The 144,179-nt window shown below is 47.3% G+C and overlaps 2 protein-coding genes across 2 annotated transcripts; one reads left to right on the forward strand and one right to left on the reverse strand.

Moving 5' to 3' along the window:
- The first annotated feature begins 910 nt into the window (after nt 1-910).
- heca (hdc homolog, cell cycle regulator) lies at nt 911-53,286 on the forward strand. Its single transcript, XM_052013108.1, is given in 7 exon segments — nt 911-1,171; nt 16,874-17,031; nt 17,033-17,251; nt 17,254-17,357; nt 17,359-17,921; nt 43,207-43,361; nt 46,860-53,286. Coding segments are annotated over 7 exon segments (1,548 nt in total). The 5' UTR covers nt 911-987; the 3' UTR covers nt 47,025-53,286.
- A 6,970-nt stretch (nt 53,287-60,256) lies between these two features.
- txlnba (taxilin beta a) lies at nt 60,257-119,515 on the reverse strand. Its single transcript, XM_052011277.1, has 10 exons — nt 119,095-119,515; nt 106,477-106,991; nt 101,705-101,796; nt 92,291-92,461; nt 89,973-90,167; nt 86,654-86,773; nt 83,585-83,659; nt 73,858-73,950; nt 64,033-64,128; nt 60,257-61,156 (listed from the first exon to the last, which is right to left on the reverse strand). Exons 2-10 carry the CDS (start codon nt 106,973-106,975, stop codon nt 60,257-60,259), a joined length of 2,241 nt encoding a protein of 746 aa, XP_051867237.1. The 5' UTR covers nt 106,976-106,991; nt 119,095-119,515.
- Between the last annotated feature and the right edge of the window lie 24,664 nt (nt 119,516-144,179).

Here is a 144,179-nt window from a genome sequence, read left to right on the forward strand (position 1 = left end):
CAGGCTGCGCCGGAGCGGCGCAATCAGAATGGGGCGTGGTTTGCGCGGACGTGGCGTAAGTTGCCGCCCAGGGAAAACACCGCCGGGAGCGCGCTGCGCGAGCTCTGCTCTTGCAACGTTGACCCGCTCACCCCCATCATCACCCATGGAGCGCGTTCGCGTGCCCGCGCACACGCCGTTGGAAAGCTGACCCACTTCCCGGAGCGCGTTCGCGAGCAAATCGCGCGCGCGCGCGAGGGGGAGAGGTTTTGCACCTTTGAGCGCGTCCGCGAGCTGGGGGCGCGCGGCCTGCAGTCCGGAGCACGTTCGCGACCCGACCTCCTCCCCCCCCCCCCCCGAAGCGTGCATGCACGCGCGCACCTGCTGAATCGGAACTCCGACGCCGGGGCGCGCACTGGGTTCGGAACGCCTTTGCGGGAGTAGGTGCGTAAACCGCCCCCCCCCCCCACCACCCAGGCGCGCACACGCACCGGGTTCGGGGAGCATCGCCTCGCACCCGCCCCCCCTCCCCCCCGGAGCGCGTTCGCGAGCCGAATTGGAACTCGCGGCGGGTTTGGAACGTTGACCCGGGAGCCGCGCGCGCGCGCTCTGGATTTGGAACGTTGACCCGGGAGCCGCGCGCGCGCGCGCTCTGGATTTGGAACGTTGACCCGGGAGCCGCGCGCGCGCGCTCTGGATTTGGAACGTTGACCCGGGAGCGTCTCTCTCCAACCCCCCCCCCCGCCCCGGGCGAGAGACGGTCCGGGCGACGCGGCGGGACACGCCCGCCCGCTCTCCCTCCCCCCCCCCCACACACACACACACACACACGGCGCATCGGCGCTGCAACCCCCCTCCCCTCGCACCGTGACGGGCGGAGCGACGCATTGATATAAATAGAGACCCGGGGGAGGGGGGGGGGTAAACAAACAAGGGGAGGGGTGGTGGGAGGGGGGGCTGGGGAGGGTGAGGGAGACCACGGATGAGCCCGGCTGCCAGCCCCCTACCATGCCGAACCAGAAGGGCGTCAAGGGCAGGAAGAACAAGCGCACCAACAGCAGCGGCGACGAGCAGGAGGCGGCGGCCGGGGCGGCTGCCTGCAGCGCGGGAGCCGGAGCCGGGGCGGCGGCGGCGGCGGCGGTGGGGGCCGGCGGAGCGGCGGGCGGCCAGTCGGAGACGGGCAACGATCACGGTGAGAGGCGCAGTCCCCCACCATCCCCATCCCTCCTCTCCCCTCCCCGCAGGGGGAGGCGGTCGCTGGCCGGACCATTGCAACGCGCTGGCTCCTCCGCTTCATCCTGCAGCGGGCAGGAAGGCTTTAAAGTTTCCTCCTTGTCTGCACGGGGGAAAAATATGCGGGCAGATCCTGCGTTTAAAGCCCCGCAGAGGATGTCATCCGGCGTCTGTCCCGTCAGTGGGGCCCCACAGGCTGGTGATCACTATTCTAGCAGCTTGATCTGCCACCCCCAGACACCGTCCTAAAAAAGAATATCTGTCCTTTATTCTTGAGGTGTAAATGACAGCGATCGACGTGCACCTTAAGGCGCGTTTCATTTTCTCCCTTTAGAACCATAGAACAGTCCAGCACAATAAGGCCCTTCGGCCCACAATGTTGTGCCAACCATTAAACCTCGCCTAAGACTAGCTAACCCCTTCCTCCCACATATTCCCCCTATTTTAAATTCCTCCCTATGCTTATCTAGTAATCTCTTGAATTTGTCCAATGTACCTGCCTCCACCACTACCCCAGGCAGCACGTTCCATGCCCCAACCACTCTCTGGGTAAAAAAAACCTCCCACCCGTTAAAGCCATGCCCTCTTGTATTGAGCATTGGTGCCCTGGGAAAGAGGTGCTGGCTGTCCACTCTATTCCTCTTAATATTTTGTACACCTCTATCATGTCTCCCCTCATCCTCCTCCTCTCCAAAGAGTAAAGCCCTAGCTCTCTTAGTCTCTCCTCATAATGCATACTCTCTAATCCAGGCAGCATCCTGGTGAATCTCATCTGCATCCCCAGCAACTGAATGGTTTCCCCATTCGCGCGGGGGGACGGTTTGCACTGGCGCTGTGGGCCCTAAAGTGGGCTGGGCTGTTTGGCTGTGGGTGATGCACACCCAAGGGTTGGTGCCCCACTTGCCCTGCTGAGGGCGGGGACCCCGGCTGTGTGCCTCCCAGGGGGAAGCTGAAACCACTGGAGTTGTGCTGTCAGCTTGTCTGATGGGTTTTCCGAACCATTTCTATTGCCACCGAAGCTTAGCCCCATGTAAAGCAGTCCAGTCAGTCCCATCCTCTGACTTTCTCCCCTAAGGCCTTGCAAATTAATTTTCCTTCATAGAAAACCTACAGCACAATACAGGCCCCTCGGCCCACAAAGCTGTGCTGAACATGTCCCTACCTTAGAAATTACTAGGCTTACCCATAGCCCTTTATTTTTCTCAGCTAAGAGACTAAGAGAGCTAGGGCTAACAGTCTCTTAAAAGACCCTATCGTATCCGCCTCCACCACCGTTGCCGGCAGCCCATTCCACACACTCACCACTCTGAGTAAAAAAAAAACTTACCCCTGACATCTCCCCTGTACCTACTCCCCAGCACCTTAAACCTATGTCCTCTTGTGGCAACCATTTCAGCCTTGGGGTCCAGTGTCTATACAATTCTCTACTGAAGACTAATCAGTGGAGGACTTTCACAGTGAACGGGAGGGCCCTGGGGAGCGTTGTAGAACAGTGGGACCCAGGAGTACAAGTTTCCTGAAAGTGGAGTCACATTTAGGTGAAGGATGGTGAAGAAGGCTTTTGGCACGCTGGCCTCCATCAGTCAGGGCGTTTGAGTATGGAAGTTGGGGTGTTATGTTGCAGTTGTGCAAGGCGTTGCTGAGGCTGCATGCGGAATATTGCATTCGGTTTTGGTCACCCTGCTACAGGAAAGATGCCTTCAAGCTGGAACAAGTGCAGGGGAGATTGACGAGGATGTTGCCGGGACTGAGTCACGGAGAGAGGTTGAGCAGGTTAGGACTTTATTCCCTGGAGCATAGGAGAATGAGGGGTGATTTTATGGGTGTATAAAATCATGAGGGGCATAGATAGGGTGAATGGTCACAGTCTTTCTTCAGAATCTGATTTATTATCACTGACAGAACATGAGATTTGTTGTTTTGCAGCAGCAGTACAGTGCAAAGACATAAAAATCTATAAATTATAAAATTAAATAGTGCAAAATAGGAAAAATGAGATAGTGTTCATGGATCATTCAGAAATCTGATGGTGGAGGGGGAAGCTGTTTCTGAATCACTATCACCTGCCTGAGTGTGCTCCTCCCCCTCCCCCATCTTCTTATTCTGGCTTCTGCCTGCTTCCTTTCCAGTCCTGATGAAGGGTCTCGACCCGAAACGTCGACTGTTTATTTCCCTCCATAGATGCTGCCTGGCCTGCTGAGTTCCTCCAGTATTTTGTGTGTGTTGTTCCTGAATCGTTGAGTGTGGGCCTTCAGGCTCCTGTACCTCCTCCCCAATGGGAGTAACGGGAAGAGGGCATGTCCCGGGTGGAAATGGAGGTCATAAGTTTAGGGTGAGAGGGGAGAGATTTAATAGCAGCCTGCAGAGCAACTTTTTTACTGAGAGGGTGGTCTGTTTATGGAACGAGCTGCCAGAGGAAGTGGTTGAGGCAGGTACAATAACATTTTTAAAAAAAAAATTTGGACAGGTATATGGATAGGTAAGGTTTAAAGGGATATGGGTCAAATGCAGGCAGATGTGACTGGCTTAGATGGGAATCTTGGTCAGCATGCCTCAGTTGGGCCAAAGGGCCTGTTTCTGTGCTGTATGACTCTGAAGCACAGAAGCAGGCTCAACTGGTCCAAGTTGCCTACCTGAGCTGGTCTCATTTGGCCCATATCCCTCTGAACCTTTCCTATCCATGTACCTGTCCAAATGTATTTTAAATGTTGTTATTGTACCTGCCTCTACCACTTCCTCTGGCAGCTCGTTCTATAGATTGACTGTGCTTACACCCACACAGGCAGTAGGTTTCCCACCATAACTACCCTTTGCCTCTTTGTATACAAAAAAGAAGTACTCTTATTTCTCTGCAAGCAACACAAACGGCACTGAAGGAACTCAGCGGGTCAGGCAGCATCTATGGAGGGGAATGGACAGTCGACGTTTTGGGTCGAGACCCTTCATCTGGACTCATTTTCCCTCCACGGATGCTGCCTGACCCGCTGAGTTCCTCCAGCGCTTTTGTGTGTTGCTCCAGATTCCAGCAGCTGCAGTCTCCTGTGACTCTCATTCCTCTGGATGTTTTTCCCATAACTTCCCATGTAGGTCTTCTGGTCAGCTAATGACGACAGCTTTCCTCTATTTTCCAAACCAGTCGTAATCTCGTTCACCTCCTTCAAATCTCCTCTCGGCCCGAAGGGGGCAGCTCCATCTTCTCCCATCTCTTCATTCCCTGTTGGCTGTTGTGACACCTTTCTGTCGATACCAGCTCGTCAGATTCTAAGAAAATGGAATGAATAAGGAGAAAGAAGTAGGAGCCTGTTTTGCTGTTCCTCTAGATCATGACTTCTACTTTCAGCACCTTTTTTTTTCTGCGCTAGCCCCATGTCCTTTGATATCCAGAAATCTCTTGATCTTTTGAATGAGTGATGACCATTTGTTCTGTTCATTCGTCATTCATTCATGTTAAGTTAACAGATGACACTTAAATAGGTGGGATAGTGGACAACGAAGAATGTGGTCAAAAATTACAGGGGGATCCTGATGAGCTGAGTAAGTGGGCCAAGGAATGGCAAATGGAGTTTAATTCAGATAAGTGCGAGGTGTTGCATTTTGGAAAATCAAATCCAGGTAGGACTTTCACAGCGAAAGCAAGGCCCTGGGAATGGTTTTGGTTTATTATTGTCACTTGTACCGAGGTACAGTGGAAAAACTTGTCTTGCATACCGATCGTACAGGTCAATTCATTACACAGAGCAGTTACATTGGGTTACTACAGAGTGCATTGAGGTAGTACAGGTAAAAACAATAACAGTACAGAGTAAAGTGTCACAGCTACAGAGAAAGTGCAGTGCAATAAGGTGCAAGGTCACAACAAAGTAGATCGTGAGGTCGGAGTCCATCTCATTGTATAAGGGAACCGTTCAATAGTCTTATCACAGTGGGATAGAAGCTGTCATTAAGTCTGGTGGTACGTGCCCTCAGGCAACTGTATCTTCTACCTGATGGGAGAAGAGAGAATGACCCAGGTGGGTGGGTTTTTTGATTATGCTGGCTGCATCACCAAGGCAGCAGGAGGTAAAGACAGAGTCCAAGGAGGGGAGGCTGGTGTCTGTGATGCGCTGAGCTATGCCCACAACTTTCTGCAGTTTCTTGCAGTCCTGGGCAGAGTAGTTGCCGTACCAAGCCGTGATGCATCCAGATAGGATGTTTTCTATGGTGCATTGATAAAAGGGACCTTGGTGTACAAGTACATGGTTCACTGAAAATGGAGTCACAGGTAGACAGGGTGGTGAAGAAGGCTTTTGGCACACTGGCGTTCATCAGTCAGGGTACTGAGTATAAAGGTTGGGAGGTCATGGTGTGGTTGTACAGGATGTTGGTGAGGCTGCACGTGGAGTATTGTGTTCAGTGTTGGTCACCCTGCTATAGGAAAGATGTTATTAAACTGGAAAGAGTGCAGAAAAGATTTACAAAAATTTTTGCCAGGACTTGAGTGGCTGAGTTATAGGGAGAGGTTGGACAGGCTCGGACTTTATTCCTTGAAGTGTAGGAGACTGAGTGGTGACCTTATAGAGGTGTATAAAATCATGAGGGGCATAGAGTGAATGCACTCAGTCTTTTCCCCAGGGGTGGGGAAATCGAGAACTAGAGGGCAAAAATTTAAGGTGAAAGGGGAAAGATTTAGTTGGGGGGGAGGTGGGGGCAACTTTTTTTTACACAAGGGTGGTATCTGTGTGTAATGAACTGCCAGAGGAAGGGCTGAGGCAGGTACAATAACAGCTTTTAAAAGTCATTTGGACAGGTTCATGGATTGGAAAGGTGTAGAAGTTTACGGGCCAAACGCTGGCAAATGGGACTAGCTTGAATGGGGCATCTTGGTCAGCATGGACCAGTTGGGCTGAAGGGCCTGTTTCTGTGCTGTATAACTCTGACTTCAATCCCCCACCATCCCCTAGAGAAGAGAGTTCAAACGATTCACCATCCCCTGAGTGGTGAGATTTCACCTTGTGTCTGTCCTAAATGGCCTTACCTTTTATTCTGAATCTGAGATCTGATATTCTAGACTCCTTAACTGGGGAAACATCCTCCTAACATCCTGCTTATTGAGCCCTGTAGGAATTCAATGCAATTCCTCTCTACCAAACTGTAGAGAATTCCAGCCTAATATTCTTCATCCTCGCATGGAAAATCCACCATTCCCTGGAACCAGTCTAGTCAATCTTTGCTGCATTTCCCCTTTGACAAGTACATCCTTTCTTGGGTAAGGAGTCCAAAACTGTCTACAATACTCCAGGTGGAGTCTCAACAAGGATAGTTGCAGTATGATATCTTTTGCAATGAAGAAGCCGTACAGCATGCTTGCCTTCATAAGTTGGGGTGTTGAGTATAAAAGTCGGGAAGTCATATTGCAGCAGTTTAAAACTTTGGTTAAGCTGCATTTGGAATATTGTGTGCAGTTCTGGTCGTCCCATTACAGTAGGGACGTGGAGGCTTTCGAGAGGGTTCAGAAGAGGTTCACCAGGATGTTGCCTGGATTAGAGGGTAATAGCTATAAGGAGAGGTTGGGCAAATTTGATTAGTTTTCTATGGAGCGTCGGAACCTGAGGGGTGACATGATATAATTTTTATAAACTTCTAGATAGGGTAGATAGTCTTTTTTTCCCCACAGTGGAAATGTCAAATACTAGAGGGCATGGTTGTAAGGTGAGAGGGGGAAAAGTTCAAATGAGATTTACAAGGCAAGTTTTTCTTTTAATAATAGTGGGAGGTGCATGGAATACACTGTGAGGGGAAGTGGTGGAAGCAGATACAATAGCAATGGTTAAGAAGCATGTAGACAGGCACGTGAACAGGCAGGGAATGGACAGGGATGGACCACGTGCAAACAAGTGTGCAGTTTAAATTGGCATCATGGTTGGCACAGACATGGTGGGCCGAAGGGCCTGTTCCTGTGCTATACTGTTCTATGTCCTATTATGTTTTGCTCTAAAAGCCATCATACTGTTTGCTTTGGAGACGCAAGAGACTGCAGATGCTGGAATCTGGAGCAACGCACAATCTGCTGGGGGAAACTCAGCAGGTCAAGCAGCATCTGTTGGGGGGAGGGGGGAAGAAATTGTCAAAGTTTCGGGTTGAAACCCTGCATCAGGACCATTTGTTTTTCTCTTTGAAAGCCAATATTCAGATACAGGAAGCAATGTTCAATGTCTACATCAACGGTGCTGAGGTCGAGAGGGTTGAGAGCTTCAAGTTCCTGGGAGTGACCATCACCAATAGCCTGTCCTGGTCAAATCGTGTAGATGCCACGGCCAAGAAAGCTCACCAGCGCCTCTACTTCCTCAGGAGGCTAAAGAAATTTGGTTTGTCTCCTTTGACTCTCACCAACTTTTATCGATGCACCATAGAAAGCATCCTCTCTGGGTGCATCACAGCTTGGTATGGCAACTGCTCTGCCCAGGACCACAAGAAACTGCAGAGTCGTGGGCACAGTCCAGCACATCACAGAAACCAGCCTCCCCTCCTTGGACTCTGTCTTTACCTCTCATTGTCTTGGTGAAGCAGCCAGCATAATCAAACCCACCCACCCGGGACATCCTCTCTTCTCTCCTCTTCCATCGGGTAGAAGATACAGGAGCCTGAGGGCACGTACCACCAGACTGAAGGACAGCTTCTACCTCACTGTGATAAGACTATTGAACAGTTCCCTTATATGATGAGATGGACTCTGACCTCACGATCTACCTTGTTGTGACCTTGTACCTTATTGCACTGCACTTCCTCTGTAGCTGTGACACTTTACTCTGTACTGTTATTGTTTTTATTTGTACTACCTCAATGCACTCGGTACTAACTCAATGTAACTGCACTGTGTAATGAATTGACCTGTACGATCGGTGTGCAAGGCAAGTTTTTCACTGTACCTCAGTACAAGTGACAATAATAAACCAGTACCAATGTACGAGGATATCCAGGTCCTGCTAACCGTCAACCTCCTCTAATCCCTCACCATTTAAAATGCACATTTTGCATTAAATTCATGTTTTGTACTTCTAACGTCATTTTACCACATGATATTTCATATGCCATGTTCTTGCCCACACACTATATCCCCTTAATGCCTCTTTAAATCCTCCTCGCTATTCTCAGTTCCACACAGATTTGTATCAGTCGCAGACTTGGAAATGTGACATCTCCTCCCCTCGGCTAAACCCTTGATGTAGATCGTGAATAACTGGAGCCCAAGCACTGATTCATGTGGAACGCCAGTAGTTGCTGCCTGTCAAAATGAAAAACGTGCATTTATTCTCACTGTTGCTCCAGTCACATCCTCAAAAGAATTCTCAATAAGCCAGTTAGACTCTTTCATAGATCCATGCTGACTCTGCTCAATCCTAATGTTCTTTACTCTGAGTTCTATTATTACATCCTTCATTATAGATTCCATATTTTACCTTCCACTGATATTTGGCTACAAGGTCTTCAGTTCCCTGTTTGCTCTTGCCCACATTTCTCAGATAGCGGGTCAGGAAAAATTCCAGAATCCATAGAATTTTGGAAGTTGATGACCAGAGCATCTAACATCTCTATAGCCTCCTCTTTCAGAACTCTGGGATGTAGATAGTCATAGAGCAATACAGCATGGAAACAGGCCCTTTGGCCCAACTCGTCCATGCCAACCAAGATGTCCATCTGAGCTAGTCCCATTTGCCTGTGTTTGGCTCATATCCCTGTAAACCTTTCCTATCCAAGTGCCTTTTAAATGTCGTTATTGTACCTGCCTCAACCACTTCTTAAATAATAATTGGTTTATTGTTATCACATGTACCGCAGTGAAAAACTTTGTTTTGCATGCCATTCATACAGGTAATTTCATTACAGCAGTGCATTGAGGTAGTACAAGGGAAAACAATAACAGAACGCAGAATAAAGTGTTACAGTTACAGAGAAAGTACAGCGCAGGCCGACAATATGGTGCAAGGCCATAGCAAGGTGGATTGAGGTCAAGAGTCCATTTTATTGTACTAGGGGACAGTTCAATGTTCTTATAACAGCAGGATAAAAGCTGTCCTTCTGCTGGTACGTGCTTTCAAGCTTCTGTATCTTTGCCTGATGGGAGGGGGGTGAGAAGAGAGGATGTCCGGGCAGCTTATTCAAAATACGCACCACCCTCTGCATGAAGAATTTGCCCCTCGGGTCCCTTTTAAATCTTTCTCCTCTCACTTAAACCTAGGCTCTCCAGTTTTTGATTCCCACTCCCTGTGGGGGAAAAATGTCTGTGTGCATTCACTTAATCTCTGCTCCTCACGATACTGAGTCACAAATTAGATCAATGAGTCTTTGAGATTTATTAGCTTTAAATCTCACCAACTTTTCTAGTCATTTTGTTTTTCCTTTACTAAATACTCATTTCCTTCATTTCCCTATTCTTGCTAGACGTGTTCTTTGGTATTTATAGCAGGTTTTTCGTGTCTTCTATGAATATAGACACAAAATGCTTGCTTGATTCCTCTTTCATTCCCTTACTCCCCATTATAAATTCCCCTGCATCTAACTGTGAGGAATTGTCTGCAAAGAATGTTTACCCAAAGGGTAAAAGTATTTTCACGACAATTTGCGCTGAATACGGTGTTGTAACGAAATATGAATATTGGCATGAAAAGGGTTTTATTTATATTGTCTTTCATAGCCTTAACATGGTTTAAAGGCTTTGCAGAGAATTCAGAATTTATTCTCTAATTCAAGTGTATTCACAGGTAGTTGTAAAGCACCCTTTCATAAGGTTTAAAAAAAACCCAAGAGGCTTCATAAGAGTGTTACCAGATGTAATCTGAGATCTTGCTGTATTAGGCAGGAGTAGAAGTTTGGACAAGTTGTTCAAACTTGGGTTGCTTTCTCTGGAGCAGTGGAGGCTGAGAGGAGACCTGATAGAGGTTTATAAGAGGCATAAGATAGAGTAGACAGCTGGTATCTTTTTCCCAGGGCCGAAATGTCTAGTACTAGAGGGCATGGATTTAAAGTGAGAGGGTAAGTTCTAAGGAGATGTGCGGGGCAAGTTTTTTTTTACACAGTGGTGGGTACCTGGAATGCGCTGCCAGGGTTGGTGGTGGAGGCAGATACAATAGAGGCATTTAAGAGGCCCTTGCATGAGTGTGCAGCGAATGGAGGGATATGGAGATTGTGTAGGCAGAAGGGATTAGTTTAGTTGGGTGTTCAATTAGTTCGGCCCAACATGGTAGGCCAGTTCCTGTGATGTGCTGTTCTGTATTCTAAAAGCAAGACCTGTATTTATTTAGAGCCATTCAAGGCTATCCCAAAGATTCGGCAGTTTATTTAGTTTTCAACAGTTTGAAACATACGTCCCAGTTGTAGGAAGTGTGGCAGCCAGATTGTGGGAGCTTACTGTGCACATACAGTGCAATGATGACCAGGTAATCTGCTTCAGTAATGTCAGGAGATAAATTGGGGTTGGCACAGTGGCACAGTGGGTAGAGCCACTGCCTCTCAGCCCCAGAGACCTGGGTTCAACCCTGACCTCGGGCACTGTCTGTGTGGAGTTTTGCACGTTCTCCCTGTGACCATGTGGGTTTCCTCTGGGTGCTCCGGTTTCCTCCTGTACCCCAAAGACATGCGGGTTGGTAGGTTAATTTGCCGGTGTAGATTGCCCCTGGTTTGTAGGTGAGTGGTAGAATCTGGGGGCAGTGGCTGGGAGTGTGGGGAGAATTGGTGTTGGTTTATTATTGTCACATGTACTGAGATACAGTGAAAAGCTTTTGTCTGCGTGCCATCCAGGCAGATCATGACATACATACTTACATCAAAGTAGTAAAAAGAAAACAGAATGCGGAATATCGTGTTGCAGTTAAAGAGAAAGTGCAGTGTAGGTAGACAAATAACGTGCATTCAGTAAAACAGAAGGGCTATTGTAGAGTTGGTGTTAAATTAGGTGCTTGCTGGTTGCTGTGAACTTGGGTGAAGGACCTGTTTTTGTGCTGTATCTCTCTATGACTCTAAATTCCTTGCTGCTATTCGTATTGGTGTCCAGAGATTTTCTCTACCTGGGGTGGTAGAGAGAGTCTTGGTTTAAGGAATTCCCTCAGAGAGTGCAGCATTCCCTCAGCAATGGACTCGATGTTGAGGCTCTAATTGAGCAGCTGTCTCCAGAGTGCGACGTGAACCTCTGTCAGAGAGGAAAGAGCTGTCCACTGAGCTGTGAGAAGGTTTTAGAACCTAGAACAGTACAGCATAGGAACAGGCCCTTTGGCCCACGGTGTTGTGCCGAACTAATGACACCTAATCCTTTCTGCCTGCACATGGTCCATATCCCTCCATTCTCTGCATATTCACGTTCCTATCTAAGAGCCTCTTAAACGCATCTATTGTATCTGCCTTCACGTCCACTCCTGGCAGCACATTCCACACACCCACTCCTCTCTGTGTTTCTAAAAGAAAAACTTTCCATACACATCTCCTTTGGACTTTCTCTTTAAATGCATGTCCTCTAGTACTAGACATTTCAACCCTGGGAAAAAGATATTGACTGTCTAACCTCTCCTTATAGCAATGGAGACACAAGAGACTGCAGATGCTGGAATCAGAAGCAACACACAATGATGCAGGGTTTCGACCTGAAACGGTGACAACCCTTTCCTCCTACAGACGCTGCTTGACCTGCTGAGTTGCAGCAGATTATTTGTTGCTCTCCTAATAGCACATGCCCTCTAATCCAGGCAGCATCCTGGTGAACCTCTTCTGCACCATCTCCAAAGCCTCCACATCCTTCCTGTAATGGGGTGACCAAACAGAGCAACAAAACAGATGAAAGAAAGATGTGCTGGGTAAATGCGTCTGTATTTGAGATGGAGGTTAAAAAAAAAATCTCTCTCAGCAGATACTTCTCTCAACATTAGATTCTGTACCTGCTGGGAAAGGCGTGTTGGCTTGTGCCTCAATCTATTGGTTGCTGGCAGCATGGTACAGCCTCGTGCCTGCTGTTGAGTTCCAGCTGTTGGGGGAGTGCTCTCGGATGTGAAGGGGGGTAGGGGGAGTTTGACAGGAGTGAGCTGAAAGGCAGATATGCTCCCATTTCAACCCTCCCTCTCCCTCCCCCTATGTCTTGGCCTCTCCAGTCCCCAGCCATCTCCATCTCCCCATATCTGCCCACCTTTCCCCAAATACTTCTTACATCACCAATGCACATTGTCGCTTCTGCTGTCAGGATTGGAATTGATTTATTATTGTCACATGTACCAAGGTACAGTGGAAAACTTATCTTGCATACCGTTCATACAGATCAATTCATTACACAGGGCATTGAGGTAGTACAGGGTAAAACAATACAGAATGCAGAATAAAGTGTTACAGTTACAGAGAAAATGCAGTGCAGGCAGACAATAAGATGCAAGGTCATAACGAGGTAAATTGTGAGGTCAAGAGTCCATCTTATCATGCTAGGGAACTGTTTAATAATTTTATAACAATGGGATAGAAGCTGTCCTTGAGCCTGGTGTAGGTGCTTTCACGGAAGCAATGGACCACATTGTACTCTCCTTTGGCCAGTAGTTTGTGACAGAACCCTGGTTGCATCCTCACGCTCTGTACGCCTATGCCTGCCCGAAGGATCATTCGGGAAGCTGAAGAGATAATAGGAGTTACCAGGAGGTAGTCACATCTAGGGTCTGGGATGTAGGTAGTTGGGTGACCGTGAGGAAGGGGAAAAAGGAATAGGCAGTCGGTACAGGATATCCCGGTGGGCATTTCCCAGGTATTTAGGTATTTCATTTTGGATACTGTTGGAGGGGGATGAATCATCGGTGGAGAGTCCACAGCAGCCAGGTCTCTGGCACAGAGTCTGGCTCTGCGGCTCAGCAAGGAAGTGGGGGGGGGGGGGATGAAGAGGAGTGTGATAGTGACGGGGGCTCGCTGGTTAGGGGGACAGACAGGAGATTCTGTGGACAAGAACAAGACTCCCTGTATGGTATGTTGCCTCCCAGGTGCCAGGGTCAGGGACGTCTCAGATCGTGTGCACGGTATTCTTAAGGGGGAGGGTGAGCCAGCCAGAAATCATGGTGAACATTGGCACCAATGACATAGGTAAGATGAGGTTCCTGAAGAGCAAGTTTGGGAGTTAGGAAGGAAGTTAAAAAAACAGGACCTCGAGGGTAGTAATCTCTGGATTGCTGCCTGTGCCACACTCCAGGGAGGGAAAGAATAGGAGGATATGGCAGATAAACGAGTGGCTGAAGAGTTGGTGCAGGGGGCAGGGGTTCAGATTCGTGCATCATTGGGATCTCTCCTGGGGAAGGTATGACCTATACAAAAGGGATGGGTTACACTTAACTCGAGGAGGACCAATGTCCTTGCGGGCAGGTTTGCTGGAGCTGTTGGGGAGGGTTTAAACTAGGTTGGCAGGGGGATGGGAACCAGAGTGTTAGATTAGTTGATGAATCAGTAGGTGTAGAAGTCGATGCGATGTTTACAGAGAAGGTGAGGAAGGATAGGCAGGGGATGGGGCATAAATGCAATGTAGATGGGTTGAAATGTGTTTACCTTAATGCGGGAAGCATTAAGAATAAGGGGATGAACTTAGAGCACGGATCAGTACATGGAATTGCGATGTTGTGGCCATTACAGAGACGGCTGTCGCAAGGGCGGGAGTGGCTGCTTGAGGTTCTGGGGTTAGATGTTCCAAAAGAGATGATGAGGGAGGTAGAAGGGGTGGGGGGGGTGGCATTGCTAATTAGGGATAATATCACAGCTGTAGAAAAGGAGGGCATCATAAAGATCGTCTATTGGGTCAGAGTGGGTGGAAGTGAGAAACAGGAAGGGAGCGATTATTCTATTGGGAGTATTCTGTAGGCCCCCCCCCCCCCCCCCCCCCCCCCCCCCCCCCCCCCCCCCCCCCCCCCCCCCCCCCAATAGCAACTGGGACACTGAGACGCAGATAACTAGGCAGATTTTGGAAAGGTGCAAAAATAACAGAGTTGTTATGTCATGGATGACTTCCTTATTATCTATTGGCACCTCCCTAGTGCAAAAGGTTTAGATGGGACAGAATTTGTTGGGTGTGTACGGGAAGGATTCCTGACACAGTATGTGGACAGGCTGACTGGAGGAGAGGCCATGCTGGATCTGGTATTAGGCAATGAACCTGGTCAGTGACAGACCTCTCAGTGGGTGAGCATTTCGGGGATGGTGACCACAACTCCTTGACCTTTAGCATAGACAAAGATAGGAGCAGCCATTATGGAAAGTATTTAATTGTGGAGGGCAAAATTACGATGGTATTAGGCAGGAACTTGGGAGTGTAAGTTGGGATCAGATGTTCTCTGGTAAATGCACCGCAGGAATGTGGAGATGTTTAGGGACCACTTGCATGGGGTTTTAGATAGGCTTGTCCCAGTGAGACAGGAAAGGATGGTAGGGTGAAGGAACCATGGTTAACAAGAGAGGTGGAAGGTTTAGTCAAGAGGAAGAAGGAAGCTTATTTAAGGTTTAGGAAGCAAAAATCAGTCTGGGCTCTTGAGAGTTATAAGTTAGCCAGGAAGGAGCTTAAGAAGGGACTTAGGAGAGCTAGAAGCGGGGCATGAGAAGGCCTTGGCAAGTAAGGTTAAGGAAAACCCTAAGGCGTTCCACACGTATTTGAGGAACAAGAGGATGACGAGGGTGAGGGTAGGACCGCTCAGGGATAAGGGGGAAAGGAGGTAGGGGAGGTCCTAAATGAATACTTTGCTCCAGTGTTCACCAAGGAGAGGGACTTAAGACAAAGGGGTAGGGGAGGTCCTAAATGAATACTTTGCTCCAGTGTTCACCAAGGAGAGGGACTTAAGACAAAGGGGAAGTTAGCGTAGAACAAGCAAATGTGTTGGAGCATGTTTGAGGTAAAGAAAGGAGCAGTATCGGAGCTACTATAAAAAGCTTTAGGATAGATAAGTCCCCAGGGTCGGATAGGATATACCCCAGGATACTATGGGAAGAAGATTGCTGGAGCATTAACAATTATCTTTGAGTCCTCCCTGGCCACAGGAGTGGTACCAGAGGATTGGAGGAAAGCAAATGTTGTTTCCATGTTACAGTCACAGAGAAAGTGCAGTGCAGGTAGACAAATAAGGTACTAGGGCCATGATGAGGTAGACTGTGAGGTCAAGAGTTCATCTTAGTCGTATAAGAGGTCCGTTCAAGAGTCTTATAACAGTGGGATGGAAGTTGTCCTTGAGCCCGGTGGTACGTGTTCTCACGCTTTTGCATCTTCTGCCCAATGGGAGGGGGGAGAAGAGAGAATGCCTGGGGTGGGAGGGGTCCTTGATTATGTTGGCTGCTTTACCAAGGTAGTGGGAAGTGTAAACAGAATCTGTGGAGGGGAGGCTGGTTTTTGTGATGTGCTGAGCTGTGTCCACAACTCTCTGGCAATTTCTTACCATTTCGGGCAGAGCAGTTGCCATACCAAGCCATGATGTATCCAGATAGGATGCTTTCTAGGTGCATCGATAAAAATTGGTGAGGGTCAATGGGGACATGCTGAATTTCCTTAATCTCCTGAGAAAATAAAGGCCTGGTGAGCTTCCTTGGCCACAGTGTCCCACATGGTTGGACCAGGACAATCTATTGGTGATGTTTACACCTAGGAACTTGAAGCTCTCAACCATCTCCACCTCGGCACCATTGATACATACAGTGGCGTGTACACTGCCCCCGCTTCCTGAAATCAAAAGACCAGCTCTTTTGTTTTGCTGACGTTGAGGGAGAAGTTGTTGTCTTGACACCATGCCACTAGTCCCTCTGTCTCATTGTTATTTAGAGGTCTGGCCCACTACAATGGTGTCATCTGTGAACTTGTGGGGTGGTTGCATTAGCGTGAGCTACCATGGGGAGTGGGAGCCATGCTTGGATGTAAACCTGTCGTGCGTACATTTTGGCCCAGTGCTGGGCAGGTGGTGACTGAGGGATGTCGTTGATTAGCAAACGACAGACAGCTGCATTGATGCTGCCCCTGAGTGTCTGTAGCCCCCTCCTGGTTACCTGCTGAAACTGGGAAACTGCTGTAGCCGTGGGGTTAATCCCACTCTGGAGACTTCAGCACAAGAATGAGGCTGACACTGTATTGCATTACTGAGGGAGTGGTGCACTGTCACAGGTCTCTTGTTTTTGATGCTTTGTGTTTTAGACAGATTCTATCTGTTGCCTGGGTGACAGGTTAAACATCCCAAAGGACTATTTCGGAAAGGACAGGGAGCTCTCTCTGGTCATTAACAATAATCTGATGGGATTGGGCTGTGTCCTGCCTGCGCTCCATGACTCCAAGACTGTGTCTCTTGCTGCATAGTGTTTGGGGTGTGTGTATTTCAAGGGGGATCAGCGTGCATGTATTTGGGGTGGGTGTGTGTGTTCAGCGGGGCTGGGGGTGGGTGCATGTGTGGCGAATGCCTTGGCAGGTGTGTGTGAGTGTGTACGTGTTTCTGGGATTGCGCGGGCAGTGTTTTGAGTGCGTGCTGGCTTGGGCGTCGTTTTGGGTGTGTGTGTGTGCACGTTGGTGCACCTGGCATTTTGGGTGTGCATGTGCGCCCGCGCTGGTGTGCTTGGTGTTTTGGGCAGTGCGTTTGTGTGGCGTTTCGGGGGGAGGCGTGTCTGTGCGGGCATGTGTACCCCTCCAGTAACGGGCTGTGCCTCTTGCATCCCACAGAAGCGCCCTGCGCCACGCCGCTGGTGTGCGGCCTGGCCGCGCGGGTGGAGCTGGACAAGGATGACTACCAGCGGGTGGTCTGCAACAACGAGCACTGCCCCTTCGGCAACTGGATGCACCTGCAGTGCTTCTACGAGTGGGAGAGCAGCATCCTGGTTGCAGTTCAACTGCATCGGCCGGGCACGTAGCTGGAATGAGAAGCAGTGCCGCCAGAACATGTGGAACAAGAAGGGCTACGACCTGGCCTTCCGCTTCTGCTCCTGCCGCTGTGGCCAGGGCCACCTGAGGAAGGATGTGGACTGGTACCAGTCGCGCCGCAGGCAGGACGACAAGAAGAAGAAGCAGCAGCAGGCGGCGGGGCGGGCCCAAGGCCGGGGAGGCGCCCGCCGCCGAGGACGGCAAGAAGTGCAAGCTCAAACCGGCCCAGCAGGCCCCACGAGGGGCAGCGCCGGCTGTCGGTGGACCGCCAGAACTCCCAGGACAAGGGGCCCGCCCAACGGGGGCCACCGCGAGGTCTGCGGCTCGCCGCCCCAGCCCTCCCCGCCCTCGGCCTACCCGTCCTTCGCCGGAGCTGGGACGGGATCGGGGGCTGCGCCCCGGGCCCCCCGCCACCTGGGCGACTTCCTCAAGACAGCCCTGCAGGCCGAGGCCTGCCGCAAGCTGCTGCCCGGCGGCCCGCGCTGCGCCCAAGCCGAGCTGTGCCCGGCGTCGGCGGGGGGAGGTGGGGGCGGATCAGGGAGCCGGCTGGAGCCCGCCGTCCAGTTCTTGCGGCGGCTGGACCTCTCCGAGCTGCTGGCCCACGTGCCCAAGCACAAGATGAACACCTACCACGTGCGGATGGAGGACGACGCGCAGGCCGGCCAGGGCGAGGAGCTGCGCAAGTTCATCCTGGCGGCGCTGAGCGCCAGCCAGCGCAACGTGGTCAACTGCGCCCTCTGCCACAAGGTGCTGCCGGTCTTCGAACTCTTCCCGCTGGTCGACGGCACCCTGTTCCTCAGCCCCTCCCGGCACGACGAGATCGAGTACGACGTCCCCTGTCACCTCCAAGGTAGGTCCTGTGCGCGGAGGGGGAGAGAGGGCCGGACACAGGGAAGGGTCGGACCTGGTAAACAGCCTGCTCGAGGCTCACACAAGGAGCTGCCGATGCTGGAATCTGGTAAATTGGTTTATTATTGTCACCTGCACTGAGAAGAGGTACAGAGGAAAATCTTTGTTTTCTTTACAACAGTGCATTGAGGTAGTATAAGGGAAAACAATAACAGATGCAGAATAACGTGTTACAGAGTGCGGTGCAGGCAGATAATAAGGTGCAAGGGAGATGAACAAGGTATCACTCTTTGAATAACTCTGTTCTGTCTTAATATTAATGGCAGGGAGTAGCAACTGCTTTATTGTAGCTTAAATTGGTTTATTATTGCCACATTTACCGAGGTACAGTGAAAAACTTGTCTTGCATACCGTTCATACAGATAATTTCATCAACACAGTGCATTGAGGTAGTACAAGGGAAAACAATAACAGAATGCAGAATGAAGTGTTACAGTTACAGTGCAGGTAGACAATAATGTGCAAGGTCGTAACAAGGTAGATTGTGAGGCTAAGAGTCCATCTTATCGTACTAGGGACTGTTCAATAGTCTTATAACCGTGGGATAGAAGCTGTCCTTGAGCCTGGTGTGTACGCGCTTTCAGGCTTTTGTATCTTCTGCCCGATGGGAAGGGGGAGAAGAATGTCCGGGGTGGGTGGGGTCTTTGATCATGTCGGCTGCTTTACCGAGGCAGCGGTGTAGACAGGAGCGATCTGGAGCAATGCACAAAACGCTGGAGGAACTCAGCAGGTCAGACAGCATCTTGGAGGGAAATGGACAGTCGACATTTCGGGTCAAGACCCTTTATTTATCTATTTCCCTCCACAGGTGTTATACCTGACCCGCTGAGTTCCTCCAGTGCTTTTGTGTGTATTCCAGCAGCAGCAGTCTCCTGCATCTCCAGTCTGTGAAGGGGGAAAGAATTGTCAACATTTCAGACTGAAATCCTGCATCAGGGACCTGCAGCGCTGCAGGATTTAAGTTTATGTGAAAATAAATTGTACATAACTTACATCCATACATAGGACAGGCTGACATCTCGGTCTGCATGGACGAGTTTGGGCTATTTCCCTGCTGTGTAACTCTGTGAACCTCTATATATTTGGGGGGGGGGGGGGGGAAATCCAATTTATTTTATTGAGGTGGTTGAAACCTGAAGCAATAACAAACACTCTTCAATGAGAAGGGCGGTAGAGACAGGTACTCTCGCAACACTTAAGATGCTTAAAGGAGATGTGCAGGGTAAGTTCTCTTTTCATTTAGTGCTGGGTGCCTGGAACGGGCTGTTTGGTGGTGGTGGAAGCAGATACGATAGTGGCGTTTTAAGGGGCTGTTAGACGGACACATGAACATCGAGGGATATGGGTCATATACAGGCAGAAGGGATTAGTTTAATTAGGCATCGTGTTCGGTGCAGACATCGAGGGCGAAGAGCCTGTTCCTGTGCTGATCCATGCTCTAAGCATCCAGACAAGCACTTGAAACGCCAAACCTGTAGAGCAATTGTGGGTAAGTGGGGTTAGTATGGATAGGTGCAGTGGTCGGCATGGGACACAGTGGGCTGAAGGGCTGCTTCTGTGCTCTACGACTTTGACTCGCTGACTGGAGGTCAGTGGCGACAAACGGCCGTGCACGTGGTCTCTACCCTGCCACTTCATGTGCCTGTCTTAAGTGCCTCTGAAACATTGCTGGGGTATCTGCATCCACCACCTCCCCCGGCAGCATGTTCCAGCACTCTGTGTGCCTCCCCCATCTCCTTTAAACTTTCCCTGTCTCACCTTAAAGCTATGTCCTCTATGTATTTGTCATGTCTACCCTTGGGGGTGGGGGGGGAAAGACTGACTGTCTACCCCATCAGGATGTATCAAAAGCTTTGAGATGGGGAAAGCTGGAGAGTGAAAATACAAACAAAGAAAGGTGTGAATTGTAGGGCTGAAGGACAAGGTCAACAGGTTGGACTCTGCTGATAGAGGGAGGACTGAGCAAATATCCCAGTTGGATGCAGAAATGGCTATTCCAGTACAGAGAAAACAAGTTTGTCTGACGTACCTGACTTATTTGACAAATTTGGAGGCAGAATTCAAGTATACTGGCGGGACTCTTCAGTGTGGAGGAACAGAGGGATCTTGGGGTCCAGGTCCAGAGATCATTCAAGGTTGCCGCGTAGGTCGATAGGGTTGTTCAGGCGGCGTATGGCGTATCTGCCTTCATTCATCGCGGTATTGAGTTCAAGAGCCGCGAGATTGTGTTGCAGCTCTATAGAACTCTGTTTAGACCACACTTGGAGTATTGTGTTCAGTTCTGGTCGTCTCATTATAGGAAGGATGTGGAGGCTTTAGAGAGGGTGCAGAGGAGATTTACCAGGATGTTGCCTGGATTGGAGAGCATGTCTTATGAGGATAGGTTGAGTGAGCTAGGGCTTTTCTCCTTGAAGAGGAGGAGGATGAGAGGTGACTTGATAGAGGTGTACAAGATGATAAAAGGCATAGATCGAGTGGACAGTCAGAGACTTTTTCCAGGGTGACAATGGCTAACACGAGGGGGCATAATTTTAAGGTGATTGGAGGGAAGATATAAGGGGGATGTCAAGGGTAAGTTTTTTTACACAGAGTGGTGGGTGCGTGGAACGCACTGCCGGCAGAGGTTGTGGGGCAGATACATTAGGGACATTTAAGAGACTCTTAGATAGACACATGAATGATAGAGAAATGGAGGGCTCTGTGGGAGGGAAGGGTTAGATAGATCTTAGAGCAGGTTAAAATGTTGGCACAACATTGTGGGCCGAAGAGCCTGTACTGTGCTGTAGTGTTCTATATTAGCCATTTCTGGGAGTCCGAACAAAGTTAGAATTTATTGTCCCTTCCTCTGAGTGGATTGCCACAATGTTGCAGTGGACATTTTAAGACTGGTGCAAATAAAAAACAAAACCTGTAGGTGCTGGAAACCTGAAGTAAAGCAGAAAGTGCTGGAAACACTCAACAGGTCAGACAGCATCTGTGGAAGAGGAACAGTCAACGTTTCGGGCGAAAGCGACAAATAAGATGCCAGAGGAACTCAATGGGTCAAGCAGCATCTGTAGGAGGGAGATGGACAGTCGACGGTTTCGGGTCTTGGTCAAGGTGAAGGGTATCGATCCGAAACGTCGACTGTCCATTTTCCTCCACAGATGCTGCCTGACCCGCTGAGTTCCTCCAGCAGTTTGTGTGTTGCTCCAGATTCAAGCATCTGCAGTCTCTTGTGTCTCCAGTGTTTCGGGTTTGCCAGAATTGGGAAAGAGGGGGAGGGAGGGGAGAGAGAGATGCATTAGTTTTCAGTAGGAGAGCAGGCGGAGGAGAGGTGTGTAGGACAGAGGGAATGTCGTGATTAGAATGAGTCGATACTTGAATGGCAGTAGTTACCAGCACATTACACAACCAAGAAGTATAAGTTTCTTTACTGAGAGAGTGGTGGATGCCTGGAATGCGTTGCCTGATAGGGGTGGTGGAGGCAAATTCATTGATGGCTTTGAGTGGGGCTTGGTTGGGCACATGAATGAGAGGAAAATGGAGGGATATGGGCCATTCTGTAGGTGGGAGGGATTAGCTATGGCGGCACAACATTGTGGGCCGAAGGGCCTGTTCTGTGCTGTACTGTTCTATGAACCCATGCGGTCACAGGGAGAACGTACAAACTCCACACAGACAGCAGTGGAGGTCGGGATCGGACCTGGGTCTCTGGAGCTGTGAGGCAGCAGCACTACTAATTGTATCGCTGTGTCATCCTGGGGCTTTCTGGCTTATCCCTGTTCAAGTCTCTTGCGACGTTGTGTTATGATTCCATTAACTGTATCCTGGGTACGTTACAGAGATTGAGTTGAATCGGGGATTGTGTGTGTTCAAATCCCAGTTTTGAAGATTCAAATTCTTTTGCTTTCAGTAAAAGTGACCTTGAAGTTAAGGGATTGTTTCCAAACAGAGCTTGTTCATGATTTGGATGGCAATGTTGTTAACGTGGTTCGTAAGTTTGTGGATGATGTGAAAATTGGTGGTGCAGTGGGTGGTGAAGAGGGTTACCTAAGTTTACAATGGGATCTCGATCAACTTGGGAAATGGCCAGAGAACGGCCAATGGAATTTATTTGGGATGAGTGCGAATGTTGCACTTTGGTAAGTTAAACCAGGGCAGGATTTGCACAGTAAATGGTAGGGCCCTGGAAAGTGTTGTGGAACAGAGGAACCTGGTGGTACAGGTACATAGTTCCCTGAAAGTGGAGATGCATGTAGACAGGGTGGTGAAGGTGTTTGGCATGCTGGCCTTCATTAGTTAGAGCACTTGAGTACCAGAGTTAGGGTGCCATGTTACAGCTGTACAAGAAGAGATCACACTTGAGAGTATTGTCGCCTGGGTACAGGAAGAATGTCATTAAACTGGAAAAGATGCAGAAAAGATTTCACAAGGATGTTACCGAGACTTGAGGGCTTGAGCTATAAGGAGAGACTGGATTGGGTGGGACTTTTTTTTTTCCCTGGAGTGTAGGAGGGCTGAGGGATGACCTTTATAGCAGTTTATAAAATTATGAGGGGCATAGATAAGGTAATAAGAAAGAAAGTCTGTTTCTTTCCCCATGCTAGGGCGGACTCTAAAACTAGAGAGTATAAGTTTAAGGTGAGAGGGGAAAGATTTAAAGGGGACCTGAGGGGCAACTCTTTTGTATATGGAACAGGCTGCCAGAGGAAATGGTAGAGGCAGATACATTAACAATGCTTATAAGACATTTGGACAGGTACTTGGATGGGAAAGTTTTCGAGGGATATGGAGCCAAATGGGACCAGGCAATATGGGAAATAGGGACTAGCTCAGGTAAGCACCTTTGCCAGCATGGATGAGTTGGGCCGAAGGCCTGTTTTCTGTGCTGTGTTTCTGGTTATATTGTGCTTGTGGGAAGAAGGTATTCTGCCATCCTTGTATATAAGATGAAGCCAGATACATCCAGTTCCACACCAAAGCAGCTGACTGTTCGTTGCCCTTGGTCTGAAGCCACTTGGTTACAAAGAAGGTGATTCACTACCTGTCAGGGCAGTAATAGGTGAGCAGCAATTGTCAGTCTTGCCCACAATGAGCGTAAGCCCGAGGAAAGAATTGAAAGAGTATAGCGGGACAACTGTGATGTTCGGAGATGTGGAAAGCGGAGGAGGTCTTTATCTGTTTGCCTAAACTTTCTCTTTAGACACTTGCATCTACAGTTAAAGCAGCTCTTCCAATATAATTGTTTTTCATTCACCTTTTGGTGAATGAAGTGTATGGAACTTGCAACAAGGAATTCTCGGTCAATGTTTGGGGCCTTGCCTGTGAAGTATTAGCATAGAGCCACCAATGTCCTCACATAATGAGGTGTACAAGATGATAAGAGGCATAGAGCGAGTCAACAGTCAGAAACTTTTTCCAAGGCCAACAATGGCTAACACGAGGGGACATAATTTTAAGGTGATTGGAGGAAGATATAAGGGAGACGTCAGGGGTGTCTTTTTACACAGAGTGGAGGGTGTGTGGAACGCACTGCCAGCAGAGGTTGTGGGGGCAAATACATTAGGGACATTTAGAGACTCTTAGATAGACACATGAATGATAGAGAAATGGGGGGCTATGTGGGAGGGGAAGGGTTAGATAGATCTTAGAGCAGGATAAAATGTCAGCACAACATTGTGGGCCGAAGGGCCTGTACTGTGCTGTAGTGTTCTGTGTTCTATATAATGAGGCTTGGTGGGAATTAAAACTTATTTTGGTTAAAGTACAAACTTAGGTTGGTATCAAATTCAAAGCAGCTGCTGTGGTGGGTATTGGTCATGGTGCTTTTGTTAGCAAGGACAACTGGTTATAGAAGTACCTTTAATTGCACATTGAAGGCACATCAGAAGAATGTTCTCCTTTTGGATATGAAAATCTCTGATAAAGATAGTATTCATCCCCTAATAGTTCTCCACGATGCTGGTGAGCTGCCTTCTCGAACTGCCGCTGTCCCTCTGGTGAATGTGTTCCCCGCTGTGCTGTTGGGGAAGAATTCCAGGATTTGGACCCAAGTGACAATGAAGGAACGTGGATGTGTTTCCAGATTGGGATGGCGTGTGATTTTCGAGGGGAACCTGCTCCACTGCAAAGTCTCTTCAAGGTATGCAGACTTTGAAGAAGTTTTCCTCCTCTCTTCGATGGGAGTTCTGAGAGACCTTCCCTCACTGCTCCCTGACCACGTGCTCACTCGTACTTGCTCCCAGAGCCATGTGTCCTTCATGGTACTTGTCTCTGCTGCCATCTTGCCTCACGTGGCTTCCAACTCCATTCCAGGCCTCCCAGTTCGGTCCCAGCAAGGATCCAAGGTAGTTATGTTCCACTGATTGTGGTGTTCCTATGTCCTTGTACCTCTTGGTGGTAAAGTTGTGGTTTGGGAAGTGCTGACCTCGGAAACCTAGAGAAGTAACTACAGTTCATTTTTTTTTAGATGGTACACATTGCTCAATGTATGCCAGTGGTTGGAAGTAATGAATATTTAGAATGTGGATGAGTTGCCGCTCAGATAGGTTGCTTTGTCCTTGATGGGGTTTGAACTACTTGAATAGACCTGCTCTCATCTGCAGAAGTGCAGAGTTTTTTCATTACACTCTCCACCAGGAGATAGCAGTGGTTCAGGGATGGTGGCTCACATTGTCCTCTCAAGGGCAGTGAGGGATAGGCGACAAACAGTGGTCTTGTCAATTGATAGCAACACACAAAGTGCTGGAGGAACTCAGCGGGTCAGGCAGCATCCATGGAGGGAAACGGATGTTCGATGTTTTGGATCGAGATCCTTCATCTGGAACTGCTAGAGAAAGAGAGAGAGGGCTAGCACATGCTGGAGAGGGTAGCGTGTGGAATACAGAGAGAGAAGCCAGTCAGTGGAACATAACTATCTTTGATCCTTGCTGGGACCAAACTAGGAGGCCTGGAAATGGAGTTGGAAGCCACGTGGAGCAAGATGGCAGCAGAGACAAGTACCCATGAAGGACACATGGCTCTGGGAGTGAGTCGAGTGGCACGTGGTCAAGGAGCAGTGAGAGAAGGTCTCTCAGAACTCCCATCGAAGAGAGGAGGAAAACTTCTTCAAAGTCTGCATACCTTGAAGGGACCTTGCAGTGGAGCAGCAAAATGGAGACACAAGAGACTGCAGGTGCTGGAATCTGGGTCTCGATCCAAAACGTCGACTGTCCATTTCCCTCCACAGATGCTGACTGACCCGCTGAGTTCCCTCCAGTTCTTTGTGTTGTTCCAGCATCTGCAGTCTCTTGTGTCTCTGTCTTCTCAACGATACCTAGGTCCTCAAAAATGTTTGTCCGGCACCCTGGCGCAGCGGGCAGAGCCTCTGCCTCACAGTGCCAGAGACCCGGGTTCAATCCCGACCTCTGTCTGTGTGGAGTTTGCACGTTCTCCCTGTGACTGTGTGGGTTTCCCCCAGGTACCCTGGGTTCCTACCACATCCCAAAGGCGTGCAGGTTGGTAGGTCAACTGGCTGCTGCCATTTGCTCTTGGTGTGTAGGTGAGTGGTAGAATGTGGGAAGAATAAGATGGATAGTTGATGTTGGCATGGACTTGGTGGGAAAAGCGCCTGTATCTGTGCAGTATCCCTCAGGCAACAACTCTGAGATTGGATTCTCATTCTTTACATGTGTGCACCAGCCTTGTTGGTTAGTTCCATCCTACAACCTCAACAATACTGCATGTTGTTGACAGGTTTTATTACACAAATAATTTACAATAAATTTTTGTGACACTGGGAATTTACACTGGTGAAGATCACAACCAAGAGGGATGGCAAAAGAAATGAAACAGCACTTGGATTTGGGGAGTCGTGTATTAATTACTGTCTGCTGTTAATGTCTGTTAACTTGTCAACCCATTCTGCAAACCAACATTGGCTATGCCACACTTGTTATGAATTCACATCTCACTGTGGCCTTTCCTTGCAACTTGAACTACTACAACTATTCTAGAACTCCCTTTTTTTTTAAATTGCTTTTCCAAGTATGTCCACGCTTGACAGCTGCCTTCAGCTACCAGGCCCTAAGCTCTGAATTTCCTTCCCTAAACATCTCCACAAGTCGTGGAGCACAGTAACAGGCCCTTCAGCCCACCATGTCCATGCAGACCATGTTGTACCCATCTATATCAGTACCATTCTGTCCATGACCATCTATGCTTTGGCAATTCAAGTGCCCGACAAGGAACTTGAATGTTGTGAGAGTCTCTGCCTCCACCGTTCTTTTCAGGCTGTGTGTACCAGATTCCAAACAACCTCTGGGTGGGGGGGGGGGGGGGGGGGGGGTGGAATTCTTCCTCGAAACCCACGCTAAATCTGCCACCCCTCACCTTCAACCTATGTCCTCTGATTTTAGACATCTCTACCACACAGAAAAGTTTCTCACCATCTCCCCTAGCTCTGCTCCTTATGACGTTTTACGCCTCTATCAGGGGCGCCTCACACCTCCAGCAACACAGGTTCGATCCCGACCTCCAGTGCTGTCTGTGTGGAGCTCTGGCCCCCCTCGACCTCCGAGAGCAAACCCATCCAGTTTCTCTTTGAATAAACCTACTTCTTTGATCTTTTGTCCGAAAACCTCAGTTTCTTAACACTTGTGGAGCAGCTAAAGATGTTTTTTTTTTGCCACATTTAAGGCTGGTAGATAAATGGAAGGTGTCAACCAACATCACTGAACCCACTGGGCCCCCTATCCCCTCCATCTACTGTTCACATCTGCCCACCGTGTCTCCTTTATTTGGTTCTACTCATCCTTTCCTCTCAGATTCCATCACCTGCAGCCCTTTGATGCCCCCACCTATCACGTCCCAGCCCCTGTCGCCACCTCCACCCTTCCCTCCCCCCCCCCCCCACTGACTCCATCTGTCAATCGACTCCTGCTTGCCTCGTTCTACCTATCACTTGCCTGCTCCTGCCTTGCTCCCCCCACTCAACTTTAAATACTGGCTACCTGGCCTTTACACTCTCCTGATGCAGGGTCTCGACCGGAAACATCAAATATACCTTTGCCTCCACAGGTGCTACTTGAGTTCCTCCAGCATCTTGTGTGTTGCTCCAGATTTCAGCATCTGCAGTCTCTTGTGTCTCCACTCAATGTTATCTGGTCATTGTTGCAGTGCTGTCTGTAGGAGTTTTCTGGACACAAGTTGGTTGTTGTGTTTTCTCTTCTTGCTATGACGGCTATTTCCAACAATACTTCATTAGTTGTAATGTAGTTTGGGACACCTTGTGGTGATCCAAAGATGAATGAAAATACCATTGTTGACTGGCTTTCTTTAGGTGAGTGGGTCACACAGAGGAATGAACAAGACAAAGGTGGTGCAACTGGTAGAGCCACCGCCTCACACCTCCAGCAACACAGGTTCGATCCCGACCTCCGGTGCTGTCTGTGTGGAGTTTGCACGTTCTCCCTGTGACTGGCTCTGGGTGCTCTGGTTTCCTCCCACATCCCTAAGGCAGGTTGGTTAACTGGCCACTGTAAATTGCCCCAAGTGTGTAGGTGAATGGTAGAATCTGGGGAGAGTGATTTGGGGAGAATGAAATGAGACTAGGGTAGGGTAAATGTGTGCTCAGAGTCGCACAGCATGGAAACAGGCCCTTTGGCCCAACTGGTCCATGCTGACCAAGATTCCCATTGAAGCCAGTCCCATTTGCCCAAGTTTGGCCCATATCCCTCTGAACCTTTTCTATCCATGTACCTGTCCAAGTACCTTTTTAAATGTTGTTAATGTACCTGCCTCAACCACTTCCTCTGGCAGCCCAGTCTATGTACGGACCCACCCTTTGGGTGAAAATGTTACCCCCTCAGGTTCCTATTAAATCTTTCCCCTCTCACCTTAAACCTATGCCCTCCAGTTCTTGATTCCCCAACCCTGGGAAAAAAGACTGAGTGCATTCACCCTATCTATTCCCCTCATGATTTTGTACACCTCTATAAGGTCACACCCTCAAGTCTCCTACCTCCCATGAGAAAAAAGTCCCAACCTCTCTCCGTCCAGCAACATCTCGTAAACCTCTGCGTTCTTTCCACCTTAATGGCATCCTTCCTATAGCAGGGTGACCAAAACTGAGACACAATATTCCAAATGCGGCCAGTCGTCAGGGTCTTGTACAACTGATGGTTTGGCGTGGACACAGTGGGCAGAGGGGCTGGTTTCCGTGACTCTTAAGATAACTGAAGATTTTCCCGTTTCTTGTGCCGGGTTTTGCTGCTCATTTAACACAACTTCATCACCAAGGATATCTCTCTCTCTCTCTCTATCCCTCTCTCTCTCTCTCTATCTCTCTCTCTCTCTCTCCTCTCTCTCTCTCTATCTCTCTATCTCTCCCTCTCTCTATCTCTCTCTCTCTCTATCTCTCTCTCTCTATCTCTCTCTCTCTCTTCTCTCTCTCTCTCTTCATCTCTCTCTCTCTCTGTGTATCTCTATCTCTCTCTCTCTCTCTGTATCTCTATCTCTCTCTCTCTGTGTATCTCTATCCTCTCTCTCTCTGTGTATCTCTATCCCTCTCTCTCTCTCTCTCTCTCTATCTCTCTCTCTCTCTCTATCTCTCTCTCTCTCTATCTCTCTCTCTCTCTATCTCTCTCTCTCTATCTCTCTCTCTCTCTATCTCTCTCTCTCTCTATCTCTCTCTCTCTCTCTCTCTATCTCTCTCTCTCTCTCTCTCTATCTCTCTCTCTCTCTCTCTCTCACTCTCTCTCTCTCTCTCTCTCTCTCTCTCTCTCTCTCTCTCTCTCTGCCCATCATCCTTCACCCCGCCTCCATCCACCAATCACCTACTGGCCCTTGTCTCACCCCTACCCCTCTCCTCTTTATACTGGCCATCTCCACTCAGTCCCGAATCAGGGCTTCGGCCCAATGGGGCACAGATGCTGCTCGACCTGCTGAGTTCCTCCAGCACATTGTTCGTTCACCCTTGTGGTAAGTCTGATTTACGAGCAGATAAACCTCCTGAGAGTGGGGGACTAGGGCTGGAGAAGGTGGTGGGGTGGGGGCAATTTGGAGGGGCAGGTTACTGAGAGAAAAAGACTTGGGACTGAAGGTGAGGTCTCCTGAGCGGTGGAGGGGACGGGACTTGGGGCAGGGGCTTCTGGGAGCAGGGTGGAAGGGCTTTTATTTTGGGGTCACAGTGATATTGGCCTCGACTGAATGAAACCTGCAGACACTAACATTTGCAAATCTTTGACTACACTGCAGATTTTTAAATTAAATGCTGTCTGTTGTAGAAGAGGAGAAAGATGTAATAGGAATCTGAGGGGCAACTTTTTCACCCAGAGGGTGTTGTGTATATGGAACGAGCTGCCAGAGGAAGTGGTTGAGGCAGGTACAATAACAACATTTAAAAGACATTTGGATAGGAAAGGTTTAGAGGGATATGGGCCCAAACACGGGCAAGTGGGACTGGCTAAGATGGGCATCTTGATCAGCATGGACCAGTTGGGCCGAAGGGCCTGTTTCCGTGCTGTACGACTAAAAAAAGGAAAAAGCAGGGAGGGATCCCCTGGTTAGACTTCCGAAAGCTCCGATTTTTAAAAAAAAAACACCAATAAGTTAGCTGACTGTTGGCTTGACTTTCTCTTCCTTAATAGGAAGTCGTGGAGGAAGTTGTGCTGGGGTGACGCAGGTTCAACCACAGCGTGTGCTTTGTAATTTTCTCTTTGTTTTCTCACGGCCTGGGTAAGCGCACTCCAAGTCGAGAGGACTGCTGCAGGGGCGGCGGCCATTTACTGCTCAAGAATCTAACGATCTGAGTTCAACTCCCACCACGGCACAGTGGAACTTAAATTCCATTAATAATCTGGATCTAAAAAGAAATGGTCCATTGGCCACGATGACTGCAAAAGCTAATATCTGCCACCCTTGCATGGTCTGGCTTATATTCGAGTCCAGACCTTCAAAGTGGTTGGCTGTTAATTGTCCTCTATTCACTGGCCTTGCCATTGAAGCCAAGGTCCTGTAAGGTAAATAAAGGCAACACAAGAAATTCTGCAGATGCTGGAATCTGGAGCAATACACAAAAAGTGCTGGAGGAACTCAGCAGGTCAGGCAGCATCCATCGAGGGAAATAAACAGTCGACGTTTCGGGCCAAAAACCCTTTTAGGATCTCAGCCCGAAACTTTGACTGTTTATTTCCCTCCATGGATGCTGCCTGACCTGCTGAGTTCCTCCAGCACTTTTTTTGGAGGTAAATAAAGGCAGTGAGTTTCCAGCTGTGCTCAGGAGAAGCTGGCATTTTCCAAAGGCTAGTGACTGCCAGGGCTTGTTCTTTCCTGCCGCCTTCTCTGGGCTTCCCAATCTCCACATCCAACCAACTCCAGTAAGTTTTGCATTGAGCTAGAGAGGTTGGACAAACTTGGGTTGTTTTCTCTGGAGCGGCTGAGGGGAGAGCTGATAGAAGTTGATTAAAATTATGAGAGGCAGATAGAACCATAGGACGATACAGCACAATTTATGCCCTACGGCCCACCATGTTGTGCTGCCCTTCAAGCCACACCTAAGACTATCTAACCCCTTCCTCCCACATATCCCTCTATCTTAAATTCCTCCATATGCTTATCTAACAATCCCTTGAACTTGTCCAACGTATCAGCCTCCACCATCACCCCAGGCAGCGCATTCCATGCCCCAACCACTCTCTGGGTGGAAAAACCTCATTCTGATATCTCCCTTCAACTTCCCACCCATTACCTTAAAGCCATGTCCTCTTGTTTTGAGCATTGGTGCCCTGGGAAAAAGGCGCTGGCTGTCCACTCTATCTATTCCTCTCAATATCTTGTACACCTCTATCATGTCTCCCCTCATCCTCCTCCTCTCCAATGAGACAGCCCTAGCTCCTTTAGTCTCTCCTCATAATCCAGGTCGCGTCCTGGTAAATCTCCTCTGCACCCTTTCCAACACCTCCACATCCTTCCTATAATGAGGTGACCAGAACTGGACACAGTACTCTAAGTGTGGTCTAACCAGAGTTTTGTAAAGCGGCATCATCACTTCGCGGCTCTTAAACTCTATCCCTCGACTTATGAAAGCTAACATCCCATAAGCTTTCTTAACTACCCTATCTATCTGTGAGGTGACTTTCAGTGATCTGTGGATATGAACCCCCAGATCCCTCTGCTCCTCCACACTGCCCAGAATCCTACCATTAACCTTGTACTCTGCCTTGGAGTTCCAAAGTGTACCACCTCACACTTCTCTGATTGAACTCCCATCTGCCACTTGTCAGCCCAGCTCTGCATCCCATCAATATCCTTCTGCAAGCTTCGACAGCCCTCCACAATATCCACAACACCACCAATCTTTGTGTCAAATGCAAATTTGTTAACCCAGCCTTCCACCCCCTCATCTAAGTCGTTAATAAATATCACAAAAAGTAGAGGTCCCAGAGCCAATCCCTGTGGGACACCACTAGTCACAGCTTTCCACTCTGAATGCACTCCCTCCACCACAACCCTCTGCTTTCTACAGGCAGGACAATTCTGAATCCACACGACCAAGCCTCCCTGGATACCTTGCCGTCTTACCTTCTGAAGAAGCCTTGTGGAACCTTGTCAAACGCCTTACTAAAATCCATCGAGACCACATCCACCGCACTACCCTCATAAATCTTCCTGGACACCTCCTCAAAGAACACTATCAGGCTTGTGAGGCAAGACCTTCCCTTCACAAAGCCATACTGGCTGTCCCTAATCAGTCTATGATTCTCTAAATGCTCATAGATCCTATCTCTTAGAATTCTTTCTAACAGCTTACCCACCACAGACGTAAGGCTCACCGGCCTGTAATTCCCTGGACTATCCCTACTACCTTTTTTGAATAAGGGGACAACATTCGCCACCCTCCAATCCTCCGGTACCAAATCCCGTGGGCAACGAGGACTCAAAGATCCTAACCAACGGTTCAGCAATCTCCTCCCTCGCCTCATGAAGCAGCCTGGGGAATATCCCGTCAGGCCCCGGGGACTTATCTGTCCTAGTATTTTCTAACAACTCCAACACATCCTCTCTCTTAATATCTACATACTCTAGAACATTACCCTTACCAACACTGTCCTCAGCATCATCAAGACCCCTCTCCTTGGTGAATACTGGAGAAGTATTCATTGAGAACTTCACCCACTTCCACAGCTTCCAGGCTCATCCTCCCACCTTTTGTCTTTAATCAGACCTACCTTTACCCTAGCCATCCTTCTGTTCTTTGCGTATGAGAAAAAAACCTTGGGATTCTCCTTAACCCTACTCGCCAAAGCCTTTTCATGTCCCCTTCTCGCTTTCCTCAGCCCTTTAAGTTCCTTCCTTGCTACTCTATATTCCTCACGAGCCCTGTCCGATCCTTGCTGCTTACACCTTATGTATGCTGCCTTCTCCTTCCTAACTAGTTGTTCCACCTCTCTTGTCACCCACGGTTCCTTCACCTTACCATTCCTTCTCTGCCTCACTGGGACAAATTTATCCCTAACATCCTGCAAAAGATCCCTGAACATCGACCACATCTCCATAGTACATTTCCCTTCAAAAATGTCATCCCAATTTACACTCCTAAGTTTTCGCCTTATAACCTCATAATTCGCCTTTCCCTAATTAAATATCTTCCTCTCCTCTTTGCTCCTATCCCTGTCCATGACAATTCTAAAGGTTATGGAGCAATGGTCACTGTCCCCCCAAATGCTCACCCAGCGATAGATCTGTCACCTGTCCCGGTTCATTACCTAAAACTAGATCTAATATGGCATTCCCTCTAGTCAGCCTGTCAACATACTGTGTCAGGAATCCGTCCTGGACACACTTAACAAACTGCGCCCCATCTAAGCCCTTGGCACTTAGGTGCCAATCAGTATTTGGAAAGTTGAAGTCTTACATTATAACAACCCTGTTATTTTCGCATCTTTCCAAAACTGCCTCCCAATCTGCTCCTCAGTATCCCTACTGCTACGGGGGAGGTGGGGGGGGCCTATAGAATACTCCCAGGAGGGTAACTGCCCCTTTCTTGTTCCTAACTTCCACCCATATTGACTCTAGAGAGGATCCTTCTACATTATCCTCCCTTTCTGCAGTTGACCAGTACCGCCACCCCTCCTCCTCTTCTCTCCCCCCACCCCCCATCCCTTTTAAAACACTGAAAACCAGGAATATTCAATATCCATTCCTGCCCTGATGTCAGCCATGTCTCTGTAATAGCCACAATATCATAGTCCCATGTACTTATCTGTTATCAGTTCATCTCCCTTATTCCTGATGCTTCTTGCATTTAAGTAAATGCACTTTAGCCCACCCACCTTACTACTTTTATAGCCTGTACTCTGCTTCTCCTTCCTCAAAGCCTCTCTACCTGTCAGATCTGACTCTTCCTCTTCCCCTTCATCCTCTGACCTACTCCTCTGGTTCCCTTCCCCCTTGCAATCTAGTTTAAACCCTCCTGAACCACCCTAGCAAACCTGGCCGCAAGGATATTTGCCCCCTTTCAGGTTCGGGTGTAACCCATCCTCTCTTACAGGTCCCACCTTCCGGAGAAGAGATCCCAGTGATCCAAAAATCTAAAACCCTCCCTCCTGCACCAACTCAGCCACGCATTATTTGCCATCTCCTCCTATTCCTACCTTCACTACCGCGTGGCACTGGCAGCAATCCTGAGATTGCTATTCTCGAGGTCCTGTCCTTCAGCCTTCTGCCTAGCTCCCTAAATTCACTTTTCAGGACCTCATCCCTCTTCCCACCTATGTCGTTGGTACCAACATGAACCACGACTTCTGGCTGTTCTCCCTCCCACTCTAGAATCCTGTGGACCCGATCAGTGACATCCCGGACCCTGGCACGGGGGAGGCAACATACCATCCGGGATTCATGCTCACTGCCACAGAACCTCCTATCTGTTTCCCTGACTATCGAGTCCCTGATCACTACTGCCCTCCTCTTCTCCTCCCTTCCCTTCTGAGCAGCAGGACCGGTCCCAGTGCCAGAGACCTGGCTACTGCTGCTAGGCCCTGGCAGGTCATCTCCCTCAACAGCCTCCAAAGCGGAAAACCTGTTACTGAGGGGAACAGTCTCTGGGGTCCTCTGCTCTATCTGCCTGTTTGTTTTCTTCTTCCTTTTCCCTCCCCTGACAGTCACCCTTCTGTCTACTTCCTGGCCTCCAGTAGTACCTGCTCTAAGGGGGGGGGGGGGGGGGTGACCGGCTCCTTAGGTACAGTATCTACAAAACTCTCCCCCTCCCTGATGCTGCGCAGTGTTTGAAGCTGCAACTCCAGCTCATCGATTGTGAGCCGAAGTTCCTCCAGCCTCAAGCACTTACTGCAGATGTGGCCATCGTGGACCGCAGCAAGGTCCACTAGCTCCCACATCAAGCAGCTGCAGCACACCACCATGTCCTCCATCTGAACTAATTCTTTTCTCCCCCTAGTTTTTCTACTTAAAAATTTATAACAGATAGTAGGTAAACCTTGCCTTTACCCCCACCTCGGTAGGGTAGACAGAACCTTTTTCCCCGTGTAGAAATGTCCTGTATGAAAGGACATGCATTTAAGGTGAGAGGGGGAAAGTTTAAAGGAGATGTGCGGGGCAAATTTTTTACACAAAGTGGTGGGTGCCTGGAACGGGCTGGCAGGGGTGATGGTGGAAGCAGATACGATAGTGGCGTTTAAGAGGCTTTTAGACAGACACATGAATATGCAGGGAATGAAGGAATCTGGATCATGTACAGACAGAAGAAATTTAGTTTAATTTGGCTTCATGTTTGGCACAGACATCGTGGTCCCAAGGGCCTGTCCTGTGCTGTATTGTTCTATGTTCAGTTTATTGCAGTTTGACCTTAGTACTGAGGGAGCAACAGGGCACGATTCTAAAATTGGAGCCAGATCTTTCTTTCAGGAGTGCTCGTGAATCTAATATCCATGGATTTATGAAATGGAGGGAATTCATGGAGCTATACAGCACAGAATCTTTGGCCCGACTCATCCATGCTGACCAAACTGTCTTCCTGACCCAGTCCCATTTGCCTGTGTTTGACCCATTTCCCTCTAAACCGTTCCTATCTGTGTACCTGTCGAAATGGCTTTTTAATGTTGTGATCGTACCTGCCTCAACCATTTCCTCTGGCAGCTTGTTCCATATACACACCACCCTCTATGGAAAAACTTGTCCCTCAGGTCCCCTTTAAATCTTTTCCCTCTCACCTTAATCCTCTGCCCTCTAGTTTTAGACTCCCCTACCTTAGGAAATAGACTGAGACCATTCACCCTAACTATGTCCCTCATGATTTTAATATACTCTGTAGAGTCACCACTCAGCCTCCTGCACTCCAGGGGAAAAAGTCCCAGACTATCCAGCCTCTCCTAAACCCTCCAGCCCCAGTAATATCCTTGTAAATCTCTTTTGCAGCCTCTCCAGTTTAATGACGTCCTTCCTGTAGCAGGGTGACCAGAGCTCTACGCAGTACTCCAAATGTGGTCTTAACAGTGTTGTCGTCTTGTTTTCTTTCACCTCTTTTTTTCCTCTAGTCTTCTTTCGCTCCCCTCTTATTTCCCTTCCTTTCTCCACTCTCTCTTTCGGCTCTGCCAGTCATACCTTAAGGCGACTATCTTTGTTTTGCTAGCTGGTACAGCAGAATGTAGATGGACAAGGTGTTTCGATCTTTGCCAGACTTCTCTGATAACTTTTAATCACGTGTTTGTGAAGTCCTTGGGTCCAATAAGTATTTGATTATTGTTGAACCAGTTAATTCCAAATCCTGCTGATAATGCAGTCTACAGTAACCTTGATGCCTGTGTTGCGGTTATACAGCATGGAAACAGGCCCTTTGGCCCAACTGGTCCATGCTGACCAAGATGCCCATCTAAGCTAGTCCCGTTTGGCCCTAGTCACCTAATAATTCGGAGGCCTGAACTAACAATCCAGAGATCAGAGTTCAAGTACTATCACAGTGCCAGTGGAATTTAAATTCGTTAATAACCTACAAGTTTAAAAAAAAACACACTGGCCATTAACAAAAAAACTGCCACCTGGGTGTGGGGTTCCCTCAGCTGCTCCAGTTTCTACATCCCAACGATATGTGAGTTACATAAGAAGAAGCAGGAGGAGGCCGTCTGGCCCATCGAGTCTGCTCCACCATTCAATAAGATCATGGCTGATCTGGCCGTGGACTCAGATCCACCTACCTGCCTTTTCCCCATAACCCTTAATTCCCCAACTATGCAAAAATCTATCTAACTGTGTCTTATAAATATATTTAATGAGGTAGCCTCTACTGCTTTCCTGGGCAGAGAATTCCACAGATTCACTACTCCCTGGGAAAAGCAGTTCCTCCTCATCTCTGTCCTAAATCTACTCCTCTGAATCTTGAGGCTATGTCCCCTAGTTCTAGTCTCACCTACCAGTGGAAACAACCTTCCTGCCTCTATCTTGTCTATCCCTTTTCATAATTTTATGTTTCTATAAGATCCCCTCACATTCTTCTGAATTCCAGCAAGTGTAGTCCCAGGCGACTCAATCTCTCCTCATAGGCTAACCCCCTCATCTCCAGAATCAATCTGGTGAACCTCCTCTGCACCTCCTCCAAAGCCAGTATATCTTTCCTCAAGTAAGGAGACCAGAGCTGCACGCAGTACTCCAGGTGTGGCCTCACCAGTACCCCGTACAGTTGCAGCATAACCTCCCTGCTCTTAAATTCAATCCCCCTAGCAATGAAGGCCAACATTTCATTTGCCTTCTTGAGAGCCTGTTGCACCTGCAAACCAACCTTTTGGTGATTCATGCACAAGCCCTCCCCTACACAACAGCATGCTGCAATCTTTCACCATTTAAATATTAATCTGATCTATTTTTCCTTCCAAAGTGGATGACCTTGCATTTACCAACATTGTACTCCATCTGCTAGACCTTTGCCCACTCACTTAACCGTGAGATTGGTAGGTTGATTGCCTCCAGTGTGCAAGTGAGTGGTAGAATCTGAGGGCGGAGTACCTGGGGAATGTGGGAGAATAATATGGGATTAATGTCAGATAAATGTAAATAGGTGATTGATGGTTTGCATGGACTTTGTGGGCCAAATGGCCTGTCTCTCTTGTATCTGCCATTTTTACCTGGTCTGGCCTATACCAGATGCACCCATATGTCATAGATTCATAGTCGTACAGCACGGAAATGAGCCCTTTTGATCCAGCTGCTCCATGCCGACCAAGATGCCCATCCAAGCAAGTCCCATTTGTTCATGTTTATCCCATATCCCTCTAAACCTTTCCTATCCATGTGCCTGTCCAGCTGTCTTTTAACAGTTGTTATTGTACCTGCCTTAACCACTTCCTCTGGCAGCTTGTTCCATATACATACCAGCCTCTTGTTTTCAAAAAAAAATGTTGCCCATCAGGATCCCATTAAATCTCTCCCCTCTCACGTTAAACCTATGCCCTCTAGTTCTTGATTCCCCAAACCTGGGGGGGAGAAAAGATTGAGTTGAAAGACTCAATGTGATTGACTCTCAACTGCCCTCTGGCTTCTCAGTTGATTAAATGTTGGCCTTCCCAGTTTTCCTCAGACCCTGAAAAATAAACGAGTAAATAATAAAGGCAGCCAGCTGCCCTGCCTCCATCTCCAGCCGTCCTATCTTCCACATCCAGCCCACCCCAAGTAGATTTAGTGTACAGTAGATTTAATACTCCTGGGAGCAATAGGTCACAAGCCGAAAATTAGAGCCACATTAATCCCGGGTCTCCTGATTCCCTGGTAGAGGGGAATGAAGAAAACGTTTTTGGAACGTATCAGAAAAATGGCTTTGCTGTATTATCCCACTTCCCAGTTCTTGCAGCAAGAGGGGAAGTGGCTCAGGCAGTGTCATCTTCCATTCCTCTTAGAGCATTATAGATTACGGTTCTTAAGAACATAAGAGACAGGAGTAGGACTTTTGATCTCTCGTGACTGCTCTGCCGTTCTGTAAGTTCAAAGAACATAGAACACTACAGCACAGTACAGGCCCTTTGGCCCACAATGTTGTGCTGCCATTTTATCCTGCTCTAAGAACTATCTAACCCTTCCCTCCCACATAGCCCCCATTTCTCTATCATTCATGTGGCTATCTAAGAGTCTCTTAAATGTCCCTGATGTATCTGCCCCCACAACCTCTGCCGGCAGTGCGTTCCATGCACCCACCACTCTGTTTTTAAGAAAGAAATTGCCTCTGGAATCCCCCCATATCTTCCTCCAATCACCTTAAAATTATGTCCCCTCATGTTAGCCATTTTGCCCTGGGAAAAGTCTCTGACTGTCCACTCGATCTATGCCTCTTATCATCTTGTACACCTCTATCAAGTCACCACCTTCTCTCCAAAGAGAAAAGCCCTAGCTCACTCAACCTATCCTCATAAGACATGCTCTGCAATCCAGGCATCATCCTGGTAAATCTCCTCTGCACCCTCTCTAAAGCTTCCACATCCTTCCTATAAAGAACTGAACACAATACTCCAAGTGTGGTCTGACCAGAGCTCTATAGAGCTGCAGCATCACCTCACGGCTCTTGAACGCAATACCCCGACTAATGAAGGCCAACACACCACACGCCTTCTTAACAACCCTATCGACCTGCCTAGTTGACCTGCCCTATCGACATGGCTGATTTATTTTTTTACCTTGGCATAATTTTTCCTTCACTAACTCTTGAGTGCCTTGATTCCTTCGTTAACCAAAAGTTGCTTGGGGTGGTGATCTGGGGAAAACACTCCATTCACGAGTGGTTCAGTTGTGGGGAGAGCGAGTGGAAGGAGGATTGCAAAAAGTCGAGCCCTTCACACCAGACTGGGTGTGGAGGTGTGTGCGGATTTGGATGAATGGCTTGTGTTGTCTTTGTGGGAACGGATGGAATGGCATGGGTGAAAGAATGTAATTATGGGAGGTGTTTAAAAATAGGTTCATGGAGTTGTACAGCACGGGGATAGGCCCTTCAACCCAACTCGTCCATGCTGACCTCCCTGCGCTAGTCCCATTTGGCCCATATCCCTGTAAACCTTTCCTATCCATGTAACTGTCCAAGGGTCTTTTAACCATTGTAATTATACCCGTCCTTACCACTTCCTCTGGCAGCTCATTCCATATACCCACCACCCTCCGTGTGTGGGGAGGGGAGGAAGTTGCTTCTCAAGTCCCCCTTTAAATCTTTTTTCCCTCAACCTTAAACCTATGCCCTCTTAAGCTCCCCCAACCTGGGAAAAAGACTGTGTGACTGTCCACCCGTTCCATGCTCCTCATAATTTTATAACCTTCTGTAAGGTCTCCTCCTCAGACTCTTTTTGCTCCATGGAAATCAATCCCAGCCTATCCAGTCTTGTCCTTATAACTGAAGCCCTCCGGTCCTGGTAACATCCTGTGAATCTTGTCTGCACCCTCTTTAGCTGAGAGAAAGAAGGTATGTTAGAGGCTCGGTCTCTCTAAAAATGCCTGCTTCATACAAAATTAAATGGCCAGAGGAGTGAAGGACTGCTCATAGTTTTAAAGAGGAAAAAAATTGATAGACCTAATACTAACAGGCCAATCAAGCACTAATTGGGGGGTGGACAAATTATCTTTTGGGATTGGGGTGACATCAATCAGCATTTAGAAAAGTACTGGGCATTTGGACGGTCTGATGCAAGGGAAGGTCGTGTTTGTCAATGTTACTGAATTTTTCGGGAGGGTAACATTGAACGTGTCAATGAGCGTGGAGCATTTGACTGCAGGGTATTTTAGCAGTCATTTGACAAAATCCCCTTTGGCCCACTGATCATAAGTCCTTGGGAGAGTGGCAAGGTGGATTTAAAAACCCCTCTCAGTGGGACAAAGCAAAGGAGCTTGTGATTTGAGGACTGCAGAGTGGGTTTCTGTGGCAACAAACTGCTGGAGGATCTCGGCAGGTCGAGCAGCGTCTGTGGGGACAAAGGAATTGTCATCTGTACAACAGTACAGCAGTGGACAGGCCCTTCGGCCCACAATGTTGTGCCGATCTTAATGAAGATAGAACTCTACAGCACAGGCCCTTCGGCCCACAATGTTGTGCCGACATTCTATCCTGCTCTAAGATCTATCTAACCCTTCCCTCCCACATAGCCCTCTTGGGACTGAGACAAAATAACACAGGCAACAATCTTTTCATGGAATATCAGTTTATGACGTGGGTAGTCAGGGAACTCTGAAGTGGTTTACTAATATGGGCACAGCCAACCACCTCATATCATTATTCCCCAACTTAAGCCACTCTACAGAGTGGCAACTTCCACATTTCAACTTCTGATCACAAACTATCATGATACCAATTTATACTGTCTTCCTCCTGTGCATCATCCACATCCCTCCATTCCCTTCATATTCATGTGTCTATATAAAACCTTCTTAAACTCCACCAAAGCGCCTGCTCCCACCATAACCCCTGGTAACCCATTCCAGGCACCCACCACTCTCTGCTTTTTTTTTAAAAATATAAAAAAAATTATTGCCCCTCACGTCGCCTTTAAACTTTCCTCCTCTAACCTTAAAAGCATGTCCTCTGGTGTTTGACATTTCTACCTTGGGGAAAAGATTCTGACTGTCTACCCTATCTATGCCTCCCGTAATTTTAAAAACCTCTATTAGGTCTCCCCTCGGCTTCCGACAACAGAGAGAACAACCCAAGGTTGGGCCAAAACCCTGCATCAGGACTAAGAGGGGAGATGGCTGGGGTTCTGTGGAGCTGGGGACCAGCTCCCTTTGATGTACATCAATGATTTGGACTTGAAGATAGGGACCATGATTGTAACAGAAAATGCTGGAAATACTCAGCAGATCAGGCAGCATCTGTGGAGAGAGAGACAGTTAACATCCAACATCAGCACTTCTGAGGAAGGGTTGAACACTAAAAAAAAGTCAACAGTCGACAGTTCCTCTCTCCACCGATACTCCCTGACCTGCTGAGTGTTTCTCAGTGTTTTTGTTTTAGATTTCCAACATCTGCTAACTTTTTTCTTGTTTGATTTTCATTTACCACAACTTGTATCAGCTCCAAACATTCAAGCAGTGGGCTGTCTGACTGGAAAGGATGTCTCCAATTCCCGTTTTACCCTCTGAACCATGACTTCAGATGTTTTCCCCTGGTAGTTGTCCTCTCTGCTGAGGGGCGTAGGCTGTTCTTCAACACATTCCATGCCTGCCATGATCACAACCTTGCAGTGTGGTGACCAGAACTGTACTCAGTTGTTCAACAGTGGCTGAGCTAACAGCTTGTATAATTCTAACGTAACCTCCCAACTCATGATTTCTATGCCTGAATTAGATCTCCCTTTGTCGTTCCAAAGGAAGCAGTCTGGCTAATCTCTCCTCACAAGTTGGTCTCTCGGACGTGGAATGGTGCAGCACGTGAACAGGCCCTTCGGACCACACTGTCTCTGCTGAACATGGCACCAAATTAAACTAATCCCCCCTGCCTGCATGTGGTCTATAATCCTTTCATTCTCTGCATGTTCATCTGCCTATCTAAATGTCTCTTAAATGCTATACTGTGTCTCCCTCCACCACCACCCCCGGCAGCCCGTTCCAGGCACCCACCACGCTCTGTGTAATAATAAAAAAACAATTTACCCAGCACACCAACTTTAAACTTTCCCCTCTCAACTTAAATGCATGTCCTCTAGTATTTGACATTTCCACCCTGGGGAGAAAAGACTTTGACAATCTACCCTATCTATGCCTCTCAATTTTATAAACTCCCCTCAGCCTCTGATGCTCCAGAGAAAACAACCCAAGAGTGTCCAACCTCTCCTTTATAGCTAATACTCTCTAATCGAGGCAGCATCCTGGTGAACCTCTTTGGCACCCTTTCCAAAGCCTCCATATCAGTTCTGTAATGGGGTGGCCAGAACTGCACACACTACTCCAAGTGTAGTCTATCCAAAGTTTTATACCGTCTCTATCTGAATCAAGTGGGATAAGTCTTGATGTAACGTCTTGTTCTTGAGATGACATTTTGGATCATGTGGTATTCCCTTCAGTGAGGCAACCTACTCTTCCCCCACAAAATCAGGGAATTGCAGTGAAGTTTGGACCCACAACCTTTCACTTGTCAGCATGAGTGCTGTGGTGCATTTATTAGGAGCAGCAAGAATTAACCGCTTACTGCCTCCCTCCAGACAGATGTGTCAGCTGGTAATGTATCCAGCATTAGTTGGCACAACTGGTTTGGTTAGACTGTGAGATTCCCTGGCATCGAGCTTTAAGGAAATATCTCCATGCATCTTTTTTTGTTTAAATGGCTCTTTAAATGGTTACCGATAGAAGAGGGGAGTTAAAAGGAGAGGTAGTGAAATAGGATGGCTCCTTTGGAGCATTGTATCAAGACAGAATTAGCAGGCTTGTCTCTATGATGTTGTGTTCATTGACCAAATCTCTGGACCCAGCAGGAGTTGGTTAAGAAACTCGGTAGGGAGACCTTCGCACAACAACAGAAGCTTCCTTGAAAGAAAAAGAGAGACTTTTCATTCTAGCGACTCCGACCAGCCCATAGCAGCCAGATGCCTTCAGTCACTGCTGTAGTGCAGCATTGGACCAGCCAATTTGCATGCTGCGAGGTCCCAGAAACAATGGAAAGGTTGTGACCAGATTTGTAATGTTCGTTCAGAGTTGGATATCGGCTAGCTCACCAGGGGAGAATTTTCCCCTTCTTCTTCACAATAGCGCCCGTGATCTTTTACGTGCTCCTGAGAGAACAGGCCAGTGTTACACTGTGAAGGCTGAAGCTCTGATGGCGGGGAACTCCTTCACTGTAGAGATGGTGTTGGCCAAGCCTATGAACATGCCTAGAATGGGACTTGTATCCTCTACCTCTGATCTGACGTTGATACAGACCCAAGCTGAGCTTTATGACAGTGGAAAATTTTGTTCCAGAAACCTTGTGCGTGTAATGTACTTTCTGAGGTCATGCTTTTCAGCCACGCTTTTTAATGTCAGTTTTTAGCTCGTTGAAATAAATTATGTAAACATTTAGAATGGAAATTGTAACGTAATCTATCAGGTCTTTGTGTGGTTGCGGTCTTGTCCATGGGTCAGGGCTCCGCAGTGTGTTTCTGAATGTTAGTTGGCTGGTCTTATACAAGTAACATGTACGCTGTGGCCACAGGTTACCAGCTGGTGAAGGGCCATGTTCTCCAGCCCACAATGTGTCTACTGTAAACACTATTGCCAGCAGTTGGACCTGACCCAAGTCTTGTCTTTTGCTTTCGTTGCAGGGAGGCTCATGCACCTCTACGCCATTTGCGTGGATTGCCTAGAAGGGGTGCATAAGATAATTTGCATCAAATGCAAGTCACGGTGGGACGGGAGTTGGCACCAGCTGGGAACCATGTACACTTACGATATCCTTGCTGCGTCTCCGTGCTGTCAGGTACGTGCCGCACTTTCATTTCCGCCCCTCCAACCTGCTTCTGCTAGACAGCCTGTTTAAAGTTGGTTCACCAAAAAGGTAGGTAAGTGAGAGAACAAATGTTTCCTTGGTCCACTTATGTAGAGTTTATATCATTGGCAAATGTTCCGGGTGCTTCAAAGCACACAGAATTAATTGATGGTAGCTCATTGAGTCGTACCCTTTAAGGTGAGAGAGGGAATGTTTAAAGGAGATTTGCAGGGTATGTTTTTTTCACACGGAGCGGTAGGTACCTGGAACTTGCTGCCAGGGGTGGTGGTGGAAGCAGATACAATAGCAAAGTTTAAGAAGCATTTAAGATAAGATATCTTTATTAGTCACATGTACATCGAAACACACAGTGAAATGCACCTTTTTGCGTAGAGTGTTCTGGGGGCAGCCCGCAAGTGTCGCCACGTTTCTGGTGCCAACACAGCATGCCCACAACTTCCTAACCCGTATGTCTTTGGAATGTGGGAGGAAACTGGAGAACCCGGAGGCAACCCATACAGACACGGGGAGAACGTACAAACTCCTTACAGACAGCGGCCGGAATTGAACCCGGGTCGCTGGCGCTGTAATAGCGTTACACTAACCGCTACACTACCGTGACAGACACATGAACGTGCAGGGAATGGTATTTCGTATTGGTTTATTATTGTCACAGGTACCGAGATATGGTGAAAAGCTTTTGTTTTGCATATCACCCAGACACGTCAAGGTACTAAGAAGAAAAACAAAATGCAGAATATAGTGTTACAGTTACGGAGAAAGTGCAGTGCAGGGAGACAAGTAAAGTGCAAGGGCCACGATGAGGTAGATTGGGAGATCTAGATTTCATCTTTCAGTGTCTGAGATGAGATACGGATCATGTGCAGGTGGATAGATTTAGTTAAGTTTGGCATCATGGTCAGTGCAGACATGGTGGGCTGAAGGGCCTGTTCCTGTGCTGTACCATTCTATGTACTAGGAGTCAGAGGAGTCAAGAAGCCACAGATGTTTCCCCCTCTTGAGTGGAGAGAGGGCGGGGGGGTGGTGGTCAAGTTTCCTGGAATTGGGAACTTAGTGGCTGAAGGTGTAGCTGCCTTTGGTGGGGTAAGGCGAGGGTGGGATGGACAAGAAGAGGAAAATATCTGAGGAAGAGTGACGGAGGTAGAAGTTTCAGTTTGCTGATGCCCCAGAATTGAACATCAGGAGTAACAGGAGGAGTTATTCCCCCACTGTGTCATCACCAGCTCTTTTGAAAGCCATCGTGGGTTGCCAACATTTTATCCCAAGAATAAGGGACAGGTTGTGGGTCTGACTTGCTGCAGCCAGATAAAGGTTGGTCCAGACTCTGTAGAGTTTGCATGTCCTCCCTGTGACCGCGTGAGTTTCCTCCCACATCTCATCAAAGATGTGCGGTTGGTTGGGTTAATTGGCAGCTGTAAATTGCTCGTGGCTTGCAGTTAATCTGAGGGGAGCTGACAGAATGTGGAGAGAACCAAATGGGTTTGGACATTTCATTGGACACTCCTTTTATAGTGCTTTGACTGGGCCACAGATTCTTGGTTCCTCCCCCTAGCCTCTGTTGGACATACAGTAGAGGATGATTGGCATCCTGTCTCGTAGGACAATAGTTTCCTTTCCAGTGCTGGAAATCCCTTGTAATACAGGGCAGTTGGCACTCCCCAAGTTTTGCTGCTCCCTATAGCCTTACAATATTTTACCCTTAATCATTGTATACCCAATCCACCTTTTGTGTCTTACAAAGTGGCAGCAGGGAAAGGCCATTTGGCCCATTGGGTGCATGTTGGCTGAGACTAATGCCCCTTCCTAAGTCTCTGACCATGCCTCTGTAGGATGTTGCTCATCCAGGTACTCTTCAGTGTGACGGGGGTTTCTCACCCACACTTTGGGTGTTGAAACTGCTTTCCTTTCTTTTTCCGTATCACAAGGGACGGAGTTATGGAGGGAAGTTGGACTGTTTTAATTGGAGCGTAGGAGAATGAGGGGTGATCTTGTAGAGGTGTATAAAATCACGAGGGGCAGAGACCAGGTCAAAGCGCACGGTCTTTTTCCCAGGGTTGGGGAGTTGAGAGCTAGAGGGCATAGGTTTAAGGTGAGAGGGGAGAGATTTAATTGGAGCCTGAGGGGCAACTTTTTCACCCAGGGGTTAGTCCGTAGATGGAACGAGCTGCCAGAGGAAGTGTACATTAACAATACTTAAAAGGTACTTGGACAGGTACATGGATAGGAAAGGTTCAGAGGGATATGGGCCAAACGTGGGCAAATGGGTCTAGCTTTGATGGGAATCTTGGTCGGCACGGACCAGTTGGGCCGAAGGATGCATTTCTGTGCTGTGGGACACTTGAACAATCTGCTGGAGGAACTCAACGGGTCGAGCAGCATCTGTGAGGGAGAAAGGAATTGTCGACGTTTTGGATTGAAACTCTGCATCAGGACAGAGATTTCTCCCGTAAGCTGCCGCTCAACACACTGAGTTCCTCCAGCAGATTGTTTGTTGCTCGAGATTCCAGCAGTCTCTTGTGTTACCAGGACTGGAGGGTTTGGCTTATAAGAGAGACTGTTTTCCCTGGTGTGTAGGAGGCTGAGGGGTGACCTTATTGAGGTTTATAAAATCATGAGGGACATAGATAAGGTGAATGAGCACAGTCTTTTGCCCAGGATAGAGGTGTCTAAAATAGAGGGCATGGAGTGGGGAAAGATTTAAAGGGGATTTGAGGGGCAAGTTTTACCACCCAGAGGGTGTTGGATATATGGAACGAGCGGCCAGAGGAAGTGGTGGAGGCTAGTACAAATACATTTAAAAGACACTTGGACAGGTACATGGATAGGAAAGGTTTAGGCAAATGGGATTAGCTCAAGTAGACAACATGGATGAGTTTGGCGAAAGGGCCTGTTTCATGCTCTATGTCTCTATAGTGTAGAACATAAGAACATAGAACAGTACAGCACAGAACAGGCCCTTTGGCCCACAATGTTGTGCCGACATAGCTATTCCCTCCTACCTACAGAATGCCCACATCCCTCCATATTCCTCTCATTAACTGATTACGTGGGACCTTGTCAAATGCCTTACTGGTGTAGTGCAGCGGTTAGCGTAAGCTATTACAGTGCCAGCGACCCAGGTTCAATTCTGGCCGCTGTCTGTAAGGAGTTTGTACGTTCTCCCCGTGTCTGCGTGGGCTTCCTCAGGGTGCTCCGGTTTCCTCCCACATTCCAAAGACATACGGGTTAGGAAGTTGTGGGCATGCTATGTTGGTACTGGAAGTGTGGCGACACTTGCGGGCTGCCCCCAGAACACTCTATGTAAAAAGGTGCATTTCACTGTGTGTTTCGATGTACATGTGACTAATAAAGATATCTTAAGATCTTAAAATAAGGTAAGATATCTTATCTTATAAGTTGGCAAGGATGTATTTCCCCACACCCTCCACAAAAACACACGATTAACTAAATATTCTTTCTGTCTTTTAGGCCAGACTGAACTGCAAGCACTGTGGGAAGCCGGTCATCGATGTGCGGGTGGGGATGCAATATTTCTCCGAGTACAGCAATGTCCAACAATGTCCGCACTGTGGTAACCTAGACTACCACTTTGTAAAACCCTTTTCCTCCTTCAAAGTGTTGGAAGCTTATTGACAAATGCTTTCTCTTTTTTTTAAAATTGTTTTCTTTCTAGAGTAATTATTACGTAGGAGTGTAGTACCTTGTTTCTGCCCCAGTTGCTTGTGTGTAAGTCTTTACCCAGTGTTAGCCATTTGTTGTGTGGTTGGGCTGGGGTGGAGCTGGGTGTCACGGGAGGGTTAGCTGAAGTGGTCAAGGAGCCTGTTCCAAGTGGAAAAAAAGATTTGCATACAAGCAGCTGTTTCGATCGGTTGGGTTGGTTTGAGACTGCATCCTCCATGGGTTGGGTCCCCACCTTGAAAAGAATCGGAAGGGGTGTTTACTTTTGCTGTTGTTGCTCATTGGTGCTTGACGGTTGAATGTAACTATACTCCGGTCCTAGGGGGCTTCCCCTTCCTCTTGAGTATTTCCCTGCTCTTATCAAGGTTTCTTCAAGACCCCGGTTGTGAAGTGTTGCGTTTAAAAGAGGAGGGAGAATTATTAGTCAAGTGCAAAGGAGGGCGATTAAAGAAGCTTGCTGCTTTTATTAGAAGGGGTAATATTTTCCCCATTTTAAGACTTTTTTTTCCCCCTGGCTTGCGTAGTTTAGTCACTGTACTGCACGTATTACCACCACGTCATTAACTCTCCTTCTGCCATTTTGCCAGGGCTGGTGGGTCCCCTCCTTCCCCCACCCTCATTCATTGCACCCTCTCAGCTGGAAGCTGCCGACCTCCTCCTTGCTTGGAGTGTGCAGCCCAGAGAGTGCTCTCTGGTACCAACTCTTATGGATTTAGGCAGTAAGGTGGCAGGTTTTGTCTGTCAGGGGCATGGCACCTGATCATCTGTGCACCATAGGGTGCATTCAACTGGTTAGTGATAGGGAGCAGATGAGGGCAGTTAACATGCCACACTGCTGATGGAACTCGTCCATTGTGAATGAAGACTTGGATTTGTATCGACTTGGTGTTCCTGCTCAAGTTTTCAAAGTACTTTGGAATGCAGCATCTCAAGGTCACGGTCAAGTTTATTGTCCCATTGGATCGCAATGAGACTGGATGACGTGGCTTCTGTAGGTGATAGTTGTGGGGTAGATGTTGAATAGGTGGTGAAGAGTGTGTCTCTGCTCTACTTTGAAATAATTCCAAATGACGAAACCTTCACCAGCACAGAACTCCATTAGAACTGAGCGGAAGAGTCGGCCTAGAACTCGTGTACTGTGTGTTTGATTAGGACTTCAGCTCATAGATCTTTGATTTGTCAGCAGTGGTGCCTCCTCTGCGCTACAGCTGCTTGGTCAATTAATGGAATATTATTCTGGTGTGGCGTCTTTGTTAGAGAAACCTTGAGCTTCCTGCTCCCTCTCCCTTTAACTCTCTATCCCTCACTTTGACCCCACTGTCTTTGGCCTCTTAACCACCAGCTTATTCTCCAACTTGGTTCATTGCAGCCTTCAGGATCAATGATGCAGTCAACAGTTTCAGATAATCAACCATTCTATTTTCTCCTGACTTTAGTTCAATCATTGCTTTACTTGCACGGTCTCTGATCATACAGCAAGCTCCAGACCATCTTAGATCAGGCATCCATCCCACGGTCCAGTTGACCCAGTAGTACCCGTCCTACCACTTTGGGTTTGTGGAGCTCATAGGGTACCAATGTGAGGTCCATCCCCGTGGACCTGCTGCCCCGTGCCCTGTGTTATTACCCAGATGCCCTACAAAGAATTACACAGAACAGAAACGAGTCCTTTATATAAACTCATCCATGCCGACCAAGGTGCCTACCTGAGCTAGTTCCATTTGCCTGCATTTGGCCCGTATCCCTCTTATACCTTCCCTAACTATGTACCTGTCCAAAAACGTTATTGTACTCGCCTCTACCTTTTCCTCTGGCAGCTCGTTCCACATACCCACCCCCCTCTTTGTCAAAAAAAAACCTCATCTCAATGTGCAGTGTCAAATATCATACTACTGACTGCAGTATCAACCAGTGCATCTACCATTGACTTTCTCCCCCCCCCCCCCCCCCAGTAAAACCTATAAAGGTTGGATGTACCTGGTGAGATGTGAGCCCTGAGGTGTAGATTACCATCTTGCAAAACTGCAAGCTTTGGCTGGATCAGCTTGAAATCTGTCTGCCCCTGTGCTGATATTAGCCTAGTACGAATGCAGAGGAGATTAACTCAAGCGGCATCAGGGAGGCTAGGATTTAGTGCTGGGAAGTCTAAGGGGAGATTTAATGGAGGTATTGATACTTCTGAAGTGTCTTGATTAGGGAAAACCTCTTTCTGCAGGGGGATAGTTAAGATGATTAGATTGGGAGATGACCCATAGAATTTTTGCAGCACAGTTGAAGGCCTTTGAGTCTGTGATGACATTTCTTGTAAAGAAAAAAATCTACCCTCTGCAATTCGCTGACTCTCTTCCCCTAGCCCTGTAGATATGCCTAACTAATTCCTTTCTGCAATCCAGGAATCGTTCTGCTCTGTGCATGCAGCCAGGGTGTTACCATTAAAACTCATTGCATGAAGAGCATTTCCTGGTGTCCCTCCACTCAACTTCTTGCCAATCTCCCTAAATCTATGGGCCCTGGTTTGCAACCCTGGGACCGGCTTCTCTTCCTTTAGACTCTTGATGATTTCCAACTCTTTAATTGAATCTGCTCTCATCTCTTTCCTCTTTCAAAAGAAAAACCTCCCACCTTTCTCTAACCTCTCCACATAACTCAAGTCACTCATCCTTGGAATTCCCTGTAGTAAATCTTGTCTACACCGTCTCCGCCTTCACATTCACGTGACTGCTTTCAAACTCGACTGTGAACTCCCAGAAAGTTGAAAGAACCACATTTATAAGAGCAGCATTCAACGTGTAACAGGAACAATGAACACAAAATACTGCAGGACACGCAGGTTGGAGGAGCAACACCTCGTGTTCCAACTTGGTAGTCTCCAACCTGATGGCACCAACAGTGATTTCTCCAACTTCTGGTAATCCCTCCCCTCTGATTTCCTTTCCTCCCCCCCCCCCCCCTCTGTTTTCCCTCATTTCTGTGGCCTCTTCACCCTTTCCCCTCCCCCCGCCCTCACAACGTGCCCACTTCCCTCCCTTTATTCCATGGTCCACTGCCCTCTCCTATCAGATTCCATCTTCACCCCTTTGCCCCCTCCACCTATCACCTTCCAGCTTCTCACATCATCCCCTTTTACCCCCCCCCCCACCCACCTACCTTCCTCTCTCACCTGGACTCTCCTACCACCGGCCAGCTTGTGCTTCCCCACCACCCCTCCACCTCTTTTATTCTGGCTTCTGCCCTCTTCCTTTCCAGTCCAGATGAAGGGTCTCGACCTGAAACGTCGACTGTCCATTTCCCTCCATAGATGCTGCCTGACCCGCTGAGTTCCTCCAGCGTTTTGATTTCGTTGCAGATGCTGGAAATCTGGAGCAGTCTCTCATGTGTCAACATGTAGTAGGGACTGTGTTTGAAGAGGGAATATTCTGCAGAGCCATGGGGAGGAAGAAGGGACTAATTGGATCGCCCTTCTAAAGAGAATGCATAAGGATAGTGGGCCAAATGGCCACCACCTGCATTCTCAGTGACCGGTAGCTCTGTGCAAATGGATCCATGTGGAGGCATAGATTTGTGGGCCAATTATATAACTATAGAACAATACAGCACAATATAGGCCCATCGGCCCACCATGTTGTGCCAACCTTCAAACCACACCTAAGACTATCTAACCCCTTCCTCCCACATATCCCTCCCACATATCCCTCTATTTTAAATTCTTCCATGTGCTTATCTAACAATGTCTTGAACTTGACCAACGTACCTGCCTCCACCACCACCCCAGGCAGCGCATTCCATGCACCAACCACTCTCTGGGTGAAAAACCTCCCTCTGACATCTCCCTTGAACTTCCCACCCATTACCTTAAAGCCATGTCCTCTTGTTTTGAGCATTGGTGCCCTGGGAAAGAGGTGCTGGCTGTCCACTCTATCTATTCCTCTTAATATTTTGTACACCTCTATCATGTCTCCTCTCATCCTCTTTCTCTCCAATGAGTAAAGCCCTAGCTCCTTTAGTCACTCCTCATAATTCATACTCTCCAATCCAGGCAGCATTCTGGTAAATCTCCTCTGCACCCTTTCCAACGCCTCCACATCCTTCCTATAATGAGGCGACCAGAACTGGACACAGTACTCTAAGTGTGGTCTAACCAGAGTTTTGTAGAGCGGCATCATTACCTCACAGCTCTTAAACTCGATCCCATGACTTATGAAAGCATCCCATAAGCTTTCTTAACTACCCTATCTACCTGTGAAGCAACTTTCAGTGATCTGTGGATATGAACCCCCAGATCCCTCTGCTCAGCCACACTACCCAGAATCCTGCCATTAACCTTGTACTTTGCCTTGGAGTTAGTCCTTCCAAAGTGTACCACCTCACACTTCTCTGATTGAACTCCATCTGCCACTTCTCAGCCCAGTTCTGCATCTTATCAATATCCCTCTGTAAGCTTCGACAGCCCTCCACAACACCACTGTGTCATCTGCAAACTTGCTAACCCACCCTTCCACGCCCTCATCCAAGTCGTGAATAAATATCATAAAAAGTAGAGGTCCCAGAACCGATCCCTGTGGGACACCACTAGTCACAGCCCTCCAATCTGCATGCACTCCCTCCACCATAACCCTCTGCTTTCTACAGGCAAGCCGATGCTGAATCCACACGGCCAAGCCTCCCTGGATCCCTTGCCCTCTGACCTTCTGAAGAAGCCTACCATGCGGAACCTTGTCAAAAGCCTTACTAAAATCCATGTAGACCACATCTATTGCACTACCCTCATCAATCTTCCTGGTCAACTCTTCAAAGAACCCTATCAGGCTTGTGAGGCAAGTTCTTCCCTTCACAAAGCCATGCCGGCTGTCCCTAATCAGTCCATGATTCTCTAAATGCTCATAGATCCTATCTCTTAGAATCCTTTCTAACAGCTTACCCACCACAGACGTAAGGCTCACTGGTCTGTAATTCCCTGGTCTATCCCTTCTACCTTTTTGGAATAAGGGGACAACATTTACCACCCTCCAATCCTCCGGTACCATTCCTGTGGACAGCAAGGACTCAAAGATCCTAGCCAACGGTTCAGCAATCTCCTCCCTCGCCTCAGGAAGCAGCCTGGGGAATATTCCGTCAGGACCCGGGGACTTATCTGTCCTAATATTTTCTAACAGCTCCAATTATGATTGAGAACAGGGTGTGATCTTTGGTTTCCCAGCTTCCCAGAAGAGGGAGGGGGACCCTTGGAAGCTCTTGCGCATCTGCTGACTGTGGTCACATCTGGGCTTGTTGCTTCGCTCAGTATTGATAAAGGATAAAAGGGTCTCCCTTTGGGGAGTTGGAGTTCACTCTGGAAGATGAGCTCTTGGGATTTTCCCCTCCCCCACCCCCCCCATCCTGCTCCCTGTAATTTTTCATCCACTCCTCCCTGTGTAGCCCAACCAATTGGTGTGAACCTTAAGCTGTTGGTTCTGGACTGAGCCCCTCCTCCTTGCTCTGTTGACTTTCACCAGACTGATTGCATTGGGAACCTCTTGCTCCAAGGTTATTCCCAGGAATCTGTCCAAACGGCTGCTTGGTCAGCTCAATGAGGCCTGCGTGCCCTGCTTTGCGCGGGTGCTGTGGAGTGAACATGGTGCCAGCTAAGGATGGGGTTGGGCTCAGTGTGGGCACTCGCTCATAGTTGGCGTCAGTCAAGTCCTACTGCTGGAGTGCCAGTTCTCCGTAGGGGGAAGCCTACAGTACGAGCGGTGAGGGGATCCTCTTGGTTGGCTTCAGATTGGAAGCATCTCCCCTCCAAATGGAGTCACTTCCCCCATGTATTAATGAAGACATTTTATCGATGGTCTCACGCTGCTTATTCCAGTCCAGAATATACAGAATATAAATTGTCTATTTGTAAAATAAAGTATTATTTTTGCATTAGGAAAGGTTTTGTGCGTCTGAGAGAGTGCGTGTTTGAGCTTGTGTGTGCACGGGAAGGGTTGGTACACTGGTGCACGAGCGTGCATTTGTAACTCTGCTGTTTAAGCCTGAGGAACACAGCGGGCGGGCAGGAGCCTGGTGTAGGCTCTGCTGTTACTGAGATACTTTGTCATTCCACTTGTGAGAAGTGAATGGCAGTCGAGGGTTTGAGGATATTGTGTTGTAAAGCTTATTGTCCAGGTGGTTTAAAAAGCCACATTTTTGGTTAAGAGCACATTTTTACTTGCAATAAATTATGGTTAAGAAACCTTTTTACTTGGTGTCTGTCTATTTTCTTTTTGTACACTCAAGTTAACGAAGACTTGGTGCTGACCAGAGACCGCAGATGCTGGAATCTGGAGCTGCAATCAAGACGCTGGAGGAACTCAGCGGCTCAGGCAGAATCTGTGGAGGGAAATGGACAGTTGATTTTTCGGGTTGAGGCCCGAAATTTAGAGGGGAGATGTCCAGTATAAAGAGGTGAGGGGAAAGAGTGGAGCAAGAGATGTGCGGGGCAGGTTTTTTTTTAACTTGGGTGTCTAGAATGCACTGCCAGGGCTGGTGATGGAGGCAGATACAATAGAGGCTTTTAAATAGGCGCATGAATGTGCAGAGAATGGAGAGGGATGGGCCATTTGAAGGCAGAAGGGAGTACACATCACTAGCTTAATTAGTTCGACGCAACATTGTGGGCTGAAGGGCCTGTTCCTGTGCTGTACTGTTCGATGTCCTAAGAGCTAGCAAGCGACAGGTGAATCCAGGTGAGGAGGGGTGATAGGCAGATGGAGGAGGGGACAGTGGAAGTAATAACAGAGGCAGGGAGGTGCTGTTCTATTAGCTGTTAGTCTGTGAAGGGGCATCTGCGGCTGTCTTTACCGAAGCACGTGAGAGAATGGGCCTGAATTACTATCTGAAAGAATTGCCCTGACTGGGTCTGGAAGACTGGTGTCTGCTTTCCTTGGAGAAAGGAAGGATGCTGTTCTAGCCTTCGAGGCAATTTGTGCATTTTCACCTCATGCTTATGACTTATGACGCATGTTTGAATAAACGGCGCGGGACGACAACCTGAGGTAAATGGGAACAGAAGAGTTTCTGTGTGAGAACCTGGGTGAAGAGCAGTAGAAATTGCATCAACTGTCCATTTCCCTCCACAGGTGCTGCCTGACCCGCTGAGTTCCCCCAGCGGCTTGTCTTGCTCGGTAAACTTGGATCTGCATTCGTTTTCCCAGCCAGCTGTCATCCCCATGGTAAAGTTAGGATAGTTACAGATCTCCAGGGCAGAGCAAACATCTCAATGATTATAAAAAAATAAAGTGAACGGTGATGAAGGCAGGTTCATTTTTGGGTTTGTTACTTTGTAGAATGTTCACCCAAGTGAGTAAAGCACTTGTTGTCAAGGTCCTATCGGTATGTTATTTCTGATTCCCAAATTGAAAGATGTGCTTTTTCTTTCTCTCGTTCCTTTTGACAACTTTACCATATCCCTTTGAATGTTAATCAATGAAGTACTTTTGAAGTGTGTTGCAGTCACTTTGCACAGATCAAGCTCCCACAGACAGCAACGTGACAGTGACCAAATAATTTGTTTTAGTGATGTAACTAGAGGTAAATATTGGCCAGAACGGCGGCACGGTAGTGTAGCAGTTAGCGCAACACTATTACAGCGCCAGCGATCGGGGTTTGATTCCTGTCACTGTCTGTAAGGAGTTTTTACGTTCTCCCGTGTCTGCGTGGGTTTCCTCCGGGTGCTCCGGTTTCCTCCCACATTGCAAAGACGTACGGGTAGGTTAATTTGGGTTTAAAATGGGCGGTGCGGACTTGTTGGGCAAGAAGGGCCTGTTACCACGCTGTAAATAAAATTAAAAAAAAATTAAAAACATTGGCAGGAACACCTTCAGAATAGTACTATGGGATCTTTTACTTCCACCTGAGAAACAGACAGGGCCACAGTTTAATTCCTCCCTTGTTGAAGCAGTACCTGAACCTCCTAAGCAGGCTTAGGAGGTTTTGCTTGTCACTGAACACTCTGGCAAACTTCTACAGATGTTCTGTTGAAAGTATCTTGACTGGTTGCATCATGGTCTGGTACAGCAATTTGCATGCACAGGAACGTAAGAAGCTACAGAGAGCAGTGGACTCTGCCAAGTACATCACTGGCACATCCCTCCCCACCATCGGTAGTACCTACAGGAGGTGCTGCCTCAAGAAGGCAACATCCCATCATCAAAGATCCCCACCATCCGGGCCGTGCCATCTTCTCGCAGCTACCATCAGGCAGGAGGTACAGAAGCCTGAAGTCCCACAGCACCAGCTACTTCCCTTCAACCATTCAGTTATTGAACCAACCGGCACAACCCTAATCACTACCTCAGTGTAGCAACACTGTGACCACTTTGCACTAAAATGGACTTTGTTTCTTTTTGTTCCAATCGTGTTCTTTCTTGTAAAAAATCGTGTATAGTTTATGTTTATGTTTTCTTGTGAATGCTGCTTAGCTGATGCAGCAGGATTGGATAGTGCCTGTGGTGCTGCTGTAAGCAAGTTTCTTGTTGCACCTGTACACACATGTACTTGTGCATGTGACAATAAACTTGGCTTTGACCTTGACCCAGTCAGCACTGCAGTGGAAGTGTCACGGAAACACCATCTCCTCCACCCAATCCACTCAGGTAGCACAACACCTTGTCCCATCTTCAGTTCCAGGTGTATCTTTTTAATTCATCCCCATCTTTCTGTCCCTTTTTCTCTCTCCTCCTAATCTACCCAGTTCCTCCTACACCCACCCCAGCACCCCCCCATCATCCTGTTCCTTTCCCCTCCTCCACCCAGTCCATCACCCACACACTGCTCTCCACCTCCCTCACTTGATTCCACATTCCACCTTCCTCTCCTATCAGATCCCACCATCTGCAGCCCTCTGTCACCTCCACCCGTCACCTCCCAGCCTCTGTCGCTATTCCCACCCTCCCCTCCTCCTATCACCCCTCCTCACCTGGATCCACCCATCACCTGCCAGCTCTTGCTCCACCCACCTTATTACACCGCCTATCTCCCCTCTGTCTCTGACCTGAAACTTTTGACTGTCCATTTCCCTTCATAGATGCTGCCTGACCTGCTGAGTTCCTCCAGCATCTTGTGTGTTGCTCCAGGTTCCAGCATCCACAGTCTCTTAAAATTGAGGCTTGACTGACTTATTTGCTCCATAGCTTCCCAACCCCTCGCCTCCTTTCCTCCCCACCCATCTTGCTCTTACACCCGGCTTTTCGAATCCAGACCTGAATTGTCCATGTGGTTCATTTGAGTGGGTGACCTGACAGAAGTTTATAAAGTTATGAGAAACATAGAGCTTTTTTTCTCCCCAGGGTGGAAATGTCAAATACTAGAGGGCATCGGTTTAAATTGAGAGGAGGGGAAGTTTAAAGGAGATTTCTGAGATCTTTTTACACAGAGTGGTGGTGCCTGGAATGTGCTGCTTGGGGAGATGATGGAACCAGATAAGATAGCAACGTTTAAGAGACATTTAGACAGGCACGTGAACAGGCAGGGAATGGAGGGATATGGCCCATGCGCAGGCAGATGGGATTAGTTTGGATTAGTTAGAAAACTGGCTAAATGACAGGAAACAGTAGCAGAGGATAGTTGCTTTCAGAACTGAAGGGAGGTACACAGTGGAGTTTCCAGAGAATGGTACCAGCAGCACTGTTCAATATGTTAGTGAGGTGATCTTGGGACAGTTTCCAAATTTGCAGATGAGCGAAGCTTAGGAATGCACTGTTCTGTGGACAGAAGTTGAACGGGCAGGTGAAATTTAATACTATGTAATGCAAGGTGTTATATTTTGAAAGAAGGAATGAGGAGAGGTTATAAAAACATTTTTAAAGGGGATACTAAATCAGAGATCTGGGATCAGTGGTTAATAAAGCAAGTGGAACCTTGGGCTTATAAACAGAGCATGGAAGTCATGACGCACCTTTGTGAAACCCTGGTTTGGCCACAGCTGGACACTATAATTTAGAGAAGATTTGAAGGCATCTATGAGGGTGCAGAAAGGACTTCTGAGCGGTCCCCTAGTACGATAAGATGGACTCTTGACCTCACAATCTACCTTGTTATGACCGTGCACCTTATTGTCTTCCTGCACTGCACTTTCTCTGTAGCTGTGACACTTTATTCTGCATTCTGTTATTGTTTGCCCTTGTACTACCTCAATGCACTGTTGTAATGAAATGACCTGTATGGATGGTATGCAAAACAAAGTTTTCACTGTACTTTGGTACATGTGACAATAATAAACCAATTTACTAATGATTGTATTGAATGGTGGAGCTGGCTTGGAGGAACTGGTAGCTTACTCCTGCTCCTATTTTCTTGTGGATGGTGTAGTGTAGTGGTTAGTGCAATGCCATTGCAGCACCAGCGACCCAGGTTCAATTCTGGCCACTGCCTGTAAGAAGTTTGTACGTTTTCCTCGTGACTGCGTGGGTTTCCTCCGGGTGCTCCGGTTTCCTCCCACATTCCAAAGACGTATGGGTTAGGAAGTTGTGGGCGTGCTACGTTGGCACCGGAAGCATGGCGACACTTGCGGGCAGCCCCCCAGGACACTCTACACAAAAGGTGCATTTCACTGTGTGTTTCGATGTACATGTGACTAATAAAGAAATCTCATCTTATAAAAATCGACCATGATCTCACCGAATGGTGGAAGAGGCTCCGGGGGCTAAGAAGGAAAATGTGAATCTAGTCTAAAGTGTTCTTGTGTCAACACAGGATCTAAAACAGAACTGGTGGGAAATGCTTCTTTAACAGATGAAGTTAAAAAAAATCTAGTAGGAGAATTGAAAACAGGACATTATCTTGAATGTGGAGCTAAACCCATTTTCAGAAACATCTTTTTTATATAAAGAATTGCAAGAAAGAGGAATGGATTCATCCTGGTGGAAAATCAACTGAAGTTCTTCCTAAAAGAGGTGGGAAGTCACTGGGGCATTAAGAAACGTGGAGGAAAGAGTCAGAGGATCAGTAGGCTTGTGTGCTAAGATGTTTTCAGGTGGGACAGGTTAAGTACCTTTGTGTTCTCTGGAAGTGATTATTCCTTAAATAAAAACACACACAATGCTGGAAACATTCAGCGGCTCAGGTAGAGATGAGATTAACGCTTCAGGCCAATAACTTTTCATTGGAACTGGAGATTTAATACTTCATTAAATTTCTTAACCGTACAGAAACTTCATTGACCAGAAAGGTTAATTGTATTTTCCTCCACGGTTGCTGTCTGACCTGTTGAGTATGTCCAGCATTTTATGCCCTTATTTCCAGCAGCAGGGGTTTGCATTTAAGAACATAGAACATAGAACAGTACAGCACAGGAACAGGCCCTTCGGCCCACCATGTCTGTGCTGACTGTGACGCCGATTTGAACTAATCCCATCAGCCTGCACATGGTCTATATCCCTCCATTTTCTGCCTGTCTAAATGCCTCCTAAATGTTCCTGTTGTATCTGCTTCCACCACTTCCTCAGGCAGCGGGTTCCAGGGATCCACCGCTCTCTGTGTTTAAAAAAAAACTTGTCCCGCACATCTCCTTCAAACTTTCCCCCTCTCACCTTAAAACTTATTTGACGTTTCCACCCTGGGAAAAGGACTCTGATTGTCTACCCTATCTATGCCTCTCATAATTTTTATAAATTTCGATCAGGTCTCTGCTCAGCCTCCAGAGAAAACAACTCAAGTTTGTCGAACTTCTCGTAGATAATTCTCTCGAATCCAGGCAATACCCCGGCAAAATCCAGGTCCTGATGCAGGGTTTTGGCCCAAAACGTCGAGGTCCTGACACAGCGTCTCAATCTGAAAGGTCAACAATTCGTTTTCCCTCCACTGATGCTACTCGACCCGCTGAGTTCCTCCAGCAGATTGTTGCTTAATGTCTTCCGGTGAACCTCTCCGCAGCCCCCACATCCTTCCAGTAGTGCAGTGACCAGAACTGCACACCACACTCCAAATGTGGCCTAACCAAACTTTTACACACATGCAACATGACTTCCCGACTCTTATCCTCAATGCCCCGACCAATGACAGCAAGCATGCTGTACATCTTCTGTGGCTGTCCCTTAGCTGCACCTGCGAGCTCACCCCATGGGCTGAGCAGGACGGGGCAATGAAGCCCTGGGTACTCTTCCGTTCATAGTGTGGGGGTTCCCACTGTGTCACGGTGTGTTATTGGCCAGGCAGGGTAGTGTAGCAGTTAGGGTAACGCTATTACAGCGCCAGTGACCCGGGTTCAATTCCTGCCACTGTCTGTAAGGAGTTTGTACGTTCTCCCTGCGTCTGCATGGGTTTCCTCTGGGTGCTCCAGTTTCCTCCCATATTCCAAAGACATACGGATTAGGAAGTTGTGGGCATGCTATGTTGGCGCTGGAAGCATGGCGACACTTGCGGGCTGCCCCCAGAACACTCTATGCAAAAAGATACATTTCACTGTGTGTTTCGATGTACATGTGAGTAATATAAGATTTTAAAATCATGATATCTTTGAGTTGGCAAGGATGCATGTCCCCACTTCCCCACACCCCCCCACACCCCCTCACAAAAACACACGATGAAATAAATATTCTTTCTGTCTTTCAGGCCAGACTGAACTGCAAGCACTGTGGGAAGCAGGTCATCAGTGTGCGGGTGGGTAAAGGTATCAACTTATCGTGCCATGGATGTGCAAGGTCCTGGCTAAGATACCCTGACCTAAGTGCTTGTGAGACGTAAGATTTCTTTATTAGTCACATGTACATCAAAACACACAGTGAAATGCATCTTTTGCATAGAGTGTTCTGGGGGGAAGCCCGCAAGTGTCGCCACGCTTCTGGCGCCGAGATAGCACGCCCGCAACTTCCTAACCCGTACGCCTTTGGAATGTGGGAGGAAACCGGAGCACCCGGAGGAAACCCACGCAGACACGGGGAGAACGTACAAGCTCCTTACAGACAGTGGCCAGAATTGAACCCGGGTCGCTGGCGCTGTAATAGCGTCGCGCTGACCACTGCACTACCGTGCCTGTAGTGCATACACTGCAAAAGTATTAGCCAGTGTGGATAAATAAATGCTTGTTGATCAATAGAAGTTCTCCTCCTTGTGGTTTGAGTCTGACATCCATTGGGAATGACAAAGGAGTAGATGTACCCACTGGAAAACAAATTAACCCTTTATTGACAAGTGTTAAGAAGTAATTGGCAGTGCCTGACTGTGCTTGCCAATCAGTCAACAGCATTCACGTCAGTAACTTCCGTCGTCTCCGACCCTGCAGCCTGGGCAGTTCCTGGCTCTGCTGCGGAAACTCCTGCTTCACAGGGAGCACTGGGAGCGGGAGCAGGAGCAGAAACCTGTACTGGAGTGTCAGCGGGAGCGGGAACTGGAGTAAAACCAGGAGTGGGAGTAGGAACTGGAGCGAGTGCCAAGCCAGGAGCTGGAATGAGAGCTGGGCCAGGGATGGCAGTAGCAGCAGGGAGTGGAGCAGGATCCGGAGTGGGAGCTGCAAAGGAAGTGAGAGCCGGAGCGGGAAGTGGAGCAAAGGAAGGAGTGAGCGCAGGAACTGGAGTGGGAGCGGGGAATGGAGTGAGAGCCGGAGGTGGAGCCGAAGCGGGACGTGGAGCCGGAGCGGGACGTGGAGCCGGAGCGGGATGAGATTCTGGACTAACAGCGGGGGCAGAGGCTGGCTCTGACCCACATGCTGTTGGTGGGACAGGACCCGGAGCCTGGATGGGTGTTTCGGCCTCACCTCTTGGCACCTTCAGCTGGGCCAGTAACGGGGAGGTGACAGCCTCTGCGACAGGCAATGTTTGTCCACCCTGGGTGTGTGTGGAAACGCCGTTGCCTTGCCTGCCCTCGGCACAGTGTGTGGCCAACTCTGTGGCCAAGTCTTGCAGAAGGCTTTCTCCTGAGTCAAAACTCACGGTGGAGCCCTCTTCTCTCTCCTCATCCTCCTCCTCAATGTTCGCCTCGTTGTCGGCCTGTGTTTCTGTATCCTCCGCCTTGCTACGCATGTTCATTATCCTCTTGTACAGCTCAGTCCTCTCCTCCTGCAGCACCCTGCACAGGTTTTCCAACCTCTTGATCTTCAGCTGGAAGCACTCGTATTCCTTGGATCGCATTTCCCTCTGCAAGAGAGGAGGCCGTGACTTTATAAGCCTCTATCAGGTCATCCCTCAGCCTCCTAAGCTCCAGGGAAAACAGTCCCAGCCTGTCCAGTCTCTAATGTGACACTTGATTGGTTCGTGGATTTTCAGTTTACCTGATACTGGCTCTAATGCATGGGTCTCTTTGCTTGGCATGTGCTGTTGGACATAAATCCTTGTGGGCAATTGGTGTCACAGAGTCATGGAGTTACACAGCACAGCAAACAGCCCCTTTGACTCAGCTTGTCTCTGTTGATCAAGTTCCCTGTGTTAGTCCCATATCCCTCTCAACCTTTCCTATCCATGTACCTGTCCAAATGTCTTTTAAACATTGTAATTGTGCCTGCCTCTACCACCGAAGAAAAGGGCACGTACCACCAGACTTAAGGACAGCTTCTGCCCCACCGTGATAAGACTATTGAATGGTTCCCTTGTACAATGAGATGGACTGTGACCTCACGATTTACCTTGTTGTGACCTTGCACCTTATTGCACTGCACTGTCTCTGTAGCTGTGACACTTTACTCTGTACTGTTATTGTTTTTACCTGTACTACTTCAATGCACTCTGTACTAACTGCACTATGTAATGAATTGACCTGTACGATCGGTATTCAAGCCAAGTTTTTCACTGTGCCTTGGTACAAGTGACAATAGTAAACCAATACCAATAAACTTCCTCTGGCATCTTGTTCCATATACCCACCATTATCTGTGTGAAAAATCTGCCTCTTAGGTCCCCTTTAAATCTTTCCCCTCTCAGCCTAAACCTTGCCCCTATAGTCTCCCCTGCCCTGGGGGAAAAGACTGTGTCCCTCATGATTTTATAAACCTCTATAAGGTCACCCCTCGGCCCTCTTCTCTTCAGGGAAAACAGTCCCAGCCTATCCAGTCTCTCCTGTTTAATTAGGCGTCATTATCTTAATTAGTTCGGCACATCATACACTGATGAAACTGCAAACCCCCCAAGGGAAACTGCAGCCTTGTTTATAATGGGGAGGGTGATCACAGGGCCCTGACTGACCTGGGCCAAGGGACAACAACATGAATCAAGCCCATGGCTCCATGACAGGTTTGTAACAGCATCAACTTCATTTCCACAGGCTGTAAAACACTAGGATGTCCTGAAAGGGATGTGAAAGGTGCTATAAAAATTCCCTGACTATGTTCAATAACATTTTGTTGTGTGGGGTGGGCATTGTTGGTGATCATTTGTATGATCCATTTGTGCTCCAGTACAGAAATAGCATCCCTCCCACCGAAGTGATGGGAGGGCTTGTGCATGAATCGCAAAAGGTTGGTTTGCAGGTGCAACAGGTTGTCAAGAAGGCAAATGGAGTGTTGGCCTTCGTTGCTGGAGGAATCGAATTTAAGAGCAGGGAGGTCATGCCGCAACTATACAGGGTACTGTGTTATGGACTCAGTGAAAGTCCCTTTAAGATAGAGAGTGTGTGTGTATGTGTGTGTGGGGCGTGCTTACGTCAATAGAAGATAAAGGACGTAATGACGTTGTTGAAGAAGTCAGAAGAAGAAGAAGAAGAAGAAGGAGAGAGAGAGAAGGGAGAGAGACACCAGCCTGCTTGTTTTCTCTATCGATGGATGAGAAACAATAACTGTGTTTGCCACTGAAATCCATGTATGGAAGTTGGAAGTAATCCGGTGGAGTTCACTTTGTTGCTGACCTGTAGAAGGAAACAGGTATTTGTGTGTGGACGACCACGGTTCGGATGCTTTTCGGGGTGAGGAAGTCACTACCGAGTAAACACTGGAGTGTCGTTTGGGTTCCATCGTGGAACATTTGGATTTCGTATTTACTCTCTCTATGTTTTTCTACATCTACATCTTATCTTCAGACAACGGTGGTTGTTGAAGAAGCCCTTGCTCATATTTCACCTTATGGCTTGCGGAACTGAACTTTAAGAACCATTCCGGAACTGGGAGTTTTGGACTTTGTCACACACACACACGAAGAGTTTAGTTTTGGGGTTAACGTTCGAGGTTTAACATTCTTGAATTCTAACATACTAACATTTTTTTTTACTTTTATTTTACGTATTACCATAAGTAGTGATTAATAAAATAGTTTTTAACGCTGAATCATGCTCAGTGTGTTTCTTTTGCTGCTGGTTCGTGACAACTGGTGAGGCCACACCTGGAGTACTGCGTACAGTTCTGGTCTCCTTACTTGAGGAAAGATGTACTGGCTTTGGAGGCGGTGCAGAGGAGGTTCACCAGGTTGATTCCAGAGATGAGGGGGTTAGCCTGTGAGGAGACATTGTCTGGGACTATACTCGCTGGAATTCAGAAGAATGAGAGGGGATCTAATAGAAACATATAAAATTATGAAAGGGATAGACAAGATAGAGGCAGGAAGGTTGTTTCCACTGGCAGGTGAGACTAGAACTAGGGGACATAGCCTCAAGATTCAGAGGAGTAGATTTAGGATGGCGATGAGAAGGAACTGCTTTTCCCAGAGAGCAGTGAATCTGTGGAATTCTCTGCCCAGGGAAGCAGTAAAGGCTACCTCATTAAATATATTTAAGACAGAGTTAGATGGATTTTTGCATAGTAGGGGAATTAAGGGCTATGGGGATAAGGCAGGTCGGTGGAGCTGAGCCCACGGCCAGATCAGCCGTGTTCTTATTGAATGGCGGAGCAGGCTCGATGGGCCAGATGGCCTACTATTTCTTTATGTAACACATTGATCCCAATTTATGGACACTTGTTCTCATGTGGATCTTCCTCTGTCTGGGAGAGTGACAGACGGAGAGGACTTTGCAAGCTGGAAGTTGTGGCTTTCGGGAGAGAAAAGGCAGTCTAGGTGTGTGGGGGAAGGCAGGGGGGTGGATTAATCCTCACCTCCTCAATCATACCCAGGAGAGCTTTGTTGCAGGATTCCCACTTGCCCTTCCACATTAAGGTCTCCTTTTCAAGCTTCTTCATCCTTCTCGTCATCTGTGAGGGAACAATGATCTGTGTTTCAGCTCGAGAAACAAGTTTCAGGTAAATGCAGTAGTAGTTGTCTCTCATCTTGTCCCCCTCCATGGACTCTGTCTATACCTCTCGCTTCCTCAGTAAAGTAGCCAACGTAATCAAAGACCCCACCCACCCAGGTCATTCTCTGTTCTCTCCTCTCCCATCAGGCAGAAGACAGGAGCCTGAGGGCACGTACAACCAAGCTCGAGGACAGCTTCTACCCCACTGTGATAAGATTATTGAACGGTTCCCTTATACGATGACATGGACTCTTGACCTCACGATCTACCTTGTTGTGACCTTGCACCTTATTGCACTCCACTTCTCTGTAGCTGTGACACTTTACTCTGTACTGTTATTGTCTTTACCTGTACTTCATTAATACACTCTGTCCTAACTCAATGTATCTGCACTGGTATGCAAGACAAATTTTTCACAGTACCTCGGTACAAGTGACAATATTAAACCAATACCAATACCTTCCTCTTGGGTCAGTTGGTTATAGGTTCAAGTTCTCACTCTGCAACTATTGCACATAATCAAGCCTGATGCATCTTTGGTTGCGATGTACATAGACTACCCTGTGGTACTGGTTAAAGAGGAACAAAGCTGTATCTTATCTGATGCTCTGTGCCTGTGATGCTGCTGCAAGTTTTTCATTGCACCTGTGCACACATGTACTTGTGAGTGACAGTAAACTTGACTTTGACTTTAGTGAACAGCAGCACTGTTTCATTACTCAGTGGGTGCTGCTCGATGTAGTAAACTGTTTGTCAACAATTACCCCCACCAAACAAAATACAGTGTGATTTTAGATGCTGCATCTTAAAGTACTATTCGCCCCTTTAATATGGAGTCATGATTAGTAGTTAAGACTCTTTGAGTTAGTAGGCTGTGGGTTTAAAGTGTCATGTTAGCGATCTGCATTGATTAAATCACCTAGGGGCGGCATGGTAGTGTAGCGGTTAGCGTAACGCTGTTACAGCGCCAGCGACCCGGGTTCAATTCCTGCCGCTGTCTGTAAGGAGTTTGTACTTTTTCCCCGTGTCTGCGTGGGTTTCCTCCAGGTGCTCCGGTTTCCTCTCACATTCCAAAGACGCCCAGGTTAGTAGGTTAACATGGGTGTAATTGGGTGGCCTGGGCTTGTTGGGCCGGAAGGTCCTGTTACTGTGCTCTATAAATAAAGTTCTACAGTTTTAAACTTGGCTGATTCCTCCAGCGGAGAGTCAAAGGTTCTAGTTTTTGAATTAAATGTTATCAGACTCTTGAACGGACCTGTCATATGGAAAAGGATGAACTCTTGAACTTGCAATCTAGCTCATTGAGGCCTTTGCACTTTATTTGTCTCCCTGCACTGCACTTTCTCTGTAAACCATAACACTATATTGGTATTGGTGTTGGTTTATTATTGTCACGTACCAACGTACAGTGAAAAACTTGTCTTGCATACCGTTCGTACACTTCAATTCATTACACAGTGCATTGAGGTAGTACAGGGTAAAAACAATAACAGAATACAGAGTAAAGTGTCACAGCTACAGGGAAGTGCATTGCAGGTAGACAATAAGGTGCAAGTTCAAGCAAGGTAGATTGTGAGATATTCTGCATTCTGTTTTTCTTTTTAATACCTCAGTGTACTTATGTATGGAATGAAATGTCTGGATGGCACGCAGACAAAAGCTGTTCACTGTATCTTGGTACATGTGACAATAATAAACCAATTCAATTCCAATTCCAAGTGTTAAACTGAGAACCTGTCTGCCGACCAAGCTTGATAATCCAAGGAAATATTTCAAAGAGCACTTGCTCCCCAGTGTCCTGGTCGGTGTCACCCCTCAATATATTATCAGACCAGCATCTCATCACACTTTGTGGGACTTTGTGCAACTTGGCTGCTCTGTTTTCTACATTGAAGGTAGTTCATTGCAGTGTGTGGTGGGACATTGCAAAGTTAGGAGCAACTTTATAAAAATGCAACCTTGTTCTTTCTTGACATTTGTTTCCAGATTTGTATCGAGGTACAGTGAAAAACTTGTCTTGCATACCGATCGTACAGGTCAATTCATTACACAGTGCAGTTACATTGAGTTAGTACAGAGTGCATTGAGATAGTACAGGTAAAAACAATAACAGTACAGAGTAAAGTGTCACAGCTACAGAGAAAGCGCCGTTCAGGTAGACAATAAGGTGCAAGGTCACAACAAGGTAGATTGTGAGATCAAGAGTCCATCTCATCAGAAAAGGGAACCGTTCAATAGTCTTATCACAGTGGGACAGAAGCTGTCCTCGAGCCTGGTGGTACGTGCCCTCAGGCTCCTGTATCTTCTACCTGATGGGAGAGGAGAGAAGAGAGAATGACCCGGGTGGGTGGGGTCTTTGATTATGCTGGCTGCTTCACCAAGGCAGTGAGAGGTAAAGACAAGACTCAACACCTCCCTCTGTAATTGGATCCTTGACTTTTTAACAAACAGGCCACAATCAGTGAGGATAGGCAGCAATTCCTCCGGCATGATTATTCTCAACACTGGTGCACCTCAAGGCTGCATCCTCAGCCCTCTACTCTACTCCCTATACACTCATGATTGTGTGGCCAGATTCTGCTCTAACTCCATCTACGAGTTTGCAGATGATACTACCGTTGTAGGCCGTATCTCAAACAGTGATGAATTGGAGTACAGGAAGGAGATAGAGAGCTTAGTGGAATGGTGTCATGACAACAACCTTTCCCTCAATGTCAACAAAACTAAGGAGCTGGTCATTGACTTCAGGAAAGGGGGCGGTGTACATGCACCTGTCTACATCAATGGTGCTGAGGTCGAGAGGGTTGACAGCTTCAAGTTCCTGAGAGAGAACATCACCAACAACCTGTCCTGGTCAAACCACATGGATGCCATGGCCAAGAAAGCTCACCAGTGCCTCTACTTCCTCAGGAGGCTAAAGAAATTTGGTTTGTCCCCTTTGACTCTCACCAACTTTTACTGCTACGCCATAGAAAGCATCCTATCAGGATGTATCATGGCTTGGTATGGCAACTGCTCTGCCCAAGACCACAAGAAGCTGCAGAGAGTTGTGGACACAGCCCAGCACATCATGGACACCAGCCTCCCCTCCTTGGACTCTGTCTTTACCTCTCATTGTCTTGGTGAAGCAACCAACATAATCAAAGACCCCACCCACCTGGGACATTCTCTCTTCTCTACTCTTCCATCAGGTAGAAGATACAGGAGCCTGAGGGCACGTACCACCAGACTTAAGGACAGCTTCTACCCCACTGTGATAAGACTACTGAACAGTTCCCTTATACAATGAGATGGACTATGACCTATGACCTCATGACCTCACGATCTACCTTGTTGTGACCTTGCACCTTATTGCACTGCACTTTCTCTGTAGCTGTGACACTTTACTCTGTACTGTTATTGTTTTTACCTGTACTACATTAATGCACTCTGTACTAACGATGTAAAATTGTGTAATGCATTGAACTGTAAGATCGGTTTGTAAGACAAGTTTTTCACTGTACCTCGGTACGAGTGACAATAATAAACCAATACCAATACCAATAAGGAGGGGAGGCTGGTTTGTGTGACATGCTGGGCTGTGTCTGCAACTCTCCGCAGTTTCTTGCAGTCCCGGGCAGAGCAGTTGCCGTACCAAGCCGTGATGCATCCAGATAGGATGCTTTCTATGGTGCATTGATAAAAGTTGGTGAGTGTCAAAGGGGAATTCAGTGCAAAGATTAGACTCTGACTCTCATTAAGGGACACGGGACTATGACAAACCAACACTTGGAATTCCTGACCCATGCTCATTTGGAAAACTAATCCCTCCACCACCTCCCAAATTAAGATGGTCAATATTGCCATAAGATGTTTTTTTGTTTGTGCATTCACAGGATGTGGGCATTGCCAACATTTATTTTCCATCCCTAATTACCCTTGAAAGGAGTAGCTTTCCAGGCCCATCTCAGATCACTGTAAAGACTCAACCACATTGGTGGGTCCAGAGACACAAGGGACTGCAGATGCTGGAACCTGGAGCAACAAACAGTCTGCTGGAGGAACTCAGCAGGGACATTCACTGAGTCTGTTAATGAGCATCAAAAGAATTATTCCACCATAGAGAAAGAATTACTGTCGCTTGTTTTCGCCTTGCAACATTTCAGTGTATATGTTTGCACCGCTCAGAAACCATTGACTGTATATACAGATCATAACCCATTGGTGTTTCTGAGCCGAGTCAAAAACAAGAACAGAAGGCTGTTAAACTGGAGTTTAATTTTGCAAGAGTTTGATCTCATGATAACTCATGTTGAAGGCAAAGATAATGTGATTGCTGATTGTCTTTCCCGATGTTAAATGGGAAACATGTATCTGTACTAATCTGATAGTCTGTAGTTGTGTAGCATGATAATTATTAACATTACTAACTGTATGCACGGTTAAATTTTTCTTGGGAAAATTTTTTTTTAGGTGGGAGGTGTTACGGACTCAGTGAATGTCCCTTTAAGATAGAGTGTGTGTGTGTGTGTGTGTGTGTGTGTGTGTGTGTGTGTGTGTGTGTGTGTGTGTGTGTGTGTGTGTGTGGGGCGTGCTTACGTCAATAGAAGATAAAGGACGTAATGACGTTGTTGAAGAAGCAGAAGAAGAAGTCAGAAGAAGAGAGAGAGAAGGGAGAGAGACACCAGCCTGCTAGTTTTTCTCTATCAATGGATGAGAAACAATAACTGTGTCTGCCACTGAAATCTATGTATGGAAATTGGAAGTAATCTGGTGGAGTTCACTTTGTTGCTGACCTGTAGAAGGAAACAGGTATTTGTGTGTGGACGACCATGATTTGGATGCTTTTCGGGGTGAGGAAGTCACTACCGAGTAAACACTGAAGTGTCCTTTGGGTTCCATTGTGGAACATTTGGATTTCGTATTTACTCTCTCTATATTTCTCTATGTCTACGTCTTATCTTCAGATAACGGTGGTTGTTGAAGAAGCCCTTGCTCATGTTTCACCTTATGGCTTGCGGAACTAAACTTTAAGAACCATTCCTGAACTTGGAGTTTGGGACTTTGCCACACACACACACACGAAGAGTTTAGTTTTTGGGGTTAACGTTCAAGGTTTAACATTTTTGAATTCTAACATACTAACATTTTTACTTTTATTTTACGTATTATCATAAGTAGTGATTAATAAAATAGTTTTTAACACTGAATCATGCTCAGTGTGTTTCTTTTGTTGCTGGTTCGTGACAAAATTGGGGGCTCGTCTGGGATATTTTGGTTTTTTAGTTTCGATGGAACAATATTTGGTCTAAATTGGCCTTCCTCAACATCAACATCAGGCATTCGAGAAACAACCTTCACATCACCCACCAAGGCCACAACTGAATCCCTCTCATAATAAGGCTTTAGCATATTTACATGACAGAGTTGTGTTTTCTTGCATCTATCTGGTGTTTTGATTATATATGTTAAATCAGTCACTCGAGATTCAATAACATAGGGTCCAGAAAAACGAGATTGCAATGGATTATTTTGGCTAGGGAAAAATACCAACACCTTTTGCCCCACTGCAAATGTCCTAGGCCGAGTACGTCTATCAAAATATGTCTTCATTCTTATCTGGCTGGTTTTCAAATTCTCTCTCGCTAGCTGGCAGACTCTCTCCAACTGAGTTTTAAATTTTTGGACATAGTCCAACAGACTCAAGTGCACTTCTTCATTAACCCATTGCTCTCTCAACAACTCCAAAGGTCCTCTCACCCTATGTCCAAATACAAGCTCAAGTGGACTAAATCCTATTGACTCTTGGATTGAATCTCTAATGGCAAACAAAAGTAAATGAATGCCTTCATCCCAATCCTTTGTGTTTTCAAAGCAATAAGTCTTCGGCATATTTTTGAGAGTAGAATGAAATCTCTCCAGACCTCCTTGAGATTCTGGGTGATATGCAGATGATACAATCTGCTTTGCTCCCAGCTCATAGACTAGTTGTTGAAAAACATTTGACATAAAATTACTACCTTGATCAGATTGGATTTCTTTTGGCAAACCAAACAAGGTAAAAAATTTTAAAAGAGCCTTTGACATCGTCTTGGCCTTAATATTTCTAAGGGGTATTGCCTCTGGAAATCTAGAAGTGGCACACATGATGGTTAACAAATACTGATTTCCAGTCTTAGACTTTGGTAATGGGCCAACACAGTCCACAATCACCTTCGAAAAGGGTTCACCAAAAGCAGGAATTGGCTTCAAAGGAGCCACAGGGGGTTTTTGATTTGGTTTACCTACCATCTGACATGTGTGACAGGTTCGACAAAACATCACCACATCTTTTCTCAAACCAGGCCAATAGAATTGTTTCAAGATCTTCCCTACAGTTTTATTCACACCAAAATGACCACCCAAAGGCATACTGTGGGCCAGGTTTAAAATCTCATCCCTATAAACTTTTGGAACAACAACCTGATGAATAACTTCCCATTCCTCAGTAACAGGAACATGAGGAGGTCTCCATTTCCTCATTAACACTCCATTTTTGACATAATATCCAGTTGGCACTTTCTCAATCTCCTCACATGAGAGTGCTTTTTCTTTCAATTCTATCAACTCAGGGTCCTTTGTCTGTTCCACCATAAACTCCTTCCTCGACAAAGACAAATCTTTAAATTCAGGCTCACTATAAGGATGTTGATCCTCCAGTGAAGACAGAAAAGTCTCAGATAAGGCATCATAATTTTCTTCCTGTTTAGGACTGTCACAAGGAACCACATCAGACTGCACCGGACTGTCTGTCTTGGCTAATTCTCTAGCTCTAGCTCGAGTCACCGCACATGATGGGTAAACATCTGGATCATTCTCAGACTCATCAATCCTTGGTTTGGTCGTTAACCGTACCACAGGATCAATTTCTCCATCTGCAAGGTCATTTCCCAATAACAAAGAAACTCCTTCCACTGGTAACCTAGGTCTTATCCTTATCTCGACTGGTCCTTCTACGAACTTTGACTTTAAAATCACCCTGCGTAAAGGGACAGATATGCTGTCATCTGTAACACCTCACACTAGATTTAACTCACCAGTGTCACTTTCTTCACCAAAATTTAAAACACTGTCCAGCAAGAGAGATTGACAAGCCCCAGTATCTCTAAGAATTTTCACTGGCACCTGGGGTGACTCATCATTCAGTGAAACAAAACCCTCTGATACATAAGAACGGAATCCCTTTCTCACCTCCTCCAACTTTTCTGCTTTTACCTCTTGCAAGGACTGATCTTTAACAGCATCTCCTAAACCTTTTTGATTTTTAATTGCCTGAAAGCAAGCATTGGGCACAGCTTCCTTCCTTTTCTTCAAAAGGGCACAATTAGATATCACATGGCCAGGTTTCTTACAGTAATAACAAGTACGCTCAACAGGTTTCTCCAGCCCTGGCTTCTTTTAATCCTTCCCTTTTTGATTACCTCCCAATTTAATCTCCGGTTTACCTGGATTGTCCTTGTAACTCTTTTGAAAGGCTTTAGGTTGTCCCCATTTGGATTTATGGGTTAAAGCATAATCATCTGCCAACCTAGCAGTTTCTTCTAAAGTTTCCACTCCCTTTTCATTTAAATATGTTGTTAATTCAGCTGGAACACATCTATTAAAGTCTTCCACTAATATCAATTCTTTCAATTTATCAAAATCCCCATCTACATTTTTAGCTATGTACCATCGTTCAAAACATATTCTCTTTCCATTGGCAAATTCCATATAAGTTTGATCTGCAGATTTCCTCAAGTCTCTAAATTTTTGTCTATAAGCTTCAGGTACCAATTCATAGGCCTTCAACACAGCTTGTTTTACCTTGGTATAATCAGCTGCGTCCTCAACAGACAAAGCAGAATAAGCTTTTTGAGCTTTACCTTTAATCACACTCTGTACCATAAGAGCCCATCCTTCCTTTGGCCAGTTTGAACTCACAGCAACCTTTTCAAAATGTTGGAAATACTGATCAACCTGATCTTCCTCAAACGGGAGGGACTAATCGAACCTCCCTGCTGGCTGAAAAACCATCATCAGAATCAGATTCCACACTCTTTTGCATCATTTGTAACTCATGCTGCCTCTGTTTCTCCTTCTCCTCACTATCCAGCTCCATCCTCTTCAATTCCATCTGCTTCATTGCTAGATCAGCCTCTATCTTCATCCGAGTTATCTCTCGTTCAGCCTCTAATTTCTTTTGTTCGGCCTCTATCTTTAACTGGGTTTGTTCTCGTTCAGCCTCTAAGTTCTTTTGTTCTCGTTCAGCCTCTATCTTTAACTGGGTTTGTTCTCGTTCAGCCTCTATCTTTGCCAGCTGCACCTGTGCCTCAGAAATTGCTATTTCACTGCCAGGAAACTGTTTTAACACTTCCTTCTCAAACACCTTCTTTTCCACATAATGGCCAGCTATCAGTCTCTACTTCTGTAAGGTTTAGCCTTGTAGCAATCTTTATCAGATCATCCTTTTTCGCCACCTCCAATCCCTTAAGGGTTGGTGACTCCAAAAATGCCTTAATATCCATTGCTGCTGGTTTCCACACACACAAGCCAATTAAAAAGAATTTATCAGACCTCCCTCAACAATCTTTGGATTGAATCCCGAACAAATCTCGTCAATCTGGGGAACGATCCCAGACGACACTCGTTAATCTTTGGATTGGATCCCGGACGACCCCCCAATTTTGTCACGAACCAGCAACAAAAGAAACACACTGAGCATGATTCAGTGTTAAAAACTATTTTATTAATCACTACTTATGATAATACGTAAAATAAAAGTAAAAATGTTAGTATGTTAGAATTCAAAAATGTTAAACCTTGAACGTTAACCCCAAAACTAAACTCTTCGTGTGTGTGTGTGACAAAGTCCCAAACTCCAAGTTCAGAGATGGTTCTTAAAGTTCAGTTCCGCAAGCCATAAGGTGAAACATGAGCAAAGGCTTCTTCAACAACCACCGTTGTCTGAAGATAAGACGTAGACATAGAGAAATATAGAGAGAGTAAATACGAAATCCAAATGTTCCACAATGGAACCCAAAGGACACTTCAGTGTTTACTCGGTAGTGACTTCCTCACCACGAAAAGCATCCGAATCGTGGTCGTCCACACACAAATACCTGTTTCCTTCTACAGGTCAGCAACAAAGTGAACTCCATCGGATTACTTCCAATTTCCATACATAGATTTCAGTGGCAGACACAGTTATTGTTTCTCATCCATTGATAGAGAAAATCTAGCAGGCTGGTGTCTCTCTCCCTTCTCTCTCTCTCCTTCTTCTTCTTCTGCTTCTTCAACAACGTCATTACGTCCTTTATCTTCTATTGACGTAAGCACGCCCCACACACACACACACACACACACACACACACACACACACACACACACACACACACACACACACACACACACACACACACACTCTATCTTAAAGGGACATTCACTGAGTCCGTTGTGGGCATGCTATGTTGGCGCCGGAAGCGTGGCGACATTTGTGGGCTGCCCCCAGAACATTCTGTGCAAAAAGATGCATTTCACTGTGTGTTTCGATGTACATGTGACTAATAAAGATATCTTAAAATGGCGGATCTCCCCCCTGAAGGATATTAGTGAACTGTCCACGTACGTTAATTGGGTACAGCAAGCCACATCTGGTGATCTGTGATCACCCAAACAGTTTCTTGTTACTGACCTTTTCCATGTCTTGCTTGAAGCTGCCGAACGTCTCATTGCTTTTCGCTAGCGTCCCCTGGAACTCCTCAAACTTCTCCGAGTACAGTTTAAGCTGGAAGTGGAGTGGCAGGCACATGTTAGGCTTGGAGAGGAGAGCGTTCCCATTGCAAACTGCAGTAAACTGTTTGGTTCAGTGACTGGCTCTCCAATGAAGATATTCCGGGGTGAAGCTCTATTGCAGCACCAAGGGAGTGCTGCATCAGTAGAGGTGGTGCCTTTAGAATGAAATATCAGATCAAGCCCCATCTGCACTCTCAGGGGGCATAAGTAATCCTATGGCACTGTTTGAAGAAGAGTGCTGGAGCTCTCCCTAACATTTACTGCTTAATCAATGCACTACAATTAGACATCACAATATTGCTCTGTGTGGGAGCTTGTTGTGTGGACATTGACCTCTGTGTTCTTGTGACTTAAATGGACACAAGTCACTTTGGTATGTCCTGAGAGTGTGTGAAAGGTGTACACGGGCGATGAAGGTATGGGATTTGGCATCGTGTAGTAAGGCGAGATTAATTAATGGTCACATAGTAAAGAGATCCCCTAGGAGCAGGTGATCATAGGATGGTAAAGTTTCAAATTCAGTTTAAGGGTGACAAACTTGGGTCTGAAACTAGTGTCCTAAATTTAAATAAGGAAAGATACAATGGGCATGAGGACAATTGGCTAAAGTGGACCAGGGAAATAAATCGAAGGGCAAGACAAGACATTGGCATTGGTATTGGTTTATTATTGTCACTTGCACCGAGGTACAGTGAAAAACTTGTCTTGCATACCGATCGTACATTACACAGTGCAGTTACATTGAGTTAGTACAAAATGCATTGATGTAGTTCAGGTGAAAACAATAACAGTACAATATCAGCAGTGGCAGACATTTAAGATATTTCATAAATCTCAGCAAAGGTGGGGAAGAAGAACTCTTATGAGACAGATGTAAGGTTAACTAACGAATAACATCAGATTTAAAGAAAAGGCGTGCCATGTTACCGAGGTTAGTGTCGGGAAAGCAGCCAATGGAATCAGACCCCTCCCATCCTGGACATTCTCTCTTCTCCCCCCCCCACCACCCTCCCCCACCCCACATCAGGCAGAAGGTACAAAAGCTGGAAAACACCAGGCTCAAGGACAACTTCTATCCCACTGTTATAAGACTTGTATGGACCTCTTGTAGGAACCCCTGATCTCTTAATGTAACTTGTTGTGGCCCTTGCACCTTGTTGCCTACCTGCACTGCACTTTCTCTGTAACTGAAAACACTACATTCAGCATCTGTGATTGCTCTTCCTTTGTACTACCTCGACGTTCTTTTTTGGATTGGAAATTAGTAACCAGTGAGGTTACAGAGATCTCACTGGGGCCTCAACGACTTCTAAACTATACTGATGACTTGGCACCAAGTGTGCTTAGTCATATTTGCTGATGACATGTTAATGGGTGAGTTTGCAAGTCGCAAAGAGGTCATGGAGAAGTTGCAAAGGGATATAAATTGAGTCAGAGGACAAAAAGAGTAAAGGAACAAAATGTGAGGTCAACCACTTTGAAAGGAAGAATGAAAAAGCTAATTATGTTTGAACAGAGTGACAGAGTACATGAGGATCAGGAGGTCCTGGTACTTGAAACAGGAAAAGTTAGCACTCAGGTAAAGGGCCTGTCTGGATCTAGGGGGCATAGTTTCAGAATAAGAAGTCACCCATTTCAGAGGAAGATGAGGAGAAAATTCCCTCAGAGGATGGTGAATCTTTGAAGTTCTCCACCCCAAAGAGATGTGGAGATATAGTCATTGAATATATTCAAAGCAGAAACTGATAGACATTTAACTTACAAGTGCACGGGGAAAGAGTCATGTAGAGAGGGTGCAGAGGATATTTACCAAGATGTTGCCTGGATTGGAGAGCATGTCTTATGAGGATAGGTTGAGTGAGCTAGGGCTTTTCTCTTTGGAGAGAAGGAGGATGAGAAGTGACTTGATAGAGGTGTACAAGATGATAAGAGGCATAGATCGAGTGGACAGTCAGAGACTTTTTCCCAGGGTGACAATGGCTAACACAAGGGGCCATAATTTTAAGGTGATTGGAGGAAGGTATAAGGGGGATGTCAGGGGTAAGTTTTTTTACACAGAGAGTGGTGGGTGCGTGGAACGCACTGCCGGCAGAGGTTGTGGGGGCAGATACATTAGGGACATTTAAGAGACTCTTAGATAGATACATGAATGATAGAAAAATAGGGGGGTATGTGGGAGGGAAGGGTTGGCTAGATCTTAGAGCAGGATAAAATGTTGGCACAACATTGTGGGCCGAAGGGCCTGTACTGTGCTGTCATGTTCTATGTTGTCAAGATTGGACCAACCACAATCCGGTGAATGACACAGCAGGCTTGAGAGCCAACAAGCCTACTCCTGGTCTTGGTTCTTCTGACAGCGTTAGTGCATTCTACACTTGTCTTAATGTATTAGTCACTAACGTTCACATTTAATGTTACTGACTGATGCATTAACAAGTGTAGAATGCACTAACGCTGGCTTTAAAATGGCTTTAAAATAGGAAGTGATTAAACATCAGAGAATTCTCATGTATGTGCTTTAGCTCATTGCACTGCTGATCTTGCACAGACTAATTTCAATTAGTTATTTTCTTATTACAAGAAGATACTTGGCTGGAAGAGTGCAGGTCCCACAACACAGAAGCTCAACACTAGGATAGAACAGCATATTTGATTGGCACCCCATCTGCCCTCCTAAAAGTTCAGTCCCTCCACCTGTGGCACACTGTGGTTGCAGTGTGTATCATTTACAAAATGGAGTGCAGTTACTCACCAAGCTTCTCTGACCACTGTTACCTGTGACCTGTGGCCTCTGCCGACAAGGACAAAGACAGCAGCCAGATGCGGACCATGTGCAGCTTCCCTTCTAACTCACACACAGGAGCACCTTTCCACTAGATGGGAGTATAGTTGGATATAGATGGCAATATCCCGGTAACATCCCCGTAAATCTCCTCTGCACTCTTTCCAGCTTAATGGCATTAATGAACACACGGTAACGTAGCGGTTATCGTGACGCTATTACAGCACCGGCGATTGGGGTTCGATTCCCGTCGCTGTCTGTAAGGAGTTTGTACGTTCTCCCGTGTCTGCGTGGGTTTCCTCCGGGTGCTCTGGTTTCCTCCCACATTGCAAAGACATACGGGTAGGTTAATTTGGGTTTAAAATGGGCGGCGCGGACTCGTTGGGCTGGAAGGGCCTGTTACCACGCTGTAAATAACATTTAAAAAAAAATTTAATTTAAAAAAATATTCCAAATGCAGCCTCACCGATGTCTTGTACAACTTCTATACTCACTTGGATATATATTGCTGCTGCTTTATTGTCAATGGGTCTAAACCCTGGTTCTCCTGACCCAACAACTCTTTCAAGCAGAAGGAATGCAAGGGTTTGAGAAGCTGGCTCACCACCACCGAGTCAGGGACAATCAGACATGGGCAACATATGTTGACTTTGCCAGTGAAGCCCACATCTCATAAATAAAAATAATTGGCCAGGCCAAAGTGTCAATCAGGTTGACAAGGTAATGTCTGTTATCATTCACAGATTCAAAGGTAGTACAGGGCTGAGGGCTCTTTGGCCCATTGTTGATGCTAGCTCTTTAACTGGAGCATTCCAATCCCACATCACCACCTGTCCTCGTATGTTGCTTCTGTTTGCTAATCCATGTTCTCTCTATGTGATCAAATGGTCCCTCAATGTTCACTAGTGGAGAGATGCTCCTTGTACTAATAGCTTTTGTCCTTCTCACCAGTCCAGAGACATAGAGTCATACAGAACGGAAACAGACCCTTCAGCCCAACTGGTCCATGCTGACCAAGATTCCCATCTAAGTTAATCCCATTTGCCGGCATTTGGCCCATATCCCTCTGAACCTCTCCTATCCCTGTTCCTGTCCAAGTACCTTTTAAATGTTGTTAATATACCTGTCTCTGAGCTTGTTCCATATACGGAATAAATTGCCCCTCAGGTTCCTTTTAAATCCTTCCTCTCTCACCTTAAACCTATGACCTCCAGTTCTTGATTCCCCAACCCTGGGAAACAGACAGCGCGCATTCACCCTATCTATGCGCCTCATGATTTTATACACCTCTATAAGATCACCCCTCATTCTCCTACGCTTCAAAGTCCCAACCTGCTCAACCTCTCTCCATAACTCAGTCCCTCGAGTCCCAGCAACGTCCTTGTAAATCTGCTCTGCACTCTTTCTAGCCTAATGGCATCTTTCCTATAGCAGGGTGACCAAAACTGAACACGATATTCCAAACGTGGCCTCACCAATGTCTTGCACAACTGCAGCATAACATCCCAGCTCTATACTCAATGCCCTGACTAATGAAAGCCAGCATGCCAAAAGCCTTCTTCACCACCCTGTCTACCTATGACACCACTTTCAGGGAACCATGTACTTGTACACCTAGGTCCCTCTGTTCTACATCACTCCTCAGGGCCCTACCATTCACTGTGAAAGCCCTACCCTCATTTGTCTTCCCAAAATGCATCACCTTGCACTTATCCGAATTAAACTCCATTTGCCATTCCTCAGCCCACTTACCCAGCTGATCGAGATCCCTCTGTAACTCCTGTCAACAACATAACCTATTTTAGTGGCACCTGCAAACTTACTAACCATGCCATTCTCATCCAAATCGTTGATTTAGATGACAAATAGCAATGGACCCAGCACCGACCCCTGGGGAACACCACTAGTCACCGGCTGCCAGGCTGAAAAACAACCTTCCACTATCACCCTCTCCTTCCTACCATCAAGCCATCACACTTCTGAACGGTCCATAAACCCATGAGCACTACCTCGTTGTTCCTTTTTTTTGCACTATTTATTTATTTTTGTAATTTATGGTAATTTTACGTCTTTACACTGTACTGCTGCGGCAAAACAACACATTTCACGTCATATGTCAATGATAATAAGTATGATTCTGAAGCCAATTCTGTATCCCATGCAATTTAACTTTCCATAGCAGCCTACTATGATGGAACCTTATCAAAGGCCTTACTGAAGACTACGTCTACCGCCCTGCCTTCACCGACCTTCTCGGTTACTTCTTCAAAGTATCAAATTGGTGAGACATGACGTCCCATGCACAAAACCGTGCTGACTCTCCCTAATCAACCCCAGTCTTTCCAAATGCTTGCATATCTTATCCCTCAGAATCCCCTCTGGGAAATTACCTACCACAGACGTTAGGCTTACTGGTCTATAGTTCCCAGTCCACTCCCTCTCATTGCTGATTCGCTGAACATCTTTCTTTCTCTCTGAATTCACTGCTCAAATGGTAACAAAACTCCACAGGAAACTCGGGATGGGACACTTTAGAAAGCAGGACATTACTGTGAACTAGGCTGCAATATCAGAAGGACAAACCCAAAGATACTGTTCCCACCGTCCACAGGGAGGGAGAGTTTTGGATTCTTGTGAACTGCAGGTATAAGACATAGAGCTGGCCAGTACAACAAAACACACTCTCACACTAGCAAATGGGCGTTACTATAGATAACATGTTTTAGACTCACATTATGTGTGATTGTCAGAATTAGAATCAGGTTTATTATCACTGACACATTGTGAAATTTGTTGTTTTGCAGCAGCAGTACAGTGCAAGACACAAAAATTACTATAAGTTACAAAAATAAATAAATAGTGCAAAAGAGGAATAACAAGCTAGTCTTGTTCATGGGTTTATGGATCATTAAGAAATCTGATGGCGGAGGAGAAGAAGCTGTTACTGAAATGTTGAGTGTGGGTGTTCAGGCTCCTGTACCTCCTCCCCGATGGTAATAATGAGAAGAAGGCATGTCCCGGGTGGTGAGGGTCCTTAGTGATGGATGCCGTCTTCTTGAGGCACCGCCTCTTGAAGATGTCCTCGTTGGTGGCGAGGGAGGGTGGAATTCCATTTAAGTCGGCACAACATGGTGGGCCGAAGGGCCTGTATTGTGCTGTATTGTTCTATGGTTCTATGGAGAGGTGCCCGTGATGGAGCTGGCTGAGTCTACAACCCTCTGTAGCCTCTTTCGATCCTGCGCATTGGAGCCTCCATACCAGGCTGTGATGCAACCAGTCAGAATGCTCTCCACTGTACATCTGTAGAAATTTGCAAGAGTCTTTGGCGACGTACCAAATCTCCTCAAAACTCCTAATGAAGTAGAGCCACTGGTGTGCCTTCTTTGTGATTGCATCAGTGTGTTGGGCCCAGGATAGATCCTCTGTGATGTTGATGCCCAGGAACTTGAAGCTGCTCACCCTTTCCACCACTGACCCCTCAATGAGGACTGGTGTGTGTTCTCCCGACTTCCCCTTCCTGAAGTCCACAATCAGTTCCTTGGTCTTGCTGACGTTGAGTCCGAGGTTGTTGTTGCGACACCACTCAACCAGCTGATCTATCTCACTCCTGTACGCCTCCTGGTCGCCATCTGAGATTCTGCCAATGACAGTGGTGTCATCTGCGAATTTGTAGATAGCGTTTGAGCTGTGCCTAGCCACACAGTCATGAGTGTGGAGAGAATAGAGCAGTGGGCCAAGCACGCATCCTCGAAATGAGCCTGTGAAGTGTAGCTCAGTTTGTTGGAATTAGATGATTATCGGTTTAAGTCCCATGCCAGTGACTTGAACATAAAATATAAGCTGGGGTTTTAGTGTTCTACTGAGGCAGCGCTACACCTTTGGGTGAGATGTTAACTTGAGGCCCTGCCCGATCTCTTAGGTGGAACTAGAAGCACTGTTTCAGGGTGGAGCAGGGAACTTCTTCATAGACTCCGGGACAACATTTAATCCTCAACAGATTACCCAGACATCGGTAGGTCTTGTACACGTCTCTTGCAAAGTATGTTGGAATATTCTGAGATTGTGGAGATGTTATAGAAATGAAAGTTCTATTACTTCAAATCATCAAAAGAAAGGAATAGCTCATTCAGCGCTTCAACCCTGCTCTGCCATGGCCTTACAATCGTTCTTAGTACTGTTTTCCTGCTCTCCTTAATCCTTTCTGAGTCTAGAATTATTTTAAATCTCCATCTTAAACATATTCAGTGACTTGGTCTCTGTAGCTTCTGTGAGAAAGGCTTCCACCGCTTCACCCCATTCTGACTGAAGACAAAACAATGCTTTTCACTGTACCTTGGTACATGTGACAATAACAAACCAATTCCAATTCCAATTCCTCACCTCAGTCCTAATCCCTTGCTCTATAATCTGAGACTGTGTTTTAATTATCTTTAAGTAAACATGCATTTTATACCTGCCATATATATTTTTAATTTGACTGTTGTATAATTAGCTATTTAGTTTAAATAAACTGTTTAATTAACTGTTGTAATAAAGAGTCCAGTGGTTTTGTTAAGCCAGAGACCAATCTGAGAAACTGCCTCCACGATTGTAAAGTGGAGATCACCTCGGGCATAGCACTGAAACTAAATCTGACCTCAGCCAATGTCAATCCAGCCTAAATCCTGGGATTTATAACTTCTTTGATATACGCTTCACCCTGATCTGGAATCCAGCACCAGTCCAGGTACACAGCACAGGAACACACACACTCCTGACCCAGCAAAGAGGTATGGCCCAAACTAATGTGCGTAAATAAATGCAGTAGTGCATTTATTTATAGAGACCTGAGAATTAACATATTTATTTATAAACAGCTGGCCCTGTCCAAGCACATACTTGTTTCTAAAGTTGATCCAACCCAACGCTGACAGGTGCTGTTGGATAGCTGAGCTCCCTCACAAAGTAGCCGTGCCTGTAACCTCCGTGTGACTCTTGTTTGTCTTGTTTCCTTGACTGCATCATCAGTTTCTGGGCTCTGGCCTCTTCCAGTGATCACCATCATTGCCCTGATCCCCAGGAAGCGACCTCCTTGACCAAGCTTTGTGTCACAACGTCTCCGCGTGCGATTGGTTGCAACGACCTGGTTGGGACACTTCATTACTTCAAAGACTCAAGAGTTACACATGGTTCATCCTCAGTGAAGTTTGGTGACAAAGGCAGTGACAAAATATATACACTTTCAACCTTGCCTGGACGTTGCACTATACTGCTGCCGCAAAACAACATGTTTCACGACATTTGCGATAATAAACTTGATTCTGATTCTGATTTTGACATGTTTTAGTTTTCCTGTATTCATTTGCCTCTGGTATATAGAGTCATAGAGTTGTATAGCATGGAACCAGGCCCTTCAGCCCATCAGATCCATGCAAGAAATGAGCCCGTGAAACCCCATTTCTTTTTGCACTACTTCAGTTTGCACCACTATAGTTTGCATCATTTATTGTCTTGTGCCCGTTGCAGTGCTTAATGTTTATTTACTATGACCACTTTATTATCCATTGTTACACTTATTGATTAATTATTACTCTTATCGATGCACCATAGAAAACATCCTATCTGGATGCATCACGGCAACTGCTCTGCCCAGGACCGCAAGAAACTGCAGAGAGTTGTGGACACAGCCCAGCGCATCACAGACACCAGCCTCCCCTCCATGGACTCTTGTCTATACCTCTCGCTGCCTCAGTGAAGCAGCCAGCATAATCAAAGACCCCACCCACCCCAGACATTCTCTCTTCTCCCCTCTCCCACCAGGCAGAAGATACAGGAGCCTGAGGGCACGTACCACCAGGCTCAAGGACAGCTTCTACCCCACGGTGATAAGACTACTGAACGTTTCCCTTATACGATGAGATGGACTCTTGACCTCACAATCTACTTTGTTATGGTCTTGCAACTTATTATCTGCCTGCACTGCACTTTCTCTGTAACTGTAACACTTTATTCTGCATTCTGTTATTGTTTTTACCCTGTACTACCTCAATGCACTATGTAATGAATTAATCTGTATGAACGGTATGCAAGACAAGTTTTCACTGTACAAGTGACAATAATAAACCAATACCAACACTGTGTACCCGGTTTGCTCTGTGAGTTTCACACGAGCAAGGAATTTCTTTTCACTCTGCTGTATGTGACAATAAACTAGTGTGATCTGAAACTAATCTGATCTGCTCGGGCAGGCACGGAGGTGTAGGGGTTAGTGTAACGCTTTACAGCGCCAGCGACCCGGGTTCAATTCCGGCTGCTGCCTGTAAGGAGTTTGTATGCTCTCCCCGTGTCTGCGTGGGTTTCCTCCGGGTGCTCCGGTTTCCTCCCACATTCCAAAAGATGTACGGGTTAGGAAGTTGCGGGCGTGCTATGTTGGCGACGGAAGCGTGGCGACACTTGCGGGCTGCCCCCAGAACACTATGCAAAAGATGCATTTTACTGTGTGTTTCGATGTACATTGAACTAATAAAGCTCTTATTATTAGGAGGATGTAAATGACCCCCTTGACTTGAAAAACATCTGAGTTTTGGCATTTATTCCCTCGCCCACTGACACAAACAATATTGATGAAAACGCCATTTATCATATAGCTGAGCTTTCCAATCAAACACTTCAATGAGCACTTCTTAAAGCAGGTTAATATAACACACTTATGTTAGGGTTAGGGGTACTAACGTGACTCTAAGATGCAGAGGTTGGATCTTCCCATGCAAAGGTTATGGCTCAAGAAGTCAGCAGCTGAGCCATAGCTGGAACACCATGCAGCTGTGCACAAACATGTTCATGCTGGCACTGACAGGAGAACAACCTGGGCCTTGAGCAGAGTTTCTTGTTCCTTCATGATGTTGGTTTGCAGCTTCCACTCAGCAGCCTGGCTCAGGAGCTGTTTGTAGGTAGAGATTGTAAACAGCCATTTAGCGGTGAATGACAGTTCCCCAGCCCCCTTCACTCTGCTCCCTCCCTGTCTAAAAGCCCAGACACAAGAGACTGCAAACTGGAGACAAAGAGACTTTGCTGTGTCACCAGAGACTCTGGAAAATTTCTACAGATGTACGGTGGAGAGCATTCTGATGGGTTGCATCACCGCCTGGTATGGAGACTCCAGTCTGCAGGATCGAAAGAGGCTGCAGAGGGATGTAGACTCGGCCAGCTCCATCACAGGCACAACCCTCCCCATCACCAAGGACATCTTCAAGAGGCTGCGCCTCAAGAAGGCGGCATCCATCACTAAGGACCCTCACCATCTGTGACATGCCCTCTTCTCGTTACTACCATCGGGGAGGAGGTACATGAGCCTCAAGACCCACACTCAACGATTCAGGAACAGCTTTTTCCCCTCCGCCATCAGATTTCTGAACGGTCCATGAACCCATGAACAACACTAACTTGTTATTCCTCTTTTGCACTATTTATTTATTTTTGTAACTTACAGTAATTTCATGTCTTGCACTGTACTGCTGCCACAAAACAACACATTTCATGATGCATGTCAGTGATAATAAACCTGATTCTGAGACGCTGGAAATCAGGAGCAACGAACAAACTGCTGGAGGATCTCAGCGGGTCAGGCATCACCTCAGGTCGAAACCCTGCATCAGGACTGAATGAGTAGGGGGGGGATGGCCAGTAGGAAGAGGTGAGGGGGAGGGGTGAGGCAAGTGATAGGTGGCTCCAGGTGAGGAGGGGTGATGGGCAGGTGATGAAGGTGACTCCCCACCATCCCTCCATTATTTGGCTCCGTGCTCTACCTTCCTCTCCTGATCCCACCATCTGCAGCCCCTTGTTGTCTCCACCTGTCACCTCCAAGCCTCTGCCCCTATACCTCCCCCCCTTTTGGCTCCTTCAGTCCATCAACCCTTCCTCACCTGGATCCACCTATCACTTGCCAGCCCCTGCCTCACCCCTCCCCCTCACCTCGTTATACTGGCCATCTCCCCACTACACTCTCAGTCCCGATGAAGGGACCCGACCCAAGACATCGCCGAGCCCTTCACCTCCGCAGATGCTGCTCGATCCAGCATCAGAGGGCAGGTGCGGTGGTGTAGCGGTTAGCGTAATGCTATTACAGCGCCAGCGACCCGGGTTCAATTCCCACCGCTGTCTGTAAGGAGTTTGTACGTTCTCCCCGTGTCTGCGTGGGTTTCCTCCGGGTGCTCCGGTTTCCTCCTACATTCCAAAGACGTACGGGTTAGGAAGTTGCTGGCGTGCTATGTTGGCATTGGAAGCATGGCAACACTTGCGGGCTGCCTCCAGAACACTCTACGCAAAAGATGCATTTCACTGTGTGTTTCGATGTACATGTGACTAATAAAGATAGCTTATTTTATCGATCTGCTGAGTTCCTCTGGCAGTGACAGCACTGGTGGGCAGGAAAGGACCAGCCGGTCCTTCAAGCCTGCTCAGACCCTCGTGATGCCAACACTTCATGGTCTCCCACCCCACACACAGTAGTTCACTCTGTGGGGTTCATTGAACAATCTAGTGCAGCTGGTCGTAATGAAGGACGTGGTCATTCTCATGGTGGAGCAGGCTTGAGGGGCCAAAGTGTCAGGGATAGTCATGGGCTCAAGGAGCCATACAGCACGGAAACAGGTCCTTTGGTCCAACGAGTCCATGCCGACCATCAAACTCCCATTTACACTAATTCTATTCTTCCCACATTCCCATCAACTTAGCCCCCCCCCCCCCACCCAGATTCTACCACTGACCTACACACACAGGGCAACTCACACTGGCCAATTAACCCACCAGCCCGCACGTATTTGGGATGTGGGAGGAAACCGGAGCACTCGGAGGAAACCCACGCGGTCACAGGGAGAACGTGCACACTCCACACAGACAGCACCCGAGGTCGGGATTGAACCGGGATCGCTGGAGCTGTGAGGTAGGAGCTCTACTGGCCGTGCCACTGTGCCGCCAACTGTTCTAAGTCCTTCGGAGAGTCTGCCAAGTCTCCTGGTCTACCAGGTTTGTAGATACGAGTGCAATGGAAGCATTGCCTGCTTCAGAGGATGCCCCTGGAGTATCAAGTGTCGATCTGGTCATCAGATCCTTGGAAAGGTAAAGGAGATGCTTCAGGACCTACCCCTGTTGGGTTCTTACAAGCACAACTAAGCATGGAACAGTGGTGCAGCTAACAGATCTGCTGCCTCACAGCTCTAGACACCCGGGTTCGATCCCGACCTCGGGCGCTGTCTGCGCGGAGTTCGCACTTCCTCCCTGTGACCGCGTGGATTTACCCCGGGTGCTCCGGTTTCCTCCCACGTCCTAAAGACCTGTGGGTTGGTGGGTTAATTGGCCGCTGTAAATTGTCCCTGGTGTGTAGGTGGGTGGTAATAGGATTAATGGAGGATGTGTGTAAAGGGGTGGTTAATGTTCTGTGCACACTCAGGTGGCTGAAGGCCCTATTTCCATGCTCTATCACTCTCTATGATTTCTCTATGACTCTGGCTCTAAGCACCTGTTTGGCCAACACCACAAAGTAACCTAATGGGTGACCAACATTTAGAGCGATAGTCATACAGCACGGAAACGGGCCCTTCGGCCAAACACGTCCATGCTGACCAAGGTGGCTTCTTGAGCTGCTCCCATTTGGCTGCACTTGGCCTACATCTGTCTAAACCTTTCCTATCCATGAACCTGTCCAAATGACATTTGAATATTGTAATTGTATCTGCCTCTACCACTTCCTCTGGCAGCTCGTTCCATATACCCACCACCCTCTTGTGTGGAAAACTTGCCTCTTTAAATTTTGTCAAGTGTTGGATGACCTAATCATTGACCATCATCTACTCCACAGAGTAAGTGATGGGTGAAGAGATACTCAAGTGTTAGATGAGCATATCTCCAGTGGAAAGGAAGCATGGCCAATACTTGCATATTCCCTTTCTTTCCCGTGTCGTTCCTCAGCCTCCTTCATCAGCTCCTGTGCCTGCTGTAGTTTTGCGTCTGCCAGTTGTTGCTGTAGATCTCTGTGCTTGAAGACCTTCTCAAAGTGCTGCAGGAGAGATTAGACAGAAGGAAAGGCAAGATGGTGAATGACTGCAGGTGAACCCAGTGCCAGCTTCCCCCTGTCTCCGACTCGGCAACTGCCTGTCAGTGGGAACATCTATCTGTGTGGCGGATCTACCACAGGTAAGATTCAGGGTCAAAACTTATCAGTAGCCAAACTCTCAATCTCAATGCCTTTCTATGAAATTCCCCTGATTATTAACAAAGGCGCTTGGCATGCTTGCCTTCATTACTAGGGACATTGAGTATCAGAGTCAGGAAGTTGTGAAGCATTTGTATAAAACTTTGGTTAGGGCAGCACAGTAGTGTAGCAGTTAGCGTAACGCTATTACAGCGCCAGCAGCCCAGGTTTGATTCCGCTGCTGTCTTTAAGGAGTTTGTACCTTCTCCCCGTGTCTGCATGGGTTTCCTCCGGGTGCTCCGGTTTCCTCCCACATTCCAAAAAAAAGACATACAGGTTAGGAGCTGTGGGCATGCTATGTTGGTGCCAGGAGAGTGGCGACACTCGCAGGCTGTCCCCAGAACATTCTTAATGCAAAACGACGCATTTCACTGGGTGTTTCGATATACATGTGGCTAATAAAGATATCTTATCTTAATTGGAGCATTGTGTGCAGTTCTGGTCATCCCATTACAGGAAGGATGTGGTGGCTTTGGAGAGAGTGTAGAAGAGGTTTACCAGGATGCTGCCTGGGTTAGAGGGCTGAGCTATGAAGGAGAGGTTGGACAAACTTGGGTTGCTTTCTGTGGAGCGGTGGAGGCTGAGGGGAGACCTGATAGAGGTTAATAAAATTATGAGAGGCATCGATAGGGTAGACAGTTTTTTCCCCAGGGAAGAAATATTGAATACTAGAAGGCATAGATTTAAGTTTAAAGGAGATGTGTGGGGCAAGTTTCTTTTACACAGAGAGTGGCAGGTGGCCAGAACGCCTTGTCAGGGGTGGTGAAGTGGTGTTTAAGAGGCATTTAGACAGACACATGAACGTGCAGGGAATGGAGGGATCTGGGTCATGTGCAGGCAGATGGAATTAGTTTCATCTGGCATCATGGTCGGCACAGACATTGTGGGCCGAAGGGCCTGTTCCTGTGCTGTTCTGTTCTACGTTCTATGTGGTAGTGCAGAGGAGATTTGCGAAGGTGTTGTCAGGGCTGGGGAGTCATGGTTGTGAGGAGGAGGTCCAGGTTTGTGCTTGTTTTCTTTGTATTACAGGGGATGAAGTGAGGTGTAGAATGTTGTGGGAGTGTATAACATCGTGACGGTGTCTCTCTAGGAAGTTTAAGGAGAGTTGACATATCATCGAAGACTCTGACAAACTTCTACAGACGTACAGTGGAAAGCATCCTGACCGGTTGCATCACGGCCTGGTGTGGAGGCTCCAATGCACAGGATCGCAAGAGGCTGCAGAGAGTGGTGGGGCTCAGCCAGTTCCATCACGGGTACAGCTCTCCCCACCATCGAGGACATCTACAAGAGCCGATGTCTCAGGAAGGCGACGTCCATCATCAGGGACCTCCACCATCCAGGCCATGCCCTCTTCTCGACGCTGCCATCAGGCAGGAGGTACAGGAACCTGAAGACCCACACCTCAAGGTTCAACAACAGCTTCTTCCCCACTGCCGTCAGGTTCTTGATCCCACTTGAAAAACCCTAACACTACTTCCGACTATATTTCCCTCAACTTGCACATGTCGTTATCTTATTTTTGTTTAGTTTGCCGTTTGATTTACGTATAATTTATGTTAATTTAAGTTTATGTTAACTTATGTGTGTCATGTCTGTACTGTACTGTGCTGCTGCTGCAAAGAGCTAATCTTGATGGCATTTATACCCTGGGCATGTGTGCCCGTGACAATAAACTTGAACTTGAACAGGGTGACTAGGAAGGAGCAATTTCCCTTAGCAGAGAGGTCAGTAACCAGGAGGCAAAGGTTGAATATAACTGGTAGAAAGAGCAGAGGGTCAATGAATAAAGCAATTTCATCTGGAGCACTGGAGGTCCCTGGAAGGGTGATGAAGGAGTGCACCATCACCTTTACTAGAGACCTAGGTAGGCACTGATGTGTGTTAAGGCTATTGCCCAAGAGTTCCTTCATGGATACAATGGTTTCCCACTTGTTCCACCATTTTAAAGAGTAAGGTGCTTCTGTGGCCCTATTCTTAATTGGCTGTAGAAACGTGAGATAGTACAAAGGCTGTTTAGACTGGGCGAGATCTCCAGATGTTGGAAACACTGGGTGTTTGGCACATGACCATAAGATATAGGAGCAGAATGAGGCTATTCAGCCCATCGAGTCTGCTCCGCCATTCAATTATGGCTGATATTTTTTCAACCCCATTCTCCCGTCTTCTCCCTGTAACCCCCTGACCAATCAAGAGCCTATCAATCTCTGCCTTAAATACACCCAATGACTTGGCCTCTACAGTTCTCTGTGGCAATGAATTCCACAGATTCATCACCCTCTGGCTGAAGAAATTCCTCCTCATCTTAGTTCTAAAGGGATATCCCTTTATTCTGAGGCTGTGCCCTCGGATCCTAGACTTTCCCACTACTGGAAACATCCTCTCCATGTCCACTCTATCCAGGCCTTTCAGTATCCAGTAGGTTTCAATGAGACTGCCCCCCCCCCCCACCCCATCCTTCCGAACTCTATCGAGTACAGACCCAAAGACATCAGACACTCCTCGCCTTGTATGTTAAGCCATGGTAGTGTAGTGGTTAGCGTAACGCTATTACAGCGCCAGCGACCCGGGTTCAATTCCGGCCGCTGTCTGTAAGGAGTTTGTACGTTCTCCCCGTGTCTGTGTGGGTTTCCTCCGGGTGCTCTGGTTTCCTCCCACATTCCAAAAGACGTACGGGTTAGGAAGTTGTGGGCATGCTATGTTGGCGCCGGAAGTGTGGCGACACTTGCGGGCTGCCCCCCAGAACACTCTACACAAAAGGTGCATTTCACTGTGTGTTTTGATGTACATGTGACTAATAAAGATATCTTATCATTCCTGGGATCATTCTTGTAAACCTCTTCTGGACCCTCTCCAGGGCCAGCACATCCTTCCTTAGATACGGAGCCCAAAATTGCTCACAATATTCCAGATGCGGTCTGGCCAATGTCTTGCAGAGCAGTGCAGTGGGACGGCAGGAATCCAGACAGCCATCTGCAGACTGGATCCCTCCCCTGATCATTACCTCCTCTCTCGTGTCGTACTGGTCGATGATGGTTTTCAGTTTGCTGGTGAGCTCGGTGTTTTCCTCGCACAGCTTGATGTTTCGCTGGGTGTGCTGGTCGATCTGAGACTGGATGTCAGCCAGTGTGTCCTGGAAATGCTTGGTCACCTCTTTGCGTTTCTCCTCTTCTTCTCTTGCTAGTTGTAAGCTCTCCTCCTGCTCAGGAAGAGGTGGCAGGAGAGAGAGAGAGAGAGAGAGATAGAGAGACAAAGAGAGACAGAGACAGAGAGAGACAGAGAGAGAGACAGGTAGAAACATAGAGAGAGAAAGAGACATAGAGAGAGACAGAGACAGAGAGGGAGACAGAGGCAGGTAGAGAGAGAGAGAAAAACAGAGAGAGACAGACAGACAGAGTCATAGAGAGAGAGACAGAGACAGACACAGACACAGAGACAGAGACAGAGAGCCAGAGAGAGAGATAGAGAGAGAGGCAGAGAGAGAGACAGACAGACAGACAGACATAGAGAGAGAGACAGACAGAGAGAGAGAGACAGAGAGACAGAGAGAGAGACAGAGAGAGAGAGACAGACAGACAGACAGAGAGACAGAGAGAGAGGGAGAGAGAGAGAGAGACAGACAGAGAGAGAGGAAAATGAAGAGAAATATAGGAAAGGTGAGACGATATGGTGATAACTGCATTCTGGAGGAACCAGTTCAAGAACTGTTACATAGCAGGTAAACTCAGTCCCAACTTCCCTTAATAACATTTAATGGCCACTTGGAGAGGTCTGTGGATAGGAAAGGTTTAGAGGGACGTGGAACAAACACAGGTAAGCTCAGATGGGCACTTGGGTCTGCATGGACGAGTTGGGCCGAAGGGCCTGTTTCTGTGCTGTATTTACTCTCTGACGATGAAAGAGAAAGAGGGAGATGGAGAAGCTGAAAAAACTAAGAAAAAAAAGGAAAGTAAAAAGAAGGGAGCATAAAGATAGTCCGGTGAGGAAGAAATAAAAAAATAACTGAGTTATACAACAGGGAAACAGGCCCTTCGGCCCATTGAATCTGTGCCAGCCATCTAGCCCCAGTATAACACTAACCCTATTTATTCTCCCCACATTCCCATCAACTCCCACCCCAGACTCTGCCACTCAGCTGCACACTAGGGGCAGTTTACAGCGGCCAATTAACCTACTGGGAAATGTGTGTGGAATACCTGCCTTCTCTTTTTATAGGTTTCCTTTTAACTTTAAAGTCAAACACTTTTGGAAAATCTTATTTTGGGGATGGAACTGCCGGCTTTCAGCTCCGGATTGGAGTCTGTCGGCAGACTGCTCTGTAGATTTCCCAGCACTTCCTCTGTGGAATCTGCTGGAGTTTCTTGTCCCAGGATGGATCACCCCCAAGTCCAGAGACCTGATCTGTTTGAATGGAGAGGAATGGTTGTAGGGTGAATGGTAAGTACGTCATTAACTTTTTAAAAAATATTAATCTGATTAATTTTAATGCACTGAACTGTCTCCAGGTATTTTCAGATTTTTTAATATTAAGGTAATTAATACTTTCAATTCTTTCAAGAGTTATTGAATTGCAGATAGCCTGGATCAGCCGGGGGCCGTCTGTTAACTTTCTTTCAAAGCTCTTGGGTGGGTGTGGTTTCTTTACAGGGCCCTGCTTCGGTTTAGCAGAGGTACAGCTGGGGAGAGCAGGTGGGGTGTGGTGGGTAGACCATTACTGTATTGTGGGCTCCCAACCCCATTCCCATTGGGAACCATCTCCTCACCTGTGACCCACACCTGCGTGATCCACCCTTTCATCTGCATGAGTCTTCACTGACATGATCCATCCTTCATGTCTGTGATCCCACATGATTCACCCCATCTTTGTGATTTCCCTCACCTGCGTGTCCCACCATCACCTGTGTGTCCTACCCTCACTGTGTAACCCCTTCACCTGTGTGATCAACCCTCACCTGTGTGATTCCCCCTCTCTGTGTGACCCCACCCTCACTTGGTGACCCCCTCACCTGTGTAATCCTCTCACCTTTGTGATCCACTTTCCCACCAATGTAATTCCCTCACCTATGTGATCCACCCCTCACCTGTGTGAAACAACTTTTGCCACGTGTGTGATCCCCTCGCCCGGGTCATCCCCCACCTGTGTGACCCAGCTCCATCTAAAGTGACACAAGCCCGAGTCTCTCCTCCGTCCTATTCCTCAGCAGACGGCTGGTTCAGTCAGACGTGTCTGGGAGATTTACACCCTCGTGTTGAGGTCAAAATGGTTTCCATGTAGCCGGTCTCTGTGATTTTAAGCTGGAGTTTGTTCCCTGTGCCACTCACCTTGAGGGTCTTGTTGTGTCTCTGGAGCTCCCGGCACAGACTCTCGAGCTTGCTGCGGGCTAGGATTGCCCTGGTGTGCTCGCCCTGCAGATGGTCCTTCTCCTTGCTGAGCTGAGCCTGCTTCCTCTGGAGGGCCTTCCTCTGCTTCTGCTCACCCCGGTACTCCTCGAGCTGAAGACACACACCGGCCACACACCAAGTGTTAACATTTGGAAAGGCAAGGACCATTTGGAATAGTCAGCACGGTTTTGTGCAAGGGAAATCGTGTCTCACAAATTTGATTGGTTTGTTTGAAGAGGTGACAAAGAGGATTGATGAGGGTGTGGTGGTAGATGTTGTATACCTGGACTTTAGCAAGGCCTTTGACAAGGTCCCACATGGTAGGCTGGACCAGAAGGTTAGAACACATGGCATCCAGGGTGAGCTAGCCAATTGGATACAAAGGTGGCAGTGGAGGTTTGCTTTTCAGATTGGAGGCATATGACCAGTGGTGTGCTGCAGGGATCAGTGCTGGAACCCCTGTTGTTTGTCATCTATATTAACAAATTGGATGAGAATATAGATGGCATGGTTGGTAAGTTTGTGGATGACACCAAAACTGGTGGCGTAGTGGACAGTGAAGAAGGTTGTCAAAGATCACAACGGGACCTAGATCAACTGGGGAAGTGGACCAAGGAATGGCTGATGGAAGTTAACTTGGACAAGTGTGAGGTGTTACTCTTTTGGCAAGGTAAACAGGGTAGGACTTACACAGTAAATGGTAGGGCCCTGGACAGTGTTGTAGAACAGAGAGACCTTGGGGTGCAGCTCCCTAGTTCCCTGAAAGTGGTGATACAGGTAGACAGGGTGGTGAAGAAGGCACTTGGCAGGCTGGCCTTCGTCAGTCAGTGCGCTGAGTACAGGAGTTGGGACGTTGCGTCAAAACTGTACAAGTCGTTGGTGAGACCACACTGGCAGTTTTGTGTGTGGTTCTGGTTGCCCAGCTATAGGAAGGACGTCATTGAACTGGAAAGGGTATAGAAAAGATTCACGAGGATGTTATTGGGACTGGAGGGCGTGAGTTATAAAGAGAGGCTGGATAGGTCGAGCTTTTTCCACCAGTGTAGGAGGCTGAGGGGTGACCTTATAGAGGTTTATCAAATCACGAGGGGCACAGTTAAGGTGAATGGTCACAGTCTTTTTTTCACGGAAGGGGAAACTAGATCTAGAGGGTATAGATTTAAGGTGAGAGGGGAAAGATTTAAAAGAGACCTGTGAGGTGGTGGGTATTTGGAACAAGCTGCAAGGAGTAGTAGCAGAGTTGGGTACAATTACAATGTTTAACAGACATTTTGACAGGTACACAAATAGAAAGATTTAGAGAGATATGGGCCAAACACGGACAAATGGAGTTAAACCAGGACAGAGCCCCCCATGACACTCTGCACCCATTGGGATCACCCAGATGTTGGTCATCTAATCCAGTAGTTCCCAACATTTTCCAATGAAATTCCCACTTTCACATGGTAAAACACAACCACTCACTCCCATTAAAGTATAATGACATCACAGCTCATACCTTATAAGGAGTTAGGGCTGACTTTGGGATTCCCGGGAACTGCTCAGAATCCTGTTGTTGGGCCAGACCTCATGACAAGTATTCTTTTATTTGTTTTTTTCTTTTGTAGTCAACTTTCTAACAAAATCACCTCAATGTAACTAAAGCCTGATGGAGCCTCGTAATCTTTGCCAACACCCCTTCCTCTCTTTCTCCCCTCCCCACAAGGTTGGGAACCACTGGCCTGACTCCTTGTCTCCAAAGGAAAAGCAAAAGCACGTACGAATGTGAATCAACACTGCCACAACAGAAAGGTTCAGCCTGCTACTGACACGCTGTATCCCATCACCTTCCTTACTGATCAGATTCCAGCCTTTGTGTTCCTGCTTCTCACCCTCTGGACTCTGTCTCCACCTTCAGCCCCCCTTCCCCCCACCTGGCCCCATCTGTCCATCGTCCTTTACCCCACCCCGGTCCACCAATCACCTACCGGCCCCTCTCTCACCCCTCTCATTTTATACCAGCTACCTTCCCTCTCCACTCTCAGTCTTGACGCAAACCATTGACAGTTCCTCTCCCCTCACAGATGCTGCTCGACCCACTGCGATCCTCCAGCAAATTGTTGCTCTGGATTCCAGCATCTGCAGTCTCTTGTGTTTCATTTTTCATATAAACTGAAGCTGTGTTGATGTTGCTGGGAACATTCCCCCATCCACAACCCCGCTAACTTTTGTGTCGTCTGTTTAAATGCTGGAACTCCCTTCCCAAAAGCACCATGGGAGCACCTTCTGTGGAAGGACCATGGTACTTCAAGAAAGGGGCTCACCACCACCTTTTCAGGGGTAATTGGAGATAGGCAATAAATGCTGACTTTGCCAGCAATGCCCAGTCTTGAAAATTGAATTAAGAAGTCACCACTATAGTGTTGGAAAAACAATAGTAGTTGTGTGAAGAATTGAGATTATCTGTAATCTGTTTAAATGGTGGAGACTGAGGGATGAGTATTGGCCGGGGCATTGAGGAGAGACCCCTCTGCTCTTCTTTGAGACAATTCCATAGAATCTTTCCTGAGAGACGTTGTTTGTTCTTAAGATAAGATATCTTAGTCACATGTACATCGAAACACACAGTGAAACACATCTTTTGCATAGAGTGTCCTGGGGGCAGCCCGCAAGTGTCGCCACACTTCCAGCACCAACATAGCACGCCCACAACTTCCTAACCCGTACGCCTTTGGAATGTGGGAGGAAACTGGAGCACCCAGAGGAAACCCACGCAGACACGGGGAGAATGTACAAACTCCTTACAGACAGCGGCAGCAATTGAACCCGGGTCGCTGGCGCTGTAAAGCGTTACACTAACTGCTACACTACCGTGCCTGCCCTCCCTCCTACTTTACAAAAGTGAGCAGCTTCAAGTTCCTGGGTGTCAACATCTCAGAGGATCTATCTTGGGCCCAACACATTGATGCAATCATGAAGAAGGCACGCCAGCAGCTCTACTTCATTAGGAGTTTGAGGAGATTTGGTCCGTCACCAAAGACTCTTGCAAATCCCTACAGATATCCAGTGGAGAGCATTCTGACTGGTTGCATCACCGCCTGGTATGGAGGCTCCAATGCACAGGATCACAAGAGGCTGCAGAGGGTTGTAGACTCAGCCAGCTCCATCACGGGCACAACCCTCACCACCATCGAGGACATCTTCAAGAGGAGGTGCCTCAAGAAGGCGGCATCCATCACTAAGGACCCTCACCATCCGGGACATGCCCTCTTCAAGTTACTACCATCAGGGAGGAGGTACAGGAGCCTGAAGACCCACACTCAATGATTCAGGAACAGCTTCTTCGCCTCCGCCATCAGATTTCTGAACGGTCCATGAACACTACCTCATTATTCCTTTTCTTGTATTGTTTATTTATTTTTGTAAGTTATAGTAACTTTGTCTTTGCACGGTACTACTGCCGCAAAACTAAAAACTTCTTGACATATAAGTCAGTGATAACAAACCTGATTCTGATTCCAATATATTGTCCATGGGATCAATTTGGACTTGAATCGTCTTTCAAGGTAAGCAGTACTGACACATCCCTGAAGATGGCAGCAGGGAGCTACATTGGCCTCCGTGGTGACCCCAGCGGGAGTTCAGAAGTACTGCAGCCAGGCAGGATCTGGTGGGAAGTCTGTTGGTATTGGTGTTGCAAGCTACAAATTTTCACAAAATGATGAAGGGTGACAGCAGGAGAGGAGGCCATTTGGCCTGTTAAGTCAATACTAACTCCATGTAAGAGGGATCCAGCCAGTCTCACTCAACTGCACTTTTCCCTCAGCCCTGAAAATTCTTTCCTTTCACAAATAGCTTGTCCTGGTCCAACCATGTAGACACCACGGCTAAGAAAGCTCACCAGAGCCTCTATTTCCTCAGGAGGCTAAAGAAATTCGGCATGTCTGCTTTGACCTTCACCAATTTTTATCGATGCACCATAGAAAGCATCCTATCTGGATGCATCACGGCTTGTATGGTAACTGGTCTTCCCAGGACCGCAAGAAACTGCAGAGAGTTGTGGACACAGCTCAGCACATCACGGAAACCAGCCTCCCCTCCATGGACTCTGTCTATACTTCTCGCTGCTGGTAAAGCAGCCAACATAATCAAAGACCCCTTCCACAGCGAACATTCTCTCTTCTCCCCCCTCCTATTGGCAGAAGATACAAAAGCCTGAAAGCACGTACCACCAGGCTCAGGGACAGTTTCTATCTCTCTGCTATAAGACTATTGAATGGTCCCCAAGTATGAGAAGATGGACTCTTGACCTCACAATTTACCTTGTTATGGTCTTGAAACTTATTATCTGCCTGCACTGCACTTTCTCTGTAACTGTAACACTTTATTCTGCATTCTGTTATTGTTTTCCCTTGTACTACCTCACTGCACTGATGTGGTGAAATGATCTGTATGGATGGCATGCAGAACTAAGTTTTTCACTGTACCTTGGTACATGCGACAATAATAAACCAATTTACCAATGATAATCCAATATATATCCAGCTCCCAACTGTTGGATGTGCCTCTGTTTTTAACCCCTGCATTGCAGCCCAGATCACAACCACTTGTTATGGAGGGAAGTGTCCTCCTGACACTTTTGCCATTCTAGTACCTCCTCTTCATTAGTTTTTATCCCATCCGGAACCTTCCTATGCTGAGATGCCAGCTCCATTTTCTTCCCTGGTAAAGGCTGATGTAAAGTTCTTCAGTTGTACCTCAGATGTGCCCATTGATTCCGTGATTTCCTTCCTGGCTTCTGATTGATTCCTTGTTCCGTGTCCGGTCTGCACAGCCGTTGAATATTTTTGGACTCCCTTTTATGTTTGCCACCATCTTGTCTCATGCTCGGTCTCCCCCCGCCTCTCTTAGTTTTACTTTCCTCTGAACTTCCTCGCCCTCTCCCTCGCTCTATCTCTCCCTTTTTCTCACTCCCTCTCTCTCCCTCTCCTCCCTCTCTCCCTCTCTCTCTCCCTCTCCTCCCTCTTCCTCTCCCTCCCTCTCTCCTCCTCTCCCTCTCCCCCTCTCCTTCTCCCTCTCCCTCCTCTCTCCCTCTCTTCCTCTCCCTCTCCCTCTCTCCTTCCTCCATCTTCTCCCTCTCTCCCTCTCCCTCCCTCTCCCTTCCTCCCTCTCTCTCCCTCTCCCTCTCTCCTTCTCCCTCCCTCCCTCTCTCTATCCCTCCCTCTCCTCCCCTTTCCCTTTCTCTCTCCCCCCCTCTTATTTTTACTTTCCTCTGAAATCAGCCTGGTTCTTACTTGCCTTAAACTAATACCTGTCAGATACTCCTTCGTCTGCTCTATCTTATCCCCTTGGATGATCCAGGAAGTTCCCTATATAATTTCCCACCCTTCTCTGTTTTGAGAATGTAGATAAACCGGTAATAAAATGTCTCCATATTAAAGATCTCTGTTACTACTTTACTTGCCAAGCTTAGATTCCAATTTACCCAAGTCAGAACTGTTCCTTTGAAACTAGATCTTCTCCAATGTTTATCTCAGAGTGGTCTATATTTTCCACAGCTACTCTAAACCTTATGTTACTTATGATTGATATTACTTAGAATCTCCCCCCTCCCCCACACCACTGATACTTGATCCTCTCATCCTGGCTCATTTCCCAGAAGCATATCCAGTAATGCAGCCTTCCTCTTGGACCAGAAAAGGACTGATCAAGAAAGTTCTCCTGAACACAGATCAGAAACTTCTCTCCCTCTTTGCCCCTTGAATGATTGCAGTCTCAGCCCACATTTGGATAGTTGAGGTCCTTATCTTCAAGAGTCTATGGTTTTTGCACATATCTGCAACTTATTATGCAAGATTGCTTCTCAATATCCTTCCCACTGGTAGGTGACCATTGGTATTGGTATTGGTTTATTATTGTCACTTGTACCGAGGTGCAGTGAAAAACTTGTCTTGCATACAGATCGTACAGGTCAATTCATTACACAGTGCAGTTACATTGGGTTAGTATAGAGTGCATTGAGGTAGTACAGGCTCCAGTAGTGTAATAGCATCTCTGTTGTTCCTTAATACCAAATACAGGTGACCAATGCATCATGGGGTGGAGCATTGTGTTCCTAGAAAACAGTCCGTATCACAATTTTCCACATCATCTGCTCATGTATCAAGAGATGCAAGTTGAAAAATGAAAAATCTTATATTTACTTACTTTTTTCACATAAATTCCATTAGAGCGAATTTTACTCTGTATCTTAAATTTTGAGGAGTGAGTTTTGAATTCTGTAAGGGTGAATTTCTGTAGCCCAAACAACTGTAACATGTGGATAGATTCTGTCATAGTCCTAGACTCAGATAGCATGGAAACAGGCCCTTCAGCCCACTGAGTCTGTACCGGCCGTCAACCAGGCATTTATCCCAATCTCATTTTTCATCCTCCCCACATTCCCATCTCCTCCCACCAGAGTCTACTGCTCCTTTGCACACTGGGACAACTTACAGCGGCCAATTAACCAACCAACCCACAGGTTTTTGGGATGTGGGAGGAAACTGGAGCACCCGGAGGAAACCCCCGCGGTCACGGGGAGAACGTGCAAACCCCACACAGACAGCGCCTGGGGGTCAGGATCGAACCCGGGTCGCTGGCTCCGTGAGGCAGCGGCTCAACTGGCCGCGCCACTGTCTTTGACCAGGGTGTCCTCTCTCTCCAGCCCTGCGCTATCTTTCTGAATCAATACCCTCACTTCTACTCTTCCCTTTCCCTGTCTTACCTGGACAGCCTGTATTGGGAGTATTTAGAACCCAGTCTTGTCTATTTTTAAGAAGACACAATAGGCTAGAACTTGGAGCAGCAAACAAGATGCTGGAGGGACTCAGCGGGTCAGGAAGCATCTGGGCTTGTTTATTGCCATGACACATGGTTACCTGCTCCTGTCATTCAGCAACATGTCTCCACACACTCTCTGTAAACCTAGGTTGGATGTTTGTGTGCTCAGTTCTAGACTGGCCCCTTCTGAACACTTCTTATTCTCTTGCTGTTTCCCTTTCTCAATTCCGTGTTCTCCTTTTCAACGCTCCCTTCCTGTCCCCATTCCCCTGCCAAATGTAGTCTCGCCCTATCGGAGATATTTCCATTCTTTTAGCCATCCCTCCCCCACAATTGTGTTCTCTCTCCCTCTCTGCCTCTTTCCCTCTCTCTCCACCTCTCCCTCTCTCTCCCTCTACCTTCTTCTGTCTCCCTCTCCTCCCTCTCCCTCTCCTCCCTCTCCCTCTCTCTCTCCCTCCCTCCCCCCCTCCATATCTCTCCCTCTCTCTCCCTCTACCTTCTTTTTCCCTTTTCTTCTCTCTCCCTCTCCATCTCTCCCTCTCTCTCCCTCTACCTTCTTCTGTCTCCCTCTCCTCCCTCTCCCTCTCCTCCCTCTCCCTCTCTCTCTCCCTCCCTCTCCCCCCTCTTTCTTTACCTCCCCTTCTCTCTCTTTCACTCTCTCCCCCAGTTCTGAGAAAGGTTCCTGGACCTGAAACATAGAACAGTACAGCACAGGAACAGGCCCTTCAGCCCACCATGTTGTGCTGAACTAATTAAACTAGTCATTAAATAACTAAACTAATCCCTTCTGCCTACACAAAGTCCATATCCCTCCATTCTCTGCACATCCATGTGCCTATCTAAGAGCCTCTTAACCACCTCTATCGTATCTGCCTCCACCACCACCCCTGGCAGCACATTCCAGGCACCCGCCACTTTCTGTAAAAAAAACCTGCCCTGCACGTCGCCTTTGAACTTTCTCCTTCTCACCTTAAATGCATGCCCTCTAGTATTTGATGTTTTGTCCCTGGGAAAAAGATACTGGCTGTCTGCTCTATCTATGTTAATCTTATAAATTTCTATCAAGTCTCCCCTCAGCTTCCACCGCTCCAGAGAAAACAACCCAAGTTCGTCCAACCTCTCCTCATAGCACACGCCCTCTAATCCAGGCAGCATCCTGGTGAACCTCTTCTGCACTCCCTCCAAAGCCTTCACATCCTTCCTGTAATGGGGCGACCAGAACTGAATGCAATACTCCAGATGCGGCCTAATTAGCGTTTTATAAATGTTAACTGTTTCTCTCTCCGCAGACGCTGCCTCAACTGCTGAGAGTTTCGTCATTTTCTGATTTTATTTCTGGGTTTCCAGCATCTGCAATTTCGTTTTGATATTCGCCCTTGTCAAATGAGTGTAAACCACCAGCACTTATGCAAGTTCCCATGGGGATATTGGTCCAAAGTCCGTTAAGCTGCAATCTATCCAAACCGTCCAGACCCCAGCTGCTCCAGAGCTAGTCCTGGTGCCCCATAGGCCCAATTCCCTCTCTTCTGCAAGTTTGTCAACATCACAGTGCAGGCACTAGGACCCAGAGAGGAGGGTCACTTGCATTGGCGATTAGCTGTCTGACATGTGGAGTTCTTTGTGACAGGGAGGGGAAGGAGCAGGATGAGGCGATTCATTCTCCATAAGCACGTAAGAATATAATAAATAGAAGCAGGAGTAACCCTCGTTCCTGCTCTGCCACTCAGTAAGATTGTGACTGATCTTTTACCTCAGTACCACTGTCATGCACCATCCCCCCAAATGCCTTTCTCGTGCTTTGGGACATCCCGCTGTCATGAAACTATGATATAAAACAAGCTGTTAATAATTAAAACACTGTTATTTGACTTCAGGAATCCCTGGGCTTAGAATAGAAAGTAAAGGGCTAAGTTCCAATAGAACCATAGAACACTACAGCACAGAAAACAGGCCATTCGGCCCTTCTAGTCTGTGCCAAAACTTTATTCCGCTAGTCCCATTGACCTGCACCCAGTCCATAACCCTCCAGACCTCTCCCATCCATGTATCTATCCAATTTATTCTTAAAACTTGAGCCGCATTTACCACGTCAGACGGCAGCTCGTTCCACACTCCCACCACTCTCTGAGTGAAGAAGTTCCCCCTAATGGTCTGTCTAAACCTTTCCCTAATCTCTCCTGATCTAGGTGGAAAGAGCCTACTCACATTTACTCTGTCTATACCCCTCATAATTTTGTAAACCTCTATCAAATCTCCCCTCATTTTTCTGCGCTACAAGGAATAAAGTCCTAACCTGTTCAATATTTCCCTGTAACTCAACTCCTGAAGACCCAGCAACATTCTAGTGCACCTCCTCTGCACTCTTTCGATCTAACATTCCTTGTGAAAAGTATGGACTTCTGCTTTGTTAGTGGTGAACAGCCCACATTCACTTGTTGCCCAGAGCTGTACCTTCGTAAGGGGACATCAGGGCAGTTTTGTGCCTCTTGAGATGACTCCCAGTAAGGAGTGTTAAAAAAAGAGCATTCAGTGGATGAAGTTCGTTTTACTGACCAGTTCTGAGTACTTCAGGAGTAGAGTTTCTTGCCTCTCCTCAGGCGAGCTGATCTTGTTCAGATTCTGCATCAAGGCAGCAACTTCCTTCCCTGTGTTTCGAAACACAGAAAAAATCAGTGAGGTGATGGTCACAACATATCCAGGGAATGTGGCACTGGCAACAGGCAAGGTAAGTAAGTTTATGGGTGACATCAAAACTGGTAGTGTAGTGGACAACGATTGGTAATTGCTTTGTTATTGTCACATGTACCGAGATACAACGAAAAGCTTCTGTTTGCGTGCCATCCAGACAGATCATTCCGTACAAAAGTACATCGAGGTAGTACAAAAGGTAAAAAGAATGCAGAATAAAAACCTATCATTACAGAGAAAGTGCAGTGCAGGTAGACAAATAAGGTGCAAGGGTCATGTCGAAGTAGATGGAGTGATCAAGAGTTAATCTTGGTATTGGTATTGGTTTATTATTGTCACGTACTGAGGTACAGTGAAAAGCTTGTCTTGCAAACCGTTCATACAGGTCAATTCATTACACAGTTCATTACACAATTCATCTTTGTCGTACAAGAGATCCGTTCAAGAGTCTGATGAGGGCGGGGTAGAAGCTGTCGTTGAGCTTGGTGGTATGTATTCTCAAGCCTCTGTATCTTCCCAATTGGAGCAGGGAGAGTCCACAGAGGGGATGCTGGTTTCTGGGATAGACTGAAGGTTATCTAAGATTACAATGGGATCTAGATCAACTGAGGAAGTAGGCCGAGGAATGGCAAATGGAATTTAATTTGGACAAGTGCAAGGTGTTGCACTTTGGTAAGTTAAACTGGGCAGAAATGGAGAGTGTTGTAGAACAGAGAGACCTCGGGGTACAGGTACATAGTTCCCTGAAAGTAGTGACACAGGTAGACAGGGTGGTGAAGAAGGCATTTGGCAGGCTGGCCTTCATCAGTCAGCGGGTTGAGTACAGGAGTTGGGACGTTGTGTTAAAACTGTAAAAGTTGTTGGTGAGACCACACTTGGGAGTACTGTGTGCACAGTTCTGGTGGCCCAGCTACAGGAAGGGTGTCATTAAGCTGGAGAGGGTGCAGGAAAGATTAATGAGGATGTTACTGGGACTGGAGGGCTTGAGTTATAAGGAGAGCTGGATAGGCCAGGGTTTTTTTTCCTGGAGCGTAGGATGCTGAGGGGTGACTTTACAGAGGTTTATAAAATCACGAGGGGCATAGATAAAATGGATGGTCACCGCCTTTTCCCCAGGGTAGGGGAGTCATAGATTTAAGGTGAGAGGGGAGAGATTTAAAAGAGACCTGAGAGGTAACTTTTTCACACAGAGGGTGGTTGGCATTTGGAACAAGCTGCCAGAAGAAGTAGTGGAGATGGGTACAATTACGATGTTTAACAGACATTTAGACAGGGACATTTGTAGGAATAGATTATAGGCCAAATGCAGGCAAATGGGACTGGCTCAGGCAGGCTACTTGGTCAGCATGGAATAGTTGGGCTGAAAGGCCTGTTTCCGTGCTGTATCACTCTGTATGAGTTTAATATCCAAGTAAAGCACTGGACTGTCATATCAAGATGCTCCTTGTATTGAGGAGGCAGTAAAGAATGTGTCTGGAATCATGAGTAGGCCAGACCAGGTAAGAACAACAGAGTTCCTCCACTGAAGGACATCGGGTGGATGCTAACAACAACCTTTATGCTCACACTGAAAATTTCTGACTATTTAATCACTTGAATTCAAATACCCCAGCAGCCATGGTGGGATTTGAACTCACATCCCTACATCAATGACCCAGAACTCTGGCTTCTACTCCAGTTACCTAACCACCATATCCTGTCACTGTGCGACTTTATATCTTTGGATTACGATAATACCTCAATCTCAGATTTGAAATTAACAATTGTCCTGAATCAATTGCCATATTTGGAGGTGAGTTTCTCTCCCCACAGATGCAGCCTGACCCATTGAGTGTTTCTGTTTCTCTTTTCTGTTTTTATTTCAGATTTCCAGCATCTGCAGTGTTTTATTTTTGGATGATTGCACATCCCTTTACCTGCAAGCAGCTTCTCCCAATCATCCTTTGCAAATTCCTGTCCATTTAAACTAGACTTGACCCAGTTTAGGACGTGTGGATCAGTTCTATCTTTCCCCATAACTATTTTAGACTGCATTTGTTTTATTGCTGCTACAGGGACTGGATTCAATCCTGACCTCAGGTGCTGTGCGTGTGGAGTTTGCACGCTCTCCTCATGACTGTGTGGATTTCACCCGGGTGCTCTGGTTTCCTTCCACATCCCAAAGACAGGCTGATAGATTAATTAGCCACTGTAAGTTACCCCTGATAAGCCCTATAGGCAAGTGGCAGTAGAATCAAAGGGAAGGTTGATGGGCATGTGCAGGGCGACAGGGAAATTGGGAATGAGAATGGGGTGGATGGGATTGCTCTGCTGGGGCCTAGCACGGACCTGATGGGCTGAATTGCCTCCATCTGCATCAAAGTACACGCAGTCCCAGTTATCCACTGATGCGATAGCTGCAAGGCTGGCCCCAGAACCCCATCTTGAACAAGTGCTCTATATATATGTATGCAACCAATCATTATCTCTATAAATTTGGTGATCAGTTTCCGGGCCACTTGTGTCAAGTGGCTCCCCACTGTGCGCTGTTCTAAGAGAGAGTGGTCTTTGTTTACACAGCTGTAGCTTGTGATTTAGGAACCCATCACTGCTTGTAAGTCAATTTCCTGACTGGTTGCATCACGGTCTGGTACGGTAATTTGAATGAGCAGGAATGTAAGAAGTGGACTCTGTCCAATACATCACGGGCACATCCCTCCCCACCATTGGGAGTATCTACAGGAGGCGCTGCCTCAAGAAGGCAACATCTATCATCAAAGATCCCCACCATCCGGGCCGTGCCATCTTCTCACAGCTACCATCGGGCAGGAGGTACAGAAGACTGAAGTCCCACTTCACCAGGTTCAGGAACAGCTACTTCCCTTCAACCATTTGGTTCTTGAACCAACCTGCACAACCCTAATTACCACCTCAGTAATAGCAACACTATGACCACTTTGACAACCTTGCACGAAAATGGACTTTTTTTTGTTCTAATTGTGTTTTCTTGTAAAAAATGTGTATAATTTATGTTTAATTTATGTTTTTCTTGTGAATGCTGCTTATCTGATGCTATGTGCCTGTGATGCTGCTGCAAGTAAGTTTTTCATTGCACCTGTGCACACATGTACTTGTGCAGATGACAATAAACTCCACTTTGAAGTTTCAATGGAAGCTTTTTTTAGCCAATATCATTTCCGTTTACATATTTAAATATTTTACTGTATTTATTAATGAACATTAATGCTTTTAGAATATTAAAGGATATATTTTTTTGGGTGTGTATTAGCTACAAAAGAGAGGGCCTTGGTGATATTTACTTTTCTTTTGTTATCTGTGGCAACTCCTTGTCTGTCTTTATCCCTCCCAGATAATGAGAGCAGTGGCATAGCTGGTACAGCCACAGTCTCACAGCGACCCAGGTTCAATCCCGACCGCCGGTGCTGCCTGTGTGGAGTCTGCACGTTCACTCTGTGACCATGTGGGTTTCCCCCGGGTGCTCCGATTTCCGCCCACGTCCCAAAGACGTGCGCGGTGGTAGGTTAATTGGCCGCTGTAAATGGCCCCACGTGTGCAGGCGAGGGGTAGAATCCGGGTGGTGTTGACAGGAATATGGGGAGAATAAAATGGGATTAGTGTCGGATTGGTGTAAGTGGCTGGTTAATGTCGGTACAGACTCGATGGACTGAAGGGCCTGTTTCTGTGGAGACACAGGAGACAGCAGATGCTGGAATCTGGAGCAACACACAATCTGCTGGAGGAACTCAGTGGGTCGAGCAGCATCTGTGGGGGGAGAGGAATTGTTGACGTTTTGGGTCAACACCCTGCATCAGGACTGCCTATTTCTGTGCTGTTTCTCTCTATGGCTCTAAATCCGGAAGAAATTCCCATTTTATTGAAAGGGTAGAGGAAGCAGGTTTGGATAAATATGGTAAGATCCAGTGTATACGTCCAGTGTATTTGGGGACTTCAAATTTAGGCAAACATTGCAGTCTCCCTGAAAGCATCAGTTCAATAGTGGGGAAAAAAGTCAATTTGTTTTGAACCCTGATTTATTCCATTGATAAATGACTGAGTTACATTTTCCAATTAAAAAAGTCATGCTGCAGCCGTATAAAACTTTAGTCAGACTGCACTTGGAGTATTGTGTGCAGTCCTGGTCCCCCGTTACAGGAAGGATGTGGAGACTGTGCAGAGGGTGCAGAAGAGGCTCACCAGGATGCTGCCTGGATTAGAGGGCAAGATCTATAAGGAGAGGTTGGACAAACTTGGCTTGTTCTCCCTGGAGTGTTGGAGGCTGAGGGGAGACCTGATGGAGGTTTTTAAATTATGAGAGGCATAGATAGCATAGACAGAATCTGTTCCCCGGGGTAGAAATGTCAAACACCAGATGACATGCTTTTAACGTTAGAGGAGGGAAGTTTAAAGGGGCAAGTTGTTTACACAGAGAGTGGTAGGTGCCTGGAATGGGTTACCAGGGGTAGTGGTGAAAGCAGGCAGTTTGGTGGGGTTTAAGAGGCTTTTAGGTAGACCCATGTAGGGAATGGAGGGATGTGGATGATACACAGGAGGAAGACATTTAGTATAAATCGGCATTAAGGTTGGCACAACATTGTGGGCCGAATGGCCTGTCCAGTGCTATTTCCATATCTACTCACCCAGTCCTTTCAGTTTCTTCTTTTCCAGCTTCTGCTCCTTACCCGTCTCCTTGTCCGCATCACCGGTGCATGTAGGACCTGGCTGTTCCTTCTCCTCGTCTTCTTGCTTCTCCAGCTCTCCATTGTTCACAGCCTCACCCCTCTCCGCCTCTCCCTCTGCCTCCTTCCCCTCTGGGCTTTCCCCGGAGCCCCTGTAGGTTTTGATGATGTCCTCCAGCTGCCTGTCCAGCTCCTCCCCAATGTCAAGACCTCCGAGGTCCCTCGTGGGCGTGGCGTCCTCCTTCAGTGCAGGGGCGGCGGTCTCCACCGGTACCTGATCGGGAGTGCCGGGGGCCTTCGGGTCTTGATCGGGCAGTGGTGGGGCAACAGGGCCGTCTGCTGCTTGCTTCTCCTGTTGGTGGGTGCTGGGTCCTGATGCTGGGTTTTGGACCTGCTCCTGTATCCCAATTCCATCAGGAAGGACGCGAGTGTCGTTGTCGGTGGAGTCATGGCTGTCCATCGTTGAGTGACGTTGTCTAAGGAGGAGGAACACACCATCAGAACAACACCCTTACACCGGCTGCAGTGACCCACATTGGATCAAAACCCTTCATAAGGCATGGCTTACAGCTCCTCCCAGAAGCAACAAACAATGTGCTGGAGGAACTCAGTGGACTGTCTCTGCAACACTTGCAGTCTATTGAGACTCCTTCCCAGTAACATTGTTCTTTGGTCCACGGGGAGCTGCTCCAAAACCTCTATCATTCCCAGTCTCGGGGGTTGTTACCACTGTACAGGGCGTTGGTGAGGCTGCACCAGGAGTATTGTGCACAGTTTTGGTCCCCTTATCTAAAAAGGACATAGTAGCATTGGGGCAACACACACAAAATGTTGGAGGAACTCAGCAGCTCAGGCAGCATCTATAGAGGGAAATAGACAGTCAACATTTCAGGTTGCGACTCTTCATCGGGACATCAGTATTGGGGGCAGTCATAGAGTCTTACAGCATGGAAACAGGACCTTCGGCCCAACTCGTCCACGCCGACTGTGTTGCCCAGCGAGCTAGTCCCATCTGCCCACATTTGGCCCACAGCCCTCTAAACCTCTCCTATCCATGTACTTATCTAGATGGCTTTTAAACGTTGCTAATGTTCCCCCCTCAACCACTGTTTCTGGCAGCTCATCTCAAATACGCACCACCCTTTGTGTGAAGAAGCTGCCCCTGATGTCCCTTTTAAATCTCTCTCGTCTGATCTTAAACCTCTGCCCTCTTGTTTTTAGCACCCCCTCCCTAGGAAAAAGACAGTGCGCGTTCACCCTGTCTATGCCCCTCATGATCTTATACACCTTTATCAGGTCACCCCTCAATCTCCTACGTTCCAGGAAAAAGAGACCAAGTTTGGGATCTCCCTATTGAGTCCTTTCCCTCTTCACATCCAACACTGGTCAGTGCATCACACTTGTGCGGAGCAATTAATTTTATTTTACTCTATTCATTTGTGAGGAGTAGCCTCAGTTGCCCTGGAGATGGTGAGCCACCTTCTTGAACCACTGCAGTCCTCTAGGGCGGATGCAGTGCCTCAACCTCACACGTTGACCCTCCCTCTGCCTCCACGGGTGCTGCCTAACCTGCTGAGTTATAGTTATAGAGTCATACAGCATGGAAACAGGCCCTTCTGCTCAACTGGTCCACGCCGACCAAGATTCCCGTCTAAGCTAGTCCCATTTGCCTGCATTTGGCCCATATCCCTCTAAACCTTTCCTATCCATGTACCTGTCCAAGAACCTTTTAAATGTTGTTAATGTACTTGCCTCAACCACTTCCTCTGGCAGATCATTCCATACACTGACCACCCTCTGGGTGAAAAAGTTGCCCCTCAGGTTCCAATTAAATCTCTCCCCTCTCACCTGAAACCTATGCCCTCTAGTTCTTTATTCCCCAAGCCTGGGAAAAAGACTGTGTGCATTGACCCTATCTATGACCCTCATGATTTTATGCACCTCTATAAGATCATCCCTCATTCTCCTACACTCCAATGAAAAAAAATCACAACCTGCCCAACCTCTCCATAACTCAGTCCCTCGCGTCCTGGCAACATCCTTGTAAATCTCCTCTGCACTCTTTCCAGATTAATGGCATATTTCTTATAGCAGAGTGAACAAAATTAACACAATATTCCAAATGCGGCCTCACCGACCTCTTGTACAACTGCAACATAACATCCCAGCTTCTGTACTCAGTGGCCCGACTGATGAAGGCCTACGCGCCAAAAGCTGCCTTCACCACCCTGTCTACCTGCGACGCCACTTTCAGGGAACCATGTACTTGTAGTCCAAGGGAACCTACACTTGTTCCTCCATTCTCTAGCTTCACATAAACCTGTACCAAATGCCTCAACACTTTTCTCAGTCTACCTCATCTCACCTCTGACAAGTTGCCTGCAGGAATAGTGCTCATCTTCAGAAATTGGTTAATCGGTAAATTGGTTTATTATTGTCACATGTACTGAGGAACAGTGAAAAACTTCATCTTGCATGCCAGCCATACAGATCATTTCATCACATCAGTGCATTGAGGTAGTATGAGGGAAAACAATAACAGAATGCAGAATAAAGCATTACAGTCACAGAGAAAGTGCAGCGCAGGCAGACAATAAGGTGCAAGGCCATGACGAGGTAGATTGTGAGGTCAAGGGTCCACCTTATCGTACTAGGGAACGGTTCAATAGTCTTATAACAACGGGATAGAAGCTGTCCTTGAGCCTGGTGGTACGTGCTTTCAGGCTTTTGTATCTTCTGCCCGATGGGAGAGGGGAGAAGGGAGAATGTCCAGGGTGCGTGGGTCTTTGATTATGCTGGCTGCTTTACCAAGGCAGTGAGAAGTGTAGACAGAGTCCATAGAGGGGAGGCTGGTTTTTGTGATGTGCTGAGCTGTGTCCACAACTCTCTGCAGTTTCTTGTGGTCCTGGGCAGAGCAGTTGCCGTACCAAGCCATGATGCATCCAGATAGGATGCTTTCTATGGTGCATCGATAAAAATGGCAACTACGACCCAGAACCGTCACCCGAACCTTTGTGGTTGAGCTGCAGAATGCAGACGACGGTTGCATTCATGAACACTCAGCTGGGCTCGAAGAAATTGTTGATTAGTTCACTGAAGCAGACAAGAGGATGGGCCTTCCACACGTCCACAAGATCAACGTCCTCTACCTACCTGTCCCCGGCTCTGCCACACGCCCTCTGACAACGAAGGCCCACAGAGAGACCCAGCACATAAGACCATAAGATACAGAAGCAGAATTAGGCCATTCGTCCCATCGAGTCTGCTCCTCCATTCAATCATGGCTGATTTTTTTCTTTCAACCCTGTTCCCTCTCAATCCCTGCAACCTTTAACCCCCTTACCAATCAAGAACCTATCAATCTCTGCCTTAAGTACACCCAATGACTTGGCCTCTGTAGCCCTCGGTGGCAACGAATTCCACAGATTCACCACCCTCTGGCTGAAGAAATTCCTCCGAAAGGGACGTCTCTTTATTCTGAGGCTGTGCTCTCAGATTCTAGACTCTCCCACTGATGGGAACACCCCCTCCGTGTCCACTCTATCCAGGCCTTTCAGTGTTCTGTAGTATTCGGTAGAATCTGTAAAGATATTGAACCACTTCCCACAACTTGGGAGACATTTCTCTGCAAAAGCAGCCATTGATGATGAAGGTGACCATCACTTCAGTTTGCTAACCCTGCTGTGGTCAGTTGAGGAAATGGATGTTTGAAGGTTAAGACCTTAGATCTGGCACCAAACCTACGGTCCATTGAGCAGCCGTTATTCCTGCCCTCCTCTATGTTTCTGAGACCTGTTCTAACCCACAGCAGGCATCTCACAGCACTTGAAAGATACTACCAACACAGTGTCCACAAAACCCTACTGATTCGCTGTGTCAGTGTCCTCTCCCAGGCACTGAGCCCTGGTTACACTTGGCTACATAGTGCAGGCCACATTCTTTGCATACCTGACACCAAATTCCCGAATGAGACATTCTATTCTGAGCTATGTCAGGGAGAGAGATTACCGGTCAGACTGAGGAAAAGATTCAAGAATGTTCTCAAAGGTAATGAAACCTCCCCACTCTCCTGGGAATCCCATGACCTTTCAGGTCAGGGAAGGAGTATTCTGGATAGTACTGATAACTTCAAGACCAAGCTTAGAGTCCCTGTGTAAGTGGCAGAAGGAGTGCGTCACCTCACAACCTACCACAAAATCTCCCTCAATGCTACAGAACTGTCAATGAAGTATTTGTACGTCTGCACGTGTGTGTGTATGTGTATGTGTGTGTCCTTGTGTCCCTCTGTGTGTGTGTGTGTGCATGTGCGAGTGTCTTCAGGTATGTTTGTGCACACTTCTCTGTATATGTGCGTGGGTTTGTATGTTTGTGCATATCCGCATGTGTGCAAGTTTCTCTGTGTGGTGAGCATATATGTGTGTTTGCGTAGCTACATGCACCCACATGTCTGTGTCTCCTTGCCTGCACATGCATGTATCTGCACGTGTGTTCATGTCTCTCTATGTGTGTGCATATGTGTGCACTTATAATTGTGTGTGGTTTGTGGTCTGTGTCCAAGTCCGCGTCTGTGTGTGTTTGCAGGCACAGTAGTGTAGCAGTTAGCGTAACGCTATTACAGCGCCAGCGACCCGGGTTCAATTCCGGCCGCTGTCTGCAAGGAGTTTGTACATTCTCCCCGTGTCTGTGTGGGTTTCCTCCGGGTGCTCCGGTTTCCTCCCACATTCCAAAGACGTACGGGTTAGGAAGTTGTGGGCATGCTATGTTGGCGCCGGAAGCGTGGCGACACTTGCCGGCTGACCCCAGAACACTCTATGCAAAAGATGCATTTCACTGTGCATTTCGATGTACATGTGACTAATAAAGATATCTTACATGCATGCGGTGTGTGAAAACCTGTTTGTGTAGTCTGTGAGTATGTGGATATGTGCATGCGGTGTGTGTGCGTGCGTGCGTGCGTGCGTGCGTGTGTGTGTGTATGTGTGTGTAGATGAATGTAGGTGTGCGTGAGTGCAAAACACGGGCAAATGGGACCAACTTGGATGGGCATCCTATTCGGCATGGACCAGTTGGGCCGAAGGGCCTGTTTCTATGCTGTATGATCCTATAACTCCATGTGTGCGTGTACATGTGTGTGAGTCCACATGAAAATTACCGGGATGCTGCCTGGATTCGAGGGCATGAACTATAAGGAGACGTCGGACAAACTTTGTTTTCTCTGGTGCGGCGGAGGCTGAGGGGAGACCTGATAGAAGATTATAAGATTATGAGAGGCACAGATAGGGTAAACAGTCAGAAGCTTTCCCCCAGGGTCAAAATGTCTAATACTAGAGGGCATGCATTGAAGGTGAGAGGGGGTAAGTTCAAAGGAGATGTGTGGGGCGAGTTTTTTACACAGAGTGCGGTGGGTGCCTGGAATGTGCTGCCAGGGGTGGTGGTGGAGGCAGATACAATAGTGGTGTTTAAGAGGCTCATGAATGTGCAGAGAATGGAGGGATATGGACTATGTGTAGGCACAAGGGATTAGTTTAGCTCGGAATTTAATTACGAGTTTAATTAGAGAAACAAAGGACTGCAGATGCAAACACAAACTGACGACATGAACATTGAATTCTCCCACTTTAAGTAACCCCCCCCCCCACCCACCCCCAACCTTGTCTCTTCTTTTCTTCCCTTTCCTAGCCTATCTCTCTTATTTTCTACCTCCCTTTTTCGTCCTTACCTTTGACCCATCTGCTCTCCCCTCCTCCCCCGCACCTGCCTATCACCATCTCTTACCTGCATCTACCTATCACCACCTTGTGCCCACCCCACCTCCCCTCTTTTGTCCACCTCTCACTGCTCTGCTTTTCCCTCCTATATATCGGGCTTCCCCTTTTCCTATCTTCAGTCCTGAAGAAGGGTCCTGACCCGAAACGTTGACCACCTGCTTTTCTCCACGGATGCTGCCTGGCCTGCTGAGTTCCTCCAGCATCATCATGTATTGGTATTGGTATTGGTTTATTATTGTCACTTATACCGAGGTAAAGTGAAAAACCTGTTTTGTATACCGATCGTACAGGTCAATTCATGCACAGTGCAGTTACATTGAGTTAGTACAGAGTGCATTGATGTAGTACAGGTAAAAACAATAACAGTACAGAGTAAAGTGTCACAGCTACAGAGAAAGTGCAGTGCAATAAGGTGCAAGGTCACAACAAGGTAGATTGTGAGGTCAGAGTCCATCTCATCGCATAAGGGAACCGTTCAATAGTCTTATCACAGTGGGGTAGAAACTGTCCTTAAGTCTGGTGGTACATGCCCTTAGGTTCCTGATGTTTTTTCTACTAGTTTAATTAGTTTGGCACAAAATTGTGGTCTGAAGAACCTGTTCCTGTGTTGTGATGTGTTCCAAAGCACCTGGGTGGGTCCAGAGCTCTGGACTGTTTTATGTTTGAGAATGTGCGTGTGTGGGGTGAGCTACAGAGGGATTCTCCTTTAAGACAGATACTTTGTGCGATGATAGGCTGTGTTAATTATAACTCTCTGCCTTGTGCGTTCAGCTGCCCAGGGTGCAGCAGCTGTTCAGTGATTATTTGTTACTTGGATCATTTCTAAATAGGGCTGTGCTGACCAGCACTTTCTAGAGTCACTGACACATACACTCCCGGGAGTCCAGCTTCACTGAGAAAGCCACGCTGCAGCACTGTGAACCATCACACCATGGGTACGAGCTTCTCGTGGGTTATAAGGGCTTAAACCCTTGACATATTTTAAATTTCCATTCCCATTAACTTCACTGTGACATTTATCAGCTCAAATCTGGAGGAAAAGTATTGACAAACAGCCGGACACTTAAAGATAGTTCCCACACTCAAGCATGCATGCGGAGATGTGGACACATACATGTGCATACACCTGTACATACATATGCACTTATACACACAAGCACATACTCACAGAACACATAGACATTTACAAATCCACACACAGACACAGACACACACACATACAGACACAGGCAGACAGACACACACACAGACAAACAGACATACACACAGGCGCGTGCGCACACACACACACACACACACACACGCACGCACACACACACACACACACACACACACACACACACACACACACACACAAAAACACATGATCAACAACAAAGTATTTCAAAATATAAAACACAGCAGATGCCAGAAATTTCGGATAAACCAAGAAATTCTCAGACAATCCCCATAAGGAGAGAACCAAGGTTAACATTTCAGTTGGAGACTGCAGATGCTGGAATCTGGAGCAACACACAATCTGCTGGAGGAACTCAGCAGGTCAGGCAGCATCTGTGGAGGGAAATGAACAGTCGACGTTTCGGGTCGACCCAGCACCTTGTTTGTTGCTCAACATTAAAAAAAAGAATGTAAAAAACTGAAAAGCACATCACCAGAATTAAAATCATTGAAACTAACTTTAATAACTCCACTGAGACACAAGAGATTCCACAGATGCCGGAATCTGGAGCAACACGTACAAAGTGCTAGAGGAACTCAGAGGGTCAGGCAGCATCTGTGGAGGGAAATAAACAGTCGACGTTTCGGGCTGAGACCTGGACTTTCTCCCAAGAGCTCCCGTTCATTGAATGGGAATGGCCTTGGTTGTGCCCGTCATGATCATAGAGTCATACACACCCTTCTGCCCATTGGGTCCCTGCCGACCATTTAGCCTCCCATTTACACAAATCCTACTCTGAACAATTTTATTCTCCCCACGTTCCTGTCGACTCCTCCCAGATTCTACCACTCAGCCACACACTGGGGGGATTCTGGCACTGTGAGGCTGTGGCTCTGCGGTCTCTTGTGTCCGTCTTTTCTGCGCTGACTCAATGACTTCAGTTGTAGGTCTATCAGGGAAGGTTCATTACAATAATGGGGACCTATTGAGTCCATGCTGGGTATCCAACCTAATCCCAGCAGTGGATTCAGTGCCTTGGGGTTAGATGTCTCGGGAGAGACAGGCGCAGTCTCAGTGTGATGTTATTGGAACATAGAACATAGAACAGTACAGCACAGAACAGGCCCTTCAGTCCACAATGCTGTGCCGACATAGCTAATCCCTCCTACCTACAGAATGCCCATATTCCTCCATTTTCCTCTCATTCATGTGCCCATCCAAGCCCCTCTTAAAAGCCCCCAATGAATTTGCCTCCATCACCCTATCAGGCAACGCATTCCAGGCATCCACCACTCTCTCAGTAAAAAATGTAACCCTCACGTCTGTTCTGAACCTGCCCCCTCTCACCTTAAATGCATGCCCTCTGGTACTGGATCACTCAATAATGGGAAAAAGATATTGCTTGTCCACCCTATCTATGCCTCTCATAATTTTATACACTTCCAACAGATCACCCTGAGCCTCCGCCGCTCCAGAGAAAAGACCCCAAGTTTGTCCAGCCTCTCCTGATAGTACATGCCCTCTAATCCAGGCAGCATCCTAGTAAACCTCCTCTGCACCCTCTCTAAAGCCTCGACATCCTTCCTGTAGTGAGGTGACCAGAATTGCACGCAATACTCTAAATGCGGCCTAACCAGAGTTCTATAGAGATGCGGCATAACTTCTTGACTCCTGTACTCAATACCCCGATTAATAAATGCAAGCATTCCATAAGGTTTCTTAACCACCCTGTCTACCTGTGTAGCCACTTTCAATGAGTCATGGACTTGCACCCCAAGGTCTCTCTTGAAGAGCAGAGAGAGCCTTGCCCTTAAGAGTGTACTGCCTCTTGACACTAGTCCTACCAATGTGCAACACCTCACGTTTATCCGGGTTGAACTCCATCTGCCATTTCTCTGCCCACATCTGCAGCTGGTCTATATCACATTCTTAAACGAGAAAGAGTGCAGTTCTCCCTTACATTCCCATTAACTTCCCCCAAATTCTACGACTCACCTACAAACTCGGGACAATTTACAGTGGCCAATTAGCGCACCGACCCACACGTCTTTGGGATGTGGGAGGAAACTGGAGCACCCAGGGGGAGGGGGGGGCAGGGAAACCCAGACGATCACAGGGAGGACGTGTGAACTCCGCACAGACAGCAGTGGAGGTCAGGATTGAACCCGGGTCTCTGGTGCACCACTGTTTCAGCTTGGCTTAACCCAGTGCAAACTCGGGGGCAGATGCCTCAGCCAGAAAGCTGGGAAACCTGCAGAAGATCACACTGTCCTGTTGGAGTTCACTGGAGCAGAACAGGACAGGTCCCCTTTAAATGTTTCCCCTCTCACCTTAGACCTGTGCCCTCCAGCACGTCCTTGTGAATTGCTTCTGCACCGTCTCTGGCTTAATCACATCCCTCCCACAGTATGGCGACCAGAACTGCACACAATACTCCAGGGGCAGTCTCACCAACAACGTGTCCTGTTGTAACATGACTTCCCAGCTCCTGAATTCAATGCCCTTACAGCTGTTACGTAATATCCCATGGCTTGTATTTATCCTTCAATCAAACTACCCTGTCACCTGGTTGTTTGTGGGATCTTGCTGTGCTCAAACCTGTGTCATCAATGTACATTGTTCAAGTATTTAAGAGTAATTTAATCAGAGTGGGGTCTCCCAGGTAGAAATATCTCCTTTGTTGTCCTGCGTCAAAAGGCTGGGAGAGAGGGCTTGAGAGATGGAGAGGTTTAGGGGGGTTCCAGAGCTCAAGAGCCCAGCTAGGTGAAGGCACGGCCGCCAGCGGTGGAGCGATTAATCTTGGAGGTTCAGGTGGCACGTTAGCACGGCTGGTAGAAGCTGCTGCCTCACAGCTCGTTGGCCTGGGTTCGATCCTGACCTCGGGCGCTGTCTGTGTGGAGATCGCACGTCCAGTTTCATCCCAAGGAGGTGCAGGTTGGTGGGTTAATTGGCTGCTGTAAATTGCCCCCAGTGTGTGGATGAGGGGTAGAATCTGGGGGGCAGTTGATGAGAATAGAAAGGGGTTGGTGTCGGACTGGTGTAAATGGGTGCTTGATGGTTGGCATAGCCTCCATGGGCTGAAGGTCCTGTTTCTGTGCTGTACCTCTCTAAGGCTCTATGATAATCTGCCCATGCGGTATTAAGAACTAATAGATATGCCATTATACCACAGAGACAATTCTATGGCCACCGACTCGTGGCTCTGTGAGAGTGGGGGTGAGTGAGGCAGAGACTCTGGGGGGGAAGGTGGATGCTGGGATGAATTTCTGAATGACCCAGCTCCTCGTTACAACCAAAGGAAACAAAGAGGTTGCAACACACACAAAATGCTGGAGGAACTCAGCAGGTCAGGCAGCATCTATGGAGGGAAATAAACAGTCGCTCTTTCGGGTATGGGAGTCAGTGGGTTTGTAGAAGATATCTCCGGAGATGGAGACAGAGAAATCCAGAAAGGGGAGAGAGGTGTCGGAGATGGACCGAGTGAATCTGAAGGCAGGGTGGAAGTTGGAGGCAAAGTTGATGAAATTGATGAGCTCTGCACGAGTGCAGAAAGCAGCCCCAATGCAGTCGTCATCAATGTAGTGGAGAGTGAGTTGGGGGGCGTGACCATTGTAGGCTTGGAGCATGAACATGGAACAAGGAGGTTCCTGTCAGCAGCAACTCTCCTGAAGTGCAAGCCGCTGACAGCTGGCTGAAGAAGCCAGAGCTTGTTATTTTAGGCTTCATGACATGGCACTCCCAATGATTAGTTGTCAATGGAATCACACCAACTCACAGCCAACCTGCCTCACTCAGTCCACACTCTCATAGAGTCATAGAATTGTCCCTGTGCTATAATGACATCTCTATTGGTTCTCAATACTGCATGGATAGAGAGGTACAGCACAGAAACAGGCCCTTCAGTCCATCGAGTCTGTGCCAACCATCAAGCACCCATTTACACCAATCCGACACCAACCCCTTTCTATTCTCATCAACTCCCCCCCAGATTCTACCCCTCACCAGGCAGAAAATACAAAAGCCTGAAAGCACGTACCACCAGGCTCAAGGACAGCTTCTATCCCATTGTTATAAGACTACTGAATGGTTCCCTAGTACGTTAAGATGGACTCTTGACCTCACAATCTACCTTGTTATGACCTTGCACCTTATTGTCTGCCTGCACTGCACTTTCTCTGAAACTGTGACACTTTATTCTGCATTCTGTTATTGTTTTACCTTGTATTACTTCAATGTACTGTGGAATGAATTGATCTTTATGGACGGTATGCAAGGCAAGTTTTTCACTGTACCTCGGTACATGTGACAATAATAAACCAATTCCAATTCCAATCCACCACCGACGCACAGTAGCAGCAGTTTGTACCCTCTACAGGATGCACTGCAACAACTCACTGAGACTCCTCAGACGTCACCTTCCAAACCCACCACCTCTCCCAGCAAAAGGACAAGGGCAGCAAAAGCATGGGGAACATCATCCCCTGGAAGTTGCCTCCAAGCCACACACCATCCTGACTTGGAAAGATATCGCTGTTCCTTCACCGTCGCTGGGTCAAAATCCTGGAACTCCCTCCCTGACAGCCCTGTGGGGACACCCACACCTCAAGGACTGCAGCGGTTCAAGAAGGCAGCTCACCACCACCTTCTCAAGGGCAACTAGAGATGGGCAATTAAATGCTGGCTCAGCCTGCGAAGCCCACATTCCTTCAATGCATAAAAAATATACTCCCCACTGACATACAACAACTTCCACAGTGCCATGTAGCAAAACGTCCCAAGTTATATTAAACATGAGTTACTGGGCAAAAATTGATTGTGAACCACTAACACAGATATTAGGACAGGTTATCAGAGGCTAGGTTCAAGAAGTGAGGTTTAAAAAGAGAGAGAGAGAGAGTGAGAGAGGAAATGAAAAAGAGAAAGAGAGAGAGAGGAAATGAGAAAAAGAAAGAGAGCGCGAGAGAGGAAATGAGACACAGAAAGAGAGAGAGAAAGTGAGAGAGAGAATGAGACGTTGAGAGGTTGAAGGGAGGTATTCTAGAGCTTAGGCCCAGGCAGCTGAAGACATGCCAGACAACAGCGGAGAGATAATATTTTAGGACCTTGAAAGGTTCGAGTGAAAATAACACAGATGGAGAGAGGTGAGAGCCAGGAGGGGTTTGAAAACAAGGAACATTTGTTTTAAGATCGAGGCACAATTCCTGCTGTTGCAAAGTAATTGAAAATATTCGGTATTAACTGATCATTCCTCATCCCCTCCAGAGCAACGAGCGATTTCAATATGCTTGTCATAAAGGAATATACTTTTAGGACGCTTATTTATCTCCCAGAGCACTTGACTAAACTTCTAAGACACAAACATGACCAAGGCACAACATGAAAGAACTTCCCCCCAACTCCCCTCAACACACAGTAGACTCTCTCAGTCATGATAAAAGGATTGAATAAAGTGTTTCTCCCCCTCACACGCATGTACATACACACACACGCACACACACACTCTTTCTCTCTCTCACACACACACGCACACACACACACTCTCTCTCTCACACACGCACACACATACTCTCTCTCACACACACACACACACACACACACACACACACACACACACACACACACAGCAGATTAAAAAGTAAATTGTAAGCTTACCTCTCTCCGTCCGTGCACTTTGACGAACAGACTCAGAGACGCTACTTCGAGTGGCAGGACAGCTGACTGAAAGGGAGCAGGAACAGCTCCCAGCTAAAAATAAACCAGATCAACACTGAATGTGCAGGGGCACGGAGGTTACTTGAGTCGTGAGGGTTTACTAAGACTCCGGTTTAAACGAAATGCTCTCCTGATTTCGGAATGCTAACGTGACCCAGGAGAGACAGGGGTTAGGAACATAAGATTGTAATAAATTGGAGAGGAGTGCCCCAGTTGGTCCACGAGCCTGCTCCACAATTCCATTGGATGGTGGAGACACCGGAGAATGCAGATATTGGGGAATGGAGCAACTAACAAACTGCTGGAGGAACTCTGCGGGTTGAGCAGCATCTGTGGAGGCAAAGGGAAGGTTTGGGCTGAGACCCGGTATCAGGGCCGTGGGGCGGGAAAGAGGAGAGATGGCCAGTGTACGGAAGTGTCGGGGAGGGGAGGGACAGGAGCTGGTAGGTGATAGGTGGAATCAAATGAGGAGGGTTAGGGATGATGGAACCAGTGGGGAAATCTCATCACCTCCTCTTTCTTCTTTCCCACCCAGCCCTGATACAGGGGTCTCGACCACGTACAGCTGTGGAGGCCCGATCACTGGGGGTGTTTAAGGAGGAGATTGATAGGTATCTAATTAGTCAGGGTATCAAGCGATATGGGAAAAAGGCCGGGAATTGGGGCTCGACAGGAGAATAGTTTAACTCATGGTGAAGTGGCGGAGCAGACTCGAAGGGCCAAATGGTGATCTTGTGACCTGAAAACGTACACCATCCCTTTCCCTCCACAGATGCTGTTTTGACCTGCTGAGTTCCTCCAGAAGTTTGTTTTTTTATGCTCAGTAGGACTATGGCTAATCTCATTGCTGGCCCCAGCCCCACCCTCCTGTTTGTTCCCCTAACCCTCGGCTCCACCTCCTGTACAAAGGCTGCATGTCGTCAATGACTCTGTTCCTCAGCCCTCTGGGGGAGAGGGATCTGGAATAATTGAAACTATCCTTCAAGGGAAAAGAGGTGAAATTTAGAGCCTTTGACAGTAACTGTCCAGCTACATGGTACTCAAAGAACTTTGTCTCCTTCACAAGGCCAGGAACCAACTTCTTTATGGCTTCTTTAGTGTCAGTGCACTTCTCATGAAAATGTTACCTCTGTTTCTTGCTCCACAGATGCTGCCTGACCTGCCGAGTATCTCCAGCATTTTCTGTGTTCATGTCAAGCATTACAGGTGTTGATGACTCTCCTTAGAATCACTTCACCTTCTCCCCGTGTCTGCGTGGGTCTCCTCTGGGTGCTCCGGTTTCCTCCCACATTCCAAAGACGTACGGGTTAGGAAATTGTGGGCATGCTATGCTGGTGCCGGAAGCGTGGCAACACTTTGCGGGCTGCCCCCAGAACACTCTATGCAAAAGATGCATTTCACTGTGTGTTTCGATGTACATGTGACTTATAAAGGTATCTTATCTTACCTTATTCTGCGTTTCACAATGGAGGTTTTCCATGGAACAGTCTTCCTGTGACCTGGTGGTTGGAAGGTAGTGGGCCAAATATTTTCCCTAGGGACACGGGCACTCCAAGGAGCATTCTGGTGAAAGGTGATTGACCTGAAGCATTTATCCGTGTTGTGCTGACGTTCTACAGGTTTGCTACCAGTATTCTGGGCAGCAGTGAATGTGCATTACAGTAGAGAATGCACTGGCAAACACATGCATCAGCTGCTGGGTGCACCACAGAATCCAGGGACGGACCTCTGACCTGCCGACGGGCATTTCACTATTGTACGGAAAGGATGTCGTTAAACTGGAGAGGGTATCGAAGAGGTTGGCAAGGATGTCACCGGGACTGGAGGGCTTAAGGTATAAGGAGAGACTGGGATTGTTTTCCCTGGAGTGAAGGAGGCTGAGGGGTGACCTTATAGAGGTTCATAAAAGGGCATAGATAAGGTGAATCGTCACAATCTTTTCCCCAGGGCAGGGTAGACCAAAACTAGAGGGCATAGGTTGAGGGGAAAGGTTTGAAGGGGACCTGAAGACCTGTCCCTCACTGGAACCCCCCCCCCCCCCATGGAACACTCCCTCTTACTGGGATCCCTCCCTCACTAGACACTCCCCCTTACTGGATTCCTCCCCCCTCCCCCTCCCCCCCCCCCCGCCCTTACTGGACATTCCTGCCCACATGTTACTTAGTCTCACCAGGACACTCCACTTCACATGACCCCCCTCACTGGCCATGGGACTCTCCCCTTCACCGGAAGCTCCCCCTCAGTACTTGAGGACTTCACTGGATTCTCCACTCCTCATGGTTCCCTCTGGACACTCCACCTTGTTCCTCCACTGGGGCAGCTCTCGTTTTCCTAGTGACTTGCTGTTCCTGCACACCTTTGGAATCGTGCTCCAAGACACCTTCTGCATCTCGGTTCTGTGGTCACTCACCATTTAGATATTTTGACGTTGGTTGGGACTTTATTCCCTAGAGTGCAGGAGAATGAGGGGAGATCTTATAGAGGTATACAAAATTATGAGGGGTATAGGTAGGGTGAATGCATGCAGGCTTTTTCCCCTCAGGTTGGGTGAGACTAGAACTAGAGGTCATGGGTTTAGGGTGAAAGGTGAAATATTTAGGGGGAATCTGAGGGGGAACTACTTTGAGTGAGGGTGGTGTGAGTGTGGAACGAGCTGCCAGCGGAAGTGGTGGATGCAGGTTCAATTGTAACATTTAAGAGAAGTTTGGATAGGTACATGGATGGGAGGGGTTTGGAGGGATATGGTCCGGGTGCAGGTAGATGGGACTAGGCAGAAGATCAGGACAGCATGGACTAGATGGGCCAAAGAGCCTGTTTCTGTGCTGTAGTGTTCTATGACTCGATCTGACCTGTCTTCTGTCCACACCAATATGTTAACTCCAACGCCAGGAGTTATTTTCTTCAATAACCATTAATGTGGCATCTTATCAAATGCGTTCTGGTAAGTGACAGATAACAAAGCTTTCATTGTAAATGTTCAGTGTTCACTAAAGATATTGGCATAGACGTTACAAATAAATGTCATAGAGTCATAGAGCAATACAGCAGGGATATACAGGCCCTTCAGCCCAACCAGTCCATGCCGACCACGGTGGCCACCCAGTTAGTTCCAATTTCCTGTGTTCGGCCCACATCCCTCCAGGCCCTGTCCCTCCATGTACCTATCCAAGTGCTTCTTAAATTATGCTTTTGTACCTGCCTCAACCACTTCCTCTGGCAGCTCATTCCATATACTCACCACCCTCTGCATGAAAAGGTTGCCCCTCAGGTCCCTTTTAAATCTTTCCCCCCTCACCTTAAACCTATGCCCCCTAGTTCTAGACTCCCCTCCCCTGGGGAAAAGACTGTTACCATCCACCTTATCTATGCCTCTTAGAATTTTAAACATTTCTATAAGGTTGCCCCTCATTCTCCTACGTTCCAAGGCTAACCTCTCCCTATAACTCAAGCCCTCAAGTCCTGGCAACATCCTCATAAATCTTCTCTGCTGGCAACTTGAATGGAATTATGCTGAAGAAGCATTTGCAGTTCCTCAGATAATGAAGCAGTCCACATCCAAACACTTCAATCCCTGGACAACATCCAGGCCTGGGCTGACAGGTGACAAGTAATATGTGCACCACCCGAGAGTCAGGCAATGATGATATCAAACAGGGGAAAATCCAGCCATCACCCCCCTGACATTCAATGGTACTACCATCATTGAATCCCCACTATCGACATCTTGGGGGCTCCCATTGACCAGAAACTGACCTGGAGTAGCCATGTACACAAAGTGGCCACAGGAGCAGGTCAGAGGGTAGGAATCCTGTGGTGAGTAACTCACCTCCCAACTCCCCAGAGCCTGTCTTCCATCTACAAGGCTCAAGCCATGAGTGTGATTAGTATTGGTAGTGGTATTGGTTTATTATTCCCGCTTGTACCAGGTTACAGTGAAAAACTTGTCTTGCATACCGTTTGTACAGATCAATTCATTACACAGTGCATCAAGGTAGTACAGGGTAAAATCAATAACAGAATACAGAGTAAAGTGTCACACCTACAGGGAAGTGCAGTGCAGGTAGTCAATAAGGTGCAAGGTCAAACAAGGTAGATTGCTAGGTCAAGAATCCATCTCATTGTGTAAGGGAACCCGTTCAATAGTCATATCAGAGTGGGATAGAAGTTGTCCTTGAGTCTGCCGGTACGTGCCCTCAGGCTCCTGTATCTTCTGCCTAATGGGAGAGGAGAGAAGAGAGAATGTCCCGGGTGGGTGGGGTCTTTGATTACGCTGGCAGCAAGAGGTATACACATGGACTCCATGGAGGGGAGGCTGGTTTCCGTGATGCGCTGAGCTGTGTCCACAACTCTCTGCAGTTTCCTGCAGTCCTGGGCAGAGCAGTTGCCATACCAAGCCGTGATGCATCCAGATAGGATGCTTTCTATGGTGCATCAATAAAAGTTGGTGAGTGTCAAAGGGGACACGCCAAATTTCTTTAGCCTCCTGAGGAAGTAGAGGCGCTGGTGAGCCTTCTTGCCCGTGGTGTCTACGTGGTTGGACCAGGACAGGCTATTGGTGATATTCACTCCTAGGAACTTGAAGCTCTCAACCCTCTTGACCTCAGCACTGTTGATGTAGGCAGGTGAATGTACACTGCCCCCTTTCCCAAAGTCAATGACCAGCTCTTTTGTTTTGCTGACATTGAGGGAAAGGTTGTTGTCGTGACAGCATGTCACTAAGCTCTCTATATTCCTATACTCTGACTCATCATTATTTGAGATACGGCCTACTACGGTGGTGTCATCTGCAAACTTGTAGATGGAGTTAGAGAAGAATCTGGCCACGCAGTCGTGAGTGTATAGGGAGTAGAGTAGAGGGCTGAGGACGCAGCCTTGTGGGGCACTAGTGTTGAGAATAATCATGCCGGAGGTGTTGCTGCCTATCCTGACTGATTGCGGTCTGTTGGTCAGAAAGTCAAGGATCCAGTTGCAGAGGGAGGTGTTGAGTCCCAGGTCTCGGAGTTTGGTGATGAGTTTGCTTGGAATTATAGTATTGAAGGCGGAGCTGTAGTCAATAAACAATAGTCTAACGTAGGTGTCTTTACTGATGGAACATTCTCAATTTGCCTGGATAAGTGCAGCTTCTACAACACTCAAGAAGCTCGACACCATACAGGACATAGCAGACCGCTTGATAGGCACCCCATCCGCACCCTCTCGCTCACACCACCACTGACGTACAGTAGCAGCAGTTTGAAGTGGTCTACAGGATGGCAACTCACCAAGACTCCTTAGTCAGCACCTTCCAAACCCACTACCTCTACCAGCTAGAAGGAAAAGGGCAGGAAAACCATAGAGAACACCATCCCGGAAAGTTGCCCTCCAAACCACACACCATCCTGACTTGGAAATATATCACTGTTCCTTCACCGTCACTGGGTCAAAATCCTGCAACTTCCTCCCTGACAGCACTGGGGGTGGACGCACACCTCAGGGACAGCAGTGGTTCAAGGATGCAGCTCACCACCACCTTCTTAAAGGCATCATGACATGGGCAATTAAATGCTGGCTCAGCCTGTGAAGCCCACACCTCTTGAATGAATAAAAATGAATGAAAAACCTGTTCAATCCTGTATCCTGTCAATGAGATTGTAGAATTGTAGACAAAAAACGAAAGATGGTAATTTAAAAAAATATTTCTTTTATTCTTTGCTTTAGATCTAGATCAAAAGGACACTTATGTTAGGATGCTCTTTATAGACCAGCTCTGCCTTTAACACTATCATCCCACAGAACCTTATAAGGAAGCTACACCTACTGGGCCTTAGCACCTCCACCTGCAATTGGATTCTGGACTTCCTCCCTGAAAGGCCACAGTCAGTTTGTATTGGAAATACCTCCTCAAAAATCACCAGGCTGAGCACTGGAGCCCCCAGGGCTGCGTGCTCAGTCCACTGCTGTTCACGCCATGACTGTTCTGCCAACTCAAGCTCCAACCATATCAACAAGTTTGCTGATGATACAACAGTGGTGGGCCTCATCAGACGGAATGATGAAACAGCTTACAGAGGGGAGGTGGCGAGGCTGGCAGATTGGTGCTCAGTCAACAATCTCTCCTTGAACGTGGACAGAACAAGAGAGATGATTGTGGATTTTAGAAAGGCTCAGGCTGACCACTTACCCCCTGTGCATCAATGGCATCATTGTACAGAGAGTCAGCTGTTATAAATTCTTGGGAATACATATAGCAGACGACCCATCCTGGTCAACTAACATCTCTTCCCTCGCCAAGAAGGACCAGCAGCGTCTCCACTTTTTACGGTGGCTGAAAAGGGCAAATCTGCCCTCCCCCACCCTCACCACATTCTACAGGGGTACCATTGAGAGTGTCCTGACTAGCTGCATCTCTGCCTGGTATGGTAACTGTAACATCTCTGACCGTAAGTCTTTGCAGAGAATTGCGAGTACAGCGAAAAAGATCATTGGAGCACCTCTTCCCTCCATCTCAGATACTTACAATACACGATGTACACGTAAGGTTTATAGAATCGTAGATGACCCTTCTCATCCCTCCCACGACCTATTTGTCCCACTGCCGTCTGGCAGATGATACCAGAGCATCCGGGCCAGAACTACTAGATTGCTCAACAGCTTTATCCCCCAGGCTGCCAGGCTCCTGAATACCCTGGTAGACAAATGCTGCGTCAAAAGCTCTGGTTTGCACAACGGCGTATACTTTAAGATGTTCTGTTATTTGTTAACTTATTTTTTAATATTTAAAATTATTTATTTCATTTTTAAATAGTTCAGAGTATTATTCAGAGACATGCATTATTATTGACACCTTTGACAGTTGGCAAAGCTGTGGTGGGGGTTGGTAGTGCGTCCTCATGGGTGTCAAAGTGTCCAAGAGCTTTTAGAGTTATGGTGTCACACAGCAGGGAATCTGGCCTTTCAGCCTATTGACCATCGAGCACCCACTTACGTTAATCCTACACTAGTCACAGTTTTTTAAAATCACATTTTCATCAACTCCCCCAGATTCTACCACTCATCCACACACTACTATAGTGAACAATTATCCTACCAGCCAGCATGTATTTGGAATGTGGGAGGAAACCAGAGCACCTGGAGGAAACCCACGTGATCACAGGGAGAACGTGCAAGCTCTGCACAGACAGCACCAGAGGTCACAATCGAACCTGGATCTCTGCAGCTTTGAGGTAGTGGCTCTACCAGCCGTGCTATTGTGCACCTTTTTCAGGGAGAGGGCACATACCACCAGGCTCAATGACAGCCTCTATCCCGCTGTTATAAGACAGCTGAATGGTTCCCTAGTACGATAAGATGGACTCTTAACCTCATAATCTACCTCGTCATGGCCTTGCGCCTTATTGTCTGCCTGCACTGCACTTTCTCTGTAACTGTAACACTTTATTCTGTATTCTGTATTCTGTTATTTTTGTCAACAGGCATGGTAGTGTAGCGGTTAGCGTAACGCTATTACAGGGCCAGTGACCAAGGTTCAATTCTGGCCGCTGTCTGTAAAGAGTTTGTATGTTCTCCCCGTGTCTGCGTGGGTTTCCTTTGGGTGCTCCGGTTTCCTCCCACATTCCAAAGACGTACGGGTTAGGAAGTTGTGGGCATGCTGTGTTGGCGCCGGAAGTGTGGTGACACTTGCGGGCTGCCCCCAGAACACTCTACGCAAAAGATGCATTTCACTGTGTGTTTCGATGTACATGTGACTAATAAAGATATCTTATCTTATTGCTTTTCCCTTGTACTACCTCAATGTAGTACAAGGAAAATTATCTGTACGATCAGTATGCAAAACAAAGTTTTTCACTGTACCTCAGTACAAGTGACAATAATAAACCAATTACAGTGGCTCTGCCCCTATTTGTTGATTAAGTCTGGGGCTCTGCAAAAACAGACCTTCTGCATTCAGACCAGGTGAGTTTAGGCATGGAATGACTCTGTACATTGGGGTGTGTGCTGGCAAGATCCAAAACTCCATAAATTCCATTAATCTGGCACCCTCAGGACTCTGGTGGTATTGGAACAGCTGATTTTCCGGACTGTTGGACGTTATGCCTAGTAATACTCCAACATACTTTTAATTCACTTTTTATTTAAGATGTTATACAGTAGAATAATAAATATTTCACTGAGTCGGGTAAGTTTAAAGAAAGCAGAGGAAACTGTGCCCCGGCAAGTTTCAAAGCATCTCAGGGAACAGTAACAGGTAAGCTTCAAGGGAGTGTGGATCTGCGGCCCCTTGTTAGCCAGTGGAGGACTCAGCAAATATCACCTGGTGAGCCAGATGCCGAACGATTAGGCCTTCTGAATAGTTGGATAGCAGACTCTCAGAGCTTGACTTACAATGCTCAGAGCGACGGCAGTTCCACCGTTCCTCACTAGGTGGCAAAAGCGTGTCACGTTAGGACACCAGCCCCCACAATGGAGAGTGATGATTTTGTTAATCCTTCCTGACAAGGCCTTTTCTTCCAGAGAAGTTACTGGGATGGACCTGTCAGTGAAATCATTCATAACAGGGCCAAGACGAAATGTATTTAAAGAGGAGCTAAGCCTCATTAAAAGAACAAAAAATTATCTAAGCAGGAGTAAATAGGAAAGAAAGCTATTCCCTCTGGTGACTAGGTCAGATGTAAAATCATTGCCAAACAACACGTAAGGGGAATGAAGGAAACTATTCTCATCCCTAGAGTTACTGGGATCAGCGGAAGCTGGATGCATTGATAATTTTCAGCAGGAATTCGACGGAATTTTGAGGACAAGAAGTCTGCAGGGTTACAAACAAAAAGCAGGTGTAAACTCAAGTGCTCGATTCTGACCAATTTCCTCCCTTTCTGTCCCATTCATAAGGTACAGGAGCAGAATTAGGCCATTCGGCCCGTCGAGTCTGCTCCGCCATTCAATTGTGGCTGATTTTTCTCAACCCCATTCTCCTGCCCTTAACCTTTAACCCCCCCCTTACCAATCAAGAACCTATCAATCTCTGCTTTAAATACCAATGACTTGGCCTCCACTGCCCTCTGTGGTAATGAATTCCACAGACCAACCACCCTCTGGCTAAAGAAATTCCTCCTCATCTCAGTTCTAAAGGGACGTCCCTTTATCCTGAGGCTGTGCCCTCAGATCCTAGACTCTCCTACCGGTGGAAACATCCTCTCCACGCCCACTCTATCCAGGGCTTTCAGTATTTGAGATGCCCCTCTCTTCCTAATGAGAACTTCGGCAGAATTTCACAGAACTTCAGTAAGTGTGGAATACCCTATCTGCTCTACTTGCTCTGAGTGTAGTGATTTGAAATACACACTCTTGGTGTTTTAACCAAATCACCGAAGTCGAAGTCAAAGTCAAAGTCAAGTTTATTGCCATCTGCACAAGTACATGTGTGCACAGGTGTAATGAAAATCTTAACTGCAGCAGCATCACAGGCACAGAGCATCAGATACACAACATTCACAAGCAAAACAGAAACTAAACATAAATTACACACAATTTCTGCAAGAAAGAACACAATTAGAACGAAAGAATATCTACTTTACTGCAAAGTGGTCATAGTCTTGCTAAACTGTAATGCTTAGGGTTTTGCCGGTTGGTTCAAGAACAGAATGGTTGAAGGGAAGTAGCTGTTCCTGAACCTGGTGGTGTGGGACTTCAGGCTTCTGTACCTCCTGTCCGATGGTAGCTGCGAGAAGATGGCATGGCCCGGATGGTGGGGATCTTTGATGATGGATGTTGCCTTCTTGAGGCAGTGCCTCCTGTAGATACTGCCGATGGTGGGGAGGGATGTGCCCGTGACGCATCGGGCTGAGTCCACTGCTCTCTGCAGCTTCTTACGTTCCTGCGCATTTAACGGAGTCTCCTCATCTACCTCCATCAGACCTTGCTAGATTTATCCACTGCTTAGTGGAACATCAGTCTCTTTCTCTTCCTTTTTTAAACAGGTGAAACTTTTCGTACTAACAGTGGTTCCTATACACTTGCAAAAGCTGGTGAAATAGTGAAGTCCATGTACAACATCGCTGTGTTGCATTCAAATTCAGGACGCATGCAATTCCTGGTGGCTACTGCAGGAAGACCTCATGACTTAATTCTTCCTTACATAGAACAAAACATAAAACAGTACAGCACAGAACAGGCCCTTCAGCCCACAATGTTGTGCCGACATAGCTACAGAATGCCCATATCCCTCTATTTTCCTCTCATTCATGTGCCCATCCAAGCCCTTCTTAAAAACCCCCAAAGAATTTGCCACCACCACCCTATCAGGCAACGCATTCCAGGCATCCACCACTCCCTCAGTAAAAACGTAGCCCTCACGTCTGTTCTGAACCTACCCTCCTCACCTTAAATGCATGCCCTCTGGTACTGGATCACTCAATAATGGGAAAAAGATATTGCTTGTCCACCCTATCTATGCCTCTCATAATTTTATACACTTCCAACAGATCACCCCTCAGCCTCCACTGCTCCAGAGAGAAGAGCCTAAGTTTGTTCAGCCTCTCCTGATAGCACATGCCCTCTAATCCAGGCAGCATCCTAGTAAACCTCCTCTGCACTATCTAATAAGCCTGGACGTCCTTCCTATAGTGAGGTGACCAGAATTGCACGCAATACTCTAAATGCGGCCGAACCAGAGTTCTATAGAGATGCAGAATCCTTATTCACTTTTTGGGATTTGGACATCACTGGGAAGGCCTGCATTTATTGCCCTTCCCTAGATGTCCCTTGAGGAGGTTATGGTTACAATGGTGCATCTTCCTGGGCCATTTCAGTGACCAGTCCAGAGGGCAGGTGATTGTACACAGGGTGGGTCTGGATTCACATTGGACCAGACTGGATAAATACGGCAGATTTTCTCCTGAGTGAACTGGATGGGTCTTTATCACAATCCAAGAATTTTTTTTTGTGGGAACATCATTACAAGACAAGACATCTTTATTAGTCACATGTACATTGAAACACACCGTGAAATACATCTTCCGCATAGAGTGTTCTGGGGGCAGCCCGCAAGTGCCTCCACTCTTCCATAGCATGCCCACAACTTCCTATCCCATATGTCTTTGGAATGTGGGAGGAAACCAGATCAACATGGAGGAAACCCACGCAGACATGGGGAGAACTTACAAACTCCTTACAGACAGTGGCCAGAATTGAACCCGGGTCGCTGGCGCTGTAATAGCGTTACGCTAACTGCTACACTACTGTGCCTGCCCTTAGGAATAGTAAAGGGAAACGATAACTGGTGGGAGTTGTCTATAGGCTACCAAATAATAACATTACAGTGGCACAGGCAATAAACCAAGAAATAGATGTAGCAGAGGATGTGGAGAGTCTACAGAGAGATATAGATAGGTTAAGTGAGTGGGCAAGGGTCTGGCAGATGGAGTACAACGTTAGTAAATGTGAGGTCATCCACTTTGGAAGGAAAAATAGAAGATCAGATTATTATTTAAATGGTGAAAGATTGCAGCATGCTGTTGTGCAGAGGGACTCGGGAGTGCTTGTGCATGAATCGCAAAAGGTTGGTTTGCTGAAACACTACGGGGTACTGGTGAGGTCACAGCTAATGCGTGCAGTTCTGGTCTCCTTACTTAGGGAAGGATATACTGGCTTTGGAGGCGGTTCACCAGGTTGATTCTGGAGATGAGGGGTTAGGAGAGATTGAGTTGCCTGGGACTATACTTGCTGGAATATAGTAGTCTGTTTTCCCAAATCCAAGATTATTCAATGAATTGAAATTCCACATGTGTTGGGATTTGAACCCAGGATTGCTAGAGAGAGACACAACAGACTGCTGATGCTGGAATCTGGATCAAGACACAAAGTTCTGGAGGAACTCAGCAGGTCAGGCAGCATCTGTGGAGGGAAATGGACAGTCGACGTTTCAGGTCGAGACCCTTCATCAGGACCGAAAGATAGGGGAGATAGTCAGTGTAAAGAGGTGGGGGGAGAGGGTGGCAGGTGACTGGTGGATCCAGGTGACGGGGCAGGTGAGGGAGGTGGGAGAGTGGGAATGTGTTAGCAGCTGGAAGGTGGTAGGTGGAAGTGACAAAGGACGTAGGAAGTTGGAAGATCCTGTTGGAGCATGGAATTAAGGGAGAGAGGCAGGGAGGGGAACCAGTGGGAGGAGTGTGCGGGGAGAGGGGAAAGAGAGAGGATGAGTCAGGTAGCTTAACCACTGCACCACCATGGGACACACTGCTGTGTCTCACCGCCATGGGAAGAACGTCAAACCACGAATGGCCTCTCCCTGTAGCAACCAGAGTACATGGCGAGAGGGGAAGGGATGTCCCCTGTGCCTGGGCATGGTCTGCTGTGATTGGGTCTCATGGGGGAGCGGCTAGTGATTTGTCTGTGCAGCTCCAATGTGACGTATGGAAGATCTGGGAGCAGGGTAGGGATAACCCTGAGGCATCAGATGCTGTGTGCAGGACCTCCATGTAACACTGCAGGTTCTTGAATTACCCAATCCTGCATTCTTTGCTCCTGTTTTCTTCAGGACTGTTCAGCGAAAGTCCGACTTTGTACCCGCATAGAACACAGAATGTAGAACAGTACAGGACAGGAACAGGCCCTTCGGCCCACAATGTCTGTGCTGAACACGATGCCGAATTAAACTAATCCCTTCTGCCTGCACATGATCCACATCCCTCCATTCCCGGCACATTCACATGTCCGTCTAACAGCCTCATAAAGACGTCTATTGTATCTGCCTCCATCACAACCCCTGGCAACACATTGCAGGCACCCACCGCTCTGTGTAAAAAAAACTTGCCCCGCACATCTCCTATAAACTTTGCCCTCTAGTATTTGAAGTGGGAAAAAGATTCTGGCTTTCTACCCTATCTATGCCTCTCAATTTTATAAACCTCTAGCAGGTCTCCCCTCAGCCTCTGCCACTCCAGAGAAAACAACCCAAGTCTGTCCAGCGTCTCCTCATAGCACCTGCCCTCTAATCCAGGCAGCATCCTGGTGAACCTCTTCTGCACCCTCTCCAAAGCCTCCACCCTCTCCAAAGTAATGGGCGGCTGGAAAGATGAGGAAGGACATGTCCGATCTGCAGGGTGGTGTTCTGCTGGTGCGGGGGAGGTATCTGGCGTGCGAGGCTAGATTGCACACACTCCCATTTCCTGGGAGGAGCAGTTTGCTGGTGCCTTCTAACCCAGGAGAATCACTCTCAGGTACAATTAGTGGCTGAATATCAGGTGTTAATGGAAACTATTTTTAAGCAGGGTTGCTTTGGACTAAGAGTCATAGAGTCGTAGAGCTATACACCATGGAAAACAGGCCCTTTGGCCTAACACGTCTAATTGCCTACCTGAGCTAGTGCCAATTGCCTGCATTTGGCCCGTATCCCTCTAAACCTTTCCTATCCATGTACCTGTCCAAACATCTTTTAAATGTTGTTATTGTACCTGCCTCAACCACCTCCTCTGGCAGATCAATCCATATACACACCACCCTCTGTGTGAAGAAGTTGCCTGTCAGGATCCTTTTAAATCTTTCCCCTCTCACCTTAGACTTACGCCCTCTAGTTTTGGACTCCCCTACCCTGGGGAAAAGACCCGTGACTGTTCATCTTATTTGTACCCCTCGTGATTGGGGCAGGCACGGTAGTGCAGCGGTTAGCATAACGCTATTACAGCGCCAGCGACCCGGGTTCAATTCCGGCCGCTGTCTGTAAGGAGTTTGTACGTTCTCCCCATGTCTGCATTGGTTTCCTCCGGGTGCTCCGGTTTCCTCCCACATTCCAAAGACGTACAGGCCAGGAAGTTGTGGGCATGCTATTTTGGCGCCAGAAGCGTGGCGACACTTGCGGGCTGCCCCCAGAACACTCGACGCAAAAGATGCATTTCACTGTGTTTTGATGTACATGTGACTAATAAATACGTCTCTTTCTTATCTTATTTTATAAACCTCTATAAGGTCACCTCTCAGCCTCCTACACTCCAGGAATACATTCCCAGCCTATCCAGTCTCTCCTTATAACTCAAGCCCTCCAGTCCCAGTAAACATCCTCAAATCTTTTCTGCACCTTTTCCAGCTTAACACATCCTTCCTATAGCAGGGTGACCAGAATTGCAAGCAGTGCTCCAAATGTGGCCTTACCAACATCTAGTACAGCTGTAAAATGACACCCCAACTCCTATACTCAATATCCTGAGCAATCCTAACATTCCAATTCATCCAAAAGAAAGAAATTAAATCTTTTCTCTGTTCACAGTACAGTCTTAAAGGGGAACGGGGTGATGTTTTTGTGACCCCTTTGCTGACACCCCATTGAGGAGTTTAACTCAGTGTTTACCTGTTACCTTCTACCTCGCTGCATCTCACGCTCTCCAGTCCGGAACTGGGATAATATTCTACACACATCTGTATGGGGACTTGTCCTTCTTCAACTCATAATTCACTCAGATCTAGAACATAGAACAGAGAACAGTAGAGCACAGGCCCTTCGGCCCACGATGTCTGTGCTGACCACGATGCCAAACTAAACTAATCCCTTCTGCCTGCACATGATCCACATCCCTCCATTCCCTGCCCGTTCACATGTCCGTCTAAAAAGCCACTGTTGTATCTGCCTCCACCACCACCCCTGGCAGCATATTCCAAGCACCCACCGCTCTGTGTAAAAAAAATTTGCCCCACAGATCTCCTTTAAAAAATTCCCCTCTCACCTTCAACCTATACCCTGTAGTATTTGACATTTCTACCCTGCGAGAAAGACTCTATCTCCACCTCTCATCATTTATAAACCCCGATCAGGTCTCCCCTCAGCCTCCACCGCTCCAGAGAAAACAGCCCAAGTTTGTCCAACATAGCTCATACCCTCTAATCCAGGCAGCATCCTGGTAAACCTCTTCTACACCCTTTCCAAAGCCTCCACATCCTTCCTGTAATGGGGCGACCACAACTGCACACGATACTCCAAGTGCACTCTAACCAAAGTTTTAGACAACTGCCATGTGACTTCCTGACTCATACTCAATACCCCGACCAATGAAGGCAAGCATGCCGTATGCCTTCTTTACCACCCTATCTACTTGTGTGGCTGTTTTCAGGGAGCTGTGGACCTGGACCCCAAGATCTCCACACTGGATTCTTCCTAATCCTCACTTGGTGGCCTTCCCTTCAGCTGACAAGGCCCTGAGCTCAGGAATTCCTTCCTTAATTGTCCCCATCTCTCTCTCTCTCTCTCTCTCTCCTCTAAACCTACCTTTGTGGCCAACTCATCTGAGACCCAGCAGTCTAGACAGCACCTGAGGGAAGAGATATATGACAATGTTGCCAGGACTCAAGGGATTGAGTCATGGAGAGAGGTTGAGCAGGTTGGGACTTAATTCCTTGGAGTATAGGAGACTAAGGGGAGATATTATAGAGGTGTATAAAATCATGAGGGGCATAGATAGGTCGAATGCACACAGTCTATTTTCCCAGGGTTGGGGAATCAAGAACCAAGGGGCATAGGTTTAATGTGAGAGAGGAGAGATTTAATGGGAACCTGAGGGACAACTTTTTCCACCCAGAGGGTGGTCAGTATATGGAACGAGCTGCCAGAGGAAGTGGTGGAGGCAGGTACATTAACAACATTTAAAAGGTACATGGATAGGAAAGGTTTACAGGGATATGGGCCAAACACGGGCAAATGGGCTTAGCTTAGATGGAAATCTTGGTCGGCATGGACCATTTGGGCTGAAGGGCCTGTTTCTGTGCTGTGTGACTTGAAGGGGAACAAAGTTATGGTTTTGGTTTGATGACCTCCCATCAGATCCGGGAATAGCTAAGGAGAAGCAGATTTCAAGGAAGGGATGAGGCGAGGAGGGGACACAGGTCCTTGATAGGGTGGAAAGCAGGAGAAGGCCATTCAGCCCCTCAAGTCTACCCTGTCACTCAGTGAGATGCTGGCTGATCTGCCCCAGGCCTCAACTCTGTCCTCAATTCCCCAATCTTTTCAGAAATATATCTACCTCCCCTTTGGACACCTGCAGTGTTCCAGCCTCCACAACCCTCTGGAGGATAGATAATTCCTCCACCCACCCACCACCCCCTCCCAGCAAGAAGATCCTACACCTCCTGTGTCTGGACTCTTCTGCTCGCGATGGCAGGGGCAATCAAATCTTGTGCGGTGAGGGCTCCCACAGCATTGTGAGGAGCAGGAGGGGTTAAAGGACTGAAAGGAGGTTGTAACAGGACAAGTAAAGGTACATAAGAATGGTCAGGAGAAGGTGTAGTTGGAAGCAGTGTTGAGTCTGGAAGGCTGTGATGTGCCCAGTCGGAAGGTAAGGTGCTGTACCTTGGGTTTACGTTAGGCTATTTTAGGATGCCAAAGCACAAGAGGCAGTGTAGAGTCAGAATCATGGAGTAATACAACATGGAAATAGGCCCCACCAAGCTAGTCCCACTTGGCCTTGTTTAACCTTTAATCCTTCTAAGATAAGATAATTTATTAGTCATGTGTACATTGAAACACAGTGAAATGCATCTTTTGCGTAGTGTTCTGGGGGCAGCCCACAAGTGTCACCACGCTTCAGGCGCCAACATAGCATGCCCACAACTTCCTAACCCGTACGTCTTTGCAATGTGGGAGGAAACCCGAGCACCCGGAGGAAACCCACGCAGACACGGGGAGAACGTACAAACTCCTTACAGACAGTGGCCGGAATTGAACCCGGGTTACTGGTGCTGTAATAGTGTTATGCTAACTGCTACACTACTGTGCCCTTTCCTATCCATTTATTAATCCAAATATCTGTTAAATGTTGCTACTGTTCCCTGCCTCTAACACTTCCTCTGGCAGCTCATTCCATATACACACCACCCTCTTGAAGTTGCCCCTCGGGTCCCTAAATCCCTCCCCTCTCACCTTAAACCTATGCCCTCTCGTTTTTAGTTCCTCTTCCCTGGGAAAAAGACTGTATTCACCCTATCTGTGCTCCTCATGATTTTATACACCTCTATAAGGTCACCCCTCAATCACCTACATTCCAACAAATAAAGACCTAGCCTGTCCAACCTCTCCCTATAGCTCCCTGGAGGCCTGGCAACATCCTCAAATCTTCTCTTCACTGCTTCCAGTTTGTCTTTCCTATAACAGGGTGACCAAAACGGTACACAGTACTCCAAGTGCGGTCACACCAATGTCCTGTACAAGTACAACATAACATCCCAACTCCTGTACTCAGTGCCCTGACTGATGAAGGCCAGTTTGCCAAACATCTTCTTCACTACAACACATGCACAAAGTGCTGGAGGAACTCTGCAGGTCAGGCAGCATCTATGGAGGATGTTTCGGGTCGAGACCCTTCATCTGGACTCAATGGAGGGTCTCGAGCCAAAATATTGACTGTTTATTTCCCTCCATAGATGCTGCCTGACCTGCTGAGTCCCTCCCAGCATTTTGTTTGTGGCTTCAGATTCCAGCATCTCCTCCTTCGCCACCCTGTCTACCTGTGACAGGTCAGCGAACTACGTACGTGTACTCCCAGGTCCCTCTGTGCCACCACACCCCCCAGATGACGCTCAGATAATGCACGCCATGGGATTCTGATATGTTACAGGTACAATACAAATGCAGGTTGTTGTTGTTGAGTTTGCAGAGGGCCATTGTTTTCACTGCATGACCTTCTGAAACTGTAATTACGTGAACTAGTTTAAATAATAAACTCAACTCTCTGCTGACTCAAGGGACCGTGAACTGCTGTTCATCCCAGTCTACGAATGCTTAATGTGTTTGTGTGACATCAACCTGACCCCCATCTGTTTAACAGCAGCATTAACCTGTTTACCTTTGCTTCTCTGTGAGAGCAGTGGGCTGGAAACTCATTCAAAGTCCTGACGCGCTCCTCTGCTGACATTGCACACAGTCACTCCTGTCTTAATTAGTCCGCTTGGCTTTTCTCTTGTATGCATTCCGGTGTGGCGCCGAATTAGTGAATCAAGTTTGGCTCGAGTGGAGCAGGATGCAGCGCTGCGCTGGTTACATGGTGCTTGGAGGATTTACACTCCCACCCGTTTATCCATAGGAAGGACTTGCATTCATGGAATACCTCTCCCATTCCCAGGCCTCCACAAAGTATATAACAAGCAATAAGCCACTCACTAACCGCACTGGATGCCTAGTTCTAGACAGCCAGACGTGACTAGCAATGACCCCACTTGTCTTTTGTTCTAGACTCCCTCTTCTGGATAGCTGCCTTGAGTCTTGTCATAGAGTCACACAGCACAGAAACAGTGTAGTGGTTAGCACAACTCTTACAGCACCAGAGACCTGGGTTCAATTCCAGCTGCTGTCTGTAAAGAGTTTGTACGTTCTTCCTGTGTCTGCGTGGGTTTCCTCTGGGTGCTCCAGTTTCCTCCCACATTCCAAAGACGTACGGGTTAGGAAGTTGTGGGCATGCTGTGTTGGCACTGGAAGTGTGGCAACACTTACAGACTGCCCCCAGAACACTATGCAAAAGATGTATTTCACTGTGTTTTGATGTACATGTGACTAATAAAGATATATTAAATGTTAAATAGGCCCTTTGGCCCAACTGGTCCATGCCTACCAAGATTCCCATCTAAGCTAGTTCGGTTTGTCTGCATATCAGAATCAGGTTTATTATCACTGATTTATGTCATGAAATTTATTGTTTTGCAGCAGCAGTACAGTGCAAAGTCATAAAAGTTACAATGAATTACAAAAATAAATAGTGCAAAAGAGGAATAACAAGGTAGTATTCATGGGTTCATGGACTGTTCAGAAATCTGATGGGGGGTGGGAAGAAGCTGTTCCTGAATTCCGTGTGGGTCTTCAGGCTCCTGTACCTCCTACCTGATGGTAGTAACCAGAGAGGGCATGTCCCAGATGGGGCAGGTCCTTAATGATGGATGCCACCTTCTTAAGGCAGCAACTCTGATGTCCTCAATGGTGGGGAGGGTTGTGCCCGTGATGGAGCTGGCTGAGTCTACAACCCTCTGCAGCATCTTGTGATTCTGTGCAATGGTGCCTCCATACCAGGTGGTGATGTGACCAGTCAGAATGCTCTCCACTGTACATCTGTAGAAATATGCAAGAGGTTTTGGTGACATACAAAATCTCCTCAAATTCCTACTGAAGTAGAGCTGCTGGCGTGCCTTCTTCGTGATTGTATCAATGTGTTGGGCCAGGACAGATCCCCTGAGATGTTGACATCTGGGAACTTGAAGCTGCTCACCCTTTCCACCATTGGCCCCTCAATGAAGACCGGTGTGTTCGCCTGACTTGGCCCATAGCACACAGTCTTTTTAGAACTTAGAACATTACAGCACAGTACAGGCCCTTCGGCCCGTGATGTTATACCAACATTTTATCCTGCTCTAAGATGTATCTAACCCTTCCCTCCCACATAGTCCTCCATTTCTCTATCATTCATGTGTCTATCTCTTAAATGTCCCTAATGTATCTGCCCCCACAACCTCTGCCAGCAGTGCGTTCCACGCACCCACCACTCTTTAAAAAAGAGCATACCCCTGACATCCCCCTTGTACCTTCCTCCAATCACCCTAAAATTATGTCCCCTCGTGTTAGGCATTGTCGCCCTGGGAAAAAGTCTCTGACTGTCCACTCGATCTATGCCTCTTATCATCTTGTACACCTCTATCAAGTCACTTCTCATCCTCCTTCTCTCCAAAGACAAAAGCCCTAGCTCACTCAGCCTATCCTCAAGACATGCTCTCTAATCCAGTCAACATCCTGGTAAATCTCCTCTGCACCCTTGCTAAAGCTTCCACATCCTTTCTATAATGAGGTGACCAGAACTGAACACAATACTCCAAGTGTGGTCTAACCAGAGTTCTATAGAGCTGCAACATCACCTCGCGGCTCTTGAACTCAATACCCTGGCTAATGAAGGCCAACACTCCATACACCTTCTTAACAACCCTATCGACCTGCGTGGCAACCTTGAGGGATCTATGAATGTGGACCCCAAGATCCCTCTGTTCCTCCACACTGCTAAGGATCCTGCTATTAACCTTGTATTCTGCCTTCAAATGTGATCTCCTGAAGTGTATCACTTCACACTTCTGGGTTGAACTCCATCTGCCATTTCTCAGCCCAGCTCTGCATTCTATCAATATCCTGTTGTAATCTGCAGCAACCTTCTACACTATCCACAACACCACCAACCTTTGTATCATCATCAAACTTACTAACCCACCCTTCCACATCCTCATCCAAATCATTTTTAAAAATCACAAAGAGCAGGGGTCCCAGAACAGATCCCTGCAGAACACCACTGGTCACTGACCTCCAGGCAGAATAAGCTCCATCTACCACCACTGTCTTTTAAGTCTTCTATGGGCAAGCCAATTCTGAATCCACACAGCCAAATTTCCCTGGACCCCATGCTTCCTGACTTTCTGAATAAGCCTTCCATGAGGAACCTTATCAAACACCTTACTGAAATCCATGTACACCACATCCACTGCTCTACCTTCATCAATGTGCTTTGTCACATCCTTAAAGAATTCAGTCAGGCTCATGAGGCATGACCTGCCCCTCACAAAGCTATGCTGACTGTCCCTAATCAGCCTATGCTTCTCCAAATGCCCATAAATCCTGTCTCTAAGAATCTCCTCCAGTAATTTGCCCACCACTGAAGTAAGACTCACTGGTCTGTAATTCCCAGGGTTACCCCTACTCCATTTCTTCAACAAAGGAACAACATTTTCCACCCTCCAATCATCTGGCACTACTCCTATGGCCAGTGAGGATGCAAAGATCATCGCCAAAGGTGCAGCAATCTCTTCCCTCGCTTCCCATAATAACACTGGATATATCCCATCTGGCACCGGTGACTTATCTATCCTAATGTTTTTCAGAAGTTCCAGCACGTCCTCTTTCCTCACATCGAATGCCCCAGCGTATCAGTCTGTTGTACACCATCCTCACAAATGTCAAGGTCTCTCTAGTGAATACTGAAGCAAAGTATTTATTAAGGACCTCCCCTACCTCTGACTCCAGGCACGTTTCCTCTTTTATCCCTGATCGGTCCTACCCTCACTCTAGTCATCCTCCTATTCTTCACATACGTGTAGAACACCTTTGGTTTTCCTTGATTCTACTTGCCAAGGCCTTCTCATGCCCCCTTCTAGCTCTCCTTGGTCCATTAAGCTCCCTCCTGGCTACCTTGTAACTCTCCAGATCCCTGTCTGATCCATGCTTTCTAAACCTGAGGTAAGCTTCTTTCTTCCTCTTGACAAGATATTCTACATCTTGTCAACCATAGTTCCTTCACTCCACCATCCTTACCCTGCCCCAATGGGACAAACCTAACCAGAGCCCCATGCATGTATTCCCTACACAACCTCCACATTTCCATTGTGCACTTCCCCAAGAACATCTGTTCCCAATTCATACTCCCAAGCTCCTGCCTAATAGCATAATTCCCCCTCCCCCAGTTAAATACTTTCCCATGTCATCTGCTCTTATCCCTCTCCAAGGCTATGGTAAAGGTCAAGGTCACTATCTCCAATATGCTCTCCCACTGAGAGATCTGAAACCTGATCAGACTCATTGCCTAGTACCAGGTCCAGTATGACCTCTCCTCTAGTCAGCCTGTCCACATACTGTGTCAGGAATCCCTCCTGAACACGTCGAACAAACTCTGCCCCATCTATCCTCTTCACACTAAGGAGGTGCCAAACAATATTAGGGAAGTTGAAATCACCCATGACAACCCTGTTATTTTTGCACCTCTCCAAAATCTGCCTCCCAATTAAGTCCTCAGTGTCTCTGCCACTATTGTGGGGGTGGGGGGGGTGCGGTCTGTAGAATACTCCCAATAGAGTGATCACTCCCTTCCTGTTTCTGACTTCCACCCACACTGACTCAGTGGATAATCCCTCCAGGACGTCCTCCCTTTCTACAGCTGTGACACTGTCCCTGATCAGCAAAGCCACTCCCCCACCACTTTTACCTCCATCCCTGTTCATTTTGAAACATCTAAACCCCAGAATATCCAGCAGCCATTCCTGCCCTGTGACAGCCAAGTCTCTGTAATGGCCATCACGTCATAGTTCCATGGACTTATCCACAAAGTTCATCACCCTTGTTCCTGATACTTCTCGCATTAAAGTAGACACACTTCAGCCCATCCAACTGACTGCAATTTTGCCCTTTCAACTGCCTATCCTTCCTCAGTCTTTCTACACTCTGCATCTACTTGTACACTAAATGAACCAACCTCTGACCTATCACAGGTTCCCATCCCCCTGCCAAACTAGGTTAAACCCTCCCCAACTGTTCTAGCAAGCCTGCACACAAGAATATTGGTCTCCTCCAGTTCAGGTTAACCCATCACTTTTGTACAGGTCATACCTTCCCCAGAAGAGATCCCAATGATCAACAAATCTGGAACTCTGCCCCCTGCACCAATTTCTCAGCCACACATTCATCTGCCAATTCATCCTATTCTTACCCTCACTGGCACAGGCAGCAATCCAAAGATTACTACCCTTGAGGTCCTGCTTTTCAGCTTCCTACTTAACTCCCTATATTCCCTTTTCAGGACCTCATTTCTTTTCCTACCCATGTCACTGGTACCAATATGTACCACAACCTCTGGCTGTTCACCCTCCCCCTTCAGAATGCTGTGGACCCAATCCGAGGCACCAGGGAGGCAACATATCATCCAGGAGTCTCTTTCACGTCCACAGGATCTCCTGTCTGCCCCCCTTACTATGGAATCCCTTATCACTACCACCCTCCTCTTCTCCCCCCTTCCCTTCTGCACCACATGACCTGGCTCAGTGCCAGAGACCTGGTCACTGTGGCTTTCCCCTGATAGGCCATCCCCTCTGCTCCCCCCCCCCCCCCCCAAAAACAGTATCCAGCGGTATACTTGTTATTGAGGGGAACAGCCACAGGGGTACTCTGTACTACCTGTCTATTCTCCATCCTTCTCACAGTCACCCAGCTACCTGCCTCCTGCAGCCTCAGAGTGACTGCTTCCCTGTAGCTCTAGAGAGGTGGTGCTAGAAAAACTATATGGGCTAAAGACTGATAAGTCTCCCAGACTGGATGAGGTACATCCCCAGGTTCTGAAGGAGGTGGCTTTAGAGATAGCAGAGGCATTGGTGATGATTTTCCAGGAATTGATAGACTCCGGCATGATTCCAGAGGACTGGAGGGTCACAAATGTAGTTCCGCTGTATAAGAAAGGTGGGAGGCAGCATAAAGGAAATTACAGACCTGTTAGTCTGACAGTGGTGGGAAAGTTATTGGAATCAATCCTCAAGGATGAGGTTATGGAATACCTAGAGGTGCAAGGCAAGATAGGTCCTAGCCAACATGGTTTTGTGGAGGGAAGATCCTGCCTGACCAACCTATTGGAGTTTTTTTGAAGAAGTCACAGGTAGGGTGGATAAGGGAGAGGCGGTAGATGTTGTGTATTTAGACTTTCAAAAGGCCTTCGACAAGATGCCGCATAAGAGACTAATTAATAAGATGAGGGGTCATGGAATTACAGGTAGGATAACAGAATGGGTGGAGCATTGGCTGGTTGGCAGGAAGCAAAGGGTGGGAATAAAAGGATCTTGTTCTGGTTGGCTACAGGTTACTAGTGGTGTTCCGCAGGGTTCAGTGTTGGGGCCGCTTCTTTTTACCTTGTACATTAACGATTTGGATGATAGAGTAAATGGTTTTGTGGCTAAGTTTGCAGATGACACCAAGAGAGGTGGAGGAGTAGGGAGTATTGAGGAGACAGGAAGGTTGCAGAGAGACCTAGATAGTTTAGGAGAATGGGCAAGGAAATGGCAGATGAGATTCAATGTTAAGAAATGTGCAGTTGTACACTTTGGAAGCAGAAATAAATGGGCAGATTATCTAGAAGAAGAGAAAATTCAAAGTACAGAAGTACAAAGGGACTTGGGGGTACTCGTGCAGGATACCTTAAAGGTTAACCACCAGGTCGGATTGGTGGTAAAGAAAGCGAATGCTATGTTGGCATTCATTTCGAGAGGTATAGTGCAAAAGTAAGGAAGTGTTGATGAGGCTCTACGGGGTACTAGTGAGACCTCATTTGGAATACTGTGCACAGTTTTGGGCCCCATATCTTAGGAAAGATGTGCTGATGTTGGAGAGGGTTCAGAGGAGATTTAAGAGGATGATTCCTGGAATGAAAGGGCTTATGTATTAGGAGCATTTGTCAGCTCTTGGACTGTACTCACTGGAGTACAGAAGAATGAGGGGGGACCTCAGAGACATTTAAAATGTTGAAAGGACTGAACAGAGCAGATGTGGTCAAGCCGTTTCCCTTGGTGGGTGAGTCCAGGACCAGAGAGCACAGTCTTAGAATTAGAGGGTATAGGTTTAAAACAGATGAGGAGAAATTTCTTTAGCCAGAGGGTGGTGAATTTGTGGAATTCCTTGCCAGGTACAGCAGTGGAGGCCAGATCATTGGAGGCATTTAAGGAAGAGATAGATAGATATCTAAATAGTCAGGGTATCAAGGGATATGGGGATAAGTCCAGAAATTGGGGTTAGAATAGCTTTCCCCCCCTCCCCCCAAGTTTCTCATTCCTTTTTCTTCTTTTCTTTGGAGCAGACTCAATGGACCAAATGGCCTACTTCTCCCTTGTCTTGTGATCTCTTGTCTATGTACTCCTCAGTATCTCATAGGAGCCAAAGGTCATCTGGCTGCAGCTCCAGCTCCCAAACAGGGTCTGTAAGGAGCTGCAGCTGGATGCACCTTGTGCAGATGTAGTTATCAGGGAGACTGGATGTCTCCCAGAACTCCCACATCTCACAAGCTGAACACACCACTGACCCTGGAGCCATTCTCACTACTTTGTCCTGGCACTGAAAGGAACACCAAAGCAAAGAAAGAAAGGAACTTACCAGAGACTTACCTTCACCTCTTCTCACTGAAGCATCTTGAGCCAGAGCCTCAGCACCACCACCCTAACACTGGTCACTCCCGAAATGGCCACTCCACTTATACTTCCCTTCGCTCTATTTGCTGCTGTTAATAAGCCAATCAACTGGCAAC

Source organism: Pristis pectinata, chromosome 3 (assembly GCF_009764475.1).
Source record: "Pristis pectinata isolate sPriPec2 chromosome 3, sPriPec2.1.pri, whole genome shotgun sequence".
NCBI lineage: Eukaryota > Metazoa > Chordata > Chondrichthyes > Rhinopristiformes > Pristidae > Pristis > Pristis pectinata.

Bases quoted from the DNA above. Each gene is read 5' to 3' on its own strand.
- txlnba (XM_052011277.1), bottom strand. From the start codon at position 106,975: ATGGACAGCCATGACTCCACCGACAACGACACTCGCGTCCTTCCTGAT. The intron at 83,660-86,653 runs GCAAGTATTGGC...ACCTACAAACAG, and splicing joins ACGGGAAAGAAAGGGAATAT to CTCCTGAGCCAGGCTGCTGA. The intron at 61,157-64,032 runs GTGAGGATTAAT...CCTCTCTTGCAG, and splicing joins TCCTGGGTATGATTGAGGAG to AGGGAAATGCGATCCAAGGA.